Raw genomic sequence first — 118,342 nt, 5'->3', positions numbered from 1 at the left:
AGCTACGTCTAATTTATTTCACCTCAAATGTACAAAACTGACCAAATTCCAGAAATAAAATAATAATAATCTTTTGGACTGCTCTGACCTTCAGGCGGTGGGGGTTCCCATCACTGCTGCAAGCCCCTCAACCAAAAAAAGAGCAACAATTTTCTCATACATAAAGATGCTATACATTGCTCAACTACTTCTACACACACGAGATGATTATTCAGTACATAAAGATACTGTTTTCTAGGGCAGTGTTCATCTCAAACTACAAGACAGATAAGATGTTACACAAAACATAAAGGAAAAAAAAAAATCATTCTAAGGATTAAAACCTATTACAGCATGCCAACGCGTACCCCACTCCCACCCTGCTATCCCTGCAAAAAGCCCCACCCCACCCCACCCAAAGCTATGGTCATTTTATGTTAATATTAAACCAGGTCATACGCCCGCTGTACAACCAAACCTCATGCTCTGCTTCTTTAAGTTAAATGGTAGCGTTTTACTTCCTCCTGCATAAAAAAAAATAAATCAAGTGATCGCCTGCATGAGGGGAGAGTAAGACGGCTCAAATGGTGCTCGGTGGATGTAGCAGCTCAGTCTGTCAGTACCAAAACATAATGCAGGCCACGAGCTGCTGGAGTAACCAAACACGCACACACTCCCGCAAAGGGTGGGGAAAAAACAAAAGAAACAAACAAAAGAAAAAACGAGGCAAGAAAAAAACAAAAAAAAAAAAACAAACCACCACTGGCAAACGCTACCCTAGAGTAAAGCACCAATCTCCAAACCCCGAGCTGGCAAAGCGGCCTCAAAGACCTCTGGGTGACTGTGGCACGTGACGCATAGTACTCGCTTGTGGATGGAAGGATTTCTGTCCATCCATACTATGTGATGCTATTTGAAAACTAATCCATCAGCTGCTTTGGCATGGGAAAACACTTTTTTTTCCTTTTTCTTTTTTCTTTAAACTGTGTGTGGGATAATATACAAATATTATAATAAATTGCCTAAGCTTAATAAGAACAGCTGTCTGTTTACAAAAACAAATGGAATCGTGTTTTAAAAGGATCACTCAGTTTAGCCTTTATAAAGTCACTTGCTGGTGTTAATTGTAAGAACTGTAAATTTCAGCAAATGTGTAATAATTTCTTTTTCTACAGAGAATTTACAAGGTAAAAAACTAAATGTACAAGATAATATGAAAACCAGTCAAATACATCAATTACATCATTAACAATGGGCTTGTGCTTTACCCAGGGAAAAAAAAGAAAAGAAAAAAAAAAAAAAGGAGGAAAACAAAAGAAAAACAAAAAGAATAAACAGCCTGCTGACTGTGCACCCCCTGGGGGCCATGCTGGGGACCTGCACCAGGGGTGGCAGAGTGGCAGGGGTCAGTTGTCACAGCGTTCTTAGGTGAAGTTGACTTGTCTTGTTTTTTTGGTAACTTGCCCCCCCATTTGATGGGATAACAGAGGGTGTCAAAGGCTAACCCCTATGGCTAAGGAGCACATCTCAGACAGAACAGGGGGTTTGGGGCTCCTACTCCTCCACTTGTTCAGGGGACCTGGGATGTGTACGTGACTACAGCAGACCATTCGCGGGACCGCCGATTGGACCCAGTTCAGATCCACTCTTCATGTAGTACTTCTCTAGCTTAGCTAGAATGTGCTTCCCGTAGGTGTACTTACGCAAAGTGGCAATGTGAGGCCGGATCTAAATAAAGAAGAGAAGAAGATAAAGGCATTTAAAATCTGAAGAAGCTCAAATGAGTTTAAATCTGGAAGTAGGGGTAAAGAATGGGCATGCTTTTTAATAATGGGTAGCATAATTTACAAAATGCATATCATGTTACATTAAGTAAGTCTTGAAACTGCTGATGGAGACTGTGTATGTAAAAGGGTTACTGAATTCATGAGTTAAGTGATTTTCTTGCAGTAATCTACAAAAATTTCTTAATTTTGGAACCACAGGAGTCGCCACCTGTTGGCCAGCAGAAAGAATGCAGATATTTTGGCAAATTTTTGGCACCCAAGCTATATTGTTCTTTAAAAAACAAAAACAGCATTAACTAGTTTGATGTCAACACAAGAGCCTTGACAAAAGCCTGCACTGATGTACACAAAGAGTAATGTAAAATATGTAAACAATGGACACAATGCTGGCAGATAGATACGGAAGTGCACACCCTAGTTATTACTTTTTTTTAATGCAAAATACAATCGCTGTACACATAATGGCACTGATAACATGACTAAAAACAGGTCTTTCTGGTCATATTTCACATATCAAGGGTCCTTGAAAGCACCAACACAGGCACTTGTTTGAACTTGGGCTGTTTCATGATCTGAATGAGCTGTCAACCCCCTGGATACCACTGATAAAACTTCACAGCTAAACTTTTACCAGCCAAGTCGATTTGACCACTTGTCAGAAACAGATTAGACTTTTTAAGCTTTGCTAACCCTTACAGAACACTGATAGAATTCACTGGATCAAATGGACCACGATCCACCCACTATCATTAACACTAACATGAGCACATTTAGTAGGCGACTCACCTTGTGCATGATGATTTTACGCTGAGCAGGTTCTGCCATGTCGATCATTCTTTGGACAACGTAGTTGGCGTACTGGTCTTTCATCATGGTGTACAAAGCGCTGTGGGGCCCGTCTTTCTGGCAGCACACTTCATCTATCAGCAGAGCTCTCTCTGCACGCGAGGAGTGGATCACACACTTCTCCACCACATTACTGGGGGAAAAATAAGCTACTGTTACTCAAGTTTATAACTGAACAGATGGAAGCAGAGAGATGCCAGCATATTAGAATCATTTTCTTTTGTTTTTGGCATCACGTGGTATGTATGCATGTGTGTTAGCAAACTGTAATTATTGGGCACAGTGGACTGGATAAGTGTTCAAACAGCTCAATTCGTTTAAGGTTTTGCTGACCCCAACTGTGAGGCAAGGGCTGGTTGTTAATGGGGTAAACTTGAATTTGGGAAATATAAAGGAGGATTACTATGACCTAGTTTTACACCTGACACGTGCAGGAACAGGTTATGTTTGATAAGAAAACAACATGTACAACATTACCACCTACTGACTATAGAAAATTCCAGTTAATCCTCCACTGGACCATCCCAATAACAGCATCTAGTTGTTAGAGTGTCTAAGCCCTTTGTCTATCAGCTTACAATCTACCAGAGACAGGTTTTTAGGAGAGGGGACCACTATTCCAAGCTTAATTTTTTTTCCCCCTGTTGGCTAACAGGATCAGTTTTACACAGCAATTTATTCCTAAAGCTGAGAACATTTATTGATTAGAATTCCAAACTTTTTCCAAAGAAATGAAACATGAAACACAAAACTCTAAACATATGCAATGATGGCCCACTGAGTCAGTCTTACCCACTGCTCCATGTTACACTAAAGAGGATATTAGTCATTTACACATTCTTACAGCACTTTTCTACAAGTTACAAGGATCATTTTTCCCATCAAACACTCATACACTTGTATAGTGCTGTTTAATTGCAGCAGTTATGTTAAGTTTGTGAGCATCTTATTTTTTCCTAATATTACAGCTCATCTTTTAAATGTATAAAATATACCACTCTGCTGCCAGCAGACATGTATTTTTACAAATTGGCGGCACACACCACCATTTTTAATGGTAGCAAGACTGGAAAACCTTGTATTACGAAACAAGTAGACAACCACTTTTGTTTAACTACAGGAACTGAACGTGGAAGTCGTTTTGTAGTACTGGCTACCAGTAGAGGATTTGCCCTCATCTTTTGGCACCTCCCTTTAAAGATCCCCACAGTGGATCATCTGCCTCCATCTCGCCTACTTAGCCAACATCCTTTGCCCCGCATATTCACAATTATCGTGAGCCATGTAATTAAATTACTCAAACTAATATAAATTAAAGGTCCAAAGTCGGCCTAAAGTCATGTTTGCTCACTGACAAACACATCACATCCACAAGAGCGAAAACCAACATGACCGCCATAACAACTCGTGCAGACACATTTAGTTCAACATAGACTTGTCTTTTAAAATATCTACTTGCCTAATGTACTCACATTAAGAAAGCACTTTTCTATTCTTATGGACCACTCAAGGCACTTCACTGCATATCTCATCTTAACCAAGCATTCAATCATAATTTTATGCTATACACTTCAAGCACTGTACCTGCCTAAAATGAATATCTTCAGAGTGTGAGAGGAAGCTCGAGGAAACCCATGTAAGCACAAGGTGAACTTACAAACTCCATACAGCAAGGCCTGAGCCAAACCGGAGATTCACTTGTTGTGAGGTGATAGCAGTAACCACTGTACCATCATGCCACCGCCTATACATTACAAAAGAATTTACCAAGCTAAGCAAATGGACACTTGCCCTGGACAATCTCTGCTTTGAAAACAAAGAAACCTAAAATTCAGCATTCCCATCCTACTCGACTCAAGAAAGATCTAGGTTATGAACTTCCTGCTATTGTTACCACATGGTTACTGATAAATTATCTCTTATCAGGTCCAAACGTGAGTCGTTAAACTGCATGTTATAAACCTACTATTAACCGGTTTTTACAAATGTAAACACTCGAAAGATGTAGCAGAACAACAACAGCGTATCGACTGATCTTCAGATGATATGCATCAACTTATGTTCCTTAGTTATGCTAGTGCAAATCACTCACATCTCTGTCCTCACACCAGCAGAAGTGTGAAGAAACACAGCTGCTCTAATATTGACAGTAATGTGAGTGCTTTCCCTCCCACAACAGAATATTTATTTATTTTCACAATCATTTCACGAAATGAACTTTAGAATATTCACGGTCTGCCCTGTTAATGTCAAAATCCGCAAACAATATACAGCCCACTCTTAATCCATACAGACTGCTTAGCTTACCTTGCAAATTTATGCTGGCTCAGGACAAGAACCTTCCCGCGCACCTCTGCCACTATCTTGCTCTTATCTTCTGGTCTGCCATGCTCCAAAACATGCTGAATGACGTAGTTACCGTACTGATCCTGCAGGAGGCAACAGAGGTGTAAGGGCAAGGCAAAGTCATCCCAACAAGATTAATCACAACAACAAAAAACAAACAAACTGTGAGATACAACTGAACATGATTGATACTCATGCACTACTTTTTCACCCCCATTGGCCTCGATTGATAGGGTAATCATGCAACTCTACAATGATTGGCCGATGAATGAGCGACACCTCCATTTGTAGTATTTCGAATACCCTTACGTCATCACTGCGGAAGGTCAGACAAAACAGATGCTGCTGGTTTGTGTTGCTGACCAGGTAACACAACCAATAGCATCTTTGCCCCTTCAGAAACGGGTGATAGACAGTTACGGGTGTAATTTTAGTGCGGCAAGATGGAGACAAAAAATGAACTGACCAAACAACAAATAACACCACTCAACTGCCAAGCTTGTTAAAGTGGTAATTTGTTGAGTAGGTAATGCGAACTCCACCTTTAAATTTGAAGTATTTGCCTCCCAAACCATTTTCTGTCAATCTGTTTTAACATGAACTTGCATTATGTTGGTTTTAAAACACCATTTGTGAACTATTTGGTTATAAGAGTTTCAAACTCCTAGATTTGAATCAAACAATTATAATTTTAGCAAAATGAGAATTAAAAAAAAAGAAAAAAGGGAAAAACAGACTGATCAAAAAATGCTGTAGGCAAAAGAGGGATCATCAGACAGCAGATTAGCATGTCCCTAAATCCTCTGGCATAAAGCAAGAAGGGAGGAAAAAGGAAGAACAGGCAGCTCAGTGGGTTAGGAAAGGACCATAAGGGTTGGGAGTTGGAAAACTATTTAAATGTTAAATTAGATTCTTTACAGAAGAAAAGATTAAAAAAATAAAGAGGGAAAAAGGAAGTGAGCACAGGGACATCCGCGATAGAGGCAAATTGCTCTGACCTTGAACAGTGCATCACGGGACACTGTATAATATGTTTTGGGTGTCATCTCCAATGAAACGCCTTGATATTTCTAGATGGAATAAGTGAGGGGGGTAGGTGGATGTTTAAATAATCACATATGTCAGATGTAATGTCAGCTAACAGCACAATTACATTCATCCTTACACTTAGCAGACCACAACTACACAGGAACAATGACAGGCTAAAAATATGAAATGTTCAAACATGAAGGACGCATGCAAATACGCGACATAAAATGATAAATGTCAACAACGATCAGTCGCAGCTAGCAAAAATAAGGTAGTCAGCGTGAAGTTTAAAATGGGACAGAGAGGAAACTGATGTGCACACCTGGCCCAGCTGTTCAGAGTGCTGATGAAGCTCTTCCAGGATGGGCAGAGTTTGCTCCTGGGTGCAGTGCTCCAAGATCCTTTGGATAACTCTGCAGCCATAGGGGTGTGTGGAAAGTACAAAAACCTAGAAAATAAAAACAGTGCTTATTGTACCATGTAGTGAAAGAACATCAGAGGATTTAGATATTAATGCAACCCTACAGCTCACATGAGTCTACAAAAAATAAATTATACTGAATGGTAGTTACGTTATAAGGCAGCTTATTGTATGGCAGCTATTCTAAAAAACAAAAACAACAAACACTAAAAAAACAAAAAAATAAAAACCCACCTGTCCTTGGAAGGCATCAATAATGAACTGAAGAGCCTGAGGCTGGACACATTCAATGCACTTCTGTACCACATGGTTCCCATTCTGGTCTTTCACACACTTCAGCACATGGCCGTCAAGCTCACGGACAATGTCGCTCTAAATGGAAGAAAATGATATCAAATTAAATCAAAGCCTTTAATATGAAGGACGAATAAAATGCTTTTCAATAGAAAATAAAACTGTTATAAAGAAGTGAAATCTCACTTACAATTACCTGCTGGTCTGAGGAAATTGACTCCAGGGCTTTCTGAATGACCCTGCAACCATACATCTGCAACGCCAGGGGAAGGACGTGTCCGCGGATACGGGTCGCTAAAGCAAGTTTCTGTTCTGCACTTCCAAACTGAGACAACATAAAAAATATATTATATATGCCGGAATCTATTACAATATGAGAGTAATTTATTATAAATGGAATCGAGTTTAGTTTATACTGTGCAGTTACTCAAAAGACACATGGATGAACTTTAACACTCCCAACCTCAAAGAACTTTTGGATGACATAATTCCCAAATACATCAGTCATCAGTTGGTATGCTGCTTGCAAAATCTCTCCAAACACCATCTGTCTCTCAGCAGGAGTGGCCCTCTCTAGCTTCTGCTGGATAAATCTAGATTGGAGAAAGCAGGGAACGATTAAAAAGACACTTCAAAGAGTGGACTCATTATAAAAAGTGTAACACTGCAATGTAGTTTTTTGCACGTTTTCTTTTTTGGCTAAGGCTTAAATTTACGAGACCTAAAAGAAATGCATTATTTCCCAAAAGCCTATATATTTAATTGTGCGGTGGCATTTTCAAGCATTAAATTAGGTCCGTCACCTGGATCCGTGCTGGTCTTGAGAGAACTCCACCATGTGTCCAGGCAAGTCACGGAGCTGGAGGTTTGGAAAACGGTTGTTCCTGAAGTCTTCCAATAGGCGGCTGCGTCCAGATGGCATGACATCAGAGCGGCTGTAGCGGGGCCGTGAGGGAGGGAACAACTGGCTGCTGGAATTGAACAGACTGGACGTGCTGCCTGTGCTCCGGTATTTGGCCTCGGCTCCGGGAGCTGCAGAAATGTAACGGCCACTGCCATTTGTCAGGCCACCTAGGATTAAATAAGACAATTTTTAATATTTCATTTACAAGCATCAATTTCACTGAAGGTGCCCCTAACAGGGATGACAACTTAAAGTTCTATTCTATTTAAGTCACATCCTCACTTACGAACAGGATCAAATGCTTCTTTATTTTCTACCTCAAAAGCAACAGTCGACCAAAAGGTAAACATCCCTTCTTTAGGCTTACCTAGGTGAAGGCTTGAAGAGGATCCATGGGAAGAGGGCAAAGATGGCGGAGGAGTGAGTGGGGAATGACCTGGTGTAAGGCCAATGGGGCTGGGTGAAGAGGAGTAACCCAGGCTGTTATAAAACGGCTGCCCAATGGGAGTTAAACTGCTGCCACCTCGTTTGTATAGGTCAGAACTTGCCAACAGGGAATCCCTGCGGGATACACTGCTACTGGTCGAGCTGGATACTGAAAAAAAAAAATCATAAACAAAGCACTTTTAGAACACAAAACTTAAATTTAACACAAGACCATTTTCCTCTCCAAGCAGCACGTTGTTTAGCCACTGACCAGAAGAGCCGAAACCCCCAAGAGCAGAGCCCAGGCCAACGCCAAGAGATCCGCCGGTGCTGCTGAAGCCCAGGGAGGAGCTTGGGGGTGGTGGGGCAGCAGAGGTGTGAGAGAAAAGAGAGCTGCTCTGAGAGGTGTTGGGGACTGATCCAGATCCGTAGAATGAGCTGGAGGGCAGGCCGCTGCTGGGTGGAGGAGCCTGCTGCTGCTGTGGCTGAGGTTGAGGCTGAGGCATGGAGCGGTACAGTCCGTTGGCTGGAGGACCAGACATGTTGTTACCGGAGCCAGATGCAGACACTGCTGCTGCTGATGGAGAGAGATTATTGTGAGAGGTCAAAAGTGAGGAAAGATCACATGAGTGGTACTAATCAAGTAAGAATAGAAAGAAGTAGGTTAAATCTGAGCTGTCTGAATAATAAAGAAACGAAAGACCAAATCAAGAAAGATATAAAGCAATACATAGAGGAAAACTCCACTGAAGAAATTAGCCCAACGGTGTTTTGGGATGCATTCAAAGCTGTGCTCAGAGGGAAGCTTATTGCTATAACTTCAAAACAACACCAAATGAGGAAGGCCCTGTACCTAAGCCAGGTGGAGGAATTGAAAAACACAGAAATATTATACCGAACAACTCGGAATGTTCAGCTCCAAGGCAGAATTAAAACACTAAAAAAGGAAATTGACAATATATTGACTGAAGAAGTGGAAAAAAAACTTAGATTTTTGAAACAGGATTATTATGAGAATGGCCCAAAGGAAGCTAGACTGATAGCACGGCGTCTTAGACAGCAGCAAGCTGTTAATACGATTCACAAGATTAGAGACCTATCTACAAATAACTTGCAGTATACCCAGGAAGCAATAGAAGAAACATTTAAGAAATATTACGAAAACTTGTATAAACAACCATGTTCCTCAAATAAAGATGAGAAAACTGCTTTTCTTAACTTCCTAGACTTACCACGTATTGGTACGCAGCAAAACAGCAAACTGACTGCCCCCATCAGTCATGAAGAAATATCTAGAGCAATTTCCAGTCTGAAAGCTAATAAATCACCGGGGGCCGATGGGTTCCCCTCAGAGTGGTACAAGAACTTTAAGGAGGAGTTGATACCAATGCTTCAATCATCATTCAATCATACCCTTGCGGAGGGTGTAACACCTCCCTCATGGAGAGAGGCGATTATCTCAGTAATCCCTAAAGAGGGAAAAGACACCGAATATTGTAACAACTACAGACCCATATCGGTTCTTAATGTGGACTACAAAATATACACATCTATAATCGCTAAGCGATATGGAGCAATTATGACAGACTTAATTAATGAAGACCAAACTGGCTTTATCTCAGGACGTAGAACTCAAGATAGTATAAGAAGGACCCTCCAAATAGTTAACTCGATACAAACAAAAAAGGGCAGTGCGGCCCTAGTAAGCCTGGATGCAGAGAAGGCTTTCGACAGTGTAGATTGGAACTTCCTATATGCCGTGCTTGAAAGGTTTGGTTTTGATGACGGTGCTGTGATGTGTATCAAATCTATTTACCAATCTCCTACAGCTCGAATTAGAATCAATGGCAGCCTAACGGAGCAAATCTCTCTCGAGAGGGGTACCCGTCAGGGTTGTTGCCTCTCACCTCTTCTCTTCACTCTATATATTGAACCCCTGGCACAGGCCATCCGACAAAGTGAGGAGGTGAGAGGAATAAGTATTAAAGGGGAAGACCACATCATCAGCTTATTTGCAGATGATATCATACTCTACCTAGAAAATCCAAACCAAACTTTAATTCCAATGTTTAATGTAATTAATATCTTTGCTGAACATTCGGGGTACAAAATTAATGTGACCAAAACTCAGATACTGGCTTTCAACTATTTGCCATCTGAAGAGGTTAAAAATAAGTTTAGACTGAACTGGACTGCAAAACAAATGAAATACTTGGGTGTAACCTTGACTAAACAATTGAGTGACCTTTTTAAAACAAATTATGATAGGCTGACCACTCAGATTAAACACGATCTAAACCGATGGTCAACTCTTACACTAGACTTTAGTGCAAGAATCACAACAATAAAAATGAGTGTCCTCCCACGGTTATTGTACCTTTTCCAATCTCTGCCAGTTAAGATCCCAGTGGAAAAATTCAAGGACTGGGATAGGCTCATCTCTAGATTTGTATGGAATGGTAAAAGGCCTAGAATAAAATACACAACATTACAACTATCTAGGAAGCAGGGTGGTGTGGGACTCCCTAATCTAAAAGATTACTATCATGCGGCCCAAACCAGACCGGCGATAAAGTGGTGTGATCAGAACTTTAATGCTAAATGGAAAGATATTGAAATAAAAGTACGGGATGTCCCAGTCCAGACTTTTCTTGGAAATGAGCAACTTAAGAAAACCTTACAGCATTTCCTTGATCCTATAACATCCCACACTCTAGAGATATGGTTTGGCCTAGTTAAACAAAGTAAGTTGGAAAGGGAGGTTAAGATGTTAAACTGGGCTGCCTATGTTGTTGGTGATATACTGAGTGCTCACGACCCAGGATTCAGGAAGTGGGAACAAAAAGGAATAACAGCGATTTGTACAGTAATGAAAGATGGCCATTTGATGAGTTTTCAAGATTTAAAAGATCGGTATAGTTTAGAGAAAACCAATTTTTACCAGTACCTGCAACTCAGAGACTACTTTTCAAAGGAAATACGAAGTTCGCGTACGTCTTATGGCATCCTGAATTGTATAATTAAATCATACAGGGGCCTCCAGTTCAAGGAGATTTCTGTACTATATAAAAATCTAAGAGAGAACACGGCAACATCAACTGAATACATAAAAAAGAAATGGGAGCAGGAAATAAAAACTGATATCTCAACTGAGGAATGGTTAGGTATGTGTGAAACCCAGAACACAACGACTAACTCAAGATGCTGGAGAGAATTTGGGTGGAAACACCTTACTCGATTCTTTATTACACCAAAAATCAAAAGTAAACAGACTCAAGACAGTTTGCCATGCTGGAGAAGATGTGGTAACATGGAAGCACATCATACGCACGTGTTTTGGGAGTGCCTGAAACTGCATAATTTTTGGAAGAATGTGAGTCTTGTAATAGGCAATATCTTGGGCTACCAATTACCACACAATTTTAAAACTGTATATCTTGGGAATATTAGAGAGTATGTTCTGTACGACGACTTGTATTTGACAAAAATCCTATTGATAGCTGCAAAGAAAGCTATAACAAGAAACTGGTACAAACTGGCTCCGCCTTCATCACAAGACTGGTTAAATATTGTTGGAGAAATCTATGCAATGGAAAAAATGACTTACATTCTCAGATTAAAGGAAGATATTTTCGTTGCTAAGTGGGAGAAGTGGACATTGTATGGCACCAAGGAAAATTAATGAACGAACAAAACATTTAAGGTCTATGACTCTGTATATCTATTGATGCATGCCTGTATAAAAGTACATATATAAGCTGGAGTATGTATGCTGCTGAGCAAAGGCAGGCATGCATACGGTAGTTGATTAGAATTGGCACCCACACCTTCTGTTCGCTTTAGTTCTGTTTTGTTTTGACTGTGTGCTTGCATGGTTATTTCTCCTGTAATGCAAAACATGTCTATGTTTAAACTGTGACAAAACTATCAATAAAAATTACAGTGTCAAAAAAAAAAAAACAAACTAGATGAGAACGAGGACAAAGTGGCTGCTAGATGCTTTATTAGGCCGTCGGGACCTGATGTGCTATTCGGAAGATTTAGAGGAAAGATTTAATTTAAAAAAACAAAATAGGTTTTGGCTTTTTTAACTCCACTATATGGGATTAAATTCTAGTTAAGGTGTGTGTCTTATGCTTACTTTATCTGCTTATCTGGAATATACAGTTGCCATGTATACTGTGAGTCTTGGTTGCAGTTTCTAACACTGCTTAAATGTGTTTTTCAGCCCTGAAACTTTATCCTGCGCTCATCAACATACATTTCTGGGATTTCAACTGAATGATGTGTTAAAAGCATATTTACAAAAAAAATTCTCATTATTTTCTGTCTTTTCTGTGTTCAAATACAAGAATAAATCTTTGCGCTTCAGGTCAAAAAAAAAAAAAAAAAAAAAAAAGAATAGAAAGAAGTGGGTGTGCAGGACAGACATTATAGTAGGCATATCTAAGAAGAAAAAAAAAATCCCATCTCTATTAATAATACACACACACATCATTTGCACAACACACCACACAGAAGCGCTCATTAAGTTATCATTTTGAGAAGAGGACATCTATACAAATCAGATCGCTACATGTGTGCATGCAACTGTGCCTACTCAAAACAGCAGATCTGGCAGATTGCTAGAGAACTGCTAAGTGGGTGAAGTCGTTTTACCATAGATAAACACAAATGACAAGCTCAAATATAAACAAATAATAAAAAGCAGAATTAAACATAAACATATTCAGCTATTTTTGGGAGAGCCACTTTTGCATTTTAAACCATCAGCGTGAACACACTTTGTAGAAGCTGGGACTTCTTGGCTGAATCATTTTTTCCACCTATATTTAAAGGTTACTGCTTATGTGTGGTGATTAAACTCGGGGTAAGAGGCTTGGGAACATATTAAAGTAATGAATTTATTCACTAAAATAGCTAAATGAAACATTGCTCGGTGTGTGTCCTCCCCACACGCAGAGTAGAGACAGCAGTGGTAACTGCAGGAGACAAACACTGCGAACAGACCAAATTTAAACCAAACTATGTGATCTGCTTATCTGATCAACGTCACATTTGGTTTTGTGAAGGTGTCAGTGGACAAAATAGGAGACATAGTCCACAGGAGATGGAGAGTGATCTTTTTAGAGATTTGAATCAGATAAAATACAGTCACCGAATTCCAAATAATCATCTCTAATGCAATTAGATTAGCTAAATGTGAGTTATATAGTGCCAAATCACAACAGTTACCCCAAGGCACTTGAATGCAATGTAAAAACCCTACAACAAACCATCCACAGATCCCCTCTGAGCAAACAGTTGGTGACACAGGAGAGGAAAGAATTCCTTAATTAAAACAAATGTTTTAAAAAATTCCTACCAGCTTGTGCCGCTGCATGGTTGATAAGAAGTGGGGTTTGGACTAGACGAACAGGCCCACCCAGACCAGTGCGGGCACCAGGGCCCATTACCAAAGCTCCAGTCTGGTCATAGTAAGCTGCAGGGGCCAAAACCTGATAACCTGAGGAAGAAACAAGACACACAAAGAGGAGAGAGTTAGTAATTACAGTTTACTACAACTACACAACATACTTGGAGTGTTGTTAGAAACAGTGTTTCAGTATTTTGTAACTACTACTCACACACTGTATACACTTAATGTGAACCAATAAGGGGAAAAAAAAAAAAGTATTTGCTTGTGAGTGTCTTTGGCTACATTGCAGTATAGCATAAGTATGAAATGGTAGACCAACCAGGCATTCCTGTGTATGCCAACGCAGGGTTTGCAGCAGCTGCTGCAGCTAGGGATTCCTGCTGGCTTTGCTGGCCTTGCCCAGGTGTAAGAGGTCGCTGGTTGGTTCCAGTGCGCATCACCTGGCAGAAACGGTTAAAAATACTGTTACTGGCTTTGTACTGAAAGGGAAGCAATCTCAACTTGTTGTCACAACAAAAAATAAACAAGTGACTAAATGAGGAACAGCTAAAATATAGCTAACGTGTTTTACCACGACTGTGTGGTTTGATCAGACATCACGAGTTGCTTGGAAACATATACAACCAACCCCAGGACAGTTCTGAATCAAATGCACAACTGATGGATCTACGCCGCAGAAGCCCCGCCCACTTTTAACTTTTCTAAATTTTAACAGCAGGTCTTCATGGATGACTCATTTTCAGGGTCATCCTGTCATCATAAACATTCTGCACATGATAACTGGTCACAGACAGATGACTGAAACCAAATCCTGACGCACATTTTTCATACAATCATACGAGGCCAATGAAGTAGGGAATTAATACTGGTTAGAGAAATTATTCCTACCTGTGGTTGCCCTGGCCCTGGCCCTTGACTGGATGCTTGCTGATTGGCCGAGTGATTGGCAGTAGATGCAGGCTGCTGCTGGAAAAGATTAGCTGGGTACACACCCCAAGGGACGCCGTAGTACTGTGGTGGAACAACTGTGGGGCCTGGAGGAGGGGAGAGAAAAAAAAAGAAAAAAAAAAAAACACATCTGAAGTTATACATTGGATCTGGGCAGAAGATAATCAAGACTAAAAGAAATAAAATAATAATGATCTGTTGGATTTCAATGAGAACTTGCGGATGAACATGTGCCATGTGATCACCTGCAAGCGTTGCTGCTGCTGCCAACCCAGCAGCAGTGTAGGGATCAGCTCCAGGTGGGGCAGCATTAATGATGTAAGGGTTTGGCACAAACGCAGGAGCAAGGCCAGCTGAGTAACATGAGGAAGAACAACAATATAATTCTCATTCAAAAGTCTACGCAACTCAAACAGAGACAACCTGAGAGACAAAGCAGTTAAACAATACTGCAAAAGAATCTGTCTCACCAAGATGCTGCTGCTGGGCTGCAGCCAGTGCATATTGTTGCTGCTGAGCTGCAGTGAGCTGTTGAACAGTCAATGGATTAGACCTCTGGAACAACTGGAAAAAAATAAATAAATAAAAATCAACAAACTGCTCACAACCTGCAGAGCAAACTACCAAACAGACTTTGTGCATTTAACAGACCTGCTGCTGAGAGTTGTAGTCAAACAATCCAACTGGAGTCCCTGAAGAGTCCACCTGAATCTGATTACCAGCATAGTCAAATTGTAAGGACTCCACACCAGCTTGCTGCTCCATACCGCCCATGTTCTGGGCCTCCTGGTTCTGGAAATCCTCAGCTTGGACCTTGTTTTGGGAGGGGTTCTGCTGTTGGAGAGCATGAGGGTGGTGGTGCTGCCCCATCATCTCCAAACCTGTCTGACTGGGACCCATCCTCTCCACAGCCTCAGTGGGAGAAGCTTGACGGCTTCCAGGAGTTGGGCTAAAATAACAAAAAAACAAAAACAAAAAACAAGTTGAGTTTAAAAAGGACCACCATATTTATACACAACTGTTATTTGGGGGCGAAACAAAAGTCTAAAAACCCTCAAATCAACTTATAAATGTTCATATTTACACAGTCTGATATTTTATATTTAGTTTTTAACTGAAAAGCTATATATACTATATTAGAGATAACCAGTAGAAAATGGAAAAAATGTTAACTTGTACCATTGTAAAAGGAAAACCTACTTGAAGTCTTTACAGTCTCTGTCCATGCCGTTCAGCAGACCTCTTCCATTGGCTTTAGTAGGATCACTCTCCTCTCCCACCTTCATCTCAGGGCTTTTGTCGTCTTCAAAAGGCGACACCTTCTCTTGCGCATCACTTTTCTCTCTCCCATCTTGGTCAGCATCTCCTGCACCCTGTGTAAATACGAAAGACAGAAAAACATTTAGACAAAGAAATGCAATCTCCACTTTTGGTAAGATCGATGAGATGCATGAGTTTGGCTTACATAGCCTCCATTCCTGTAGCGGCCATCCATCTTGTCACCAGGGGACGAACTCAGGACGTACTCCACCATGCTCACGCCGAGACCTCCGCCTTCTGAGCGAGGTGAAAGCACAGAATTGGCATCACCATTGCCATGGAAACCCTGGCCTGGCCGTCGCTGCACCATGATTGGCTGAGACACTGAATGATCTGAACGAAAAGTCGTAATCAAATACAGTGGCAAGCGAAGTGAACCCGTGGAATTACATGTTCTTCTGCGTTCACTGGTCAGAAAATCTGATTTGATCTTCATCTGAGTCACAAGTAAACACAAACGTGATGTTTGACCCAAACAATCTCTTATGTCCTTCTTAGAAGGACATAAGAGGTTTTTCCCTATGTTAATACTGTCCATATGTACATAGCGCTGCAGAACTGTACCACCCCCCCCAGCATGTTTACACTGAGTAGGAGATGCTCTGTATCTCATTGTACAACTGTATAGTGACAATAAAGGCATTCTATTCTATTCTATTAAAACTTTAGATTGCTGGTAGAAAAAGTAAGGGAACCCTTGGATTTGACAAGTGACTGAACCTCCTGTGGCAGCAGTGATTTCAAAGGTTTTCTGCAGCCACAATCAGGAGGAAGTTTGAGTCATTCTTCTAGAATTGTCTCACTTCAGCCATGTTGTCAGGAATGAATCTCTAGCGTGAATTATCCTCGAGGTCATTCTTCAGCACCTCTATTAGATTAAGAAACTGGGCTCTGACTGAACCGTTAGACCTTCTTCTTGTAAAAGGAACCTATTATACTTTAGCTCATTTTCAGCCATATGTGAATGCCGATTCTTCCTGTGCATGTCCAGCTGCTTTTTTTGCTGTAGTTTCTTAATTCATCAGTGAGAGAATAACTGTCATCACTTCAATATAAGGAATAATGATCATAGCATCAATGTAAGGATTCACAAATGTCTGCAAATTCCTGCAGGCAGGTTGTTGAACCTATCAGAATAGATGTGAGGGAATGCAGCAGGTGAAAAGAAAAAAAAAAAAAAAAACTTGAGTGGGAATTAAAGACGGGACAAAAAGCCCCACCATTTTATTGGTTTCTATTGGATGACTCCGCATACAAATGACTAGGACATAACCATGAGGTAATCCGCACAGAATGTATTTTGCACAAGTGTAAATGCCGCCAATGAAGTCAGGCCCTTACACAGGCTACACCACAGGCTCTACAAACACTCACTGCAGATCAGAATCAGTCCTTACTGTCCTAACCAGGAATGATTTATAGATGGTATTCGTGAAGGGAGATGTTTACCATTTTCTAACATAGCCTAGTCAAAATGCACCATGATATATAATTGAAAATAATTGTGTGTGTGTGTGCGCAATTTCAACAAAAAATAAAAAAGCAGAAAAAAAAAAAACCCCTGGTTTGTTTATAATTGTAACTCAGATGAAGATCTGACCTGATTTTAAGACAAATTCCAAAGGGTTCACTTGCTTTTTCTTGGCACTGTATTTATATCATTCTAATAGTATTTATATCAAAACGTTATAGCTGGCAGGCACCTGTGAAAACTGAGATATTCCATTCCCAAACACATGACTGGAACAGATATCTTAACCACATATGTAATAATTAATTAATTAATTAATTAGAGAAAAGACATTTTAGAAGACACTCACGAGATGATCCCCATGCATTGTCTCTCCACTCTTCTCCAAGAAGCATTCCTTTCCTGCCATCTTTGGCCAGCTCATCAGAATCCCAGAGCTTTTTTGCTGGCAAAAGCTAAGAAAAAACATAAACAGCGTTTCTGAATGGTGTAGAAAACCATTTGCATTTATGATTCCAAACTGCGAGTGCAAAGGGAGACGTATTTTCGACTCCATATGTGAATGAGATGTTTGAGAACAGAATGTTTTGAGGACAAGTTAAACTCACTAATAATTAATTGGCATAATTGGAAGATATCAGGAGAAATCACTTAATTGAACAATCTAAGCTTCAATTAGACTGTATTTGTACACAGACATGGGGAGTCACTGACTACTAATTCATAAGAATTTTTTATTGACATAGGATTCAAATGTTTATTATTTAGTGTAAGTTGGACTAATTACCTATTATAGACACTAATTACCTATAATTGGGGCTATTACACTCAAGACCTTTGAGCAACTCTCAGTTAACTTCAAGTCAGTTCAATAATGCTTTTCTAAAGAATCCGTACAGGTTTTCTGCTTCAGACTCCTCTTAAAACAGATTAAATTCTAACTGGAATCTTTTTCCCCCTAGAGTGCTCTGGCGAGGCAAACAAGTCAATGACCCAATCCACACTGCCAGGAAAAAAGGCTGGTTGAGCTTGAAGATTTCTAGGAAAGTCGTGCCAAGTTTTATGACCATTGTTAACAAGATTTGTCATTAGTAAGAAAGTCAATGCTGCAATTGATGCTTTAACCAAACACCAAGTAAACTATTTATTTGCTTAAGCGAACCGGCTATTTTAGTCTTCTTGTTTCATAAAATGAGAAAAACACTCCTATACAACACAGTTTTACCATCACTGTACACTGCACATAGATTTACATGCAGCAGCCTGGGGGGTGGGGGGGTCTGAGACATAAAATATGAGAAAATGTAACTACATCAGTGTAGCACACAGAGGAGCACAAGGTGTTTATCGTTTATAAAAAATTATTTGTAATAGCGTTAAGTCAAAAAGCTTTCAGAAAACCCTTTATTAGGAAAACAAACATTTATTGTTGTTCAGTTGTTTCTGTATTGTGCATATGCTTGCTAACAATAAAACAGGGTCAGGTGAGGGTTTAATGGATTTCAATCAAAGGTAAGATGAACTAGTTTACAATAAATCTGTATTTTAAAGACTGTGGTGGTGGTGGTGCAAACATTGAAGCTTTAAAACTAGTTCAGCATTTCTATAGTTTCTGTAAAATAGCAACCTGCGGATGTGTACAGTCACTTTTCAATTCTAGAGCGGCGGGGAAAGAAGAAAATAATTAAATAATAATCACAGAAAACTGTATAAGAGTGAGGAGAGTGAACGATATGCAGACAAAAACTGTTCTTACCTCTCCCATTCCCCTCGACTCCAAAGCAAGAGCTTGAAAATCATAGTTCATTTCATCCACTGCACGGACCTGAGACAGATTTTTAAAAAAAAAGGTTTTTCATGAACATTTTAAATTAAACAGCAATGATTTAACAAAATGTAAACTGTAAAATTGTACCTGCAATGCTAAAGAGTGCTTGTTGTAAGAATATGTGACAATTCAATAGAATACATAAACATTCATAGCAAAAAACTAACATTTATTCTTTAATCTGTGCAACTGTTTTTACATTACATAACATTCTGGTTTTGTGAAATAAGCCAGACATGAATTATGACTTATACAGCATTTTGAATATGCTGTTAAGCCAATAAGAGAATGTTGTTTAATTCTCTTACATGAAATCCCAAAGCAAATAGTCCTGACTGTTCGACTTATGTTAAGGTATCTGACACGATCATTTAGCTTTGGTTATTGCATGACCGCCCCCCGGCCCACTATACACGATGTGTTAAGGAAAAATGAAAATGAAAATAAAAATCTGAGAAGGACCTTTTTAAAAAAACATTTTTAGACTAGGACCTATGCAGAGCTAAATACAAAAAAAACATCTGCACAGACTACACATGATGATTTATAAAGAGAGGCGATTACACTCGTTCTTCTGCAGGGCACAATAACTTGCTTGTATGAAACAGAATAGTTTGAATGAAGTTTGAAAGAAAAAAAAAATGAAATAACCTAAACACGAGACGGGGCTTTGTATGTAGCAACAAAAAAAGCTGCAGAGCAGCTTAAACTACTGTTGAGACAGGATGTGAGGTGTGGCTATTAAATGACAACACAAAGACAGGTTTTGAAATTAAAAGAGGATTGGTTTCCAGTGCACCATTGGCTTAACATTACTACAGACAGATTATAGACATTTCTCAATATATGGTCAGCAAAAAAGAAGCCACAGCTGTGGGAAAATATCTCCATCCATATCAGTATGCTGAGCTGTCCTAGTGAAGCCATTTCTGGCCAACTACATGTCAATCCTCCTTATTAATCTGATCCAAGTACCACGCAACTTTATTTATTTTCCTTCAAAATCACATTTGCGTTTAAGAGAAGCACTTCCAAGTCTGATCCAACAGTGTAGAATAAAACCATGAAGCCTCTTAGACCACTAATGGAAGAAGACTTACTACGCTGCTTTGATCACTGAAAGCCCCGAGTGCAGCAGTCTGTAGGTGCAGAAGGGGAATAATTTGAAGGGGAACAGAATTAAAAGACAAGCTTTCTTCATTAAAGTTTAATTGCAGCATTTATTTCATTATTTAATAACCACACTTTCTATTACAACTCTGGCTCAGTCAACATGGTGAGACTCACACCCCTGTTGTGCTGACACAATGGCCAAAACTATAATCTTGCTGATGTCTGTTGTAAATCAGAAGCAGTGCTATGGCTTTTTAATACTTGTAGTAACAGACTGGTGATCTCTGAAATCTGCACTCCAACCTTCACCTCACGTTTGACTGGGCAAACGGCTGTGGACAGACCTGTCTGTAACTCCAATAATGACAAAGTACTACATTTAAACAACAGATTGTTTACTTGCTGTTTATACCAATATAACAATCAGTGAAAATTGAGGACTTGTTCTGTCTGGTAATTATACTAAACTGCACATCACCGCATGCCTTAGCTCAGTAAAACAAAAAACAAACCAACTCTTTACCTGATCGATATGATTGGCATCCCCAGTAGGCCAGCGATGCTTGCTAGGTGTGCAACTTACAAGCTGCTCCCCAGGCTGCCTCTGAAAGAAGTACCCTACTGTGGCGTCATCCTGAGACCTCCCGCTCAGCGGGGGCTGTGGGGTACCTGGGGTAGGGTTAGGAACCCTGTCCATGCCCTGTATGTGTGGCCCTCCAGGAGCCTGACCAGCTCCGCCAACTGTGGCTAGGGGCCCTCCGCCATGAACTCGGACACCCCCAGACTCAGGAGCACCATTTGCATGCAGCATCCCACCTCTCGTCTCCTGCCAGGCCACGTCATTCATACCTAGGATGCTGCATGGAATGCTCATTCCACGGGAAAGCCTAAAAAACAACAACAACAAAAAAAACAGACAAAGTAAGATTTACTCACTGAAATTTATATTTTCTTATTTCAATTTCACTTGCATAAAATTGAAAGAAATCTTATTAGAGGATGTAGTATCTCTGTGTGTCCTGTACAATTACATATAAATGACCAATAAGAAACACTAGGCTATAAAAGACTCAGATGTAATTTTAATTTCATTATACAATGTAATGTAGCACCCATTACAATTTGGTGTTTACGGCATCATAATTGGCTTTTATGAAAGCCCATGCTATTATAATGCGACCATCGTGGACTTATTAAATCCTCCTTGAGCCTTCAGACAAAAATCAGCTTTTACATCCCATTAAAGATGTTCATCCAAAAGAATAATAAAATGATAACTAATGCTTTTAATTTTCCTCGCTGGGACAAGACTAATTCCCGAGCTGCTAACAACACGCCAGGGATATAGTTGTCTAATTCTGCTTAACTATTTGTGCTACAACAGGTTAGTAATGTTTTGTTAAATTAAAAAGATCGGGCCAAGAACGAAACAAGCGACTGACATCGATGTTGGTGGCTTATAAGAGCAACACCGCTCGGTAACGTTGTCGTTAGCCAAATTCTAGCTGGTGACCATACGACTGGGGATACCAGCAATAAAGCTTCGACTACCACACAGACATACACGCATAAATGCAAATATTCAGCGATAGCCACGACTGATTCCTGAGATGATGTAACGAGCTTGCAACAACGTATTCAAATTTGAAACTGTTCATTGTGGCACACCAATTAGCAGCTTGGCTAGCTAGCCTAGCCTAGCCAGCAGCAAGCAAGCCGCTGTAATAATAAGGAAGCTACCTTAACGACTTTCAGCGGGGATTTGCGTAAATGTTTATTTATTTATTTATTTATTTATTAGATTGTGTTTGCTTTGTTGCCTCGCTTCTTTTTATTGTTTACTTTTTCCCCCTCATGTATTTCTGCTAGCGGAAATCGAACATGATTAAAGCTAACCATTGGTTCTCTGGAGCTAACTAGCTAGTGCTAACCGCAAAGGGCCTGTTGTGTTTATTATTGGTGAGACATCAAAGAAATTCGCTTAATTCACTGCTGTTTTATAGTCAGCGGTTGGCTTTGCATGTTAAATAGAACACATTTTCTCGACTTATTATCCGATATTCACTGTACACAACACGTTACGGCCATCTCCGAGAGCTAACAAACGCTAATAGCCATGTTGCTGTTGTTAGCTAAAACATCAGCCAAACACTGAGTGGCTAAACAACATGGCCCCCCTTCAAGTTCCAAACAGAGGGGCCTTAACCGCTAAACAAAAGGGGAAATACTCGCACGGCGGCAACCGCTTCCAAAGCAGTCCCCTTACACAGCTTTGGATTCGGTTGTGAACAGATGTGAGGCCATACTCACGCGTTGTCGTGTCGAGAGAGGATCTGTGCTTGTTGCACGCCGTCAACCCGATTCTATATTGTTTTGTTTCCTTGGAGAGAGAGCGGTGATTTAGCAAAGCTTGGTAGTCAAAGCTAACAGTTGTCTACGCTAGTGCCCCCTCCCTGTAAATAGCGTGAACTACGTAGACATGCGTATAACAATGTCAGTGTCAATTTGCCTTCCCAGCGTGCCTTTTGAGCACCAAACCCCCCTGTGTTAGGCAACCTAATATGTGGTATCATAGAAATTAGTCTCAGAGACACTTCCCCACCCAAAATCACTCTCACATTTCATAGGATAAACTGGCTTAGTCTGAATGAATCCTCATTAGACAGCCGGCTCATGTCATTTTGTGAACAAAATGCTGACTCAGTAATAAAAGTAGCAAGCCAATGTGTCCGGGAAGCTTATTTGAAAGGGAGGTTTCAAAGAAGAAGTACGTGTATATTTATCGTCATCGTGCTGTGATTTTAGTTGATTTCGCCTGATTCTCAGTCGGGTGGATCCTCGTGGTCAGTGACCCCTCCCTCCTCCAACGCGAGAAAAACCCGACGGGACCCAATCACCTTTTCCTTTACAGACGGTGATCTCACCTCCCCATTTCCGATTGGATTGCTATATTTAGGAAAACGCCTTACGCTTTATAAAGAGATTGCTGTAGTTTGTGGCAAAAGGCTCCGGAGTTAGTGGAAAGGACTGACTTGAGGGACGAGTTTGACCAGTATCTGCTTAGAGTTTAAAAGCTACTGGACTTGACACGACTAAATATTTACAACTGCCGACTTTGGACTGAGCCGCGTTTGAGAGCGAGAACTGGGAGAGGCAGCAATGGCAGACATACGAAAGAAACTTGTCGTGGTGGGCGACGGTGCATGTGGGAAAACATGTCTACTGATAGTATTCAGCAAAGACGAGTTTCCAGAAGTGTATGTCCCGACTGTGTTTGAGACGTACGTGGCGGACATAGAAGTGGATAACAAGCAAGTCCAGCTGGCTTTGTGGGACACAGCCGGACAAGAGGACTACGACCGGCTGCGGCCGCTCTCCTATCCGGACACCGACGTCATTCTGATGTGCTTCTCGGTGGACAGCCCGGACTCGTTGGAAAACATCCCTGAAAAGTGGGTCCCTGAAGTGAAACACTTTTGCCCGAACGTACCCATCATATTAGTGGCCAACAAGAGGGATCTCCGCAACGACGAGAACGTGAAGAATGAGCTGTCTCGGTTGAAGCTGGAGCCAGTGAAAACAGAGGATGGCCGGGCCATGGCCACGCGCATTGGCGCATATGACTATTTGGAGTGCTCAGCTAAAACCAAGGAGGGGATCTGGGAAGTATTTGAAACGGCAACACGGGCAGCTTTACAGAAACGACAAACAACCACAGGTGGCTGTTTCAAATGCTGTGTTTTAATGTGAACTGACTCTGGCTTGGGCGGGGGGCTACTGGGACGCGCAAGAACAGACGTTTCCTGCGTTGGGGTCTGTGTCTGGGCATGTGAGGGCAGTGACCATTGTTCGGACACTCCCTCGAAGTCGGATGCCTTTGCTTGAACCAAAACCGATGACTGCAAACGGAGCTGATTGGAACACACACGAATATCTGATGGCGGGTGTAATGTGGGGGGGAAATACACTGGTTATGGCATGTTGGCATGTTCTTTTTGGGGTCACATGATCCCAGTCTGACTGGGAAAAAAAAATCACAAAGCGTTTGATTTCAGTGGGCGACTTTTCAATCCCCTTCTGCATCTTCTCGTGTAGACGAGAAGGCCTGCTGGAGAGTCGAGATGACTCTGCTCTCTTTTTTTGTGTTTTAAAGTTTGCATAGGCCACAAGCTTTATTGCCAAGGTTATACTGTGTAACAAGTAAAGCAAAAAGAACAAATGCACTGTAATTTTTAATATGAGGTAATTGAAGTTTGATCTTGCACAAGACCAGGATGCTACAGCAACTCATAGAAAGAAAGCTTGTTAAAACTACAAGTATTGCCAACTTGTTGTTGTTGGGGTTTTTTTTTTTGGGGGGGGGGGGGGGTTGTGATATTTTAGGGCACTTTTGCAAAGACATTTCATAGATAAAGGTTGTAATTGGTTATTTATGTTTTTAGAGTTTGTTAGTTTGGAGCACAGCTAAAAATAACGTATAATTTTGATTCCACAGTATTAAATGTCTTTTTCCCTTTCAAATTATGCAGCAGGTTAGATTTGATTCAAGGTTGACAAGACTACACCTGGACCAGTCTTGAAAAGGGCTAACCACAATGTCCTGTAGTTTTGCAGGTTTTCAGACAGAAACTCTGTCAGTATTAAGTGGGAGTCATGTTTTACAACTTTAGTTTTTTATGTTGCTAAGCATGCTTTTACACAAGTTTTAACTCATTTTGGCTAATTTATACAAACACATTGTCTTCTGTACAGCACATCTGAACAGCATCTTTTGAAGCACATACAGTATATAGTCCCATTTCCATCCAGCTGTCTCTGTTCTATCAAACACATGGGGGGGGGGGAACAGCTTGAAGTTTTCTGTTTGGGCACAGCTTCATTTAGAGTGGCACGGAGGATATTTCCCAGACACAATTAAGCACTTGAGACGGTGTGGCATGTGATGGTCTTGCTCGGTGAAGGGCGTTTTCTCAAAGTGTCATGAAACTGCTGTTTATGACCCAACAGCACACGCTCATGTGGGATTAAGCCATCTGATGGCAACACTTTATTGAAAGTGTTTCATGAAATTCTATTAGTAGAACACTTATGTAATAGTGACACACACTTAAACTAAAGGGCTTCCCTTTGATTATTAAAACATGAGAAAACGGTAAATGTGAAGTACTAATGATTATAGAGCTGTTAAACTGAATTAAATACAATTGAGAAAGAGTTTTGTTTTTTTTTCCCTTTTTCTTAAAATCTCAATGTCTTCCATTATGACAGTGAATGTACCTTAAATTTATGTTGTCAAAAAATGTTACTGAAAGCTAAAATCAGTGTATTTTGAGCTGACTTTTTTTTTTTTTCATTCTTGTGAAAAGGATTCAGATTTTCTTTTTTTCTTTCAGTGTCAACATAAGTGTTGTGTAACTGTCCTCTTGCTTGATAGTGGGAGTGTTTGTTCATATGACTGTGAACATCAGTTACAGAGACTGTTGTTAAGGGTGAAACTCTTACTGTTCATGTTTTGCTCTTTTTACTTGTTATTGGAAACAAAAAAAGATGGATTTTTTTTGCTTTAAACACTTACTTTGTGTTTTACTAAGAAACTGCGCTGCAGGCACATCTGTGTTTAAAAATACTTTCCAGCCGAAGTTACAGTGGCATTTAAAAGTCACATTCCTCCTGTCTGCTGTCTGTTGCTGTCTTTTTTTTTTTTTTTTTTTTTTGCTGACATACAGCACAGGAATGCATTGTGCTGGACTGGTTAATTTCCCACACCGGCCCCCCTCATGTGCCTCTGATTTGCAATGATTTTAGGTTAGTATTTGTGATAAGATGGTACAGTTTGCGTCTCCTCATACAAAAGGAAATTGTGGAATATGCCAAACCTCTCTCTTTGTAAGAGTTTATTTGATGCCATTGGTGTAATTACACAATGCTTTCTGTGGAAGAATGGTACAATTTAAAAGAGGGGGGAAAAAACAGAATGTAAGGGAACAAGTGGTACTGTTCTGGGAAAGTCAATAAAAAAAAAAATCAATGTGTTTCACTAACTGCACTTTTTTCCACTCTTGTCGCATTTTCCTGACACACAACTTTCTTTCCTTTTATCGTACAAAGAAACATTACGTATACTGATAAAATAGTTGGAACCTGCTGGTAAATTTAGAAAATTCACTCTATTAGTATTTCTTTCTTTATTTGCTTTAATCAGGATCCACTGAACCATCACTTTGATTCAGGCCTTTGAAACAAGAGTAAATCTAATGTACTTGTGTATTTGCAGTTAACTTTTGTATGTTTTGCTGAAAGAAATTTATGCTAGTTCAAAATACCTGCTCTTCAACAAGTGACAACATTAAATAACACTTATACGAAAATGAATAATTATACCCCACTATACAGATTTATGACCTAAATGCCCAAAATGAACAGTACTGGTAATTGTAAAAATCCTTTTTTGTTAATATTACAATATGTTAAAAATAAATATTTTAACTGCTAAAATATAATTATTGTTGTTAGCCATGAATTTCCACTTTTACCATTTTACAGAAAAGCTGAAAAAATATTTAAAGCACATTATTATTATTTTTACTACAGTTATTTACAAACATTCCTGAATAGAAAAATCTATTTTAGTGTTTGAATGTTATGTTTGGTTCATATTTGAGATCTCAGAGAAGTCCAGTGTACTTGTTCATATTTGGGTAAGAAAACATTGGATTCAGTTTTTCATTTGCATAATAAATAATAAATAACAGCATCATTTGTTTTAGTTATAAATATATTTTTGATAGATTTAAAAAATATTTGCATTTTCTTGTTTTTATGACAGTCTGATAAATTTGTCGTCGTTCCCATTATTATGAATATGTTTACTTTTAAGAGTCTCATAGTTTACTCGTTCTCATATTATTTGCAAACCCTTTAAAGATTTAAGTTTGTTTATACTTCTAATGACTTATTTATCACGTTACACGAGTCAATAAGCTGTATACTTATTTCACCACTTCTCATGATGACACATAGCCTGTAGCTGTCCCCAGACAAAATAATCCTATTATTCCAAAGGGGCAGTACATTTTGAGACTTGACTTCTAACTATTGTTATAACCCTGGTCAAAATGACTCTGTTTCTATATTGTGATTGTTTTATTATAAGAAATGTGTGTGTGTGTGTGTGTGTGTGTGTGTGTGTGTGTGTGTGTGTGTGTGTGTGTGTGTGTGTGTGTGTGTGTGTGTATCACAGAAACTATTTGTGTCCGATCTAAAATTAGACCAGAGGATAAAAATTACTAGCAAGGGTGTATTGCTGTGATCTTTAGGGAGTAAGCTTTTTATTGTTTTAAATCTGTACAGGAAAACATAAAACTACATGAAGAAATATTTATAGTCCATTAGCTTCCAATCTTTTTAACCAGTCAAGGTAAACTTTATGTAAAGAATGCACAGACATGAATGCAGTACAAACTGTATTTATTGATACCCAGACAGGGCTTTTGTTTTAAATAGTACAAGACACAAAGGGAGCACTGGGCGTCTGTTGTGAAATAATAAACAAAGGAACAAACATTATACAGGCATAATTTTTATTGCTCAGTTTGGTTTGCTGTTATGAAAATAGATTCACTATTACACCGTTGGTTACAAAACACAGAAAGTCAATACAGACACTATATCCTATATCATTGTTAGCTATGGTTGCTTAGTTGAATTTGGCAACAAATGGCAAAGGGATGTCAACCTCTACTTTTTGGTCACTTACTCTAACATATTTTTCAACATTTTTGCTTTTTTCCTTCAGGGATGTAATGGCATTGTTGTGCAGAGTATTAATGCCTTTCACCATTGAATTAATCCAGGACTGGATGTCAGCTGTGAGTTGTTTACTAGATATGTCAGCCAAAATATTTTGGAGTTTAGCAGTCACAGCTTTTAGATATTCCATTACAACTCTGCAGACCTCTTCAACCGGCTTGATAACGCCAGCCATAACAGGAGAGTTCATGGCATCGTTGTATGCAGTACTCACAAAGTCAGAAAGTGTCTCCAGATTCTGGGATTTCAGAGTTTGGAGAAGCTTCTCACTCTGTTGGATGGTAAACTGCATGATTGCTGATAATTTCTTTACAATGTCCTCCAGCCGGATATCTCTAAATTTTCTCACAGTAACAACCACTTGGTCCTGGATTTTCTTTAAAGCTACCAACATATCGTCAAGAATTTCCTTTCCACTGACGATGTGATTAGAACCTGGGAAGGTGAATTCAGTGGCTTGGAAATAATCAAGTGCCGTTGCAAACATGGAAGAAAGGTACTCTGGAATCTTATGGATTGCTTCTTCAGATACATCAGCAACAAAAGCAGTACATTTCTGATAGACCTCAAGCCCAGACAGCTTCTCTTTATAGCCAGGAATCTGGAACCTAGTCGCTCTCAGAAATTTAACAACAGCATCAAGGAACTTTTCAACTTTCTTCTGGTAGTTTTCGAGGATTAAAACAGTATTATCTGTGACAGTGGTCACAATCTTGCAAGATTTTACTGATTCAAGACTGTTAATAGCCCTCTTGAACATCACATTACCCTGCTTTTTAGCCTGTGCAAAGGAACCTTCGAGTCTTCTAACTTGTTTGTTGACCGCCTTGTATGTTATGACAGCAGATTCAGACACTATTTCCATGACCGCAGGCACCTGTTTCTTCGCTCCGAGCATCATCTCGTATGGTATTTCCATATTCCAGGTTGTTTGAAGGTTCAGCTTCTCAGAGTTGATCACAGACATCTTCAGACCCAAGATATCAATGTCTGTGGATGGCTCAGACTAAACAGGACACATAAAAACCAATAAGTTAATTATTTAAATAATACATCATTTAGGTTGGAAAAAAATCAGCTTTTATTAGAAAGTGCATCGATAGTAGACTATCATCTTACCGGGTAACGACCATAGAGTCTTGCTTTCACTTGTGCCGGTCGCTTAGCCTGCATCTGAACTGCAATGAGTCCTGCAGATGGATTGGAAACTGAGACAATAAGGCCTTCTTCTGGATTTCCAGTAATCTCCTCATAGATTTCCATGGTCAGGTCAAGAATGTTGACCTTTGCTGTGTTTGTGATGGCGATAGCTACATTTTCAGTAGTTAAGAAGATGGTGCTGTCATGATGTCCCTCTAGCATTGAATGTTTCACATTGAGGAGAGAGGCCATTTTAAATCCACCCATCACGTTCACATTGGTGTTGCCCTCAATCATTCCATTCAGGATCTCAAATTCAGATGTTGAAGAAGCATCTAGTTTGATGGCGATGCTGTCCTGCTTTAGGATGCTTGCGTTAGTCTTGAGAGTGATCATTGGTGTCTTCATGGAGATCTCATAGGTCATATCACCCATAACTGGGATCTTGATGCTCTGAATTTTGGGCAGGGTGATTTTTGGAAGAGTTACCTTGCGCAGGGCAGAGGGCACACGCAGAGTGGGCATTGTGATGAGGGTGAAGTCAGGCAGGGGAATTGTGAATGTTGATGTCTCAATGTTCATCATGGGAACCTTATAGGCAGGGACAGTAATAGTTTTAGGCAACTCAGTGCTATATTTTTCATACTCTTCCTTTGCTTTGTCATATGATGTAGCGAGTATGGCAGCAGCCTTATCCTTGCCATTCATCATTTTCTTGTGCAGTGTCTTGAAATTGGTGTTAAACGCATTGATGACTGGATCCATATTGATGTTAATGGCGATCAACTCATGGTTCTTAGTGTACTTCAGCTTGGAGCTCATATCAAATGTTTGCTCTGTTGTGATTAGTAGATTGCCCAGACCAGTGTCTTCCCACAGTGAGTAGTCCTCCACTTTTGGTGTCTTCATGTCAACAAATGGCAAGGTAAATTCAGGAATGGTGATAGGCTGCTTCAATACATCAAGATTGGCATCTCCTTTGATTTGGGAATACAGGTTAATTTCTGTTTCTCTGTTGTCCACAGCAAAGTAATGGGAGTATTTGTACTGGTTGAATCTAGCCAGACCTGTCCAACTAGCCTGCTGCACTTCGGTGTTCACGGTGAAAGCAATGTCATTCTGGAGATCTATCTTTCCAGACAGCTTTAATGGAAGGGCAATTTTGGTATTTGCTGTGTTCTTGGTATCAAGCTTAAGCTCATTAGGTGTGACCAGAGCAAGGGCTGAGTTTGAGAGAGTTCCTTCAACCTGACCAACCAGCTGTGCACTGTGAGAGGCAGAGAAATCAATTTTCATGTCTTCAACCTTTGCCTCGAACTTGAGTTCTGCAACGCTGTTTTTAATGAAAGGTGTTTCAGTCTCAGCCTTGGCATCAACAACTACGTGGCTGAAAATGCATATTTCAGCACCAACATTCTGATTCGTTTTCACAAAGTTGCTGTCTGTTGTTCCAGTGAAACTCACTTTGGCTTTATGGAAATCCATGACCACTGACAAGTCGCTCTTGTGGCGTGCCTCATCTGAGAAGTCCCGAATTGCATATTTTTCTCTGGCCACATTGTTAAAGGTCAGTTGGATGGAGCCATCTTTAAGCAGGAAAACTACATTTTCTTTAATCTCCATTTCACTAAAGATGTTAAGGGCAGGCATGTTGATGCCATGTACGTACGTAGTGACTACGGTGGTTGAAATTCCATTTTCCATGTTGAAGACTGCATTGTTAACAAGGGTTGCAGAGTAGAGCTCAGTTTTTGCTGCTGCAATAGTATCAGCAGAAGCTTCAGCTGTCAGACCATAGAAGGTCATTTGACCCTTGTGGTCAAGTTCAAAAGACGACTGATCAACCTTGATGAGCTCAGAGATGGACACATGACTCATCTTGGGCACAGATAAATGTGCACTGGCTTCCACAGTGAAGTCAAGGATTCGCAAAGTAGATGTAGTCTTTGAGATGAGGTTCATTTTGAACTCTGGTGTATCAGAAATTGTTGTGGTGTTCTCCAGGTCAGCAGTGGTTGTGAGTTTATAATGAGGTGAAATAACTCTAAACTCTCCATAAAGTTTTCCAAAGCAGGGGATCTTGCTCATTTCTGCCACTTTCTCTTTCAGCTCCATGGTGAGGGTGTCATAATCAAAGGACCTTACTTTCTGGATCATTCTGATGAAATAGTCACTCGTGTCATCAATTAGCTGTTTGAAGTCAAAGGCATATAGCTCATTCAACAGCTCCTGAACAGGTACCATTATGTTTTTCATCACAGGCTGAATGTCAATTGACCTGAGAGCATCAAATGCACGCTGAATCTTTTCTCTGACCTGATACTGCTTCATCATTTTAACAATCTCATCCATGAAGGCTCCAATCGTTTTTTCAACTTCAAAGCTGGAGAGAATCTCTTCAATTTTGGTATAAATCACTTGGAACTTGTTTTCAATGTCATGTTTCTTCATCCAAACCATTATGGTGTCTTTGATAGATTTCAGTATGTTCATAACTTTTTCAGTTGGGAGCTTGGGTGTCAGGTTGGTGATGTAGTTTTCCATTGAGCTGATGAATTTTCTCAGGTCTTGGACAAACAGGTTGAAGTCAAAGTTGTTAATGGCCTCCTTTAGTTCTGCCACCTTGAGCTGGAACTTGGCACTGATCTCATACCTGTTGTTGATGTCTTTTAGCATCTCAATGCTGTTGTCCATCAGTACCACCACTGTGCTCTTCATCTTTTCAATGAATGCAGGCAGATGCTCAATAAATGGGATCTGGAGAGAGTGACTGTCACTGCTCTTGTCATATTTCACAAATCCAGAGATGGCATAATTTTGACTGGACTCACTGAAGAAGAGAGTGGAGACTGCTCCTGCCATTTCAACACCCATTCTTTCTGCATTGTTGTAGGCACTCATTTCCTGTTCAAAGGCGTGCTCATTTACTTTAGATGTCACCTTCAGTGCGACACTTTGCTCTTGGAGGTTCAGCATGCTGCTGAACTTGTTGTCCATATTTGTTGTAATGGTTGGTCTGCCGTCTAGTTCATGTGTGGTTGAAGCTCTGTACTCAAATGACTGTGTGAAAAACATGGGTTGTGCTCTCAGGAGGAATTTGCTGTATAATTCGCCACTCTGCTTTCCATACAGATTCACTGCACCATTTGAATTGAAAATGGAATCAATGTTCAGGGTGAAGGGTGCAGCCACAGTTGCAACTTTGCTGTCCAGATGAAGAGATGGGGAGTTGAAGTTAGCCACATTGTTGAACTTCATGGTCAGGCCAGCAACCTCGATATCAGTGGTATGCGTCATTTGAGTTCCCAGGAGTTTACCGTTGGTGTTATACTTTGCAGACAGGACCATGTCAATAAACTTGATTTCATAGGTGTGTCTGAGCTCTTCCTCTGAGAAAGCTCCCATCACTGTTCCAGTCAGCTCCAGGTTGTAGGGCTCTGCCTTGAACTGGGCATCATTCACGAAGCTAACCTCCATTATCTTCAGGTCATTTTTCACAATAACTGAGGCAGCAGAACGGCCCATGTTGACTGTGATGTCATGCTTGTAAGAGTTGCTGCTGTCAAGCAAGTTGTCAGTCTTGGACTGCAGGGTAAAAGATCTCAGTGTAAGAGACAGTGCATTTGTGTTTTCAGTCCTCATCTCCTTGAAAGATCCAACCATGTTGTTAGAGAGAGTCAAGCCATCTTCATTCACTCTGAAGTTCACTCTGTTCCTGCTGTTAATATCAAAGAGGTTAGCCTCAAAGTTGCTGTTAAAGTAGACTTCTGTGGTTGCAATCTTGCCTCCAATGGTGAGCTCTGCTTTGTTTTCTTTAATGCCTCCTTTTGTTGTGAGAGACATGGTGGCACTTGAAGTGTCAACTGTACCATGGAAAATATTCTCAAATGTGAATGGACTGTGCTGGGCGGTTGTTGTACAGCTGGTGGTCAGGCCATTGGTGTTCAGGGAAAAGGCGGCCTTGTGAGAGGCGATGCTTGAAAAGATGTTCATGGAGGCCTCAGTGTTGACCTCCATGCCAGAGGGATTAAGGGAACCGGTAAGCAGTGAGTAGATACGGTTGCTTGTATCATCGGCTAGATTCTCTATTCTGAGACTGGCCTGTCCTCTAGAGGCAGCAAAATCTATCTGGCTCCGAAGCATCCTCTCGTCAGCCTGTGTCTCAGAGCTGGACTGGATGGTAAACTTGAGATCATTGTACCTAAGGTTAATTTTGGTGTTGTGCACAATGGGGTCGCTGTTCACTTTAGTGTTAGAGTCAAACAGAAGCTCTTCCTCTGCATATGATGCCTTCATCTTGTTTTCAAGCTTCAGGTCTTCAGACTTCACATTCAGTGAACTCTGCATTATTGCTTCTTTCTTCGCTGGGTCGACCGAGAAGGTGTAGAGATAGGTGGTGGAAGCGGTCATGGGTCCAACAGTGACACTTCCATTTGTGTTAACATTTCCAAAAAACTTTTTAGAGTCAAGGGTCATCTGGGTAGTAATAGTCAGGGAGGTGTCCAGACCCACAGGGGCAACAGCATGCACGTTGTAGCGGCCAGTTGACATCAAACTGTCTGTGACTGCAATGGTTTCCTGAACATTAAAACCTGTGGTGATCAGCATGTGTTTCAGGGAACCATCAAGAGTGAATTCCATAGTTTCCACTTCTGTGTCAGTGATTTTGGTTGCTCCTTTAGAACAGACAAATAAAAAAAATTAACAATTCGTCTCAGCGTCTATGTTTTTTCTGCACTGTTCAATAACAAATGTATAGTTTATAAGAATAAAGAATAAAGAATTACCCTCAGCTGAAAATGAGAGGAATTTGATTGGACTGTCAGCCACAATGTTGAATTTGGCCACATAGTTAGGAGACTCTGCAGTGTTGTTACCAGCAGACGCTGTTGCCTCCCACTTATAATAGTTGGTGTCGACCTTGGCAGCCATTTCCACCATGCCCATCAGAGGCAGGGTGAGATCATAGTCAGATGGGATGTTAAAAGTTGGGATTTGGATTCCTCGTGAGGCAAAATCTATGCCCAACTTCGGCATGGAAATGTGTGGAGTGGTGACCATTTGAGGTATCCTCAGCTCCTCAGATGATTTGCCCCCAAAAGGAACTGGGATGGTGATAGTTAGACGGTCCTGGTTGAACTGGTATATCAGTGTGCTTTCACTGTTGAAATGGTGAGAGTAGGGAACTTGTTAAAATGTTGTATTTATTCAGTATAAGGTTTGAAAGGTGTTTTTTTTTATTATAATAACAATTGTGAAGATACTAGTTAATGTTTTTGCTTCACTTACAGGTTCATGAACAGGTTTTCAGGCACAGATGGCATTTCCATCATAGCTAAGCTGTTCCTCAGTCTCGCCATATAGGGACAATCAGCTGAGACTTTGTCCATCCAGATATTGCTGGCCTGATTAAAACACATCATATTTCTTATGATTCAGTCTGGACAGACTAAAAACTACGAAATAAACATTCAGTTAGTATAAAATTCTTTTTACCTCAATTCCTTTGTTGAGGATGTGTCGTAGTTTCATATCAGTCTCGATAACCCGCTGGTCCATAACATCCTCTGCAGTCTTCCTCAGCCAGGCCTGGACGACCTTAGTGTAATGCACTGGGACTTTTGTTTCAGCATTCATGTTGGACATCAGCTGAACCTCAGCCTGCTCTTCACCTGTGACAGTAAAAAGACAGTGTTTTAAACTGTGCCTGACATGACCATTCTTTGAGCTCCATTGCCACTCTTCTTGAGCAAAATTACCATATTTGAAGGTGACTGCCTGAATGGAGGAGATCTCTGGGAGCTTGACATCACTTCTGATCTCCATGGTGAGTCCGTCGGCTTTGCTCATGGTAGCAGTGACTGTGGCATCTGTCCTGAGTGAGGGGACTAACAGCTGAAGCTGCAGCATGCCATCAGTCATAGCCTGAAGCCTATAATTAATAATAAAAAAAGCAGTTAATTTCTGCAATGAGGTCAGTGGAATTATAGTAAAGTAACAGAACAGTTTAGGAAAATATTTTGCTGGGTTTACTCACTTGGCACGGCCAGTCAGAGTGAGTTGAGGCACGTTCTTGTTGGAGATCTCGAGGGTAATAGATTTGCCTCCGGCATTGCTATCTGTCATGCCGAGCTTGACGCCCGCCTCAACATCAAAGTCAGGTATGTTGATCTGAGTGCTGAAGACATTTCTGTTCCTGTTGTATGTCATGGTGACTGTAGCCTCAGTAGGCTGAGCACCTGACGTCACAGAGTCAGAAAAAGGTTAATCACTTATCTGTATAACTCAAAAAAAGAAAAAGAAAAGAAAGAGGCAGCACATGTAATAAAATTCTTGATTAAAAAAAAGCAATATTCATACCTTCGGCTCTCAGGGTCATCTTCACAGAATTAACCTTGCGGTGTCCGTCCTTTTCTTCGCCATAGATGATACTGGCTGTGTACTCAGAGACCTCTTTAGTAGGCTCAATGTCCAGAGCAAACCTTGGGTAAAAATAAAGTCTTTAGTACATTTTTATTTCTTCTAATGCAATTTGGTACTGTGCAGCAATAAAATCTATAATCTCATGTGCATATATCCAGCTAAAACCACCATCTGAGATGAGCTAAAATCTTTTCATCTTGACCTATTCTTATCTGTATTTAACCATCTTCTTTTCAACTGTACCACAATATACTAAACAATATTTAGCATTAAATGGAAATATGTTACATGATCATATTTAAGGCATTTCCATTTCTTATTTAACAAAGAAACAAAGCAAAACCTGACTTTTTAAAGGACATCTTACTCAGTCTCTCCGTTCAGAGGGAAGTAAGGAGCAGCCGTTTTGCCAGGAGCGTCACCATGAAGTGTTTTTGTGCAGTATTTGACTCCAGAGAAGAGAGGGCTGCAGCTGGAGTCGGCTAGTCTGTGTGGGATCACTGTAGCGTGTCCAGCACCCACAATCATAACTTTGTTGCTATTTCAAACAAAGAACAGCAAAATTACTTTACAACTTCTAACAACATTATTAAAAACACAGAATATATGAAATGCAATACGCTCCCTGTTGGTAGTGTTCTTTATAATTAATATTTATATGATATTGATTGAATAATCAATATCAATTAATACCATTTACTTGTATTACACAAAGTAAGTTATCAGATTTTTTTTTTACCTGATTCTTAAGAATTTCATGGTGCCCTGTGGAGCAGGGATGGAAAGTTTGACCTGGTTTTGCTCCATGGTGATCTTGGCATTGAAAGAGCTCTCATGGTACATGTTGGTGTGCATCTCAACTGAAGAGACAACAAATTCAGGCACATGGATTCCCATCTGAGTCATGAACTCAATTCCAATTGCGGGCATGAACACCAGCTCCTGGAAACAAAGGGGATCACAGAAAAATTGAAGTGTGTGGGGAAAAAATGACCAACAGTCAGGATTAATATGACTGAGAATTCTACGTACATGTCACAGAAACAAACAATTAAAACAGCAACATTGTAATAACAATTGCTGTTTTAGTATGGTGCTAAACACAGGTTAAATACAGTAGATGGAAACCTTACCATGTTTGGAGTCATGCGAAGACCTCCTTTTGCACCAGGAGCAAAGGTGCCAGACAGAGCAAATGTCAGAGGCAAGCCAGATGCTGTTGACATCATGAATTTGTTGTCCATGAAGATGTAATGGGCAAAAATCTCATTGCGAGTGCTTGAAATCAGGTTAGACATGACCTGACAGGGAGAAATACAGTTAACAAATAGAGTTTTTCAGCTGCAAATAAAAATAAATCTATATAGACACTATATTAATGACTGCAGAACACTACCTTTGTAGGTACTATCCTCATGAAAATGTTTGCATACATCATTGCATTTTCAGCAATAGACTTCAGTTCATTGCTCTTGATGTAGCCAAGCTCAGCTCCCATTAGCCTCAGGTAGGCCATGGCCTCTGGGGACTCTCGGTTCTGCAGGTCTTTTACCAGCTTGTTGAGGTTGCGGACAATTTCTGTTGCAAGGTTTTCAGGAGCCTTAAGAAAAAGGGACCAATATGTTAGATACGTTGGTGTGAGTGACAATGATACGTTCATTAAGAATAAGAGTGTTTAACAGAAACAGTTATGCGAGTGATATACCTTTTGCCCCTCTATTTTCAGTGGAGCAACCCATTTCTCCAGAACTTCCTTGATCTTTGGTGACATCTGTTCTTCAGCCCAGTACAGAGCCTTGGACACTGTGTCAGGGAAGAATCCATTCTTGCCAAACAGAGCCTCAATGGTTGGCTCAAAGCCTTTTCCTTCCATGCCAACCTGCCAAAAAGAATTTAATAATATGAATACAAAAATGAACCAGGAGTTGTTGGGGTTAGGTCCCATCAAATAAAATGAATCCCCATGAATAAAGTTCAGCGTTAAAGGTGTAAAAATGGCATAAATAATTGTGCGTGAGAAGCACTGTACATACCTCCCAAATATCCATGCTGTAACCAAAAGCATTCAGGGTAGTTTCCAGCAAGACTTCTCTTGGCAACGTGCTGCTAGGATCGAAAATGACATTGCCTTGAATTTTGGCCGCCATGCTCTCATGTGCCATTCCCAGCTCATAGTTGCGAGATTTTGTGGTGTAGTCGCTGTGTGTAGAAACTTCTGTGTCCTGCAGGGCATCCATTATTTTCTCCCCAAGCCTGGAGTGAAGATTAAAAGTAAAACTATTAGCTGAGTGTAAATAGATGGGTGCCCAAATCGGCGCTATATTAGTATAGAACAACACATTAAGCTGAAAAATGCTTCATTCTTACTTTTTGGTCTCTGAATCAGTTGAGGAAATGATGTTGTAGATGTGGGAGGACACAAAAGCCCTGATCTGCTCGTTCTGCTCTTGGTTAAGCAGCTTCTTCACCACCTCAATGTCGCTGTCCTCGGGGTTTCTCATCAGTATCAGATAAGCTGCCAGACGTTTCTGCACAGCGCCCTTGGGATACTGGCTGACCCTCTGGAGGTTGGCACGAATCTGGACAGGAAAACAATTTGAAAAAACAGTGACTTAATGGTCTTTGTAGCTGCAGTTTGTCTCCACTATAAAACCGGGAAGCAAGGAGACTCCTCATGTAGAAGAGGAATGTGGTTAGTTACCTCATCTGTCACAGACATGCGCCTGAAAGCCTGGATGGCGGCCAGCTGCACGGACAAAGTGGTTGCGGGCTGTCTCATGCACTTGAGCAGGGTGGTCTTAATAGCAGGATCGGTGGCCTCCATTGCGTCTCCCATGTTGCCAACAACCTGGACAGAATATGAAAGCAAATCATAAATCATGCAATTAAATGTTCCCTTTAAAACTTTTCTATCTTTGTCCTCAGGAAATGTGGGATCATGTGTTTTTTCCCCTCTGTATTGTCTTGATATAATAAAGTTTCTTGAATGAAAATGTAGTCTTATTCACGTCTTGTTACCTACCCTTAAAGTCAGGAAAGTCAGGTCTTTGTCACCAGCGCAATCTGCACCCAGAAGAGAAGCAATATAGTTGTAGACAGCTGTGATCTCTGGAGTGACTCCCTCAGATTTATACAGTCTAGAGGAAAAGACAGACATTAGGGATTATGTATTAATTTACAACAGGTACCACAATTCAGTGTTACTGCATCGAGGAGAGCGTCCTTCAGAATGTCATATATTTATGTTCACTTACTTCCTGGCTGCATTGCTCAAAGCATACATGATGGGTTTGCTCTGCTTGTACTGAGCCATTGCCAACAAGTCTTTCACCATCTGCTGTGAAGGGTTGGGCAGCAGCCCCAGGGCGTAGACAACAGCATCAACCTCAACAGCATCTTCATGAAAGGTCCTGAGAAGCTTGAGCATGGCGCTAGTGCATTCTGGTGTACCACACTGAGCCAGAGCTTGCCACGTCAGAGAGGGTGAAATGTCTGTCATCTCAACAATAGCCGAGTTCAGGGTGTCCCCCTTCAGGCCACGAAACTCTGACACCAGCTGGCGGAAAAGGCCGGCGCGCTTCTCGCCCTCGTTGGTCTCTGACAGAGAGTTCAGCTTCTGCATCGTGGCAGCGACAGCATCCATGGTTTGCACTGGGGATTTGTCGTCAACAACATCCATGGGCAAGTACCTGACATTGTCCTCATCTGTACAGAAATAAATCACAAGCAGTGGAAAATCTATTAGAATCTGGATGTTAGAGACACACGTAAAATATTTATATTGTTTTTTCCCCCCTATTTTTTACTAAATTTGTTTTCACACAACAGAAGCACTCACTGTGATCAAAGATTCTGTCATTGATCTTGGCAGTCGCTCTCAGAGTCACAGTCTGCTTCACCATAGCAGAAATTCCATATTGGTTTCTTTTTTCAGAAGAGAGAAATCCCCAAATGTGCGTTAGATTTCAAAGAGAATTCACAAAATTATTCATGAAAAATATACAAAAAGTCAAAATAAAACTTACTCATGGGACAAGGGCAGGAAGATGTGTTTCTCTGTGCAGGTTCCACTGGTCATGTGTTTCTTCTGGTTGTCAAACCTGTAGTTACAGCTCTGAGTGCTCCTGATCAGCTTGGACAGGCCGTATTTCTGACAGGCAATAAATAAATAAATAAATAAAAATTAATGTTTTGTCAGAAGTTTGGAGAATGTAGAATGCTGGGAAATGTAGATGTACTTTGTGGCTTGACGTTGGAAGAAAAAAGGGATGGATGTTTGCTTTGTGGTTTTATACTATGGAAATATAGCTTGGGTTCATTTAATAATGCAATCAGACCATATTTTTTTCCTGATGATTGAGTGCTGATATTTTGACTCTTGGCCTGAGTTTGTGATGGCAGTGTCAGATTTTTGTTGAACTCTTACCATCCCAGAGACGAGAGCCAGGGGACTGGTGTCCTGTCTGCGGGCAGTGAACCAGTCACATCTGGACAGATCCCTGCTGACTGTCACATCAGTAGCAATGTCCTGTTTGTTGTTGACGGTGAAGTCGGTGGAGCACACTCCGTGCACGGTGGGCTGGAAATGATTAGGATGTTCAAAACAATTCAATATTCAAGCTGTAAGAACTGGACCTATGGACGTGCATTCCTTCCTTTAACTTATCTCTTAAATCAGGTAATCAATCATTCTTAAAGATTACCTCCATTATGAGAGCAGCGCTTGTCAATAACAAGATAAAGTTATCTAGGACTTTGACCTGTTGCTGAAAATTGTCATTGTTGGAACATGCTGTTACAACAGTGTATTTATCTCCTTTGACTGGGCCAGCTTATCTGCACCTTGTGCAACTTATCTATGCATGACTAAACAACAAACTGAATCAGGCTCTACTTGGTGTGATTTAATTGCCAACTATGAAGCTATGAAAATTTTCCCAAAAAAGAAAAAATCAAGTAATAAACAAGTGAGGGGAGCTACCATTTCATTGTTCTTCTCCTCTTCCATCACAGGCACCATGAGAGCTGAGACAATTCCTCTCTTGATGTTGAGGATGTTGACGGGCTCATTGTCCTCAGGGTACAGCCTGACATCTGTCTGTCCTTCAACTGTGATCTTTAGAGTGTTTCTGTTGACGTGGACAGATCATCATTTACAGCCTGCCATTCAGGTCACTCTTTGATTTCCTCAGTTACCCTGGATCCTAATTTCTGAGAGCAATTAACAAAATACATAAATCTTTCCTACAAACAAGATGACTCACTTCTCCATGGCAGCTTTGAAAGCCTCAGCTCCAGCAGCAGGACGATACAGTGGATTCCCCTCATCGTCAACGCCAACAACCTCGCTCAGAGAGCAGTCTGTTGTGCGGAGGATGAAGCTACAGGTCTGGGGCACATCAACCTCAACCTGTGCAGCAGAATAAACAGTTTGTTTGGACTTCTTGTTTTACATTCAGGGTCATGAGATTGCTGTTATTTTTCCTCAGCAATGATCTAAGCTCGAAGACTTACTGTGCAGGAGACTTTGGGGCCGCTTTTATTGTCTGTAGCTCCATTCACAGTGTTAAAGGTCTCAGCTTCGTAGTCATACACAAATCTTCTGAAGTGCCTGTATCTTTTGGCCACTGAAAAGTATTTAAAGCATTTACAGCAATAGTTAGAACAACAACAGCCAGTTTATCAAATGCTAAACTAAAATAAAAACTTCAAGGCTAGCTCCACTCAAACCAAAGTTTTACATCCAGGACTTATGGAACTGAAGCCAAATATTTAATGCGTAGTTCTCTATATACGTTCTAGGTATAATGGAAATTAAATATTTCAAGCTTCCCATTTTGATTTTCCCGTTTTATAATATTAAATTACACATTGTAAAATATTTACTTTTAAACAATGACAACAAAGACACTCACAAAAGCAGGCTGGAGATGGTTCCTCAACACTTCCAACATCTTGCTCTGAAAAACAAAAAACCCCCAAACAAACGCACAAGCTGCCATTACAGTGCAACAACACAATTGCAAATGATTGAATACAGTAATTATGCCACATTTGGCCGCTCTCTTATTCCAAGCGTGAGTCTCTGCGCATTTGATTTGGCAGATTTTATGCCAAATACGCTGTCTTATGCAAGCCCTAAGGAATTTGAGTCTCCAACCCGAGGGGAAACCGGGGATTTTTGTTTGGTGAATGTTTAAGCTACATGTTAAATACAGTAATAAATACTACTAATAAAAAAAACATAGTAATTTTATTTGTCAGTGCCTTGCTTAACACTTAACACAAACTAACAATATTTACTGTAAATTTTTACATGTCGAAGTCTAATTAAATAGCTACACATTTGTTTTGCTCTATTTTAAAAACGTAAGAGACATAAACAGTATCAAATATCATCGTCTCAAATTTGTAAAATATGTGTTCCATTTCAGAGCAAGTTGCCAACTTTTCACAAAGCTAAAAAAAAGCATTCGTTACATATTTTTAAACAAACAGATTTAATTCACATACAGGTCTAAGTTTTAAAAATCCACTGCCTTTAAATGGAAAAAAATATTGTACTCACGGGCTAGTGTGCATGTGCCCAGAAACAGCACAAGGCAGAGCTTGTAACCCAACATCATGGGTTGAGCTCCTGGAAGCCTTAAGGTAAGAAGAGTCCCCCTCTTTCTCTGAAGACTAATTCTTGTGCTTTCGCCTTTTGGCTTTTATAGCTTTCAAGACATACTGTATGTGATTGCAGGGACTTGCAAATGTGTTGCCCTGGTTCCAAAGTCTGAGCAGTCCTTGTGGCAGGTCAAAGGTAAAAAGACTGTCTGTCAGCACTGGGTGGGGGTGGCCAGTGATTATTCTAAATGACTGTTGTTTTATTATTTCTGGTTTGAGATCATCCTGAGGTCATTAATATAGAATGCTAATGCTAATGCTTATTGTTAAAAAAACAAAAAACACCCCCCCCCTCCCCCTGACAATTTGTATCTAGCAGATAATTTATTATTTAGTGCTGTACTACTTTATGTGTTAGTAAGTAATATAGTGCAGTACAACATAGATTTTGTGGTACTAGGATAATACTAATGTTTATGTGTTATCATATATCATTCTATTTTATTACAACATTAATATACTCTTGCTAGCTAACATTTTTAATAACCATCATCAGTGTTGTGTAAGTACTAATCCTCATGGATCAATAACTTTGTTTGTATGTTGCATTCAAAGCTCAGGTCACAAAAACATTTGGTAGTATCAGGATTTTATTGACTTTCATTTCAACGCTGTGTGCCATTATTCTAAGAGGCAATCAGTTCAAACCGAGAAAGGTTTCAGTTTTGATTTTACAGAATTTCCTTTGGGATTAATAAAGTTTTTCTGAGTATTATTTCTTTGTTTCAAACTTATGACTGCATGAACGTTCATACGATTCAAAATATAGCTTATAACACAATTGTGGCACTATGATGTACTGCAAGTATGCGAACGCCTTCACATACGCTCACCTTTGCCTCATAGATGACTCAAGCATGTGAACCTATATCGCCTGCTGCTAGTGTGCTCCTGCTTAAAGTTTGTTATCAGCATATATTAAAGCACGTCTCAAAGCATTAGGTGCTTTATGACATGCACATGGTAGATAGGACTCTAATGGGCCTAACCAGTCATCAGAAGTGCAGTGCATCTGCAGGGATCTCTAGGGTGGCACTTGGACATCCAGGGAAAAAATACATAGTGAAAGTGATTATAATGAGTAATTTCACTTATAGAATAAAATTAAAATGAAACCTTGAAATACCTGAATGGAAAACTCAAACCATATCTTCCTGAACAGGAAATATTCAGCCCAACTCCAATAGTTATGTCTTGCATTTGGGTGTAACATCATTTTAGGATCCACCCTAGACTCTTGTAGTCTTGTAATAGCCTTAAACCTCAACTGTGGCTTTTTAAACTGTTTATTCACAAAATAAGAAGAGTTTAGTTTTAGCTAATTCTAATTTGACTGAAATGACTTATACTGCAATGTGCACTATGCAATATAATTATTATAATATGACAAATGGCCTGAAGTAGTAAAGTGCAGAAGCTGCTAAATGAATGATAACCAGTGCCTCTCAGATCGCTAAAGGTCCAGTAACCCATAAACCTGCCCTTTGATTTCTCATTTGCTGTGGTGCATTCAGAATAACAGGGTGAAAGATGTAACTATGGCAAGGTTTCATAGCTTCCTGTAGGCCAGAGCCCCCTGGAGCTTTAGTCACTCCCAGTGGGAACCAGACTGGATGCAAATAAATCTCAGCAGTGGTGTCTCAGTATTTATGGCTAACCTTTCACCTCCTAAGAAAAGCCTGTGAAATCTTCTAGATAAGGCTCACAGGAGAAATGAACTCAAGATAAGTCGATCAGACACAAGAAGACTAGCTGATGTTGCACAAGAGTAACATCAGCACTGTGCAAAGGGGTTACAGTACAGTATGTAGACTATATGGACTATGTGGACTTATGGGAATATAGGAGAAAATGGTGAATTTTTGGGACTAATACTAAAAACGCTATTTAAGCCCTTTCACCAACACCTCCTGTTAACATGTCTGTTTCTTTTGCCTCTGCTATTAATGATTCCATTTTAATGTCAGAGGAAAAGGAGAAACCTTTATAATAACAAAAATTGTAAAATCTTTTTTTTACCAGTCTATCTTTGGACTAAAGTCAAGTTACCACACAGCAGATCATCTAATTTAGCAACAGGCCAGTTGCAGTGAACAAGATGATATGAGGTGACCAATCATTAGTTAGTTTAATGGAAAAAATGTGGGCTATTTAAAAGAGTAATATGAAATATGCATTGAACCTTTTTACTTGGCTTTTTTATGTACTTTAATCACTCGCAGTATTATGGTTAAATATTTGATCAGGAAAAGAAATATGAAGTCGGACTCGTTCCCGGTGGGTGATGGGCTCCGCCAGGGCTGCCCTTTGTCTCCGGTTCTGTTCATAATTTTTATGGACAGGATTTCTAGGCGCAGCCAAGTGGCGGAGGGCTTTCGCTTTGGTGGCCTCAGAATCTCATCTCTGATTTTTGCGGATGATGTGGTTCTGTTGGCTTCATCGGGTGAGGGCCTCCAGCTCGCACTGGAAGGGTTCGCAGCCGAGTGTGAAGCAGCGGGAATGAGGATCAGCACCTCCAAATCTGAGGCCATGGTTCTCAGCCGGAAAAGGGTGGAGTGCTCACTTCGGGTCGGGGATGAGTTCCTGCCCCAAGTGGAGGAGTTCAAGTATCTCGGGGTCTTGTTCGCGAGTGATGGGAGAAGGGAGCCGGAGATCGACAGACGGATTGGGGCTGCAGCTGCAGTAATGCAGACGCTGCACCGGTCCGTCGTGGTGAAGAGGGAGCTGAGTGTAAAAGCGAAGCTCTCAATTTACCGGTCGATCTACGTCCCTACCCTCACCTACGGCCACGAGCTGTGGGTAGTGACCGAAAGAACGAGATCGCGGATACAAGCGGCAGAAATGAGCTTCCTCCGAAGGGTGGCTGGCCTCTCCCTTAGAGATAGGGTGAGAAGTTCGGCCATCCGGGAGGGGCTCAGAGTAGAGCAGCTGCTGCTCCACATCGAAAGGAGCCAGCTGAGGTGGTTCGGGCATCTGACAAGGATGCCCCTGGGCGCCTCCTGGGTGAGGTGTTCCAGGCATGTCCCACCGGGAGGAGGCCCCGGGGCAGACCCAGGACACGGTGGAGAGATTATATCTCTCGGCTGGCCTGGGAACGCCTTGGTATTCCCCCGGATAAGCTGGAGGAGGTGGCTGGGGAGAGGGAGGTCTGGGCCTCTTTGCTTAGGCTGCTGCCCCCGCGACCCGGCCCCGGATAAAGCGGATGACGATGGATGGATGGATGGAAGAAATATGAAATGATCACTTTAAAAATAAAGCAAGTTTCCTAAATAAATATAAAAAAGATGTTTGTCTCCTGTTTCATTTGGGCTCAAGTCAAAGTTCAGTCTGAGATACTGATCTTCTGCTGAGCTCCGAAAACAAGGAGAACTTACCAAATCAATAAGGTTCAACAGGTTTAAGTGCTCGCCTTAGTTCATCAAAACCAGTGTGAACATATTACCTCTGATTAATACGTTTGAACCAGATGTTTAGTGGATGAAAGAGGGAAATGGCAGTGCTGGACATTTAGTTAATAGGTATAAAGTAATAATACTAAAAACCACAAAGCAGTAAACAAACATGGGAGATATATGTATATAAGTCATTAAAAATTAACACATATGATTTAAGAATGAGATCATGGCGTGAATGATATCTGTACTCTTACAGTTTTTAGTTGGAAGGAGACACTTCATTGCTTTAGAGCCACTCAGAAAAATCCCCTCTGATACTGTAGTGATAGTATGTTGTTGATCCGGCATGAGTCATAATGACATAACTGAAATACAGAGAAGAGTCAAAGCAGATAGAAATATCTTGCATTTTCTGTCAAATGTAACACAATAACTAAAGATTTACTGTCTTTAACCTTAATCCTGATATATTTTCATGATAAATATTAAAATTAATAAAATATACTATAATTTCTCCACAAGTTGGGTTGTTGTGTACATAAAAACAGAATTCAGTGATATTAAAATACCATAAACCACACATTTTATCCACAATTGAACACAGACGACATATGAAATGTTTGACTTAGAAATAGTACCATTTAAGAAAAATATGAGCTCAGTTTGAATTTGATGGACAACACATCAGGAACATAACTTAGTATAAAAGATTATGAGCCAATACACAACTAAGAGCAGGAAACCGAGGCTACAGCTCACGTGCGCTAACCAAAATTGGAAAGATTGGAAAAATCATCCTGCTTTGTATGAAGTGTTCAGGTGGTGGGCCCCTTCACACCAGCTGAGGATTGTTTGCCTACCACAGGCTACTAGAGTATTGACAATGAGTTTGCATTCAATCTCAATCCAGTAGAGCATCGTGGGATGGTGGAATGGTCCAACATGGTTGTGCAACTAACAATTCTGCGGCAACTGTGTAATGTTATCATGTCAACATGGAGCAAGACTTTAGAGGAAGGTTTTCAGCAGTTTGTTGCATCTATGCCAGAAAGAATTAGGGTAGTTCTAAAGGTAAACAGGGGTCCTAGCAAAGTGTAATCACAAATTGTCAGGTAAGAGTATACCACCCTCAAATGTGCCTACTCATTAACCTTTTAGAATGACAGTAAAACAACATGTTGCAGTTTTACACTCAAATTAACCTCGTCCCTGTGCTTTATTTTCATGCTAGTCATTCTGCCTTAAAATAACTTACAAATGTTTTTGGTTTTTTTTGCATAACAAGATGAATATTGTACTCATCATTGTGAACTGGAAAAGTCAGACAATTCTCTGAAGCAACAAGAAAAGAACTACGTTTCAAAATCCTTGGATTAAAAACTAATGCAGAGACCAAATAAGACTCAGATCTCAGGTTTCTTTAATTCTTAACTTCCTTTCGAAGCTTTATGCCTTGTACACTGAATGCATTTTATAGGATTTAAAACAGATGAAAGTTTCATCACACTGGCTCATGTATCACTGCCTCAAAGGCACAATAAATCAACCTAATTACTCAGGTTTAAAGCGTACTGTCTGAGAATGGAATGATTTTTGGCATGATCCTTGCTTTGAAATGTTTTAAAAGTTATTTTAAGTACGTTTAAATAAATCTAATCATGACTCTAGCAATGAAGCTGAAACGACCAATGCATCTCTTAGTACTGGACATCATTAGTACTGGGCCTATAAAGTAGCTTACCACACTTATGTCAGAGTTTAAAATCAACAGAGTAGCAGATAAACCAGCTTTAGGAAGAAATCTTTACAGTTTCTTTGACTAGGTCTGAACTACCATACCATACCATACCATACCATACCATACCATACCAGCTTTATTTATAAAAAACCAGGGTTCACAAAGTGCTGTACATATACAAATAGCATAAGCAAAGTAAAATAAAAAAAAAAAAAAAATAAGATAAAGCAAAATAAATAACTAAATAAATGAAATAAAATAAAACATGTTAAAACAAACTGAGTCAACCCCCTTGAACAGTGCCAAAGGCTTCATCGAATAAATACGTTTTAAGAAGAGTCTTAAACTCGGAAAGAGAAGAGGCCTGCCTAACGTGCAAGGGCAGATCATTCCACAACTTTGGAGCAGCTGCAGCAAAAGACAATAGCTCTGGGTGGCCTTTGCAACACTGGATCAAGATGTGCAACAGGTGAATCAAAGTAAAGCAATGCAGACATGTTGATTCCTGTCAGCTGATGAACAACACAGTGCTGGTCACTATTAAGTAATGCCTGTGTGTTTCTTTGGCAAGCATTTTATATACAGTGTAGTTGGGTATCAAACACCAACCAGGCATTTTTATTTAAATATTACGTTTAGTTATACGTGAACTTGATGTGTTTAACACGGAAAATAAAAATGTAAAAACCTGTGTACAACACTGTAAGACAGTGAAAGCAGCAAACTAAAATAGAAGAAACAAACACACACACACACTGCGACTGAACAGCTACTGCGTGTATGTTTGAACAAAAGGGATTTGAGTCATGGTAATAGCAGTTACCCAATATTTGTTTTTATAGCTTGCTTTAGCTTGAGAGACAAGAATATTACAGATGTTGCAGCTTTAGGAGAGCATCTGAGGTTTCTCTGCCTTGGTCAAGACTGAACTTGTGGAAGGTGGCTTTGGATGTGTCTTACAAAACCAAATAGGGATGTGCAACAGACATGTTAAACCCACCAGATGATGAATAATTGCAGCTATTGTTTACTAGATGTCTAATTTATTGCAAAATGTTGCATAATGTAATGCTTGTGTAAATTTCACAATGTTTGTTCACGTGTTTATGGTCAAGAAGAGGCTTGATTTGTTTAGCATCTGGAAACTTACTGTCCTGTTTAAGGAGAGCACTGGGAAAACACTGTCCTACGTCTCACTGACGAGTAACTTCTACTATCTTCAGGAACTTGATAACATGTTCCTGTACTGCTATGGAAGGGCAGTCATGGATCAAAGGTTTCAGTTTCTGGCAATGGTACTCAAAGTTTTATCAGAGGTGCTGTGCTTGGTTTGCCACGACTTGTTTACGCTAATTTTATATAAAAAATGTCTTGTACACCGGTGATGAAATAAATACAGAGACTATGTTTTTGTTAATTACAAACATATGAAAAAAGAAGGTATACCCTCTTTTAATTGTAAAGTTTGTATAAGAGGACAAAACAAAAATCATACGGTCCTCAGCAGTTATCTAAATCCAATCTCAGATGAACAAAAACCTCAAGACATGTTACACAGTGTAATTGGGAATTTAACAAAAATTAAGCCAAAAAGTGCGAAAATCTAAGTACACCCCATAATTCAGTAGCTTTCGAGCAACCTTTAGCAGCAATAAACTGAAGTAATCATTTTGTGGATGACATTATAAGTCTCTTACATCATTGCGGAGGAATTTTCACCTACTTATAATGTTGCTTCAGTTCATTGAGGTTTGTGGGCATTGATTTATGTACAGCTCTCTTAAGGTCTCACCACAGCATTTTAGTCAGGTTGAGGTCTGGACTTTGACTGGAGCATTGAGACACCTTGTTCTTTTCTTTTTTAGTCATTCTGTTGGATATTTGCTGTTGTGCTGGGGATCATTGACCTGTTTGATCTAGTTTCAACCAAGCTTTAGCTGTAGGCTGGATAGCCTCACATCCGACTCTAGAATACTTGGGTATATAAAGGACTCAAATCATCCCTCATCCACCCCCATGTTTGACAGTGGGTTTGATCTGCTGGTACAAATCTGCTGTTTGATTTTTACTAAATGTGGTGCTTTATGACCAAACATCTTCATCTTGGTCTTGTTTGCCCAAAATATATTATTCCAGAAATCTTGTGATTTGTTCAGGTACAACCTTTTACACCTGAGCTGTGTTGCCATCTTGGTTCTTGAATGTTCTTTTCTGGTATGAAGAATATTTCTCCTGGGAAGTCTTCTAAAAAAAAAAGCCACAGTCTTTTTTAATTTTGCTGTTGTAAACTTGAACATTTAAGATGCTAACTGTGGCCTGTAGAGATTAAAATAGAGCCCCTGGTTGTTTTCTTGCAGTTTCTCTGAGCATTGCATTGCAATTTGTTGGGATGTCCACACAGCAGTTTTGAACGTGAATAATCTTTCTCACTGCAGAATGATGCACTTTAGATTGTTTAGAAATAACATTATAAGCCTAGCCAGATTAATCGGCAGCAGCAATTGCTTCTTTAAGATTACTGACCACGTCTTTCCTACTAGGCACTGTGTTAACACACCAGAAGGCAAACTGCCCAAACATCTGCTTTTATAGAGGTGCTCACACTTGCTGACGATCAGTTAATTAAATGTATTTGATTAGCAGCACTGGGCTGATACCTACCCTTCTATGGGAGCAGTAAGGGTATACTTAGTTTTTCGTGTTTTTTTTTTTAAATTTTGACTTAAATTTTGTTAAATAAATAATGAAACAGTTTAATAATTCTCTGTTGTTGTTCTTTTGTGATTGTGTTTCAATTATTTTAGAACCTGATAACCTGACCTGACCAGATAATTTTTTTTATTATTTCCTGATATGTACAACCTGAACACTGAAGAACAAGAAGGTATACTTTCTTTTTCACACGAGTGAAATATATTTGAGAAAAATCAACAACCTTGTGAGCTTCAAGCTTTTCATGTTACCTATTTATATCTAAAATGTTTTTTTTTTCACTCTAACACAAAATTCCATTACCAAAATATGTTAAGAATTAAAAAAATGTTGTGAGTGACTAATATATAAGTTAACTATGTTTTTTACAATAAGTATCGCGGCATGCTACCTCATACACATGAAAAGACAAATGCCCAGTCTATTTTTGGTTCTCATTAATTCAACAACATATGAGCTATCACAGCCTTGTAGCACTGTTTTTACATATTTTGTGAAGAAAAGGTTCCAGTGACCCCCTCTGGTTGCAAATAGACATTACATTTGTGCATCTGTAGGTTTCTTTGAGTTCCAGAATATCTTTCAAGTCAGTATCACTGTTGCATTTTTATCCTTCCTTCACAGATAAGAACTTTCCAGACATAAGGAGATATGCTTAGAAGATGTTGGTTCTCCTTGGATCTACCTTCATATGCAGAGGTGAGAAATAACCAAGTAAAAATACTTCATGCGCCGGAAGAAAAAAAAGAACAAGCAAAAAGAGAACAACACAGTAGGGAGATCACAGCAACAACCTAGATAAGTATAAGAAACAATAGATAATAAATACTGAATGCTACTAAGCAGCTACTAAGCACAAGGCTGAAAATGCAATGTATGCTTTGAGGCAGCAGCAAAGAAAGATATAGTCTGTGTCTGTGAACACACACTAGTGGGTATTGGGAGCCATAGCCCTGGCCCCCAGGACATGAAGCAAGCATGGAGGAGACCCAGGCCCCAGAAACCTAAAAGCCCCCCAGAGAGCAAGAGCCCACAGAGGACCAACAGAGGGGCCCTGATTTTCAAATTAATGCACACACAATGCAATAAAATTGGCCTCAAGTTTGAACATGAAAACAATACTTAGTGGTTTCCACATGTTGATATCCTTAAAGGCATTCATAAAACTACATAATTGATAATTCTGTCTATATTTAATTTTTTAGACTGCTTGAGCATTTTCTCATTTTGGAATTTATGTTGATCTTACTCACGATGTCAAGACCCTGAATTACTTTCCGAATGAAATCAGTGTCAGTGTGAATCTCTCTAAGAACGTAGTTCACTAGTTCCTCAATATAAGCTTTTAAGTCAACGGATGAAAAGAGCCTCTTTAGCTTAGCAGCAAGTGTTTTCGAGTTACTAGTGTTGCAGTTTATATAACCAAAATCTATTAAGATAAGATAAGATAAGATAGAACTTTATTAATCCCTCGGGTGGGTTCCTCTGGGAAATTCGACTTCCAAAAAAAGCACAGCAACGACCGAAGTTACAGTTACAGAACTGTTTTATATATATATATATATATATATATATATATATATATATATATATATATATATATATATATATATATATATGTATATATATATATATATATGTATATATATATATATATATATATATATATATATATATGTATATATATATGTATATATATATATATATATATATATGTATATATATATATATATATATATATATATATATATATATGTATATATATATGTATATATATATATATATATATATATATGTATATATATATATATATATATATATATATATATATATGTATATATATATGTATATATATATATATATATATATATATATATATATATATATATATATATATATATATATATATATATATATATATATATGTATATATATATATATATATATATATATATATATATATATATATATATATATGTATATATATATATATATATATATATATATATATATATATATATATATATATATATATATATATATATATATATATATATATATATATATATATATATATATATATATATATATATATATATATATATATATATATATATATACACACACACACACACACACACACACACACACACATATATAAATACAGAGACAAATATAAATAAAATATACAAAGGGGATAAATAGAATAAATAGGAATAAAAAATAAAAATACAAGTGAATTGCACATTTCAAGTATTGAGTCTATTGCACTGTTGACTATTTACAAAAAGTATTGCACAAGGTATTGTACAGTGAGGTGCAGAGGCACTACAGCTTAGTTGTTCCCCCCTCCTTTGTCCTCCTGTTTCCCCTCCCTCTCCCCTCCAGGGAGGAGTTAAACAGTTTGATGGCGTGTGGGACAAAGGAGTTTTTAAGTCTGTTAGTTCTTGTCTTGGGGAGAAGCAACCTGTCACTGAACAGACTCTTCTGATTGTTTATGGCCGTGTGCAGAGGATGCCCAGCATTGTTCATAATGTCCATCAGTTTCTTTAATGTCCTTTTCTCTACCACTGTCACCAGAGTGTCCAGCTTCATGCCGACCACAGAGCTAGCCCTCCTGATCAGTTTCTCCAGCCTGGATGAGTCCCTCTTTGCTGTGCTGCTCCCCCAGCACACCACAGCATAGAAAAGTACTCCAGCAACCACTGACTGGTAAAACATCCTCAGGAGCTTCCTGCAGATGTTAAAAGACCTCAGCCTCCTGAGGAAGTACAGTCGGCTTTGGGCTTTTTTATACAGGTGCTCTGTGTTGCATGACCAGTCCAGTTTATTGTCCACCCACAGCCCGAGGTACTTGTACTTGTTGACCACCTCCACCTCCTCCCCCTCTATCTGAACTGGCAGTGGACCTTCTCTGGACCTCCCGAAGTCCACAACCAGTTCCTTAGTCTTTGAGGTGTTGAGTTGCAGGTGGTTTGTGTGACTCCATGCGACAAAGTTCCTCACCAGACTTCTGTACTCCTCTTCCTGATCATCCCAGATACACCCCATGATGGCTGTGTCGTCTGCAAACTTCTGAATATGGCATAATTCAGAGTTGTAGCAGAAGTCAGAGGTGTACAGGGTGAAGAGAAGAGGGGACAGCACAGTTCCCTGTGGTGCTCCTGTGCTGCTGACCACTGTGTCAGACGTGATGTCCTTCAGCCTGACGTACTGTGGTCTGTCGGTGAGGTAGTCGGAGATCCAAGCCACCAGGCAGGGGTCCACCTCCATCCTGTTCAGTTTTTCCTGAAGCATACAGGGCCGGATGGTATTAAAGGCACTGGAAAAGTCAAGAAACAGGATCCTGACCGTGCCTTTTCCCCCATCCAGGTGTGAGTGGGCTCTGTGTAGGAGGTACAGGATGGCATCCTCCACTCCGACACCCGCCTTGTATGCAAACTGTAGTGGGTCCTGGGCATGTTGTACCTGTGGTCAGAGGAGGTTGAGGAAGAGCCGCTCTAGAGTCTTCATAAGATGTGACGTCAGTGCCACCGGTCGGAAGTCATTCAGCTCATTGGGCCGGTTCTTTTTGGGGACCGGGACGATGCAGGATGTCTTCCATAGGGCGGGCACTCTCCCCAGTCGCAGACTGAGGTTGAAGACTCGTTGTAGCGGCTCCCCAAGTTCAGCAGCACACGCCTTAAGCATCCTAGGACACACCTTGTCTGGGCCTGCTGCCTTTCTGGGGCGAAGCTTCCTCAGTTGCCTCCTGACCTGATCCACTGTGACACTGGGAGATGTTTGGGAGGAGGGGAGGGGGGGAGATGTCTTGCTGCTGAGAGAGGGATTGGAGGAGGGGGGTGTCATGGTGTCAGGAAGGGGGGGAAGCGAGGGAGGCAGGAGAGTGGGGAGAGGACTCTGTAGTGAAGGTGAGGGTGAGGGTGGGGGGGTTGTGGGCTGGTCAAACCTGTTGAAGAAGTTGTTAAGTTCGTTTGCCTTCTCCACAGTCCCCCCCCCCACTGTGCTTTTCTTGGTGTTGTGGTCTGTGATGGTTTTCACACCATTCCAGACCTCCCTCATATTGTTCCTCTCCAACTTCTGCTCCACCTTCCTCCTGTAGGTGTCCTTTGCTTCCCTCAGGCAGCGTTTCACCTCCCGCTGTGCTGCTTTCATCTCCTCCTTCACTTTGCTCCTGAAAGCCTTCTTCTTCATGTTGAGGACAGCTTTGACTTCCTGTGTTACCCACGGTTTGTTATTAGGATAACACCGTACCGTCTTAGCAGGGGCGACTGTGTCCACACAAAAGTTGAGGTAGTCTGTAAGACAGTGTGTCGCCCCCTCTATGTCCTCACCATGTGGGCTCAGGAGCACATCCCAGTCTGTGGTGTCATAGCAGTCTCTCAGAGCATCCTCCTTTTCTGGGGTCCATCTCCGGATGGAGCGCGTTGTGACAGGCTGCCTTTGGACGAGGGGTGTGTATTGTGGCTGTAGGTAAACCAGGTTGTGGTCTGACTTCCCTAGTGGGGGGAGGGGGGTGGCTCTGTATGCATCTCTCACATTAGCATACAGTAGGTCAATTGTCCTGTTGCTCCTTGTGGGACAATTCACAAACTGGTGAAAAGCAGCCAGAGTAGAATCCAGTGTGGCATGGTTAAAGTCACCAGATATAATAATGAAAGCCTCGGGGTTTTGTGTCTGAAGTCTTGCTGTGACTGTGTGTATTTTCTCACAGGCAGCTGTTGCGTCGGCCCTCGGAGGGATGTAAACACACACACAGATCACATGACTGAACTCCCGAGGTAGATAATATGGCCGCAAGCTAACAGCTAGCAGCTCCAGGTCCGGACGGCATACCGAAACTTTAACGGAGACGTGTCCAGGGTTACAGTATCTGTTGTTAACGTAGACAATGAGTCCCCCACCTCTGCCTTTTCCGCTGGCCTGCGTGTCCCTATCGGCTCTCACAGATGTGAAACCGCATAGGTCTACGTTAGCCTGCGGCGTTAGCTCGGTTAGCCACGTCTCCGTGAAGATAAACAAGCTGCACTCACGGTATAGTCTGTGGTTGTTCAGAGCGCACAGTTCGTCAATCTTATTCTGTAGATATTTAAAGTACCAAAACATTATAAAAGAAACAAAGTCACAAACCGCAAATAAATCCTTCAAATAAAAACAGCTCCTCATTTTAACTACAAGTTAATTTTAACTGTATCAGTGATCTTCAGTGTGTAGCTTCAAGCTTTGGGATTTTATTTGGGGAGGTTATTTTAATGTCCAACTTAGCCAAAAGCCACAGAGGCCTCTTTGTCATTAAGTTGTTTTTCATCTGTTGAAACCTCAGCTCTACCAAACAGAGGAATAGACACAGTGAAGCTCTCAGGAATAACAATCTCTGGGATGGGAATCTTCATCGAGGAGATTTCCAGTCCATACTGGTTTAAAGACAGGTCTGGAGTGGTCAAAGCTGGTGGGGAGCTAAGTTCTTAAGTTGGCTTTCCTCCAAAAGGCATAGGGAAATAAGCATTGTTTATGTTGTTGAGGTATAAAAATTAGATTGTTTAAATATTTACCATGCACTTAAGTATTCAGGAATAGTGTCTCTGGTAGGAAAATCTGCTTTCTTACTTGGCACGACCAACCAGAGCGCACTGACAAACATTTTTGTTTATAAAATCAAGAGTGTGTTTCCATCCACAACACCCAGCCTAACTCCAGCCTTCACGTTGTAGTCAGGGATCTGGATGTCAGCAGTGATAACATGCCTCCTTCTGTTAAATTTCATGACTGCTCTGGTGATCTTGGCATGGAGGCCACTGTCATGGAAAACATTCGTTTGCATTTCTAATCCAGGGTTGACATATTCAGGGATGTGAGAACCCATCTGAGTTACAAACTCAATACCAGCAGAGGGCATGAAAGTCTCTTTAATCTATATGGAAACAGGAACAGAATTTAACACCTGTGATGATGTGGTGAAAAAAATGACAGGTGACATATAAACATATTTATGGAGCATTACCATGTCACGAGTAATCTTCAGTCCAACCTTCATACCGGGTGTAAAAGTACCAGAGAGGAAAAAATAAAACAGAAATAGGAAAAACGAAAGCAGAAATAGGAAAAAAAAACACAAGGGAAGTGTTTCTGGGGAGACAATAACCCGACGGACCAGTTGCAGGAACCCAAAATATGGTAGGTGTGTTTTATTATGATTCATATATTACTGATGACGTATTTTTAGGCTAATAGTTAGGCTAACACACTTACCTCTCATCTTTTCTTTCCTCACAAAACCGATAGATCCTCCACTTATTTTAAGTGTCTCCCAGCGCAATTCTTAGCATATTTTGGTTCCTGCAACTGGTCCGTCGGGTTATTGTCTCCCCAGAAACACTTCCCTTGTGCTTTTGGAAATCAGTTTTTTCCTGTTTCTGTTTTCTTTTTTCCTAATTCCGTTGTCGTTTTTCCTATTTCTGTTTTTGTTTTGTGTGCTTTTGCAGCGTTTTTCTTATTGCTGGTGTTTTCTTAAGTTGCAGTCCGTTTGGCCTCCCTGGGCCACTGTATGTCCATCTTTAAAGCAGGGATTTAAAGGTTCCAAAATGTGATGTTCGAATAGGGTCTACAGTCCTGTTTGTGGTGCAGAAGGCACATTTAATAAGAATCTGTGGGGTGAACAGAAGATCAAAGTTCATGTCAGAATACCATCAAATCTGGAGTAGCTTAGATATTCGCCAAAGAAGAAAGGGCTCGGACTGCTCTGGAGACGTGTGCGAGATTTGTTAAAAACTAGAACAATTGACTGCAGATTGTTATCCAGCAAAAAGAATGGGGGGAGGGGTGGATAATTCTGTCCTCATCTGTAGCTGAATCTAAACTTTGAGTAATGGAATATTGCAGTATATATAATCGGTAACCACAGGGGTGGGCAACTCCAGGCCTCGAGGGCCGGTGTCCTGCAGGTTTTAGATGTGTCCTTGATCCATCACAGCTGATTCAAATGGTTAAATTACCTCCTCAATGTGTCCTGAAGTTCTCCAGAGGCTTGGTAATGAACTAATCATGTGATACAGGTGTGTTGACCCAGGGTGAGATCTAAAACCTGCAGAACACCGGCCCTTGAGGTCTGGAGGTGCCCACCCCTGCGGTAGGACAAAATCTATCACATACTACGGAATATAGAAAAAAAGATATAAAATATTCCCATGTGCAAGCATTTCTGCATTATTAGCATGAAAACCAAAAAGCTGAAATATTAAGATAATTATAGGGCCATGTGTTATATATGCTTCATATAGGATTTTGAAAACTGATACCAAACACAGATATTTAGCAATTTAAAAATTGGTATATTGACTGATATACTGACACTCTCTCCTGGACCTGCTTGGATCAGCTGGTAATTGTCTTTGAGGTGTTTTAAACATCTGCTGCCAACTGGGAAGTTGCGGCTCTTTGGTGGACATAGTCTGCAACATTGAAACTTATAACATAGTTGAAGGGTGCATAAATAATAAGGGTGCATCTAGAAACCTGTTAGCAACTACAAGTTTCTAGGTTTCCTGTATTGCCTCAATGGTTGCAGGGCATTGCGAGGTGAAATTGGTTGCCATTAGAGTTATCAACATGTCTCAATGTGCAACTTTACATCCAGAGAGTTCTCTGTTTGCACTTTACATTCCATTTTCACATTTTCACTACTGCTTAGCAAACAGTTAGCCGGTATATTTTCAGACAAGAAATCACATATAGTGGCTGCATTGAACACTCCCTGAAGTTGGCTCTGCTGCATGTTTCTTCCTGTTAAAAGGGAGCTTTTATTTCTGACTATCGCCAAGAAGTTTAAATCAAATTCTGGATTTAACAGGTAGCCAGTGACAAGAAGCTGATATGGGATAAATATGGTCTCTCCGTCTAGTCCCTTTCTAGTCTCTTTTTACTCTCACTACAGTATTCTTGATCAATTGAGGGCTTTTAAAAAAACATTTAGAAAAACCCGGATTAGAGGTGTTGAGCCCAGAAGTAATAAATGCATGAAATAATGAAGTTTAACAAATCCAGAAACAGACCCCCTCTCAGTGATAATCAACTTTCCACTGTGTTTTTTTACATTTCCAAATCTGAGAATACTCAAAGCGCACGATGAAGAGGAGTGGCAGAAATTCTTCACTAGAGGCTATCAGGTAATTAAAGACCTAGAAATAGTTTGAATTCATTTGAAAACCTTATTCTTTGTCTTCTCCACCATGATTGGAAAAGTAAAAAAACAACTGTTTTAGTTGTTGCATCCTCAGAGTTTAAAGTCTAATCACATAAAGACCTGGATTACGTCTCACCTCCTGCTTCTAATTTAAGATAATAATAATAATAATAATAATGGATTGGATTTATATAGCGCTTTTCAAGGCACCCAAAGCGCTTTACAATGCCACTATTCATTCACTCTCACATTCATACACTGGTGGAGGCAAGCTACGGTTGTAGCCACAGCTGCCCTGGGGCAGACTGACAGAAGCGAGGCTGCCATTTCGCGCCATCGGCCCCTCTGGCCAGCACCAGTAGGCAAGTAGGGTAAAGTGTCTTGCCCAAGGACACAACGACCAGGACAGAGAGCCCAGGGATCGAACCGGCGACCTTCCGGTTACAGATACGCTTCCCAACCCCCTGAGCCACGGTCGCCCTTCAGATAAAAGATAAAACTGAGGTTATTCGCCAAACAAATCTCAGGAACATCGTATCTAACCAGAGACTTACTCCAGATGTTATAACCCTGGCCGGTTTCTGCTGAAGGGTTCTTGTGTTAAAAGGGAGTATTCATCCACACTTTCGCCACTGTACTTGCTCAAAGGGGGTTATGTAATTATTTGGGGTTTCTTTCTAATATTGTAGGGCAGGGGTCCCCAATCCCAGTCCACGAGGGCCGGTGTCCCTGCAGGTTTTAGATCTCACCCTGGGTCAACACACCTGAATCACATGATTAGTTCATTACCAGGCCTCTGGAGAACAAGACATGTTGAGATGGTAATTTATCCATTTAAATCAGCTGCGATGGATCAAGGACACATCTAAAACCTGCAGGGACACTGGCCCTCGTGGACTGGGATTGGGGACCCCTGTTGTAGGGTCCTTACTTTACACTAAAAAGTGCACTGAGGTGACTGTGGTTGTGAACTAGTGCTATATAAATAAAATTTCCACTGGATTATTCAAGTCCAGAACATTGAGAACATGGAGAAAGAAAAACTTTCTGGAAAAACTGAAGATGAAGTAGTTAAACTACAAGTAAAATAGCAATAGATAAAATTAAAGTCTTTGAAATTTTGCTATAGCTTGCACATTTTGTTCCTAGTTGTTATTGGAAATGCTGATTAAACACTGATAAAATGTTCTTATTCTTATCTTTCATTTCATATTCTCATTGCTTAACTGTCAATCTACTCTTACCAGTTTATGAAGAGATAAAATTAATATTGAGCAGAACTGAGTTAATCTTTTTCCTGCAGCCCTCTACAACAGTCCCAGTTTCCAATGTGCCCATTTTTTAAATGAATTAACACCTCAGCTTTAGAAATTCATGTAAAGCTTTGTCCTGATCTCCATATCTGAAGCTAATGTTGCATCTGAAGAAATTAAAAGATATGAATATTTATTCAAACTACAGTGACATTATCGGACAGTTCTGATGATCACTCTTGTAAGATACAGTTTAACATAGACAATTATTTTTGTGTAGTTTGACAGTTTTCCTAATTAATTAAGTTTGGATGTAAATAAAAAAAATCACAAAGCAATAAATCCAACATTTACAGACTGCATTAATGGATTTTATTAATGCTTCTCAGTCTATGCTGGAAGGTGAGTTTGAACAACATTTTACATGTTCTACATGTGTTTCTACAAAATAATCCATCTTCATTAATGGTGTAGCCGGTGTATCTGCTGAACTTATTGTTATAAATATTGAAAAGCTATTTATCCGTATTCTTTCCAAGAATGTGCTCTGAATGGATGGTAGTGTTTCCTATATACTTAGGCTTCACTCTTTGATGCTTTACTGTTGAAAGTGAAATGGAAGGTCAATCTCAAGCTTTCCATCTCTGACTGTCACGTGGGCTTGAACTTCCTCAGAAGCTTGCTGCAGAACCCCCTGAACCATATTATTGAACTCATATACTACATACATGAACACATTTATAATGTACTCGCACACCATGTTGAACTCCATAGCAGAGATCTGGTCAACTATGTTCTTTAGGACCGTGACAAAGTTACGATAGAGATAATTGATATTGCCAAACATTTCATCTAAATAATCTGACTTGAGAGAGTCTACAAATTCCTGCAATTTCTCAACAATAGCCTCCAGGGTCTCACCTATTTTCACTAGCATTGTGTCAAGACTCTCCATGTTTTTTACAAAATTCACCATTTCCTCAAAGATTTTCTTGGAAACTTTTTTGACTTGATCTATGATCTGCCCTCCAGTGACTGCATCACCAACCGGCATCTGCATTTTCACATTGCTCAACCTTTCAACAAAAAAGTTATAGGTGGCCTCCATTTTTTCATAGATAATCTGAATGGTTACTTCTAGCATAGCAGCAATGCTGCTAGATAGCTTCTTTAAGACCTCAGGGAGAGTGGTCGTCTCATCTGACCCAGGCACTTTGAACCTGGTCTCCCTTAAAACCTTAATGACAGCATTTAGGAAGACCTGGACAGTTTTCTGGTATTGTACAATTATGTTCCTGAAGAAAATTGACAGCTGGCTCATTTGAACATCATAATTGGTTGCAGCATTATAGACTTCATTGATGTGGTTAATGACAGAGTCCTTTAACATCTCCATGTACCCTGTGAACTGATACTTGTCAGTAAAGTCTTTGAATGTTGAAATTATGGAAGGAAGTCTCATCTTGATCTGAGAGAGTATTGCTGTGGGTGTCTCCATGTTGTAAACAATCTGTAGATTCATCTTGTCGTTATCCTTGGGAGTAGATCTGATGACCAAGATGTCAACATCAACCTCTGGGGCAGACTAGAAAAAAGAAAAAAGAAAACAAAACAAAAGAAAGTAACATTTAGTAACCAAAATCTTAATTTATCGTTGTACTGACATTCTTCTTTTTCTTCTCCTTCTTCAGCTGCTCCTTTTAGGGTTCGCCACAGTGGCTCATCTGCCTTCATACCATACTATCCTTGGGATCCTCTTCTGTGTCACCAGCCCTCTCCATGTCTTCCTTTAATACATTTATAAACCTCTTCTGAGGGCCTAGTCTCTGGCAACTGCATCTTTAACAACTTTTGTTCAATATATCGACTATCCCTCCTCTGTACCATCTCAATCCTGTCTCTAACTTTGTATGTAAACCACACAACCTGCGTTGCCCCTAAAAATCTTGACATCTACGGTCTATCTATTACCCATCTACACCTTGTTTTTCTTAACCCTTCCACTTGTCTCCTTCTCATTCACACACATGTGATCTGCGCACATCTCTCTGTCTAGCCATTTGATCTAGTGCCTTTCTTCCTTAGTGTCCATTGTATTAAAATGATCTTGCTAACAATACTTACAGGGTAACGGCCATAGACTTTTGCACTCATCTGGGATGGGACCGCACGACTGAACTGAAGGCCCAGAAGGCCAGTGGCTGGAGAAGATACTGAGGCACTGATACCATTGCTGTGTGTAGCATATTGAAGGTTCACATCAGTGAAAGTATGACTGGTGAAGTTCACGTTCAGTGCATGTTGTTGAACACTGGAACAAAAGGAAATATTGAAATCACAATTGCTCCTCATCTGTTGTTACATGCAAAAGATATAAAAATATGCAATTTACATATGAAAATATACAGTAAAGCATGAATTATAGCTTTGTGCATTTTCCTAAAATAACACATTTTAAAACAAACATATTGATTATTACCTCATAGCTTGCATAATGGCATGGTTGGCATTCACAGTCAGGTCAGCATGTGTCAGTGTGATTTGGCTAATCATGTTGAAAGCTTCATTCTCAAAGTTTACAGTAGAAGAAGCTATATAAAGAAATTGCATCAAATTTAGTGCTCAACAGTGCTTAAAAAAAGATAAAGACAGAAGTTTTTAGGGAATTTTAATCAACTCACCATCCATGTTGTATTCCAAGATCACAAAAGCAGAGGTTGCAGAGGACTTGGCAACTGCTCTGATGACAGGAGCACGGCTTTCTACTTCAGCTGCCATGCTTGTAGTGTACAGTGGGCTGACAAGCGTAGAATTAGTAAAGATGTGCTGCTTGGTAGCTGTTACTTCAACAACAGTCTTCTCAGAGAGAGCAAAGTCACCCATGTTGGTTGGCTGAGACACGTCAATGTTAATATCAACAGTCAAGGAGGCTGGTGCAAAATCCATTTTGGCTTGGGCAATATGAATCCCTTTGGTATTGAAGTTGAACAGGTTTGCCTCATTGTTGCCAGTATACGTCAGCACTGCATACAAATGGCTCATGGAGGCTTCAATGGAAAGATCCCCATTTACATCCATATCAATGACTTTGGTTGTACCATGGTTAAACTTGGTATCACTAATAACTTTAGAAGTTGAGCGCAGGGCGTCTTTATTCAGGAACACATTAGCTTTGTTATCTAGCATTCCATAAAGAAAGTAGTCTTCATAGACTGTGCCATCCATGTTTGCTCTAGTAGAGGACTCCAAGGAAATATAATCAGAGGTTCCTTCAAGCTTCAGACTGTGGTCTGCCTCAGCCTTTCCAACAGTTTTGATCACAGGAATATTCAAATTACCACTTATCCTCAAGGTGGAAATAGCATTTGCTTTGGTTTTTGTGTCTGCATCCAGTTTTTGGTTTGCTTGCATGTCTAGTATTGGCAGGGCAATATTTGCAACTGTTGCCACAGAGACTTCAGTATCATAAGTATCAGCGCTCAGAGTGATGGTGCTGTCATGAGTTCCTGCAATACGAGTGTTTTCTAGGGACAGGGAGTTAGCCATCTTGAATCCCCTCTTGGTGGTAAGACTAGTAGTGCCAGCAAGTTTGACTTGAAGGTCCTCAAACATAGAGGTTGTGGTAGCTTCAAGACGGAACACAAGATCATCTTCTGTATACATTCTGGCATTAGCAATCAGATTAATAATGGCAGACTTGACAGAGAGTTCTGTTATTAGATTGCCCACATAGGGAATTTGGATCAAGCCCATCATATCAGCAAGCGGGGCTGCCTTGCTTTTCTGGTAAACAATCTTAGTATTCACATCCAGAGACTGGTCAGTGGTAGTCAAAATGTTGTCCAATCCAGCCTGATCATACAAGTTCAGATCATTGATGGCAGGAGTATGAAAGTCAACAAAAGGCAGATCAATCTCAGGAATACTGATGGGGTATTTCAGAAAGTCAAGACTGGTCTCACTTTCCATGGCAGCGAAGATTCCAACTTCATTTACATTATTTTCAACAGTGAAGTTGTACAAGATTTTGTACTGGTTAAAACGAGTCAGAATGACTGTATTCATCTTTTGACTGTCAGGACTGATGTGGGCCAAGTAATCATTCTGTAGTTCTATTTTAGCAGTCGAAAATTCAAAACTGTTGACCTTAACATTTCCTTTGTTTTGAAAGTCAAAGAAAAACTCACCAGGGTGAGCTATAACGCTTATTGCATTGGAAAGTCTACCAGTGACTGCACCATAGAGTTCTGTGTCTTTGTTTGCTTTCAACTCAACCTTCATGTCATGAAGGTTTGCATATCCAGATGCAACAAGAAGACTGTTCTTAATAATTGGTGCTTCTGCTTCATTGCGAACATTAAACTTGAAGTAGGAAAATGTGCTAACTTCAGCACTAATATGTTGTTTCATCTTTAACATGGAACAGTCTGTGTCACCACTGAAAGATATGGTGACAATGCTGGGAGAAAATGACAACTCTAACTTGCTGTTGTGGCTGTCATCACCATTAAACGTTCCTGTATTGTCAGCTGTTAGAGTAAGTGTGTAGCCATCTTGGCGAACAAGTGATTTCTGTTTTAGAGCTACCTCATTACTGAGAATGACATTCTTGTCATATTGAATGTCCACTAAATGTGTGTATGTTGTATCAAGAGAAGCAGTCATTCCCCCTTCCCTAGCAATAAAGGCTGTGTTTACAAAGGTAGAAGTGTAAGGTCTAGTAGTGACCTTAATTCCAGTCTTTGCTTGGGCCTGAGCTGATAGGCCATAGAGAGTCACAGATGCCTGATGTTCAACTCCAAGAAAATTGTGCCTGAACTTTACTGTCTCTCCAAAGACAACGCGTCTCATTTTTGGGATTGCAATGCGAGCAGTGGAATCTAGTTTGTAATTGAGAATTTCAAAATTTGGAGAGTTTCCAATGGAAGTGAAAAATCCCTTGAATTGAGGCATCATTGCATTCTCAGTTGCGTTCTTAAACTCAGCAGATGTCTCCATTGTGTAGATGGGAGTCTGGAGTTTGAGTTCCCCAAAGAGTTTACCAAAAGATGGGACTACAATTTCAGTTGGAATGGTTGGAAAGCTTATTTCAGGGACTTGAAGAAACTTGGCAAGTTTTTCTGTAGGGACTTGTGGAATTTTGGGGAATGAGATCTGAGAAAGAGTGATCTCTGGGAGGGTTACCTCAGGGATGGAAGGAAAGTAGTTCATCGTCAAATCTCCAAAGAAAGCATCCATGTCAAACATGCTAATCTTAAAATTTACAATTAAATCAATAAGTTCAATAATTCTCTGCTTGATGTCATCAGTGGAGATTGTGGTGGCTTTAACAATGTGTAACCCAAAGATAGTGAACTCGGGGATGTCAAGCTGAGTTGGAATATCAAGGCTTGTAATTTTGTCTTTGACAAGTTGGGCAACTCTCTTAAGAGTATTAAACACAACTTCATCGAAGATATCCATTAGAGTTTTAAAAACTTCAGCTACTTTGATTTCTCTTAAGTGTTCTGAAAGGTCTCGAACAGACAATAACACCGTATTGACAAAATCTCTTATTGCCCCAAGAAGAATTTCATGTTTTCTAATAATCTCATTCATGATCTGTGCAGACAGATTAACAAACTCCTGGAAGTTTTTATAATCAAACGATTGAAGCTCTTCCACAATCATTTCAATAAACATGTTAATTTCCTGAATTATTTCTTTTACTTCATTTCTTTTCCAGTAGTGGATAGTAAACTCATGGCAATCCATTAAAAAACGATAAAAGTTTGTTATGACAGTAGCGAGATTAGTGATGGTTTCGTCAATCTTGATGTTTTTCACGACCTCCACAGCTTTATCTAAGATTGCTTGAAAATTTTTTTCAGCTTCAAGCTTTGCAATCAGTTCACTTAATTTGGAAGTTATTGTGTTAAGCTTATTTACAATATCAAAGTCCTGAATAATTTTCTGAATAAAATCTGTTATGTGGCTGACAATTTCCGTGGGAATGTAGCTCGTTAATAACTCGATATGAGCTTTTAAGGATGACGTGAAGCTCTTTAGCTCAGCAACAAAAATCTCCAATGTTTCTTTTATACCTCTGAGGATTGACTGTAGTTTGGCTTTGATTTCATCCTTGCCAGCAATATCATGTAGGAATGCAAAGCTGCTGCCCTTTAGTCTTTCCAAGTCAAAGACTTGAATGATTTCTCCTATGGTTTCAGTTGCATATTCAATAATGGGCTCGATATCATATTCCTCATTAAGGTTATTCAGCCATTCCTGGATTGCTTGAATGGTGGTTTCAGGGAAATTGCCACTAAAAATAGTTTCATTCACCGCATCAACAAAGTTCTGGATGTAAACAGAGAGATTAGCTAGTAGTTTCTTAATAGTAACATTTAGGTTCCTCAAAAATGTTTCCACATCATTCATGGAGATAGTATATTTCTGAATTAAATGACTGAAAAGCTCTTTCAGTTGAATTATCTTGTCTTCTATATTCAATTCAGTAAGTAGGTCACTTATATGTTGCGGGAAAGCCTCAACTTTAGCCCTTATATTATCATTGTTGATGTAGTGCTGCAGTTCATCTACAACATTCAAAAGAAATCCCTTGATGTGTTCCAGGAGGGCAAACAGATTTGGAATCTGAATTATGTGACTATCTGTGTTCTTGTCATATTTGAGTAAGCCAGAGACAGTGAACTCCTGGTTGTCTGTGGAAGCTGTGTTAATAATGTTTGTAAGGATTGTACTAGAAACCTCAATTCCAGTTGTCTCAGCAGTGTTATAAACATCTATGTTCTGATCAAAGGTGTGCTCATTCATTTTAGACTTGAATTTAAAACTAGTCCTTTGCTCTTGGAGTGACAAAGTAGTAATCATCTTGTTGTCAAATGTGGTCTCAAGGGAAAACCCATTATTCAGTTGATGGGTTACGGATGCCCTGCCTTCATTTGAGCTGGCAAGAGCCATGGGCTGAGCTCTAAAGAGAAACTTATTGTAGATCTGGGCACTCTCTCTTCCATAAATGGCCATATCTCCTTCAGCATTCAATATGGCATCCAAGTTGAAATCAAAAGGAGCAATATTGCAACGCACAGTGTGGCTTAAGCGCACCGGTTGTGAGTGAAAGCGGACATCATTGGTAATCATGGCAACAAGGCCGACAACTTCAACTTCAGTGTTGTGGTTCATGTGAGTTCCAAGGAATTTTCCAGTCGTGCTGCACTTTGCATTAGCACTCATGTCACCATAACTGATCTGATAGGTGTGCTTGAGCTCTTCTTCACCATTGTTGGCTTTCAAAACTCCACTCAGATCCATCTTGCCAAGCCCTACCTGCAGCTGTGCCTGATTAATAAAGTTAGCACTCAGGAGATTTAGATTGTTGTTAACATTTGAAGAAACACTGTGGGGGTTCAGGTCGAAGGTGATATCATGAGTGTAAGAGGCATAATCCCTTGCAGAGGCTTCAGCCTTTGAGTTGAAGTTAAGGCCGGAGAGAGTTAAGGTAAAATTGTTGGTGTTGTCAACCTTGATTTCATACATCGCAGCCCTGTTGGTAATGGCTAGAGTAGCTCTTGTAGCATCAACCTCGGCATCAAAGGTGTTTTCCATGGACAGCGGGCTATGGAGAGTAGTTGTTCCTTTTGTGGTGAAACCATCTTTATTCATTCTCAGAATGACCTTATGAGTAGCCTCATTTTCAAGAAGCTTCACATTGGCATCACTATTTATAGCCAGACCACTGACATCAAGAGAGGCGGTCAGCAAAGAGTAAACATGATTTTCAGAGTAGTCTGTGTTTGTTTCCATCCTCAAGATGACTTCACCAGCACCAGCAGAGGCTTCTATCTGATTTTGCATCTTCATGCCAAGAGCAAGGGCATTTGCAGCACATATCAGTTTCACTCTGCTATCTCTGATAGAAAGCTCAGCATTGTGAGTGATGACATCAAAGGCACTGGTTTTAGACGCAACTGAGACTTCCCCATTGATATAGGTTCCTGTAATTACATTCAGGGCCTTAACAAGTGTGGAATCTACCTGAAAATTAGAATCAAACTTTACTTCTGGCCTGAATGGGAAGATGGTTAAGGACTGGATTGAGAGAGTCTTGCCATAAATGGGTCCAGCTTCAAATGCCACCTGAAATTTGTTGTCAACAGACATTTCCTCATGGTTTATTCCAGCCATACCAGTGTGCTCTGTGACAACACTGAAACCAAGTGGACTTCTGGCTTCTATCTTGGTGTTTGTTTTCAAATTAATTGCATCAGAGATGATTGCATCTTCAACAATGCTAATCCTGGCTTCAACGAATTTGTGGGCCAAAGAACTTTCAAATTGGGCTTTGATGGAATCGGTAGTGGCGACTTTTCCAGAGCCTAGATTAAAAAAACACACACAAGGACAAAAAACAAAAAAAATGCTTAATTGCTGACTAATAACTTCAGAATCCCTATGGTGACTACTTTACCAGAAAAGATCCATTTGCTTGTATACAATATCCATATATACATCAAGAATCTCTTGAAAACTATTCCAACACAAAAAACAGCACTTCATTTGAACTACACATTAGCAACTTTAAATTTATCAGTGATCTTCAGTGTGAAGTACCTTCAAGCTTTATTGAAAGAATGTCAATTGGGGAGGTTCCTTTGATGACAAACTTGGCTGAGTAGCTTTGTGATTCATCTTGGTCTACGCCGAAAGCCACAGAGGCCTCTGTGTCATATAAGTTGCTTTTCATCACTGTTGAAACCTCAGCTCTACCAAACAAGGGAATAGATAGCATGATGCTCTCAGGAACAACAAACTCTGGGATGGAAATCTCCATAGAGGGGATTTCCAGTCCATACTGCTGTAGAGACAGGCCTGGTGTGGTCAAAGCTGGTGGGAAGTTAAGCTCTTCTGTTGACTTTCCTCCAAGTGGCACAGGGATAGCAATTGTGAAGCGATTATTGTTTATGTAATAGATGGCCGTTGCCTCACTATTAAAAAGATAAAAGTAAATATCTGGTTGTTTAGGGAGAAAAATTAGACAGTTTTAATATTTACCATGAGGTTTAACACACTTACGTATTCAGGAATAGTGTCTCTGGTAGGGAAATCTCTGGCATTTCAGGCAATCTGAAGTTCTGAATGTAAGGGAAATCAGCACCATACTTTTCCATGTAATTGTTTGCTGCCTAAAAACAGATAACCATTATTATATGCACTGTTACAAAATTTCCTCTAGGATTAATAAAGTACTATGTTTTTGAGTTCATGTTTTTTTTAAGAAAAACACTTGTATAATTGAGCAAATATGTATGTACCTCCACAAACTTCTTGAAGATATGACGAACTTTCATGTCAGTTTGTGCCACTTGCATGTCAAGAAGATCATTGCCATAATTTTTAATCAAGTCGCCTTTAGGCAACATGGTGGTCTTGGCATTCACATCCGACTTGACCTCAACCTCAATTTTTGTGGCATCTAAAATGATAAAGAAGAGAGCACTGAATAAAATCCAGAACAACTTTATGAGAAAAATCTAATTCAGATTGTTTATTTTAAAGATCATATCATAACCTGCATATAGCTATTAGAAATGGGTCACTCTGTCTTGATCATAGTTGCCTTTAAATGGTCAGTAAAACCATTTTTTAGGCTGCAATTATTAACTATGATGAAGTGACAGATATTTCTACCGATAGGAGGATGTCATTTTTCATACCTTGATACAAAAAAGCAACAATATGCAACTGTTAAATAACTTGTGATGGGACATTTAGAACACTGTAACTGAAAAAGCAATTTACCATATTTGATATTGATTTTCTGTTGAGAGTTGGCATCCATGACCTTGATTTCACTCTCAAGCTCCAGTTCCACTTCTTCATCACGTTTCATTGTAGCTGTGACAGTAGCATCAGCACTGATTGATGGGACCACAAGTTGGACTTGGAGCATACCTTCCTTCATAGCCTTCAGACTGAAAGAACATATACATCTTGCTGTTAATGATAGCAGTGAGATTAAAAAAAAATATGTGTGTGTGATCTGTAGTTGCTTTCTTACTTGGCACGACCAACCAGGGAGAGCTGAAGAACATTTTTGTTTAAAAAATTGAGAAAGATGGCGTGAGTTCCTCTGCCCTTTGTGTTTCCATCCACAACACCCAGCCTAACTCCAGCCTCCACATCGTAGTCGGGGATCTGGATGTCGGCACTGATGACATGCCTCCTTCTGTTATATTTCATGACTGCTGTGGCTTCTGTAGGCTCTGCACCTGTTGTTGACCAATTGAATGACTAAAGTTACAGTTACATCCATAATTTGTTGGACAACAGAATGATGGAAAGAGAAAAGTATGGGAAGGAAAGAAAAAGCTCCAAAGCATGCCACATAATATGTAAAACCTATTGGAGGCAATGTTATGGGACAGGTTTGCAGGGTTGCCACTGATTGTACAGGTCTTCACAGTGCAAGTGGATGATTACAGTTATGGTAGTTTGTCCAATCAACTTTGAGCTGTTGAAAATGGAGGATTATGTACGACAACCTCTGCAATTTCTAAGCAGTTAATGCAAAACTTGTTAAAACCCTTTGAATTAAAGCATTCAAATTTAAAATCCACTGTGGTGGTGTAAGAAGACAAATTTATAAAAATGTTGTCTTTGTCCAAAAAATTATGATTTAACTGTAAACAAATCAAAAGGAAAAAAAATCAAATATTGTACATTACCGTCAGCTTTTAGAATAAACTTCAAGGAATCAACTTTCTGCCGGTCATTGTCTCCCTCGCTGAGGAGTTCATAGGCAATAGTGGCTGTGTACTCGGAAACTTCACCAGTTGGGTGCAGCTCCACAACATATCTGTTAGGTTAAATGGACAGTATTTATTTATGAAATAATTACATTTAAGACACAGTTATTTTCTGTTGGTTAAGAATATTTTACAAACTTGCTGTCTCCAGTGAGGGGGAAGTAGGGCACTGTCTCCTGAGAGGAAGCGTCAATGTATTGCAGAGCAGTGCAGTATTTCATTCCCACAAAGGCAGGACTACACTCACTAACATCAACCTTGTCCCTCACCATAGGAGGGATGGTCTTCACCTCTGATCCCGTCACAGCCACAAGGTTGTTTCTAAGTAGGAATTGTAGCAAAGGAAAAATATAATTCTGTCCTAAATGAATTTAATCAAAGATACATATAAACAAAGCTTTGTTTATTTTACTTTGACAAACATTGGCCAGTTTATAATTCAAGATAAGATTTAATCAGCTGTTTTCTCTGCATTCATATTGGAGAAAAGTTACATAATATATAAAAGGTCTAGCTCTCGCTTACGTAATTTTGATGAGCTTTGTTGGACTTGTTGGAGCAGGGATGGTCAGCTTAATATTATCACGACCAAAGGTGATCTTGGCATTCAGGCCACTCTCATGGAAAATGTTGGTGTGCATTTCTAATCCAGAGTTGACATATTCAGGGATGTGAGAGCCAATCTGAGTTGCAAACTCAATACCAGCAGAGGGCATGAAGGTCACTTCACTCTGTGTGGAAACAGGAGAAAGGTTAACACCTGTGATGATGTGGTGAAAAAAAATGACAGGTGGCATTTAAATATATTTATGGAGGATTACCATGTCACGAGCAATCCTCAGTCCACCCTTGATACCGGGTGTAAAAGTACCAGAGAGTGCAATCCTCAGAGGCACACCGGTGACAGTAGGCAGGAAGAACTCATTGTCCATGAAGATGTAGTGGGCAAAGATTGTGTTGTCAGAGTTCACCATTAGTGCTCTAATTAACTGTGGAAAATAAAAACACACGTATAATAGAATCTTTAAATCATTAGCAATTGATTGCTCACTGTGAATGTCCTTTAACTTTATCTTACATCAGTTGGGAACATCTTTAACATGTTGTTGACCATCGTAGCAGCAGAGTAGGCTATCTCCTCCATTTCATTGGTCTTCAGATATCCCAGCTCATTTCCCAAAAGTCTCAGATAAACCATTGCCTCTGGAGACTGCATGGTCTTCAGCTCTCTCACCAGTTTGTTGAGATTTTGTCCGATCTCCTTCATCAGGTTCTAGGAGGCCAAAATATAGGCAAACAATTTAAAAAGTTACCCACTGAAAGAGTTCATAATTAATTTAAAGTCTGACTAACGTAAAACAGATTGCTCTTCAATTCAATTCAGTTCAATTTTTATATAATGCCTAATCACAGCAGCAGTGGTCTCAAGGTGTATTGTAAGGTATTATAAGGTGGAGACCCTAATATAGAGAAACTCCAGTAATCGAACAACCCCTTTGAGCATGCACTTGGCTAAAGCGGGAAGGAAATCTTCCCTTGTAACCGGAAGAAACCAGGCCCAGGAAAGAAGAAATAAGTGTATAAACTAGTGTTTCAGCATCACTCTGGGGCAGGATTTTCCTATTTTTTTTAATGATCTTGCACTAATGTAAGAAAGAAGTCCTACATATTTATTTAATATACAGACTGAAGGACATATCCTTGTTATAAATTACCATAAGAGTCCTCAGTGTCACTGGAGGTCAATGCCATTCATGCAGTTATCTTATTAGAGACCATTTTTCTAAGGTTTTTAAGTTTTACATCAGTTTAGAAGTAGGGAATGGATAGAAAGAGCTGGGTATCATCTGCATAGTAATGAAAATGTATGCTACACCTAAGAGGAGCAATGTAATGTAAACAGAATTGGTCCTAGCATGGAACTCTGTAGAATTCCGTAATTTACCTCAGCGTGTGAGAAGACTCCCCATTTACATAAACAAATTGGAATCTAATAGATATGATTCAAACCACTGTGGCACAGTACCTTTAATTCCTACAGAATGCTGTAATCTTTTTAATACAACACTGTGCTCAACAGTATCAAGGGGTATAGGGATGGGGTGGAGAGAACAGGAGGAGAGAAGATGCAGATATGTGTGTAGACCAGAGATGGGCGTTAACGCGTTACTGTAATCCGATTACTTTTTTCAAGTAACGAGTAAAGTAAGGGATTACTATTGCAAAAAGTAATTAGATTACTGTTACTTTCCCATAAGCACACTGCGTTACTGCGTTACAGCGTTACTAAAACCGTGATTTTTTTTGTTGCGAGAATATCTCATTACAGTGATATAAGCGAGTGCGACGTTCGTGATAACAGCTGTGTGCAGATCAACAATGGATCATATATCGAGTGTGGGAGAGAGTATGAGCATGCAGCGTTTAAAGCGTGGAAGTACTGACCTTATTTTGAGTTTGATTCCACAAAAAGTGACAAAAACATTAGTGTCTGTTGTGCCTGGGAAGAAAACTTCTTTTTACTGCGAAAAAACCCCCTAAACTTCCAAGCAAGCACTGAGTGCGCTACGACGTAATGGGAAATTCACAGAGAAACTCGCGGATTCTTCAACTGCCTGCAGCGGCACACCTGCACCAGGGTAAACCTCCGCCTACCCCACTCCTGCTTTACAGGTGAAAATAGAGCAACAGGACCGCTGAGTCTTTGATTTTATTTATTTTCTGTTGTGTTTTACTTGCATCTATTTGAAAGAGTGAGTGTAAACACAAAAAAATATTTTATTTTATTTTATGTGCTGGAATGTGCAGAAAATAGGTTTAAATGTTAAACAAATTTCTTCCAGTCAGAGAATGTTGCATATAATTACAATTTTTAAAAGATTAAAACTAATAAAACAAGTTTTAAAAAGAGACTTTTCCATTTGATTACATTTTATATGATGGATTATGCAGAAAAAGTAGAATTGGGCTGAAAGATCTATCGCTTTATCACCTATTCAGGTTGTAAATCGTGTTTTTAAAAAGTAACTAAGTAATTAATTACTTTTGAAAATAAGTAACCAGTAAAGTAACGGGATTACTTTTTGGGGGAAGTAATGAGTAATTTGTTACTGATTACTTTTTTCAAGTAACTTGACCAAGACTGGTGTACACTGCAATTCTACTTCCTGGTCTAAATTCTGCATAGTCATGTTTTTGGGGATTTAATACATTTAGCCAGATTTCTAGAAATCAGAGTTGCTTTGTCTGAAGCGGGATGGATGCTATCCCTTCTAACAAGACCAGGTATTCACCAGAAAGTTTCTTAATTGTCTATAAAACGCACGTTGTTATATGGACACCACTCAGATAGAGGGCAATTTAAGGACAACATGTAGCTAAACATGTCACTCCTAATCTGATTGGGGAGGGAAACAGAGAAAGCTAGAGTCCAACATGTGTTAGCAACGTTACACACCAGATGTCAAATTTATGGAACTGGGAGTCAATAAATTATAATTTTACTGAGTCTACGTTTGTCTTTAGAGAGCAGTTTCAGGGTTCCTTCAATGTCGCCTGCTCTTGCCCCAGGAAGATAACTGACTATTGCTGCAGGTGTCTCTAACATCACACTTCTCAAAACAGATTCACCAATATCCACAGTTTGTTCCTCAACGTGTGTGTAGGTTTCTGTTTAGGATCAAGTTTCCTCCTCGTGGTCCCCTAGCCAGCCTGTTTTCTATGGCTGCTCGGGACAGTCGGCTGGGGGAGGGCGAATGGTGGCTAAGCTACCCTCACCTGCACTGACTGCTGGGGCCAGGCTAGCTACAGGGTTTTCTAGGTTGTGGTGAAAGGTGTCCAACTGAAGTACCTGTCTATTTATCCGGTCCGCCTTGAAAGCAGGGATCACGTTCTGCATGACCTCGCGGATCCTTTGTGGCATGTTGTCAGACACAAAATACATAGTCTGCATGGCAGTGTCAGGGAAGAATCCATTTTCTCCAAACAAAGCTTCAACAGTTGGCTCAAATCCTGTCCCCTCCATACCGATCTTCAAAGGTGACAGATTTATTCTGTTAAACCGAACATTTCAAAACAGTGTCTCAATTTGCAGTAAATGGCCCAAAATCATTACCTCCACCATGTCAATGTCATAGCCAAATGCCTTGAGAGTCATTTCAAGCATGACCTCCTTAGGCAGGTAGCTTGTACCCTCAAAGATCATATTGCCCTCCAAAGATCCAAACTTATAGTTGCGAGAGAACTTTGTGGGGTCCATAATGGGCCCAATCTCATTACCCTGAATGGCATCCTGAAGCTTATGTCTCAGCCTGTAGAAAAAAATAGTCGAGTTATTGTCACCGAATTAGAATAACAACTTTCTAATTACCAATAATTCTCACTTACGCTTGAGTCTCTGACCCAGATGAGGACAAAATGTTGGTAATGTGGGAGATGACAAAGCTCTTGACTTGTTGGTCCTGTATATTGGGCAAGGCATTCTGCACCCGGGCAAGTTCACTTAGCTGAGGATTTTTCATAAGTACCAGATATGCAGCAATACGTTTTTGCATGGGACTAGTGCTGTCCAGAAGAACCTGCATAAACTCCTCTCTGCCCTGTGCCCAAAGTACATAAAAAAAAATTAGTGTAAAAAAATAAATAAATAAATAAATTATATGGGTCTGACTTGAAAGGACACCAAATTTAATGACATGCTGCATTGGTAGAGTGTTGGTTAAAAGTTTACATGTACTCGTTATTGGCATGAATGTCACAGTAATTTGGGACGTAATGCTTTCTTTGAAATGTTCTTTTTCCAGGGTGGAATGAATGTACAACATACATCTTTCAAGTCTTTAAAAAACAAGATTTGGGGACACAAATTTGAATTTATTTCAGATTTTCTATTATCTACACAGGATCAAACATATGCATACAAGTATAAATACACCCCAATAAATATTTGATTAAATGTCCCTTAGAAAGATGCACCTCAAATATACTTTTGGTAGTTTATTGGCATTTAAAGGAATCATTAAACTCATAAAATTAACATGACATTCATGCCCATGATGTAGAAAGACAAAAGAGATGAGTAGAATTGTGAAGAAGTGCTCACAGTGTATGTATCCCAACTCATTCTGAGTAAGGATATTTTTAATTACAGAGATATTGCACAGATGAAAGCAGAAAGAGGTCTGAGATATTTGTCTAATATTCACACTGAAGGACATATCCTGGTCAAAAGGTAAATTCAGGAGAAAACATTACAAGTCATGTGTCATCTGGCTTTATCCATAATTAAGCTGGGTGTCATCTGCATAGCAATGAAATTGTATGTAGTGTTGTCTAATAATGTTATCCAAGGGAAGCATGTATGTTGTAAGTTCGCACAGAACTTTGTCGAATTTCATAAAAATTTCATTTAATACTCCTGCTATGTGATAATTTTTATAATACATTTTTGTTATCAGTGATATCAGATGCTACACTGAGTTGCAACTCTTCACTAGTGCTCTATCTGTGCTTTGTTGCACGGTAAATCTTGACTGAAATTCTTCAAATAAACAATTTCTGCAAGTGATTAGGTAACTATTTGAGAACTACTTTTTCAAGAATTTCTAAAATAAACTTTTTAAAAAATAGGTTACCTCCTCAGGGAGAGGGGTCAGCCTGTACACTTGAATTGCAGCTTGTTGCACGGCCAGAGAAGCTGTTGGTTTGTTCACACAGTTGATCACAGCAGTCCTGAGTGCTGGACTAGCAGGTACCACAGCTGGAGCCATGTTTCCAATAACCTAAGATAAAAAGTAAAGCAAATAATCAACACATGAAGAAGAATAAAAATTCATGCATGCTTCAACATGCTCTACAGGTGAGATTATGATATCTTGTTTTGTAATGGGCAATTTTAGCGTGTTGCTCCAAAGGATCTACCCTTTAAATGTATATCATTGATTTCTGTTTATTTTGCTATAATACATGAAATCTGTGTCTGTGTGTGTTTGCTTGCTTCTGTAGTCGCGAACTCCTCCAACACAATCAGGAGTTGAGAAAACAAATAGGCAGACAGGTACAGCTGAGAACCCTAAAGGTTCAATATCAGATGTTACATTGTAATCATTGTTGCCTAGCAACCACCTAGCTAATAAAAACATTGTATCATCAAGATTCAATATGTATTGATATATTTTTGCTTCAAACAATCATAATTATCATAAAAGTAATTCTCTAACTTTATTTCTACAGTAACAGTATTTTAGTTTGAAGTTATGGGCAGAATACTTACCCTGAGTGTCATAAAAGTTTTGTCTTTGTCTCCAGAGCAATCACCCAACTGGGAAGCCATGAACTCCGCAACAGAGTGAATCTCAGGAATTTGCCTTCCTTCAGACTTGTAAAACCTGTTAAAAGAAAAAACACAATATTTAGCCTCTAAAAGTATTTCACAAAGAAAGAACTAGTAAAATATTATTGATAAATCTTCCCTTGAATAAAGTCTGATTTAATTTGCTTACCTCTTTACAACATTGCTCAGAGCATACATGACAGGCTTGCTGGGTTTGTATTTGGCCATCTCGAGCATATCGTGGATCAAGAGTGCAGAAGGATTGGACACGAGTCCCAAAGCAAAGACAGTCGCATCAACCTCAAGAGCGTTGGTGTCAAAGGTCCTGAGGATCTTCATGATGGCACTGCTGCATTCAGGCGTTCCACATTGAGCCAGTACCTGGTAGGTGAGGACTCGGGATACCGCAAGAGCCTCAGGGAGTGCCGCGCTCAAGGTTTCTGTTTTCATTCCACGGACCGTTGAGACAAGCTTGTGGAACAGGGGAGCTCTCTTCTCACCCTCGTTCTCAGACAGAGTGTCCAGTTCTCTCAGGAGATTCAGAACTGCATCTTTATCCTGTACAAAACTCTTGTCCTCAACAGCCTCCATGTGGAGATCCTTGACAATGACACCTTAGCAGACAAACAAAAAGATTATCATGAGTCTGCACTACATTGTGGTTATAACAAATCAAAACAAAGCAAATTAAACAGAAAAGGCTTACCGTGAGCAAAGATTCTGTCATTGTGAGGAGAAACTTTAACCACGGTGAGCTCTTGCTTTCCGACATTGGCAACTCCATATTCTCTCCTTAAATATAGAAAACAGGGATAAAAACAAAACAAATGCATATCCCTGTGTGTACTTACATAGCAGAGCATTCAATAGAGTCTAGTACAAGGTTTGACTTACTTATATGAGAAGGGAATGAGGATGTGGTTCTCGGTGCAGGACCCAAAGGTCATGTGTTTTTTCTCATTGTCAAACCTGTAATTGCAGGTTTGGGAGCTTCTGATCAGCTGAGCAAGAGGGTAGTGCTTAAAAGTTATAGATGAGGATGTTAGCATTGTGGATATTTGTGTTGGCACATTTTTGTGTAATCTTTTGCAAAAGTAAAGGCATTACAATTTTTTTTTTTTAAAAGATACTCAATTCGGCTTTTCTTTCCATTATAGCTCAAATTTAACCACCAGTGTGTTAAGACACATTAATACCACAGTACAACGAACAAAGGTAGAGTTTCTCTTTTGATTTGTCATAGTGTTTAAAGTTTTCAGCTCACAGCTTGTCTTTGGGTGCCTTACCATGCCGGTGATAAGAGCCAAGGGGCTGGTGTGATCTCTCATTGGGACAAATTTGTCACATCTGGACAGATCCCTGTTTAGGCTGACATCAGTTGCAATGTCTTCTCTAGCATTGACTGTGTAGTGGGTCTTGCAGTTGCCGTGAATTGTAGGCTGCAGCGAATATGGTAAAGATTAGAGGAACTAAATAAAGATGTATAATATATGATTACGAAACCATTTTTAATAAATATAAAATGTGGTTTAATGTTGTTAAAGTGTTGTACCATATTCTTGTTCTTGTCTTCTTCCAGCACAGGAACAGCCAGTGCAGAGATGATACCCCTCTTAAAGTTCAGGACAGTTGTTGTTTCACCATCCTCAGGGTACAGTTTCACATCATACAAACCCTCAATCACGACCCTCAGGGGATACCTTTAAAAAACAGTGCACAGTCTCCAAATATACCACTTTTTTTTTTCAATGGTTTAAATTATCATGGAGAAATTACATACTTTTCCATTTCAGCAGCAAAGGCATCAGAGCTGGGGCTGTTGGCAAACACAGGGTTACCCTGTGTGTCCGTGTCAACGACTTCACTCAGCCTGCAGCCAGTAGTGCGCACAATGAAACTACAAGTCTGAGGCACTTCAATTTCAACCTGTGAGAGGAGGGAAATTTCTTTTTCTGAAATACATGGATTGGAAAGGGGAAAACTGATGATTTAGCATCATCGTGAGGTGTTTCTCATACCTTGCAGGAAGCCTTGTGTCCATTCTTGAGATGTGAGGCTCCGTTGATAGCATTCAGAGATTCAGCTTCATATTGGTATTCATACTTGTGTAGGCTCTTGTACCTTTGAGACACTAGGAGAGATGAGATTAGAGTAATGAGAAATCATTTATTAGTTATCTTTTGGAAACTACTGCTACAGTGCAAACTTGATGTCAACATCAAAATGAACTTACAGAGACAGGTTGGTTGATCCCGATCTTGTGCAACTGGAAAACAAAGATTAATCATTTGCTTTAGCACCTGTAATACAACTAAAACGCAGTGCACTACAACTTAAACCCATCTACCAAGCCTAATAATAACCTAGCAAGGATTTACACATAGGTGAGTACCATCAGATGTTTTGTGTTTTCCCAATTTTTGTACTTGTTGCATGTTTTTTTTAACCTTCATTCAACAATTCTGCAAAGACTACAGTACACTGATATCTATTGCAACCTTTTTAACGCTGTAAAAAATACTCTTTTAAACTGAAAGAATTTAGGAACTACTCACAAGTCAAGGCAGATGTACTGAGGAGCAGCAAAAGGCAGAGCTTTGAGTCCCCCATGATTGGTTCGTTGAAGCCCCCTCCTTTTGGGTCAACGAGCACTCCGAAATGAGACTGATTTTTTTGTACTTCAGCTTGAGACTTTTATACTCTCAGGTGGGCCCTGTTGGGAGACTGGGAGGCACAGACAATTCTTTGAATGCTCAAAGTCCACCCGACCCTCTTGTGTGTGGAGGGACAAAGGCAAAAGGGTTTAAAACACACTTAGAGCTAAAAGACGAGACATGGAAAACGGATGTATTGTGTTAAAAAAAATCTTCTTTTATTAATGTGGTTTGTCATTCACTGATTGGATATTAAGGGTTAGTCTTAAGAGATCATCTAATAGCTACTAATTAGTTTTCGCGTTGTTTTTATTTTTCACGCTGTTACATTCTTAATAGTGTGCTAATAACCCACCACCAACAATTCATATTATTTCTTACACTTTCCAGTTAGTGATTGTGAATGCGTATAAAGGCATAGATTTAATGAGCAATTCTACACTCTAAAATACTCCAGTTGATTCATAGACAGAGAGATTGCACACATTAAAATTGAAAAAATTGAAGATTAAAAAGGTAGCATTAATTGTCTAGTGTTACTTGCTTCATTTTTAGGCTACAGTGATTGGTAAAAACTGCCGTAAAAACACTTAAGTTAGCAAAAAATCTTAGATTATATAACATAATAAATGCACTCCTGTACATATTTGCACTATACACATTGTTTAAAATGGCAATGTTGCTTTACATTTACTTTTTACAGTCAAAAACCAACCAACCAACCAACAAAAATAATAATACTTACAGCGTAATGAAGTTAGATGCTTGTTTTTCTGCTCCACAGCCCAAAAATGACAACAGCAAAAACATTTGCAGACCTTGATTTGGGTTGGGACACTGAACTTTGAGCTACAAAGTTTCAAAGGTTCCTGCAAAATTTGATTAGTTGTTTGAATAGGGTCTGCTATTCTGTTTGTGGCATGAAAGGCACATGCAATAAATAAACAGCAATAACCTTGAGCTGTCTTAAGCATTATTATTATTTTTTGTAAATGGTGTTTACTTCAATCATTTATATTGCACTATATTAAACATTTCCCATTACTATACAAATACTTGAAAACATGAAATTGTCTTTTTTTTAATTTGTGCACTGATCTCAGAGTTACATCTAAACATTGTGTAATGGTCTGTTGCAATATATATCCTGATCAGTACTTTTTGTTGGATGCTGATAATGTTTGAACTAACACAGAGTCCAAAGGGAGCTTAAAGCGAACACTTTTGTCCTTTTCCATTTTAAATTTAAAGCTTATTTATTTTTTCTTTTGTAATAACAATATTCTAACTGAATTAAACTATATGATCTTCTAAGTTGCAAGTTTTCTGTGTAAAGTCCTGTTAAGTACTTGAGACTGGACTTTTTCTAGCTGTTCAGCAGTTAAACAACATGAATCACCAAAACAATTCTTAATGTAAGTCTGTGTACTTTAAAAAGGTTACCAATGTATATATAAGTAACAGTACTCAAACTATATAACCTTATAAAACATATTGGCTAATATTTGAAATACTTCAAATATTTAGTGGTAGCTGTTTCTGGTGTTTTTGCACAAAACCAGCAACGCACACAACAGTAATATGGCAAATAGAAAAATTCATTCTTACTAATGTCACTGTTTTTAATGCAAAATACTCTTATGTTTACATTATTATAAATTCCCCATTTTCTTTAATCCAGTGTGTCTTTGTCTTAGTTTAATGTTCTGCAGGTAACAGGGACTTTATAATTAACCATTCCATTCATTTCTTTGTTTTTTAATCAGCTTCTGGAGTCTGCATACTATATGGAAGATATAATCAGGTCAAGAACGAGACAAAGAATTCAGAGAAGGAAAACACCCCAGAGTCATCAGAGGATGAATAAACCGATTTTGGTCTCTTTAAAATCAGATGAGTACCAAATAATAATTAAAAAATACGAATAAATAAAACTGAATCTAAACTCTGTGACCCAGGTGTATGCAGTTAGCCGCAAGTACTATTGCCCAACCAATTTTTTGGCATAAAGGTCGATACCACTGGAGATATTTTGCAAGTACTGTTAAACCTTGTTATGTATTTCTTTCTTTCTTTTAAGATGTTACAATGTAGTCTAGGATCCTGTTAGTGAATCAATTTTCCCAATAAACAGTATGGATTGAGGTACTTAGTAGTTTTCAACATAAGCTTTGAATGTTGTAATGATCACTCCATCAGTGTATTCAGAAAATATCAGGTCTTCTTCCACAGTAATACATTTTGGGGGAAAATTCATCTATCAGTATCTTTGTGGGGGTGTAATAGTTAAGAGGAAACGATGTGGCCACACTTGGTATCATCATGTAATCTGTGCAGTTATGGATTCTTCTGGATTCTTTGTAGTCCTGCCCTGTTTCCTAGTTTGCCATGTTTATCTGTCTATAAGTACCTATAAGCTGCCTGCGCTTTGTGCTGTTTTATTTGAAAAGAAATCCAGATGCAAAAAGTGCAAATCCTTTGAAAAAAATAACAGTTACTGGAAAAATATTTTTTTAAATTACTGGTAGATTTTTAATCATGGAACTTTTTTTTAGGGTTTAAATCAGCCTAGACTTTGATTATAGCTTTATTCTCCTGCTCAGTCTACTTATATAGAAATCTCCTGGTGTTCCTTTATCTGTAAGGCTGTGTTTTACATTATTGTAAAACTGTGTTTTTTGTATTGTGCTATTTATTTATTCAGTTTTCTATTTTTTTTTATATCAACATATATGAAAAAAAAACACACTTTCAGTAGAAAAGGAAAAAAATCACAAAATATTTTTTGGGCTTTTTTTTTTTTTTTAGAGCGTACTCTTATGTGATGCTGCAGTTTCCTGTCATTTTCAGCAAAATAGCCCAAAATGGCAGAAGGTCTCTTTGTTCTTCAGTCATCAGTTAACTAAACAAGCATATCTCTTGTTTGTGGGTACCAGAGTACCAAGAGGAAATCCATGCAGGCATAGGGAGAACATGCACACTCACAGAGAAAGACCCCAACCAGGAGCTTTTTCTGTGAGCAGACTGAGCTAACCATCGCCTGTGTCTAACATGCAGTCCTTTATATGTCATTACATGTCATTGTTATTATTATTAGTACCATTAATGTTAATATTACTTATGAATAAAAAAATATTGTATTGAAAAAAAAAATACCCTGCAACACTGTCAATTGTGTAATACAGTTTGCGCTGAACTCTTCTGCTGTTTACTGACCTATTTGTCAATCTTATGGTTTAAACATTGGTTAAAAGTCCAGACAATGAAGTCATGCTCAGAATATTGCTGTGTCATAAACCAGCATAATCAGTTAAAGTTATATTGCTCGTCAGCTTTGTCAGTAGCAGATAGCAGTTTAGATCAACCTAACCCCACTGATAGAACCATTCCAGTAGGACAAAATGTATCACATATACAAAAAGATAAAAGATATAAAAGATTCCCATGTGCAAGAATTTTTGCATTATTTGCATGAAGACCAAAATTTTCATTTATCAACTATTATAAATACCAACACCGATACATGAGCAAATAAACAAACACTGGCTAAATAAATATCGTCCAGTTTTGGCCCTAGTGATATATTTGCTCCGCTCTATGTTACATTGTTCAGTTGCACCATGAAGCTTTTTGACTGTCTGAGTTATGTTTATAAAAATTATGTTATTTAACTAGCATATAAATGGTTGATATTTAACAGTATTACTGAAGAGAGTTGATACCAGTTGCTGTCAGGTTAATGCTGTTTCTGACAGAACAGTTTATAGCTGCAAGTATAACCTTACTACTAGCTTTTCATTTTGGCCCCTTTCAAAGGAGCAAACACAAACCATAGATTATTCTATTGGTATATCAGTGTCATAGGTGTGAATTAAAGTACAGGTAATGCACAATGCTTTGTATAGGAGTTTTCTGAAGAAAGATTATGTATAGGATATCTTGATGCATGCTCAATCATGTTGACATAGCGTTTTGTCACTCATCTAAGTGACTTCTTCAGTCTCAGCTGGCTGCAGGTTTCCCCAAACTTAGAAACAGTACCTTTCAGCACCACTGAAAGAGTAGCCACTGGCCTGTAGGTGTAAATAGACTGCATAGTCCTGGCCTGAAGAGTTGGCTCTTCTGTGTTGTGGCATTCGCTTAGCCAGAGGTTGTTTGGTTTCACCGATGTATAAATCATGGCAATCCTCCTGGCACTTAACAGCATAACCGATCCTTGGGAGTCGACCAATTTTTGCCACAGCATGTTTTAGAGTTTGAAAGCCATGGCTGTGTTTAGAGAAAATGCGTCTTAGCTGTTCCGATACTCATCTAGAACTTTATTCAGCATTGCACCTTGAGCATAGATTTGCATATGAAAAACGTTTGCACAGAAGAGTTTAATTATTTACTGAATATTTATTGTGTTTTTAAAAATCTGTAGGTAGCCTTTAGGTTTCAGGTCCTTCACAGCTGCTCCTCATTAAGAAGGGTGGTGGTTGTCTGTGAAGAGGAAAGGTTGTTACTGAGAGCAAATAAGGTTAACTATTGAGGAGAGCTGGGGCAAATGTGTGTGAAAAAAATCTAGAAATAAAGGTGGTGCAAAGAAGTGGCTTTTCTTTGCCCTTCTTTCCTTTATCCTCTCCAGGGTGTTTGGGCAAATGTTCCCCCTTTTGGGATTTACTTACTTGAATGATTGAGCATGCATCAAGACTTCTTGATACGATGCTCTTCTGCTTCCACGGCAGCTGTGTCTGTGGGGATGTACACTACAATATTAAAATGTGAACTAGTGGAACTGCAGAATGTTGTACAATTGTAGAAGTTTCTGTAAAAAAAAACCTTTACTGTAGAGATGAATAGCTGTGATATGTTCAACAGCAAAGGTAACAATGTTTCATAACCAGTCTGAAACTGGGGCAACAATGGGGCACAAGAACCAGCACAAAAGGTAATGCATTTTAAGTTTTTGGATTTGCCACTGAGAAATCATTAATGCGTTGTTTATATTGAATCTTTAAAAAAGAAAGAAAGAAAAAAAAATCTGTCAGGAAATCTCACGATCTCCCGTGTGTTCTTTTCTACAAATATCATGTACTTCTCTTCTGAAAGTGGTTTGCTTGTTTGAGTTCAATTGCAAAATCTGTAATATTACATATTCAAGTTAAAAACACATTTAACACTGCATTAACGGGGTATTTTAGTCAGCTCGCACACATTTATTGCACCCAGACATTTCTAGAAAGGCCTACTCAGCACTGCCATTATCAGTACAAATGAAAGTGAGGTAGTGCAAAGAACACAAGCAGCTTATCAGTGTATCACGTACTTTGTGCAGAATCGTTTTTCCACTTGCAAAATGTCCAATAAGCCTGCATATGTTTCTCTCTTTTTTTTTTTCAATCAAATCAGTATCTTTTAAAATGTTTTAAATGTCATTACTAAAAACATTTTCTGCATTTCATCCACATACTCTGAGACTTGCCATAAAAAGGGAAAATGGCACAGGTTCTCCACAAAAAGGGAATAATACAATCAAACTCAAAAGATGAAAAGCAGAACTTTATTTGCTGTATTTTCCTGCAAACCAAGGTGATGATATGCAATAATTAAAATGCTCAAAGTATAAACAGAATTTATGTCAGATTTTGGCTTCAGCTAAAAATAAAAGCATGTGATCACACCCATTAATTGAAGAGCTGCAGTTCCAAATGCATTTTACTGGTTGAACAACAATACTCGACCCAAAAAATTTAACCATGACAAACTGTAAAAAAACAAAACAGACAAATAATTTTTTTTTTTAAGCAGTCAGGTGAGTTCTGGAAGTGCCTAAGAAAACTATTGATACAGCAAATTACCAAACATAAGGCAGTGGTGCCCTAAAGCATAGCCTTATCATCTATTTTGATCTAAATGGGATCATATTTTGCAAAACAACCAGCAACTTGCGTTGATTATAAATGATTTAACCCTTAAATTCCTTAATATCATGTTTACCGTGTCTTCTTTACAAACTGACTTGTGGCAAACAAAGGTGCACCCTCCTGGGCATTAGCTAGAATTCTGGTTCAAGGAGCTTCAACACTGGCTTCACTTTTGAGAGCCTTGAGGAGCTCCCTCCATGTTTTATGATAAGACCAGGTCTCCAAACTCCTAGATACCAATCTGATCAAGTGCCAGAATAAACCAGTTCCATGTATCCAACCTTTAAAAGTGTCTACACCCTGATGTTAAGAGTTGTCTTGTGGAATGAGCGAGTGTGTGTGTGTGTGTTTAAGAACCATTTCTTTAGTAAAAGTTGCAATAAAACACTTTAAAAACAGCTCCTAGTCTGAGGCTCGTAGTTTCTTTAAAAATTCCAGATATGACAGAGTTGTTTGTAAAAAAAAAAAAAATAATAAAATAAAATAAAATCAGCTGATTCTGCGAGGGGACCCCTCACTGGTTTTTCATGGAATAACCCCATATTATAAACCTTGATATCAGTGGCTCGTGTTCCTTAAATATTGACAGAGGTCTATAGAGTGGAGCAATGTCCCTCACTCTAGTTAATGTAAGGACAGACAGATCGATATTTTAGCAGTGGGCTGACGCTTGTGACAATTCATCCAGAACGTAAAATTTCCAGAGAAAGAGGAAGAACAGAGGGTCAAAAGATTCATGAAGCAATGTGTTCATTTTGGGAACAAGTGAGGACTTGAACTTCAAATAACCCAAAACTTTCATAATAGCATGAAACTCTGATGGTTCACTCACAGATTAATGATGACCCAGTAAGATGAAGTAATAGTAGTATATTTCATTTCTATTGCTCTGTCTCTATTTTGTGTTTTTGCATATAAACCTGCTAATCACTCTGGAGACTAAGGCAACCTGGATAGCCTCTGAAAGATGAGCTAATATTTGCATTAGTGAAGAAACCAAACATTCCTCTGAGATTTTCGTCTATATTAACATAATGCCATCACAGAGTTGCTGCACAACCATGATGCAAATCACCTTTTCCACCACATCTCAAAGTTGCCCTAATAGAAGCTCATTAGACCAGTTTTGGTGAACCCAAGTGCAAATTATCTCCTCACTTTCCTGTTCTTAGTAGACAGGAGAGACGCCTTGTGTTGGCCTCTACTGCTGTAACCAATCTGCTTCAAGATTCAGTGTGTTGTGCATTCATAGATGCTCTTCTGCATACCTTGGATGTGACGAGCAGTTGTTTGAGTCACAGTTGCCTTCCTGTCAACTTGAAGCAGTCTGGCCATTCTCCTCCCATCTCTGACATCAATAAGAAATTTTCATCAAGAGAACTGTTGATCACTGGATATTTTTCTCTTTTGGACCATTCTCTGTAAATCCTAGAGATGGTTGTGTGGAAAAATCCCAGTAGATCAACAGTTTCTGAAATAGTCATCCATCAGGCACCAGAAACCATCCAACATTCAGAGTCACTTAAATCAATTTCTTCCTATTCTGAAGCTCAGTTTGGACTTTAGCAGATCGTCTTCACCATGTCTGCATGGCTAAATTCATTAGGTTACAGCCATATGATTGTTTGATTTAACATTTGTGTTGACAAGTAATTAAAGGTGTAGCTAAAAACAGATGAAAGCAATCAGCTATAGGTAAACCTAATGAGGCATTAGTGAAGCAATGCAGACAAACACAAAGGAAATAAGACAGCTGAAGCAATGCATGAACAAGACAAATGAAACAACCAAACAAACAATAATAATAAATAAATAAACAGCAAAGAGGACTGTGCATAGAAACACTCCTACAGCAAATAAACAGCCCGGTCTCCTCCTTTAAGATGCCCATCAGCCTAATTTCAGCTTCAAGGCAGGAATACTTACCCAAGCTGGAGTAGCGGCAGATTCCAAAACTGTTGGTGACCTCTAGTGGATCATTACATTTCTGCAGAAAAGGAGAACGCTTCCCTCTCTGCATGACTACACCCAGCTCTTCTGTAGTCACCTTAAAAAAATATGTACTATATTTAAAACTGACAGCAAAATGCACACAACTCTGTGTCTTATCTGACACACACAGCTTATGCTATTTCCTCATCTATCTATTTGAACTGTCATTACTGAAAATATTCAGTTTTAAAACCTTGTTACACCAAGAATAAATCCCAGTGAAAAAGGTTATTCGATTATGAGACTATCAGGGTCCACTTGTTTGTTTTAACCAGACACTTGTATGCTTTCTTCTTCCTACTACTTCCTACTACACATTACTTGAGGTCTATATTTATGTAATAGCCAGGTAATATAAGCATGGTCACCCCGTAATTAAATAAAAATTATGTTTTACTTCTGAAATTGTTTGACCTGCAGAAGCCTGAAGTAATATGGTATGTTATTTAAAGAATACTGTTTTCCTTTCCATCCGCACAGTCCACCATCCACAACTTTGTTTCAGTATTGAGTTGCACATTGGCAGCAGCAACAAAAGCAACCTCAGACTGCTATATCACTGCCTCCAATCCCCCCCTCCTGTATTGTACCCACTCTAAGGTCAAGATAAACACTCCATGTGCTTATAGAAACAGGTGTCAGGCTTCAGGAAGACACACACACAGAGGCAAACGCACTCAGTTAATTATTTATCTTCTCACTGAATTGCTGACATATACACCATCCCGCCTTCAGTGTCACTTTAACCAGGGCAAGAGAAGTTACTGCTATTGATGCCGATGGACCAGTGTGCATCTGTGCCGAGGCTGAAAGAGAAGACTTATACGGGAAAGCATTGAAAGGAGCTTATGTCTACGTCATTAATACTTAATTCTACAAAGCAATTTGTACAGCAATATTACAGGGTCTTGTATATATATACACTTGATATAATGATGCTGTTTCAATTACAAGGAATAACATGTTGTATACTGTTGTATAATGTAACTTAAAATACATTGCCCACAGTATTTACAAGTAAGCCTGGAAAACTGTCGCCTACAGGATGCCCTAGCCTATTCCAGAATAACTTTTAAATCACGTTTGTTATCGTAGAAGTGTTTATTTAGTCTATTTCTGTCCAAGTCTCCACATTTTCCCCCAGATGTGAAGCGTTTATTTTAGATATTGAGCTAATAATAGTCTCCGTTGATAATTTTCCACTGAACTCTGCTGCGACAGTTCCTTACAGTGAAGCTGCGAGTGTGGAGGGATCCATTCAGTGTATCGGGGGGAGGGATTTAAAGTATTACTTAAACACTACAAAACAGGAAATGCCATTAAAATGTTTTTTAAAATACATGTCACGGTCATTCTGGCTTTTACTCAGTGTCCCCTCGATTAAACTGCTATTGTTAGTAATTCTTCAATTGATGGAGAAGGTTCAATCCCTCTCCCGGACGAAGGAACCCCCCCCCAAGGAGCAATATGGAACATTCGGATAAAAACCAAGCTGGGTGCCACATCTTCCACTAAATGATAAAGCCGCTACACCGGGAGCTGGAAGCAGGACATACTGAATAGAAATAATAATAATGATAAAACTATCTTGGAAGAATAATTACACGCTTTTTCATATCTTTTCTTTTGTCTGAAAAGTGTTTGGGTGACTCGAATATTTTCTCTCGCGTTGGAGTCGGTGGGAGGAGGTGTGAAGTTAAACTACTGCAAGTTAACGGTTAAGTTCGGCTGCTGGTGACGCCTTACAGTGGGAAACGTGGGCTTCAAACATTTACTCTTTCAGCCGGAGGACCCATAGATACCTTCAGGAAAAAGGTAAGTTTATATTAATTTTTTAGAAACATTTCTCGTTACTGTGAAGTCCACTGTGCTTCAGTGGCTACTCTACCCTGGACTGCTGTGGCAATTTCCCCAAGACAGGACTACACCCAGTTAAAACACATCTCATCTGCCCTGGAAAGTATTCCAGTAGTAAAAATATTATCAAAAATGCAGCTTAGTGGCTCACAAGTCTTAATGCAGACTACATGCTGCAAAACAAAACCTGATCAAATGTAATGCACTGTTTTATTTAATTTATTAGTCCTTTATTTATCCAGGTGAAAAATATCATTGAGATTAAAAATCTAATTTCCAAGAGAGACCTGGAATCATGGCAGCAAAAGTCAAAAACACATGCACCACATAACTACATTACAAAAACATATACAATACAAACATGTAAAAAATATACAGTAACAGATCATTAAAGTGATCAACTATATGCATCTAGCTAAAGAAAAATAGCCTTAGACAAGGCACATTGAGTAATATTGAAGCACATGTATTACATGTATGCGAAAGCACATAAACTAAATCAAACCTAACAGACAATGTTTTGTGCTTCATAAAAAGATGTGCTTGTCCAAAAAATATTTGTGATTAGGATCAGCAGATATTATAACTAAAGAGTGTGGCTGAATGTGTGGGAGGGGATTTAATTCATCTTGGTTTGATCTTTTTTTTTTTAAGGTTTCATGTATAAGTGACATGAACTAAGTATCAAATCAAGTTTTTAAATCACAGCTTGCCTAAAAATGCTACAGAAACTGGTAAAATGTTAATATTATAAGTTCAAATACTCACTGTGTGACATCTTAGAAAAAAATAAAGATCTGCCAGCTCCTTTTCTTGCTATGGGATTGCCATCTAAAACACTGTCTTGCTAAATATTAAAAGCCTACTCCTTTCATCTACTATTTCACACTATTGTTGCTGTTTTTCTAGTTAATTTCACACATTTTTTTTTTTCAGATAAAAAGACCATAGCTATCACGTGAAGAGTACGCATCCAAAATTAAATACACCCACTCACCAAGTGTTAAAGTAATAAAAATACACATAATAATTTTGCTGTTGTAAGCTTGAGCGTGCAGAATATCTAGATTAGGTCCAGTGCATGGTAATGTCAAGTGATGAATATGATACTAATGTTTCAGATTTAAAGTAAGGAAATATTAAATGCGCGCACACACACACACACACACACACACACACACACACACACACACACACACACACACACACACACACACACACACTCGAGTCTCAATATATCTTCTGCCCTGCGTGTGCCCCAGATTGACTGTTACACTGCCTTTCCCTCATAAGCTGTAGCACTACTATACTGTTGCCTTGACTACTGGTGTGTCAGGGGACCTCATCCTGATCCACTGCAATGATTTTCTCTGACATGAGTTCAGAGAGACTGCCACGAAGCACCGCTGAATGCGAGAATAATGGGAGAGCTCATTTTCTCCTTAGCTTATAAATACCTCACACCAACTCCTCAACCACCTGATGGAGTCCCAGTTACCAGTGGTTCGCGTACTCGAGGCTACAGCGCTGCTCTGCTCATCCACTGCAGAGCAGGCTAAAACGGGCACGCTTTCTCTCTGTGCACTGAGCCATATCAGGTTGTTTGGATTACATTCCCTTTAAAAGAGGCACGATGCAGAGAGCATTAAAAACATTCTGTCAGTCGTGTTTATCAAGAGTTAATGAAGGGAAAAGGTTCAGTGTGAGCCCGCTTGCAATATAAAAACAGGAGTGGGGATGTCTGTTGTATTTGTACTAATTGACAAATGGAAAACCTAACAATATCCACTAAGAATACTAGTGGATGTTCACAGTTTAGAGGCTTTGTCTGAAAATAAATTAAAACAAATACTCGATTGTATCCTTTTTAAGAAAAAGTAATTACTTATGTACATTTAGATATGACTTTAAGCAGAAGTTGTCTTTTGATTCCCACGCTCACTAACAACTGGTGGAAACATAAGCATGAACTATTTTCTCTGTAAACACCTAAGGACAGATATATTTAAACATATGCATGCTGCATCTCTGTATCTGACTGTCATTGTAGTTTCCTTCCTGTTCTTCGTGAAATAATGAGCATGTTGGAAAGAATGTTTTTTTTTCTTTGTTGTGACATAGCCCTACTCAGGAAATAAAGTGGGTCTAAGAATGGCAAACAGCAGTGAAACGGGTTTACAGGAACCCCCGCTGTAGCCTTGGGGAGGGGGGATGCATGCTGCACTGGAGCTTGTGTGAAACAGTCTCATTAGGCGGAGAACCCACTGGAAAAAAGTGGATCATACGGAACAAGGAAGGCTATGGGGGTTGGGGACAGGGACAGGATCTGTTGCTGTGTAATCTAAGGGAACCGCAAACACTGAATGTGAACTGGCAATCTCGAGGGGCTGTAGTGTATCAAGCAACGGTCACAAGACTGTGTTCAGCTCACCAGCTCTGCAACCCCACCAGTCAAGGCAGAGAGGACTTTATTTTCCCTGAACCACATCATTTCCTGAGTAATTCTATGTCACAACAAAGAAAAAAACTTTATTAAAACAGCCTTTGAAATCCCAGACCAAAGCTTGCATGCATAAGTAGGAATGTTTTAAATGTTATAAGCAGTACTGCAAATCTATTTAATCACTTTATTAAAGGAAATTACCAGAACTTGCAGCAGGTAAAAAAAAAAAAGAAGCTTTTTGCAGGAATACTTTTAATTCAGTTAACAGTTTTAATGAAAAGAAAAATATGTTATCTGATAAAGAATGTTTTAAAAATGCCTAATTACAGTGGAAAGGGTTTGTTTAGGTTTTTAATGAACATATTTCAGAGGTCACTGCACTCTGTAAGACTGTTTTGCAACCCGCAGCCTTATGTAAGTATGTTGCTATTACTTACTAAAATAACTAGGCTAGAGCACATGCTGTTGCATATTATGAGTATTTTCTCTTAGCCTCAGAGGATCTTGAAGCATGAGGGTAGCACTTTTTCCATCTGACAAGCTGTTGTGTTTCATGTGGCTTTGTGTTTGTTTGAGGGAATAAATAGCAACGCCCATATTTATGTCTACTCGGGCTCAGCCTGCGCACTGAACTGTCCTGGAAAAGTCCATGTGACACAGATCTGAGGAGGTGCATCCTGTTGTATGTTAAAACGGAAGGACTATAGTCAGGCCTGTAGGGCAGTGTGTGATTCATGCTGTGGTCCAGTTAAAACAGAGGCAGCAGACATGATAATATATTCTCAAAATAATAATCACCTTTTCTCTAGTTGCTCAGTGCTGCTGTGAAATGTTGAAGTGTCTGAGACACCACAAAATGCTACTTTGTGGTCATGTGTTAGTATTTTTCTTTGCAACAGGACGTAGAAGCCTTTCACTCTCTTTAATCCGTATAAGCAATAATAACACCTTGGCTTTCAGGACAGTTAGTCGATCAGCCTGGTCACTGATGGATGGATGTGTTTCCATTCAATTTTTTATCGACATCCTTCATAAAGGATGAATCTTTGTGACTTTAACGATTGCCTGATTCAGGCCGACACTGCGGCAGGGTGGTTAGCACCGTTGCCTCACAGAGAGAAGGTCCACCAGCCAGCCGGGGACTTTCTGTGTGGGATTTGCACTTTCTACCTGTGGCTGAGTGGGTTCTCACCAGATACTCTGGCTTTTGCCAAAGACAAGTTTGCAGTTCTAAATTAACTGTAGCAGTAGCAGTAGTATCCTTCAGTCAACAGATATGCACTCGTGAACTCACCGTTAGACAATTCAAAGTTTTCCAAATTCCTAATTTTGGAATGCAGTTTGCATGAGAAAAGAAAGCTGGATTGAGAAATTAAATGTATTATTGTGTTGTACTTTGATTTATTTTTATCTGTCCAGAAACCTGAGTGACATAGTTCCTTGTTTGACTTACAGACCTCTGTGTCATTCTGTGACTTTGATTCATAAACCTACAGGAAATTACACCTGTCTGGCAATTATAACAAATATGGCGTCTGTTTCAAAAGGATCTCATCCAAATTCAAGCCGCTCTCATTTGTTCTTCGCCAGATGGATCGTTCTGTTGCCAGAAAGACAGGAGCGCTGGGGTCCCAGTAATTGAAAGAGAGAGAACATGGGTACAAAGCTTCTCTCCCATAAATTCATTATATCAGCACAGAGGAGTGGAGGTGTTATTCAGAAAGATTATTATATAATTGCACTGTGGGTATTAGCAAAGCAACTCATATAGTATAGCTGGAAATAGTTTCTCTTCTATGTGTCATACTTTTTCCATTCTTTCTTCCTCCCTACCCCCGCACATCTCTCTTTCTGTCCCTCCCACTCACACTTTACCAGATGCATGTGAAAGATTAGCTCAGGTTTTGGCCAGTTTTTCCTCAGTTTTCCAGAAAACGTTATCACAAATGTGAAAGTTGCTTTCTCGTTCTATCCCACGGAGCCACAAACCAACCATGCTAAAAGAAAACTTGAGGTAATTTCATAGAATCAAACAGACAATTTGTAAGTAAGAACATTTTCCTTCTACAAAAAAACCCCCAAAACAAAACAGCTGTTTCCTCTTGTTATTTTTTGGGGGAAAAGTGTGGCACATTCTTAACACCTTCCTCACCTAAAATAAAGATGCAGACATATACATGATGACACCTACATCACACATTTTCTCTGAAAATATCAAAACCTTTTTGCTCACCGGCAAACACGTGTCAGCGTCTGCTTCATAATGAGTTTTATGCAGGAGGTTTTATTTTGGATGTGATGTGTTTATGCATCCTCATATCACCAATCATGAATATCCCTGTATACATGAATAAACAGATTTTGCAGAGTAGAACCATGGAAACAGAAGCAAACCACAGAAAGCAAACGTGAATAGAACCAGGTGGTCAAATGCTTCGCTGGCTTTGTCTTTTCTGTACGTATTTATAGCAAGCGCTCGTGTTTATGTGTTAGGTTAACAGGTACGCTGCATTTAAACACTGACAGATTTAAGGAAAATGAAAGCAGTAAATACAGGACATTAAAATAAAATCACTGCAAGAACATAGACAACAGTTAAGAACCGCAAAGTCAAGAAAAGACAAAGAGAAAAGTTTAACTTTAAAGTTTTTTTACCTTAACACTGGATGATTAATGTCTTGAAACAGGGTGTGTCTTAATGTGGTTTCAATGATCGCTCGTTCTGCAGTGGCATCTTTGCTGTTGTAGTTTAAAACCAGTGGACTTGTCTATGGACTGACTTGGATGCTCATTTACTTGCTCTCTGAATTTGCTCTTTAATCATTGTGTCAATTCCACCTTCTTAAAATCAGTTAGGAGATTAATTTTCCCATGAAGGTGAGGATTATTGTCAAAATGAATGTTTGGCCTTCTCAGTGACAACAGTCAGTATCAGCCTGACCTTTTAGAAAGTGGCTTTATTGAGAATTACAATGCCCCAGGACACTTGTCCCTCTACCATGCAGTGAAAGGTCGATAAATTATCACCATGCCTGACAATTAATACTGTATCCACGGAGACCAGACCACCCCCTTGCTCCATACACATGTGTGCACACACATAGTGTTTTGTTAACATCTGCGTTGTAATCTTATCTCTTTTTTTTCTTGTGTATGGACCCTGTTTGAATTATCCAGACTTTTTCCCCCTCAGCTTGTTTGCCTGAAAAACATCCTCAGAACATGTTTTCTGATGAAACGCTGCTGCAAACTGAGTGGAATTATTGACCCCATGAATCATTTATGATATTCACACAGGGATATTAATGAGGGTTATTGGTCCCCTGTAGGAGCAGAGGAAGCTGGAAAGTAAAAGCACAGGGAGTGGAGGATAGGAAACACCAGCCCTGCTATCGCCCTGCCTGCAAAGGTGCTTTGTCATGGGGAAACAGAACAGCAAGCTGCGGCCTGAGGTCCTGAACGACCTGAGAGAAAACACAGAATTCACCGACCATGAGCTGCAGGAGTGGTATCGCGGCTTCCTGAAGGACTGTCCCACCGGCCACCTGACTGTGGACGAGTTCAAGAAGATCTACGCCAACTTCTTTCCCTACGGAGACGCCTCAAAGTTTGCCGAGCACGTCTTCCGCACTTTTGACACCAACGGCGATGCCACAATCGACTTCAGGGAGTTCATCATAGCACTGAGTGTGACGTCTCGTGGCGGGCTGGAGCAGAAGCTACGCTGGGCCTTTAGCATGTATGACCTGGATGGGAATGGCTATATCAGCCGGGCAGAGATGCTGGAGATAGTTCAGGTGAGGACATACTATGTGCTGTGTGATTGATACTACAGAGCAGAGGTTTTATATGTGTGTGTGTGTGTGTGTGTGTGTGTGTGTGTGTGTGTGTGTGTGTGTGTGTGTGTGTGTGTGTGTGTGTGAGCTTATCACATTTTAATAAACAAAATCTAGACAAATAACAACGAGAATTGGAAAATAAGTCAAGAGAGTAAATTAGTTTACAATAAACGATCACTTTTTACATTTTTAACACTTTTACTGTATATAAGACAATGAAACGATATCATTTCCTTCTGTCAAACAATTTAAAAAAAGATATAAAATACATTGTATAAGCCAAATAAAAGCATCTGGAACATGCTGTTTTTTCTTATATCAGTAATAACTAAAAATATTTATATTATTCAATCATTCTTTTTATGACTGTTAATAAATAAGTTTAGCTCTAATTTTTGCTGTTATATGCACTTTAGCCTCCTGGTAATGGCTGTTTTTAGGTTCAACAGTCATCTGCAGGCTGCCCTTTCTGTTTTCCTTATCACTGTGGTTATATTTACTCTTCCAATAAGGTGGGCTGAGCAGTCTGGATATTGGCTTAGTCCTTCGTGCTTGTGGAAACAAATAAATGTGAAAAAAATAAATAAAATAGAGACCATGCACTGGGTACTAATGAGCGCTAGGACCACACCCATTAAAATAATTATTTAAATTTAAGAAATACTGTTTGTACACTAAATAAAGGTATCGCATACAGGGAGTAATAAATACAAATGAAAAAAGAATGATGTGGAAAAATAACAGAAGCCATGCTGTTGCAGCTGGCAGAAAGCATTCTGTTTTCCAGAATGACATATTTCTCTCCTTTACTTAATCAAATTTTAATATTATACAAGCAGATAAGTGAGTTCAGAAAGACCTACTGCGGGTGAAACGGCAGGATCTTTTGTTGTCAGACCAACATCATTATCTGCTAGCTAACAGAAAACAGGTCAGAGCTTTCAGACAATATAAGCAAAATGATGTCAGTGGCAACGGTTATTTTTCATCAGTGCGCCCTAAAAGCTTCACGCACGTAGCCAGCAAAATCAATACACACATCACAGGAGTCATTATTGTCTTTTTTTATAGGCAATTTACAAGATGGTGTCATCAGTGATGAAGATGCCCGAGGATGAATCAACACCAGAGAAAAGGACAGATAAGATCTTTCGACAGATGGATATTGACAATGATGGTAAGGCTGGTGTCTTATTTCCATGTGCTGCATACATCATTCTGAACCAAATTGTTCTTTTCACAGTAAATAAATAAATCGACTTTTTATTAATGCTTAATCAGTATGCTAGTCATGCATCTGGTCCAACTAAAACTGGTCCTGTTATAGATGGACAGTTTGACATTGGGAAGAATAAAGTCAACACTTTAAATTGCTTGTTAGTAAAATTCACAGCCACTGAGTTTGGCCCGCTTTTGCTTTCAGAGCTACCCCTAATTCTTTGTTGTGCAGATTCAACAAGGTGCCGAAACATTCCTCAGAGAGGAATATTGCTCCATATCGACGTGACAGCATCACACAGATGCTGCAGATGTATTGGCTGCACATCCATGATCCGAGTCTCCTGTTCCACCGCATCTCTGGAGGCTATTTGAGTACAGTGAACTCATTGTCATGCTCATGAAACCAGTTTAAGATGATTTGAGCTTTGAGGAATGGTGCACACTGTGCTCATTAAGGGACAGACATAGTCAGCAATAATACTCTGGTAGGCTGTGGCATTTAAATGTTGGTATTACGAGACCCAAAAGGAAATAACCCCCACACCATTACACCACCAGCAGCCTGAACTGTTGATACAAGGCAGGATGGATCAATGCTTTAATGTTGTGCATGCCAAATGCTGACGGTAAAAACCTGAATTTCGAAATCAAAATCAACTAATCAGACCAGGCAACATTTTTCTTTAGTCTAATATTGATGAGGCTGTGTGCAAATTGAAGCCTCGCTTTGCTGTTTTTAGCTGACAGCAGCGATCCTCTGCTGCTCTAGTGCATCTGCATCTAATTCGACATGTTGTGCATTCAGATACTCTTCTGCATACCTGGATTTATTATAACTATTATTATAAACCAAGTTACTGTTGCCTTCATATCAGTGTAAAGCACTCTGGCCAGTCTCCTCTGAACTCTAAAATCAACAAGGCATTTTGGCCCAGAGAACTGCCGCTCACTGGATATTTTCTCTTTTTTGGACCATTCTCTGCAAACCCTAGAGATGGTTCTGTGGGAAAATCCCAGTAGATCAGCAGTTTCTGAAATACTCAGACCAGCCTGTCTGGCACCAACATGCCACGCCACATTCAAAGTCAGTTAAATCACCTTTCTTTCCCCTTCTGATTCTCATCTTCTACTTCAGCAGATCATCTTGAATTGCTGCCATGTGACTCGCTGATTAGATATTTGCATTAACAAGCAGCTGAAGAGTTGTAGCTAACAAAGTGGCCAGTGATTGTATATTTGGTGCGTAAACCACCTGATAAATACTGTTTGGATAGTTATTGTAAAGTTGTGACAAGTGTTGTTGAAACTTTATTAATGGCGAAGAGATGCTGTGAAGAGTATCGATAAACATTACACTGATAGCTACTATAAAACTAAATCTGATGTTTATATTAACTTTTCAAGAGTGCATGCGTAAGCAGGTTAGGTGGCTTTAGTGAAACCACGATTGTGGACTTCTGGTTTTAGTTTTAGTCATTAGTTCTGTTTTAACTCGTGCTTTACTTTTGTTTTCACTATCGGCTTGGTTGGATATGGCCACAAAGAAAAAGAAAAACATATAGTACTGTGCAAAAGTCTTGAGCCACCCCTCATTTCTTTATGTTTTGTCTCCAAGGAGTCAGACTTTTTGTTTTGTAATTATTAGTAGTCTTAAGCACTTTAAAGTTTTCTAGACTTTTTATTTGGACAGTAACTGCTTTTTCACTCGTTTTCAGTCCTGTCCTTGAACCCGACACCTTTTCGGGGGTTTTGTTATCTTGTTAAGCCACTAAGCACTGACATATGAATCAAGTATTAAAAAGGGCACCCACCTAAGACGATGGACTAGTCTTGTGTTTACACATAAAATACAACTTAGCCAAGGGTCTATTTTGAACTGGATTTTTAGGCACTTAACAGCCTGGTGCAAAAACATACAATATCATTTGATTTCTTAGAATCCAGTTAAAATGACAAACATAACAAAGTTTGACAGGCATGCAGTAGTATTTTTGAACAAATAACATTTACTCCTAAAGAGCTCCTAAATATGGAACGCCAGGACTGCCATAATGAATTAATTAAATACACCATTAAATAATTAATTAAATGTGGCAATAATTAATTAAAATTGGAATTAATTAATTAAATAAATAGTTATGATATATGTAATTAATTAATTATTGACACATTTAATTAATTATTTATGTATTTCACATTTTAATTAATTATTGACACATTTAATTAATTAATTATTGACATATTTAATTAATTATTTATGTATTTCACATTTTAATTAATTATTGACACATTTAATTAATTATTGACACATTTAATTAATTATTGACACATTTAATTAATTATTTAATGATATATTTATTTATTTCATTTTGGCAGTCCTGACGCCTGGCTCTCATCATGAAATAATTTTATCTGTCAGCCTCACCCATCAAACTCAGGGGGCGGGGTTAACGCTGATCGAGTCAAAACCATTGCTTTGGCCTGGTGGCCATTGTTTCTAGCACACAACAACCGGCATGTGGAAGCTAACAGAACTGAGCTTTGAAAAACCCTGTTTGTGTGTTACCAAATACCGTTTTAATATTTTTTTAGCCGAGAATGTAGTGGTTTAATCTTCATGTGTCTGGTCGGTTTGTCAAGATACAGCCTCTTTGCAAAAGTGTTTCGATGATTTCGGAGATGTCGTCCCAGTCTCACGGCAAAGCGTGGGATAGACCCGCTCGCCTCGCAAGCAATCCCACCGACAAAGCGCAGGCCCCGGTACACAGCTGTAGTAACCCCCGCTGACTTCTTTTACTGAGGTTATATTTATCGGTGTTTTATTTCCTGATGTTCTTATGTGTCCTACGTGTTTCAGTCGCCAATTCTGAATTATAACTAACATTAAAAACATGTTGTGGTGGGGCGTGGTCTGCGGGGCCGTGCGGACGCACCTGCACGGCATCCGCAATCACGCCCGCCGTGTTAAAACACGGGGACTGAGGGGTTGGTGGTGGTGTGGTGTGATGTGAATCAAATAAAGTTGGCTCTGAACGTCGCTCTGTGGTCCCGCCGTGCCTTATTCATGCCACATTGGTGCCGAAACCCAGGAGGCGGCATGGCGGGTACCTACCAGAGCCAGGAAAGGAAAGAGCTGGCCGAGATGGTGGCCGAAATAGCGGCCACCCAGCGGAAGCAGGCGGCGGAGGTGCGTCGCCAACAGGAGGAGCTGCGGCAGGAGAGCGAACGCCACCTGGGGAAGATGGCAGAGCTGGCAGCGCTGCTCTGGGCCTGGGCGCCACCCCCACAAGTGTGTCTCGAGGACAGTGGAGGAGCCGTGTGGGTCACCTCGGCAGCCGGAGGTGGTGGACGAGCCACGCGGGGGTCCGAGCCTGCCGGAGGAGGAGGAGCAGCAGCCGGGTGAAGGGCTGCTCCTGCCGGGAGCGGTGGAGGAGCCGCTCCAATCGGAGGCCGAGGACGAGGCGGGCGAGGGTCTACACCTGCCGGAGGCAGAGGAGTCGCTCCACCCGGAGGGGGGCGAGGGGCGGTGCCTGCTGGGGGCGGAGGCGCAGTGCGGGGAGCCGCTCCAAACGGGAGTGGCGGAGGCGGTGGCGGAGCAGCTGTGCGGGGAGACGGAGGTCCCTGCTCCAGGGCAGCCTGTGCAGCCGGAGTTGGAGGCAGAGGAGCGGGACAGCCCCGCTAGGCCGGGGATCGGCGGGCTGGCTAGTCCAGCCTCGCTGCCACCAGTCGATTCTGCGCGCCTGGCGTCTGCCCAGCCGCCTGTGTGCAGGAGCACACGGCCATGCCGCTGGGGCCGTGTCCGCTTGCTACGCGGCCGACCTCCGGACCAGCTTCGTCGTTGCCGCTGGATGCGCGGGCGGCCACCAGAACGGACGCTTCCCCGTCGCTTGGTCGGGGGCTGGGGCGCCGATGTGTAGGGGCCGAGTCTCGCCCCAGGTCGCGGGGGGGAGTAGGTTTGGCCGGATCACTCCCCGGCCTCAATCGGGCGATGGGGGTATGTGGTGGGGCGTGGTCTGCGGGGCCGTGCGGACGCACCTGCACGGCATCCGCAATCACGCCCGCCGTGTTAAAACACGGGGACTCAGGGGTTGGTGGTGGTGTGGTGTGATGTGAATCAAATAAAGTTGGCTCTGAACGTCGCTCTGTGGTCCCGCCGTGCCTTATTCATGCCACAATGTTTAAGGAGGAGAGAGAGCAAATCTGTTTAACATCTGATCTTTGGGTTTTTGTTCAGTAATCAGCGTGACCTGTGTATAAACGCATAAAAGAGATAACGTTGGTGTTTCCGTCATGTAGTAACTGCTGGCTTTAACTGTACAAAGGTTGTTCGACACTATGAAACACATACAGACTTCATGATGTTCGGCTAATATTTTTATTGTGAATATTAATCATGCTGACCTCGCTCTGTACACCACGCAGCGAGGTCAGCATATCCACGATATCCTCAGCTCCATGAGTTTCCCAGCTGACTATCTAACTGCCAACTATTCCAGAGACGTGAAAATATACAGCATAAAGAAAAGTGTAAGAGACTCAGCAGCAGATTAGAATTACAGTTATACATTTAATAAATCACCAAATGAATCCAAGAAACGAGCAAACCTGTTCCGACAATTTGAATTTGTATTCCCTCAGCTGCAGACTCGCTGCTGTTTAAATGTTTGAAAAGGAAGATTAGATATAAACAAACGTCAAACATAGACTCAGTCTGCCTTCACATTTGATATGAGGCCAGCACGTATAGTGGCCTCAGCAGGCTATTACTGAAATACACGTGCTATATCATAAACTATGATATAAACAGGGAGGTCCTATTAACATGTTTAGTTTTAAAGGACACCTTCCTGCCTTTAGTCTCATTCATGAGCAGTATTCGTTTTTTTCTAACATCCAGAAGTCTGCACAATGTGTTTCATAGTTTGTAACAAGCCTTTGACAGGTAAACATAACATGACCGAAAAAGCAAAAAAAAAAAGAGAGAGAGAGAGAGAGTGTTGATATAAGAAGAGAAAATTCTCTCAATTATGGAGACAGGCAAATGGTTCATTTATGTTTGATGTGTGTTTATTCCTCCTTAAATATCGTCGGTGAAGTTCGCCATGCACGTCAGATTTTCCTGCGCATTTTTATACCTCTGCCAACAGAGAGAGAAAAAAAATCACATTCTAACAGACAGCTGGTGCTTAGAATACAGTTGAATAACTATTAAAAAACAGATGATATTTAGATGATAGTTCAGTCTAACACATGTGCCAGTGAACCATTAAACGTCTGTGAAACTATGCAGTTATGAAACGTAACTTTAACCTCAGCCAAACCGATTTGCTCAGTTGTAAATAAAACAGCGAAGTAAACGTGACCCGACAGACAGAACCTGAGTGAATGAAGTCCACTGAGAGCTAAAACTCAGCTGAGGTTTGAAAGCTGTGTGCCGGTGATTGGACATCAGCCGCTGATGAAGCTGTTCGCCTATAAAGTGCTCTGTAAGGAAACGAGCTCCAGCAGCTCTGCGCTCGGGGAAAACACTATATTTACTTATCTTGTGCAGAAAAATGCGCTGACATTGCTTTATATCGAGCACCGGCTGCCCAGTTAAACTGTGACTATCACCAGGTAACTAGGCTGTTTCTTGAATTAGCAGCAGGTGTTAAACAGCTGACAGATGAGGAGGAGGATGCATGCAGGTAAACTGAGGGTCTGCTGAGCTGATCGCTGGTTTCGTGAGAAAAATGTCAGCTCGTTCTTTATGTTACAGAAGCACAGAGACACAAGACCAGGCGGAAAGAGACGATCGTTCGGTGAAAATGAGAATCTGCGAATGCAACATGTGGAACACGGAGAGTGGAATATGTAAACAAACCGGTTAATGTACCCCCTCGGTGCGCTCTGCATGCTAACTGTTAGCAGAGCTAGTGAAATCTCTGAAAACATCTGAGCACTTTTGCAAGCATGTTCTATGTTGACAACCTGACCAGACATACGGCGCGACATTCGCGGCTAAAACACTGTTAAAAGTGTAGCTGGTGACAGAAAAACGGGGTATTTTAAAACTACACCACCACCATTGCTGCCTGTGATTTGATCTGCATTCTGGGATAACTGGCTGCCCCAAGTCTACACAAGCAATCGATTATCTAGGATCGACCTGTTTTGACTTACTTTGCACGGCAACCAATCAAATGTTAGAGAAGCTGCATGGGCAGCGTTAACCCCGCCCCCTGAGTTTGATGGGTGAGGCTGACAGATAAAATTATTTCATGACGAGAGCCAGGCGCCGGGACTGCCAAAATGAAATAAATAAATATATCATTAAATAATTAATTAAATGTGTCAATAATTAATTAAATGTGTCAATAATTAATTAAAATGTGAAATACATAAATAATTAATTAAATGTGTCAATAATTAATTAATTAAATGTGTCAATAATTAATTAAAATGTGAAATACATAAATAATTAATTAAATGTGTCAATAATTAATTAATTACATGTGTCATAACTATTTATTTAATTAATTAATTCCAATTTTAATTAATTATTGACACATTTAATTAATTATTTAATGGTGTATTTAATTAATTCATTATGGCAGTCCTGGCGTTCCATATCTAAAGAGAAATCCAGGCATATCTCTACATGGTGTGCAGTGTGTACTTAAAAAAATGTGAGGAAATAGGACAAATCATCTAAGCCAGCATGCGTATTCATTACATTGAAAGTCTACTCTTACCTCCACACTACTAACCTAGCGTAGTATTGGCCTCCTCTCTTCTTTTGTCTTTGGCCAACAGTAACATAGTTTCCACCGTCACCCTTTTGGCTAACAGCATCTGTAGTAGTTAACCTGAGCACCAACCAATCTGATATGAAAATCTCATTCTTGATGAGAATGAGATTTCCATACAATATGTCAATTTTTCGATATTTCCACAAGCATGTTTGATTTGAAAAACTTTACACCTCCCCATCCTAACACAACCCTCCCCCATTTATCTGGGCTTGGGACCGGCATTCCCCAGACCTCAACATTATTGAAGCAGTATCGGATTATCTTGATAGAAAATGGAACAAAATGGAGTGAGCATCCAAAGAAGAGTTTTGAATGACCTTTTGGAGGATGCAGAACTTTTCCTGAAGTCTACTTAAAGAAATGAAAAGAAAGCTTCCCTAGGAGAGTTCAAAGAGTGTTGAAGCACAAAGGCGACCATACCAAATATGTTTCAATAAATCCCTGTACCATTTTCCTATTTTAGGAATAAATAAAAAGAAATGTGGTTTGAATAGAGTTCAGTGTGGGTGGTCAAACCAAATACTGACTTTCTGACTCTTCAAACTTTTTTTAGGGTATAATATAAAGGGTTTTTGCTCTTTATATTGATATTAATATTTATATATATTGCACGCACCATATGTATATATTTACCTTTATGTTTGCATGCTTCAGTATTAGTGTAGTATTTTCCTAGCAAAATATAAAGAAATTAGGCCGCATGTGACGCAAGACTTCTGTACAGTTGTCTGTTGTGAAAGATTACTTATGTAACAGCTGTTTACATGAAAACCATGACTTGCAGAACACTTTTGGCACTTTGATTCATGTCATATCACACGAAGTAGCTATGATTGGCTCCCAGCCTGGTGATCCACAGGCTTACCATAAATGGATTGACACTTAGAGTGACTTGAATGATACATCAAAAAATGCACTTTCCTTACTGAATCTGACACGTCACAGCTCAAGATATCTGGAGCTATGGTGCTGGGCAGGAGTGTTTTGTTTTGACATTGTGAAGGTCAAGCTGTGTCTCAGACAGACGTTTTAAGACATCATGTGATGCCATATGCCACGCCTGAAACCACAGCTGCAGAGGAGGGTAGAGGGTAAATTGTAGGCTGCATCCGCGATGCTCAAGGATGTTTTTTCCACATACCCATGAAAGCTGGAAACTGTATTGAACTACTTTACTCAGTTTTCCAAGGACCAAAACAACGTAATAAAATTCTGCTGAAAGCATAACACATCTGGAGCTCTAAAAAGAACGGATGTTCCCGGCATCACACAATCTCTCAAACACAGGCCACTTGTAAAGTCCAAATTTTACATTTTTTTTGGGTGGTGTCAGTGCCACCTGAAGGTAACCTAACACATTTAAAATGAATCTTTAAGCCCTATTAAGCTAACCGGCTAATCAGAAATCAAGACCACTAAGGAGCTTGGGGAAACCTTACCTGATCTTTGCTTAGGTTGGGGCACCCACTGCCTTCCTGTTAGTCAGAATACTGGCAGTAGTAGCACTGGTGTGATTGGTCAAACCAGACCCAGTAAGTTACAGAGCGAGTGAACCTCTTATCTAATGCTATTATGTAAGAAAAAGTAGGTGTTAGACTCAAAAAAGTGTAATTTTCTGCTGTTTCATCTTAGAATAATAAAAAATCTTTTAAACAAAATTAAAGTACACCTGATATGTTTTTACCTAATTTCTGTCATATGTATACTATGAGAGTGATGAATGTTCGGGTAAAACATGGTTAAGGTTTCACATCTCTCATGCAGAACTGCACTCGCATAGAGTTATATACATACAGCAGCGTCACCTGCTGGACAAGAAACATGATGGCTATGAATACCATGATTCTGGCTCAGGTCCTTTAGGTTATTTTAAACTACTTAATGCAGTGTTATTTGTCACCATCTCAAAAGAAACATCAGTAGCTGATTTTTGTGGGTAGTTGCTGCATGTAAAACATTTTCATGTTTTACTGCTCATAACTGACATTTTCTTTTCCCCCCCACAGGCAGATTGTCTTTGGAGGAGTTCATTAAAGGTGCCAAGAGCGACCCGTCCATTGTCAGACTGCTGCAGTCGGATCAGGGAGCCTCTCGTCAGTTCTGAGGACACAGTGAAAGTGATCACACCCTGCAGCTCATGCACACCTACATCCCTCCAGCTTTGTGCCGCTTGTTCTGACAGAGGATCAATCTTCATCACAGCCCCTCCTCCTTTCAATTTAACACTCCATGTCTTAATGTTTACATTAATGTACACTTCTCTGGTCAATGTGGCTTTTTTCCCTCTGTGGACAATGAAGTGGATTTTCAGTCAGGGCATTTTTTTTTGTGCATTTCAAAACGTCTCGTTTTGAATACCCGTTTGCTGTAAGTGCCATATCTTTTATTTATGCTTACAGGATTATATGCTTTCAAGTATTATGACTTTCATGTTATACTCTCATGTTATACTAAGAGGAAACTAATTAAATCACTTAATTCTATTCAATTTAATTGTTAAAATGTGGCTTATTGTTGTTCTTTATTAATTTCCTTTGGGATTAATAAAGTATTCTGATTCAAGATAACAGTAGCTTGAACTGGCACAAGCTGCTGTATTTAACAAGCTCTCTCTATGCCTTTGGTATTGCATGTGCTCAGTGAAATGAGTTTACAGTTCATGTTAATAATGAGGCAGTGATTATTTTTAATTTCTTTTTATTTTTGTAACAAAAATGTCCTTTTGTTTTCACACAATTGAAATAAAGTTGTGTAAGAAAAATCTACACAAGAAGTCCCCCCTTGGTATCCCCATTTGTCCTGGACACACATGATGCAAACTCACCAACATCCTCAGTCACTGGTTTAAAAAGAGACAAATTTAGTCACATCAGGTGGGACGTTTAAGTGTTAATTTGACAAGTCCACATCTCAAAGTAGGTGCTTGACGAGGGCAGGAAAGGCAATGTTTTAAAAAGTGAAACAATGACAAAAATGTGACATTCGGAAGCTCCACCCTCCTCTCCTCAGTGGGCGGCAGCTGTTTTAAATATGCGGCATCTAGCGTTCAGCAGGTATGTGAGAAAGAGTTCACTCAGAGGACACGACACACTCTCCCCTCCTTCCTGTCCTCCTTGTGACTAACAAGATGATGTGAGAAACCGCAGGTGTCTCTCATGTGTCTTTTCAGGAGTATTTCAGTAACTGGGCGACCGGGCCTCCCATTCGTCCACAGGAGAGGGGAGGTGGAGCGCACAGGACCAGACCAGACCAGACCAAACGCAGATAGTCTGGATCAGTCCTGCCCCATTTGGACTCATAACTCGTCCTTGAAGTCATCGAGTTCTACATCACTGAGGTCGTAGTCCTCCTCCACGGGAAGCTTGAGGATGACAGAGCGTAAAATAAAGACGAGCTGTCAGCAAAGACTGAGATGGACTGAACCTCTTCAAAGATTATTTAAAGAGACAAGAAGGTTATCTGGATTTAAGAGCACTGCAATATTGCATAATAATGCAGATGGAGTACAAAGTTTCAGTGCAGAGGCGGTACAAAGCTGGTAGGCATTTATTCTGTTACACTAAGCAGACGTACAGATTCAGTTTAACTACAAATTGCTTGCCCTGGACTAATAGTTTGTCCCACTGGGACAGCCCATAAACCTTGGGTTCAGGGGATAATCCAATCCTGTCATTCTGGCCCTTGTCTGTGTTCAGCTTCAGTACCCGTTTTCTGATTCACCTACCAGTTAAGGTTGTTTGACTACCCTATGCTAGTCTACATGCAGTGCTACACATTCCAACCATTATGTCAATGTGATTCCCACTCACCTGTCCATCTTTGCCGTCCCATGGTTCAACAGTGTGAAGCTTGGGCATGACGCCACCTCCCAATGTGGCAGTTGAGCCACGGCCCACAGAAAGCTCCCTGAAAAGATCAGCACATGTGAGTGACGCTGCTCAGCCTACTCCAAGTTGTGTAATGTATTTGTTAATTACACCTCCTTACCTGAGGAACTCATGAATACCAGTCTCACTGAAGGAACCCCTGAGCAGAGCAAATTTCATCTTGCGTGTGTTGATGGCAGCCATGGCAGGGTAGCCGAAACCACCAATACCAAGAGAGGATTCCAGCTCCATCTGAGCCCCTGCCTCGGTCCACAGCCAGCTGAGAAGAAAGAGTCGGCCGTTAATCACCGTCATCATTTCCCTTACTATATCGGTGATTGTAGTGTATGTACCTAATCTCCTCTTTCTTTAAAGGGTGTGGCAATCTGAACAAAACTTTGCATGAACATCGTCACACATATTGCAATTATTAACTTCTATATGTTTTTAAAGAAAGAGTCATTATACATCCCAATTCTTATGATTTGTATATTCATCATCCCACTGCGAACTCGATGTTACGCTCTTCCTTACATAACCCGTACGAAACTCAATGTTCACCAGAATTTGTCCTTTTGTTCAAGTCACCACTAAACAAGGAATGAATATGAAACTCTTCCTACTCGAATTTAGTGATTTGTACACTACTGTATGTCTGGCCTTGGGTGCTTACCCCCACATCTTCTTCTTGTACTTCTCAGCCATTTTCATCATCACATCCAGGTAGCTGTTCCTACCTGCCGCGCCTGTTAAGACATAATGACCAGTGATGATCAGCTATTCAGGAATGAACTGTTACTGCTTCTGGTAACTCTCCTGCAACCTGTTGTGAGGTATAGCCTTACAGCTCAAGGCGGAACCTTTTTTCATGCATTAAAAATATGTTTTTAATAAATATTGGGAGCCCACTAAAGCCATGCTCGAGTCATGATTAATGACATAAAATAAGTAGATAAAAGTTAAAATGATTTATTTTCATTAAGGGCAAAAATGTCAAAGAATCTAAGAAGAGAAAGACAGATCTGAGTTCATGTGTGTGATCCCACCTGTGTCTAGGATGTGCGGCAGGACAGCAATTATACACAGCTGACTGTCCTCACAGGTCTTCTTTAAGACGTCTTCACTGAGAATCTGAGAGACAAAGAATTTAAAGTAAACACAAATTTAATATTCTGACATGAATTTGCATTACTTTTTATTGCAAAGTGCTTTCATCACCATACCGTGTATACACCCTATATATCAGTAGTATTAGTAGTTTAATGAATAGTAATTTATATTTACTCTATAACAGGCTGAATGTTTGTTCTTCGCTTCTATGTGCCTACTCTTCAATTTTTGTATTTCATATCATGACAATAAAAGGTTTTTATTCTAACTTTCTAGTTAGAATTAATATATATTTTTTACAAACTATACATTAAAATACACATTAAATCAGGCAATTTTCTTGTAGACTATGACAACATTATCTTCAATTTGCATTTTAAACTGTAATTAAAAACAATTATATATGACTTTATCATACAAATATGAGAATACTGACCTCCAGCAGTTCTGGAGGAGGAGCATTGTCAGAAAACAGATCCAAAGCCTTCTCAATAATGTCACCGCGGGTGCGACCTCCTTGGTAGTCTTCTGGCTCCTCACCTTTGCGGAAAATCTTGATGGTGGGAAACCCACGGATCTACAGAGGAATGATTATCAAACAAGAAATCAAGGTCTGCAGTTTTGACTATGAAGCTGGGTTTTACTCAGGCAAAAACATTCTGATTTAATTAGTGTGACACGACTAAATCCACACTACAAATGCATTTTTAGAGCTTTGAAACTTAACATTCTGCTAAAAAGCAGCAGAGGCTATAATTCAGTATCAAACGCCAGTAAAAACATGTAAGTGTAACACAGACCATTACAAATGACTCGAGAGTAAGGAAGTATCCAAGGCAAAGTGGCCACTGGATTATTGTGCACAATAATCAAGTTGTGCATTTAAAATTAGCCAAGAAAACATGCAAATGTTTTTTTTCACATCTAAAGAGTGCACCTTTTCAAGACTTGAAAGTCAGCTGTTACTCACCCCATAGCGACTGGACACGCCCTGGTGTACAGTAGCATCAACAGCTCCGAGGCGAACTTTGCCCTTGGTCTGCTCCTTGACAGCTGTGGCTGCAGCTGCCCATTCAGGCTCCAGGCTGTTGACAAAGGAGGAGAGGTGCTTAGAAAAACTTTATCATTTAGCTTCTGAGATACTGACATTTAAATCAAGCAAGAAACTTTATTTTCTTCAGAAATATCAAATGGTATTAAAGGTATTGGAATAAAATCCCTAAAACCTCACTGAACAGTTTTGAGTGGGATTAAATTCTAGTGGAGGATTTTCAGTGAGACTTATCCAGGCCTACTGGGCTATTATTTCACTTTTTCAACTGCACTAGATTGTTACAGTGAGAGGATTTCAGTTTCCTACTGCTTGGAATTAACCGTTTCGAGTACCAAACTCACTTCTTGCAGTGTCCACACCAGGGGGCGAAAAACTCCACCAGCCACACATCATCACTGTCCAACACCAACTTGTTAAAGTTGTCATCAGTGAGCTCGACCACATCTTTCTTGTTCCCACCACTGCTGCTGCCACCACCACCGCTCTGCTACAAGCCAGTTATCAGTTACATAAATCAGCTCATGTGTGTTTTCTTAAAGCTTTGTGATTTCATGCAAGTGCAAAAAAAAAAAAAAAAAAAAAAAAAAAAGGGTTCATTACCTGTTTGTAGTCAGAGCCACCAGATCTGCCGCTCAGCCTCTCTTTCACCAGGTTACGAAGAGCGTTCATGGCTCCATCCACGATGGCCTGGCTGCTGCGTCCACCTGCGTGGTTGTCAGAAATGCAGATTTCAGTTAACGCAGCCTCAAACACAATCACAGGAAGAAAGGCCTTGAAAGCTATGAAAATAATACCTTATTAAATACAGTGTTTTGTACAGGTCTCTTATAAGCCCTGAAAGCAATAAAATACTCTGTGAAGTCACAACTATGCTTGATAAGACTCAAGATGACCCTGTTCACAGACGTAGCAAGGATCAGCAAACAAAGTCATAATGATATGATGGACTGAGCCTGCTGGAGAGATAAAACATTTCTGCCATAGACTTCGGGAAGGTGACCTTGTGTAGATATAAGTACACGTAGCAGGAAAGTGAAATTCAAATTGGATGCTATTACACAGGATGACTTTTCTTGCTATTGCTCATCTCTATTCTCATCTAATAGATGCTTCTGCTTAAATTGTTTGGGGGGGGGGGGGGGGGGGGGTCGCCTGAACTTTCTTTATCAAGATAAGATGTTAGATTATTAAGAAACAAACCAGCATCCCCTTTTCTATTAATTCTATTAATTATTATGTTCAGCTTATCAGTTTACTCAACTTATTCAGTAGGACTTGGAAGATTTTACTATGAAAAAATACTTTCAATTTACACATAGGAAAGTTGTAGCAGCAGAGTTCTGTACCTTGGTACTCCTCTGGTTTGTTCTTATTAGCACCAAAGATCTTGATGGTGGGGAACCCTCTGACACCATACTGGCCACCCAGTGACTTGTGCTGGTCAGCATCCACAGCACCAACTTTGACAATACCCTGAGGAAAAGTCACAACACACAATTTGGATTATGCAGCTTCTGAGTTTATATTCAGGTCAACTTATTTTTATTTGGCTTAAAACAAAACTTTAGTTTGCATGCCAATGAGCAATTGCCGTTAAACTGGGATTTCATTACAGGAGTTGCCCATATCAACAATACTGTGTGGAAAAAGGAGAAGACATTTCACGAAATAAACAAGTCATTTTTAATCTGGATCCTGTCATCCCAGGTTGGATAACGTCTCATTTCTTCCTAGTTTTCAACAACAGAAAAGTTAGGTAGATAGCACCTCTTTCTTACAGGAAAATATCCCTTATTAAGTAACCATTTTTTATTGTTAAATATCAAATAAAAGGCACACACACATAACCATCCACTGAATGCGCTGTCACTGAAATTACTGTGAAATTTAAAGTCAAAGCCCACCGCTGAATATTTCTCCACAACAGATGTAGGCGTTTTTAATGCAGAGGAGGCATTCAGCTGAGAAAACAGGCTGTCAATCAGAAAGTCTACAGGGCATCAGATAGATGATCACGGCAATTTGTATTTACCTTGAGGGCAGTAGCTGCCTTCTTCCAATCAGGAGCTAGATTTCGACAGTGGCCACACCTGGCAGAAAGCAACAGAGAAAGTGAAATCTAAATCCATGTTTTTATACACAAACTCATTTTAATGTTAAAAAAACAACATCATTTTGCCAGTGTGAGATTTATTCTACAGTCCTTCAGTAATGACCTGCTAAATACAACGCACAAACAGCTATGTGGCACCCTTATTAGTCACTGAACCAAATGCTCTGGTATTAATAGGGAGTGAATATTTAACACTTGATTTGCATAGATTTTGTGCAGTCACATCTCCGCCGACTGCCTCTTGTTGCAGAATTGAGTTTTGCTATACCAACCCTGTGTGCACGCAAGCATGTAGACTGTGTGCATCTACGCACTTTGTGTCTCTGTTGAGCACTTTTGCACGAGATGGTGCTCAACCTAAGGAGGAGCTACCAGCTTACCAGACAAGTCTATTCCTATCACAAGTACAGATGTAAAACAGATGACTGGATAATAAAATACAAAGATGAGAAACTGGTATTTAAACTAGTCACTGGCTGTTCTTAGAACACTTGTTACCACTACAAGACAAGAAGAGTCCATCACAGTTATACAAACTCACCAGGGAGCATAAAACTCGACCAGCCACAGACTGTCACTCTGGATCACCTCTCTGTTAAAGTTGGATTGGGTGAGCTCGATCACATCATCACTAGCCGAGTACAAAGCTTGGACAGCCAGAACCAGAGAGCAGCCCAGTACTCCTGAAACAAAACATGAGGACAAGAGGAAAAGGATGACGCCTAGCAATGCATGCTCATTCACCGAAACAGCCACTTGGTTTAAGAAAACAGCGAAAAAATGTTTTACATCTACTTGTGTGCAGTTTATAATCTACATTTATTTAACAAATAAAGGAAATGACTTTGATTATTTAATTCAGTAGACGATAACGAAGGCCTGGCTCTGTTCTCTGAATCTTAACTTAGCTATTTAAGCTAACAAGACGAGCAAAAAAAAACAAACTAAAACGCCGCCAAATTCACATTTAGTTAACAAACCCACAAACCTTAACTTTAGTATAAGCAGAAAAGCTTCTACTGTTGTCACTCACCGAGTAAAAGTGGCTTCATGATTTCAGCCTCTCTATGCTCGTCTCCTCACTTAGAACAACACAGTCCGCTGCCGCTGCGTCGCTCACAAAAGTACACAGAAAAATCTCACCGTGGCCCACCCTGATTGGTCCGCTGATGCCGACGCTTGAGCTCAGCCAATCAGCGCGCGCCGTGTAGTTTTAATGGAACCGGTACACTGAAGACGGGAGAGAGCGGCCGGAGGAGAAAGGAAGCAACACATGTAACAGCAGCAAGAGGATGTGATCCGTGAGAAGGCTGACTCATTACAAACAGATGGAATGCGACTGTACATATTAAACACAGTATCGTACAGATTTTGCTTATGCAAAGGCATGCAAAGATAAGCCAAACTTAAAAGCTAAGTAATGCTTTTCAGTGTAAATAATACATAAACTTTACTTCTCAATAAGTTTTAGACAGTTACACAGATAAAATAATACTAAAATAAAAATAAATGGTATCTATTTGTTACTATATTACTATCATTGTTTATTGAATTGTAATTATTATGCTTTGCATTAATGTGAAACGCCAACAATCTAAACTACATTTTTTTGTAACTTTTCCTCATCATAAAGTGTAAAGAGACATAAAACGGATCCATACACTCCCTGACAACTTCATTAAGTACACCTCGTTCAATTACATGATAACAACTCAATGAATTTAGGCATGTACATGAGATAACCTTCAAACTGAGCATCAGAAATTGTAAGAAAGGTGATTTAAATAACTTTGAATGTGGCATGATTGTTGGTACCAGACAGGCTGGTCTGAGTATTTCAATATTGCTGGTCTATTGGCATTTTCCTGCTCAATCATCTCTAGGATGAAAAAAAGTACCTTTGGCTGCTCCCTTACTTCCTAAGAGGTTCCCACATGGAATGAATTCACGTGCTTTCATTTGGCATGGATTTTACACCAAATGCACTTCCTAATGCAATCCTCCCATTTTTAGAATTGATCAAAAAGGAGAAAATATCCACTGAACAGCAGTACTCTAGGCCAAAATGCCTTGTTAAGGTCAGATGAGAATGACCAGACTACTTTGAGTTGAAAGGAAGGCAACTGTAACTCAAACAACCACTCTGTAAACTCACACTAAACCATTAAGCAGATGTATTATAGCAGCAGAAGGCTACACTAGGTGCCATTCTTGCCAGCTAAGAACAGGAAACTGAGCCTATGGTTTGCACAGGCTCACCAGAATTGGACAACAGAAGATTAGAAAAATGAGCCTGATGAGCTTCGATTTCTGCTGCAACATTCAGATGGCAGAGTCAGAATTTGGCATAAATAACATGAGAGCATGGATCCATCCTGCTTTGTGTCAATGGTTCAGGCTGTAGGTGGAGTGCATACTTTTTACAGTTTGACCCCCTTACTACTAAGTGAGCCTCTTACACATCACATCATACCTCAGTATTGTTGTTAACCCTGTCCAGTCCATTAAAACTACTATGTATTCATCTTCTGATCAGCAGGATAACACACCATGTCACAAAACTCAGATAATCTAAAACTGGTTTCTTGAACAGGACAATGAGTTCACTGCACTCACATGGCCTCCACAGTCACCAGATCTCAATTTAAAAGAGCGCGTTTGGGATGTGGTGGAATTGGATATCCAATGGAAACTCGGCTGATAAAACTAGAGCAGCTGTGCGATGCTATCATATCAATATGGTCCAACATCTCAGAGGAATATTTGCAGCACCTTGTTGAATCCATGCCATGAAGAATAAAAGGAGTCCAACCTGGCACTTGCAAGATGCACCTAATGAAGTGGCTGGTCTGTGTTTGAGACCTATTAATCAGCCTTAAAGACTGAGTTTTAACTCCTATGTGAAGATTTTTAATTTCTACATTTCATATCACAATAAATTTCCATGAGTTAAAAAATGAAGTAATGACTGCACGTAAATGACATTTACATCCTAACTATAGCAGTCAAAATTTAAATGCAATATATTTTGTCATCTTTTCTTTTTTCTTTCTTTCTTTGATTTTTTTTTTTTTTTTTTTTTTTAGAATTTAGAGGAAATGTGGTCAAAATTGAGTTCTCATCGTTCCTATGTGGCTTTTCTTCCTCCCACAGTCCACAAATTACGCATGGTCATTCTAGATTGACCATAGGTGTGAATGACTGATAAGTGCAAACATGGGAAGTGTTTCGAAGATAGCTTAAGATGCAGTCGTTCAAAGATATTGTCTGTAGGTGGAGACAAAGAACAAGACATGCAGAATGGCTGCTGAAAGCCATTCAAGCTGTTACTTCAGTGAGCTGGAGGTCTGATCAGGTGAACTCGGTGTTCAACTTATAAAAAGACAAGAAATACATAAAATAAACACACAGAAAATAAATATTCTGGAAAATATATTAAAAATGTGTATAGGCCAAAAGTGTAAGAAAAACGCATTACAGTAAAGCTGCCACTGATTGTAATTTCCAGCCAGTTATAGGAGCCAGTTACGTTTTTTTCAGTTGCTTTTCCTTAAAAAGCCTCGATTACTCCTCATATTAAGTACTTGATAATTAGCTGTTTGCTGAGCTGTTGCGCTGCGTGATAATGAATTCAAAATGGATGATGGGTTAAGATTTCATCCGCTGTTGATGGAAAAATGGATGATTTGATTAACTGCCACTTTAACCAGTTGTTGTTCTCCTCCAACCCAACCCAGTGGTACGACTATGACCCTACCGTTTCACAAATCATCACATGCCTTGGAGATTTATGATCTGCGCCTGGCTGCACTGCGCGAGCGGAAGACATCCAGCGAACTTTAAAAAATAAAAGCATAACATGCCAAGATAATAGGTCGGGTGGGGCTATAGCAAGCTGAGTGAATATTAGAACAAACCATAACTTTTAGTATAATGCGCTAATTTATTATTGAACAAATTATACATTGAATTTTGCATGTGCTACTATTGGCATCCCATAATGAACATAACTTGGCGTACAATTTTGGGAACAAAGAGTGTGTCTTTAAATTATACATTAAATAAACAGCCTGCTCCACTTTTACCTGTCTCATACTGCTATACGTGTTTTATTGTGAAATTTAAGCCTGGAAATCTCGGTTTGCTTTGGTTATGGCACGCTTGATAGTAGGCGCACTTCAATGCCAACTTTCTCAGAGCGCACAGGCGCAATGATCACTGCCAAACACAGCTGAGTGGAAGTGAGGAGACTTCACGCTGCATTCAGTGTCTGAGCATACACTTTTTTCTAACCTAAAAGAACAGAAATTAGAAGGTTTGTCGGTTGTTACGCACAGCGCCAGAGCTTCTAGTGACTTGCGTTAACTTTGTCAGAAAACGGATTCAGTTATAATCTCAAAGAGTTTGGCTGTTTTCTGGCGGACTTGTCAGAATAATGTGGGGCTTCCAGAGGACGCGGTATGCAGACTGCAACGGTTCTGAGGCCAGTGAAGAGACTGAGATTGTGGTGAATATCGGCGGAGTGAAACAGGTGTTGTATGGAGACGTGTTGACTCGCTTCCCGGAGACTCGACTGGCAGAGCTGGTGGACAGTTCACTCAAATCTTCTGAAGAAATCTCATTAATATGTGACGATTACGACCCGGACACGGGAGAATTTTACTTTGACAGAGACCCCGAAGCTTTTAAGTGCATAATTGAGTTGTATTATTATGGGGAGATACACATGAAACGAGGCATATGTCCAATTTGCTTCATGAAGGAGATGGAGTTCTGGAAAATTGACTCGGATTTTCTGGATGAATGTTGCAAAAGCCACCTGAAAGAGGTAGAGGATGAACTTGCAGAGATAGCCGAGAAAGTGAGAACTATCCTTGTCGACAGAGAAGGCGATCCGTCTGCAGGGGGCTGGCAGCGCTTCCAGATATGCCTCTGGCGGTTGATGGAAAAGCCAGAATCGTCCCTGCCTGCCCACATAATCGCTATAGTTTCTTTCATCTTCATCCTCATCTCCTCCGTGGTGATGTGCGTCGGCACCATCCCCGACCTGCAGGTGGAGGACTCGGAGGGTAAACTCACGGAGCATCCGGTCCTGGAGGTCATCGAGACCGTGTGCATTGGCTGGTTTACTATTGAATACCTCCTGCGTCTGATCTCTTCCCCAAATAAAATAAAATTCGTACTGTCCTTCATGAATATAATCGACTTCATGGCGATCATGCCCTTTTATGTGGTGCTGATTCTGACCTCCTTCGGCGCGGGAGTGATGGAGCTGGCTAATGTGCAGCAAGCAGTGCAGGCTTTACGCATAATGCGCATTGCGCGCATTTTCAAGCTGGCTCGCCATTCCTCGGGACTCCAGACTCTGACATCTGCCCTAAAGAGCAGCCTGAAGGAGCTCGGACTGCTCCTCATGTACATGGGCGTGGGGGTATTCCTTTTCTCGGCTTTGGGCTACACTATGGAGCAGAATCACCCGGACACCTTGTTCACCAGCATCCCACAGTCTTTTTGGTGGGCTGTGATCACCATGACCACAGTGGGGTATGGAGATGTCTACCCTAAGACCACTTTAGGTCGGTGTAACGCGGCTATCAGCTTTCTCTGTGGGGTCATCGCCATAGCCCTGCCTATACATCCCATCATCAACAATTTTGTCTTGTTCTACAACAAGCAACAGGTGCTGGAGACTGCGGCCAAACATGAGATTGAACTGATGGCACTGCGCACCGGCGGCGAGCTCATGGCTGCATCTGGCTCCCATAAACATATTTGCGGTGCAGGGGCCTGGGACAACGACATGCGTTCCGGTCACAGCGATACGTTCATTCCCTTACTGAAGGATCCCAGGGGAGGGGCGGGCATCCAGACCCCTAGCATGGACACAAGCTTTGAAAGCACAGCCGAGGCCACTGAACATTTTATCTCATGAAAGGGAAACCCCCCTTACATTAAAAAGTCAGCAAAAGAAGAAACATCATGAAATTAATTATTCAGTTTTGAATTATTCAAACGTAACTTGACAAATTTGGTTTAATGACACCGCCGTGACTGCAGAATGTAAATAGTCTCGTGGACAGAAGAAGGCTTTAATGCTTTCCAGGGACCTTTAAATGCATTGAGGATTTGCGCCTGTTAAACAGACATATGTGTGAGATATTGAATTGATGAGCTGTGCCTTTGCGCAGTGACTCGCTGTAGGCTGAGGGGTTCTGTTCAAACAGCCAATACACCGATTCCCCCATGTAGACATCTTATGTAACACGCCCATAGTCCTCACACTTATACTGTAGACCGCATTGTAGCGTAGTCCTCTGTACAGAAATATATACATCACAGTAAATGCTTTTAGTAACGCAGACAAGCAGCTTTAGTCAAGAGCACAGATAAATGTAATGACCCCAGGATTGATTTGTGAGAGTGTATAGACATCAAAACAGAGCTGAAGAAAAGCTGAAGGTGTTTGGATACAGACCACATGCCATACATTCAAATGAGGTAGGTGACTGTATCACTGCAACGTGTTGCAACCAAAGGTGTATGATGGGGACACAAAGCAACATAAGGCTGGGGGTGGGTTTATTTTTGCTGCTGCCTGTAATCGTCATGGCATCATTGTAATTTTTTTTGTAACTGACACTATATGATTGTGAGGTAATGCATCAAACATAAAGCCCGTCTACTGTGCAGGAATTTTTAATGCAGCGTCTGTGTCATTGGACTGAATTTCTCGTTAAGCTCGTGTTGCCGACATCGGAACTTCAGAGGCTTCCTTGCCTGCAAGACATGTTCCTGTAAATGGGTTAAAATTTTTACAGCAGTCGTCACCATCTCTGCAGAGGTTCCGAGGAATAAACTTGACCAGCGAGTTGTAGATGAGGGAAAGAAGCAACAGGCAAAACAAA

The 118,342-nt window shown here is 39.9% G+C and overlaps 4 protein-coding genes and 1 pseudogene across 6 annotated transcripts; 2 read left to right on the top strand and 3 right to left on the bottom strand.

Moving 5' to 3' along the window:
* Window positions 1–1,051: 1,051 nt before the first annotated feature.
* Window positions 1,052–42,296, bottom strand: LOC113037402 (apolipoprotein B-100-like; annotated as a pseudogene). Its single transcript, XR_013901949.1, has 50 exons — window positions 42,072–42,296; window positions 41,419–41,463; window positions 41,018–41,130; window positions 40,768–40,913; window positions 40,485–40,632; window positions 39,930–40,082; window positions 39,529–39,653; window positions 39,342–39,427; window positions 38,758–39,208; window positions 38,526–38,640; window positions 38,205–38,351; window positions 37,871–38,082; window positions 37,537–37,756; window positions 37,209–37,382; window positions 36,900–37,103; window positions 36,637–36,804; window positions 36,243–36,445; window positions 35,871–36,041; window positions 35,441–35,562; window positions 35,118–35,319; window positions 34,840–35,012; window positions 34,577–34,752; window positions 34,370–34,485; window positions 33,868–34,241; window positions 29,060–33,756; window positions 27,829–28,946; window positions 23,195–23,822; window positions 22,442–22,494; window positions 20,655–21,018; window positions 18,947–19,015; window positions 17,540–17,645; window positions 15,865–16,052; window positions 15,600–15,772; window positions 15,051–15,348; window positions 14,870–14,963; window positions 14,645–14,752; window positions 14,340–14,485; window positions 13,771–13,891; window positions 13,398–13,538; window positions 8,304–8,609; window positions 7,974–8,201; window positions 7,506–7,773; window positions 7,166–7,295; window positions 6,893–7,027; window positions 6,643–6,780; window positions 6,310–6,435; window positions 5,957–6,028; window positions 4,920–5,041; window positions 2,553–2,745; window positions 1,052–1,707 (listed from the first exon to the last, which is right to left on the bottom strand). The product of XR_013901949.1 is annotated as an apolipoprotein B-100-like (transcript).
* Window positions 42,297–59,798: 17,502 nt separating this feature from the next.
* On the bottom strand, window positions 59,799–80,063 carry apobb.1 (apolipoprotein Bb, tandem duplicate 1). Its single transcript, XM_026194212.2, has 29 exons — window positions 79,988–80,063; window positions 79,144–79,312; window positions 78,822–78,854; window positions 78,607–78,719; window positions 78,369–78,514; window positions 78,141–78,288; window positions 77,875–78,027; window positions 77,483–77,607; window positions 77,295–77,380; window positions 76,758–77,202; window positions 76,529–76,643; window positions 75,891–76,037; window positions 74,644–74,855; window positions 74,372–74,567; window positions 74,108–74,287; window positions 71,336–71,530; window positions 71,079–71,246; window positions 70,783–70,988; window positions 70,396–70,578; window positions 70,177–70,307; window positions 69,510–69,720; window positions 69,251–69,423; window positions 68,764–68,924; window positions 68,525–68,634; window positions 68,063–68,436; window positions 62,131–67,827; window positions 61,929–62,040; window positions 61,574–61,760; window positions 59,799–61,034 (listed from the first exon to the last, which is right to left on the bottom strand). The coding sequence occupies exons 2-29, from the start codon at window positions 79,196–79,198 to the stop codon at window positions 60,048–60,050; spliced, it is 11,049 nt and encodes a 3,682-aa protein (XP_026049997.2). The 5' UTR covers window positions 79,199–79,312; window positions 79,988–80,063; the 3' UTR covers window positions 59,799–60,047.
* Window positions 80,064–88,608: 8,545 nt separating this feature from the next.
* Window positions 88,609–106,059, top strand: hpcal1 (hippocalcin-like 1). Its single transcript, XM_026142403.2, has 4 exons — window positions 88,609–88,955; window positions 94,770–95,237; window positions 96,351–96,456; window positions 105,301–106,059. The coding sequence occupies exons 2-4, from the start codon at window positions 94,860–94,862 to the stop codon at window positions 105,396–105,398; spliced, it is 582 nt and encodes a 193-aa protein (XP_025998188.1). The 5' UTR covers window positions 88,609–88,955; window positions 94,770–94,859; the 3' UTR covers window positions 105,399–106,059.
* On the bottom strand, window positions 105,975–112,622 carry pdia6 (protein disulfide isomerase family A, member 6). 2 transcript variants are annotated; one of them, XM_026142400.2, is made up of 13 exons: window positions 112,471–112,622; window positions 111,979–112,120; window positions 111,357–111,414; window positions 110,671–110,797; window positions 109,925–110,028; window positions 109,666–109,811; window positions 109,241–109,355; window positions 108,707–108,847; window positions 108,207–108,291; window positions 107,834–107,906; window positions 107,282–107,440; window positions 107,104–107,200; window positions 105,975–106,655 (listed from the first exon to the last, which is right to left on the bottom strand). In XM_026142400.2, the coding sequence occupies exons 1-13, from the start codon at window positions 112,487–112,489 to the stop codon at window positions 106,590–106,592; spliced, it is 1,332 nt and encodes a 443-aa protein (XP_025998185.2). In that variant the 5' UTR covers window positions 112,490–112,622; the 3' UTR covers window positions 105,975–106,589. The 2 variants fall into 2 exon arrangements, with proteins under 2 accessions (XP_025998185.2, XP_025998186.2); XM_026142401.2 differs by having other exon boundaries at window positions 109,666–109,808.
* Window positions 112,623–114,074: 1,452 nt separating this feature from the next.
* Window positions 114,075–118,137, top strand: LOC113007110 (voltage-gated potassium channel regulatory subunit KCNF1-like). Its single transcript, XM_026143520.2, has one exon. It carries the CDS (start codon window positions 115,873–115,875, stop codon window positions 117,367–117,369), a length of 1,497 nt encoding a protein of 498 aa, XP_025999305.1. The 5' UTR covers window positions 114,075–115,872; the 3' UTR covers window positions 117,370–118,137.
* The last annotated feature ends 205 nt before the right edge of the window (window positions 118,138–118,342 follow it).

Source organism: Astatotilapia calliptera, chromosome 15, assembly GCF_964374335.1.
Source record: "Astatotilapia calliptera chromosome 15, fAstCal68.1, whole genome shotgun sequence".
NCBI lineage: Eukaryota > Metazoa > Chordata > Actinopteri > Cichliformes > Cichlidae > Astatotilapia > Astatotilapia calliptera.
Note: the sequence above shows the minus strand (reverse complement) of the source record. Positions and strands in the feature narration are given on the sequence as shown.

Excerpts from the sequence above, each read along its gene's own strand:
- apobb.1 (XM_026194212.2), bottom strand. The coding sequence starts at position 79,198 with ATGGGGGACTCAAAGCTCTGCCTTTTGCTGCTCCTCAGTACATCTGCC. Across the intron at positions 78,855-79,143 it reads CAGTACATCTGCCTTGACTT|TTGCACAAGATCGGGATCAA; the intron begins GTGAGTAGTTCC and ends TTTGTTTTCCAG. Across the intron at positions 70,989-71,078 it reads TGAGGATTGCTCGTGACATG|AGTGAAGTGACCTTCATGCC; the intron begins GTAATCCTCCAT and ends GTTTCCACACAG.
- hpcal1 (XM_026142403.2), top strand. The coding sequence starts at position 94,860 with ATGGGGAAACAGAACAGCAAGCTGCGGCCTGAGGTCCTGAACGACCTG. Across the intron at positions 95,238-96,350 it reads AGATGCTGGAGATAGTTCAG|GCAATTTACAAGATGGTGTC; the intron begins GTGAGGACATAC and ends CTTTTTTTATAG. Across the intron at positions 96,457-105,300 it reads GATGGATATTGACAATGATG|GCAGATTGTCTTTGGAGGAG; the intron begins GTAAGGCTGGTG and ends TCCCCCCCACAG.
- pdia6 (XM_026142400.2), bottom strand. Across the intron at positions 107,907-108,206 it reads GCCGCACATCCTAGACACAG|GCGCGGCAGGTAGGAACAGC; the intron begins GTGGGATCACAC and ends ATGTCTTAACAG. Across the intron at positions 106,656-107,103 it reads GGGACGGCAAAGATGGACAG|CTTCCCGTGGAGGAGGACTA; the intron begins GTGAGTGGGAAT and ends GTCATCCTCAAG.
- LOC113007110 (XM_026143520.2), top strand. The coding sequence starts at position 115,873 with ATGTGGGGCTTCCAGAGGACGCGGTATGCAGACTGCAACGGTTCTGAG.